Source organism: Salarias fasciatus, chromosome 10, assembly GCF_902148845.1.
Source record: "Salarias fasciatus chromosome 10, fSalaFa1.1, whole genome shotgun sequence".
Taxonomy (NCBI): domain Eukaryota; kingdom Metazoa; phylum Chordata; class Actinopteri; order Blenniiformes; family Blenniidae; genus Salarias; species Salarias fasciatus.
The window spans coordinates 16,732,690-16,834,931 of record NC_043754.1 but is presented as its reverse complement, the minus strand read 5'-3'; the positions used below and the strand labels follow the sequence as shown (position 1 = coordinate 16,834,931).

At 44.9% G+C, this 102,242-nt stretch overlaps 3 protein-coding genes and 1 long non-coding RNA gene across 4 annotated transcripts in view; all 4 read right to left on the bottom strand.

Annotated features, from left to right (window-relative positions):
• Window positions 1–10,511: 10,511 nt before the first annotated feature.
• LOC115395732 (UDP-glucuronosyltransferase 2C1-like) lies at window positions 10,512–26,691 on the bottom strand. The gene is made up of 5 exons (XM_030101371.1): window positions 26,654–26,691; window positions 19,485–19,529; window positions 13,881–14,106; window positions 13,056–13,769; window positions 10,512–11,096 (listed from the first exon to the last, which is right to left on the bottom strand). Exons 1-5 carry the CDS (start codon window positions 26,689–26,691, stop codon window positions 10,512–10,514), a joined length of 1,608 nt encoding a protein of 535 aa, XP_029957231.1.
• An 8,339-nt stretch (window positions 26,692–35,030) lies between these two features.
• LOC115395731 (UDP-glucuronosyltransferase 2C1-like) lies at window positions 35,031–69,577 on the bottom strand. Its single transcript, XM_030101370.1, has 5 exons — window positions 69,383–69,577; window positions 64,104–64,155; window positions 55,146–55,432; window positions 54,358–55,071; window positions 35,031–35,615 (listed from the first exon to the last, which is right to left on the bottom strand). The coding sequence occupies exons 1-5, from the start codon at window positions 69,575–69,577 to the stop codon at window positions 35,031–35,033; spliced, it is 1,833 nt and encodes a 610-aa protein (XP_029957230.1).
• LOC115395396 (uncharacterized) lies at window positions 38,232–42,981 on the bottom strand. Its single transcript, XR_003932271.1, has 3 exons — window positions 42,917–42,981; window positions 38,615–38,682; window positions 38,232–38,345 (listed from the first exon to the last, which is right to left on the bottom strand). It is a non-coding gene; the product is annotated as an uncharacterized LOC115395396 (long non-coding RNA).
• A 24,488-nt stretch (window positions 69,578–94,065) lies between the features above and the next one.
• The window catches only part of LOC115395730 (UDP-glucuronosyltransferase 2C1-like), a 25,337-nt gene continuing 17,160 nt past the window's right edge, over window positions 94,066–102,242 (bottom strand). Inside the window, exons 4-6 of the mRNA XM_030101369.1 lie at window positions 97,290–97,537; window positions 96,502–97,215; window positions 94,066–94,650 (exon numbers count right to left, since the gene is read on the bottom strand). Coding sequence (XP_029957229.1) covers window positions 94,066–94,650; window positions 96,502–97,215; window positions 97,290–97,537 — 1,547 coding nt within the window. The remainder of the gene's footprint in view (window positions 94,651–96,501; window positions 97,216–97,289; window positions 97,538–102,242) is intronic.

Below are 102,242 nucleotides of genomic sequence, written 5' to 3'. Positions count from 1 at the left end.
CTTGTATGTATCATTAAACAGCAGGTGGTGATATGAAATTTTCAATATTATATTCAATTAAGAAAAAATTATGCTCATGTGTAGCAGAACATCTTGCATATAAAGAAACCACTTGTTTAAGTTAATGAAACAGCTTTATTATTCTCTCTACATTATATTCAATATATTTTCACCCTAACTTGAAAGAATTGTCAGTTTGTTTCAATCATACTGTTTCCTGTGCTTGAGTCCAGTCTGGCATCCTTGGATTTGCAGGTTTCCACAAACAAAGCCAGAAGAAAAAAAAGCTGTTGAGACTTAGCAAGATGAAAACTGCAACCTTTGTGCAGCCTTTGGTCTGATTGCCTCCCCGTTGTAATAAAGCCTTGCCCAAGGCTACCTGGGCATTGGCATTGTCATCTTAATAGATCCTTTTAAAAAGATAGCTAAAAGGAATTTGTGAGCTGTTTTACAAAGCTTCACAGGTGTTCTTCAGATAGACATACGTTGAATATTTGGTGTTCACAGGGTACAACACATAGACAAGGGGGCAAAATCGATCTGTCAGACTGTCGGTTGGTCTGAGAGATAACAATGCAAAGCAAGAGTTTGCAAAGTTGAACTGTTTCTCAACTGCTTTCTGAGTGGCTTTTCATGCAAAAGCAAAGGGGAAAAAATGTCTCTTACCAAGAGCATAGTGTTCCTACCGCGGAGTTCCAAAGCTTTCTGAGGATTTAAGATGTTTTTCACACAAGAAGCTATTTTTAAAGAAGGAGCTTGAAACACTCATTTATAAGATTCACATATTCACTGGAAAATTCCTTGCTCACTACATGGATCAATTACAACAGCAGGTAAGAGTTTAGTCTAAAGTAGTTCGGCCAGTGAAAACCAGTTTTTCACATGAAGCAGAATTGATATTCACATTAAAGTTGGATACAAGTAGTGACTTTTTGATGAACATCTATTCACGTGCTGTTGATCAGCATTAAAATTAGTAATTTGTTGAGAGCTTATTTCAATTTTTTTGAGACTGATCAGTGTAAATGTCCATGTAAAGGTTTCCATAACTGCAATGACAAAGCATGACTACACAGCCTATGATACATGTGGCCTAAAGACATTTGGAGATATCAATCAATCAATCAATCAATCAATCAGTTTTATTTATATAGCAGTTTAAAAGAATCTACAGATGAAACAGAGTTCTGCTCATAAACAGTCATCAAAATGTAAAACCATAAAATGTGAACAATAAAACAATAAAATGGAATCAATAAGAACTGGAGCAAAGTCTCAAATTGGGTTAAAAGTCAAGGAAGAAAAACAGGTTTTTACTTTAGATTAGTTTTAAAAATGGACAGCAAAAGAACTTCTCTAATGTGTAGTTCGTTCCATAACTTTAGAGCAGCAACTGAAGAAGTCCATGTGGAATTTAGAATCTGCGAACTCTGCTCCTGGACACACCAACAATTTTTTCAAGACTCCACAGCAAATTAATTTCACAACAGCTCAATGAAACAGGCTTTCCCCATGTAGGATTTAAAAAGCCCCTGCGAGTGAGCTGGATGAAGATAGAAGCTTTTGACAGTTCCTTTCATTGTTGATGGACATAACTAACACTGTCTCAAAAAGTTTTTAAATTCTCCACTACAGGAAGGATTTCAATCAGCAACGATGCATCCATCAATTTATACTCTTTTATCGAACACACAGAAAAGGTGACATGACAGTTGAGGCCAAATGAAGTTCAAATGAAGCATTGAAAAAGAAGTTTAATTGGAATAGTTATCGCCGTTTATGATTGTTCTTGATCCGTGATATGTGTTTACAGAAAGTATAATAAAGGAACTCTTTGATTGGATATTGGACTACTTACATCATTTAAGGTCCGATCACCTTCACCTGGAGGAAGCTATTGGTCAGAGTAGTGTTTTTTTACAGCAAAGTTCAGAGCATTGAATCAAAGTTTAATTATATAAGTTCCATCCGTTCATCTATCCATCCATTTTCTACTGTTTATCCGGGACCTGGTCGCAGGGGCAGCAGTCAAAGCAGGGATGCCCAGACTTCTCCATCCCCAGACACTTCCTCCAGTTCTTTTGGGAGGATCCCTAGGTGTTCCCAGGCCAGCCGAGAGGCATAGTCTCTTCAGCATGTCCTAGGTCTTCCCCGGGGTCTCTTCCCGGTGGGACATGCATGGAACACCTCCCCAGGGAGGCGTCCAGGAGGCATCCTAAAACGGTGCCCAAGCCACCTCAGCTGGCTCCTCTCGATGTATAGGAGTAGCGGTTCCACTGAGAGCTCCTCCCAGGTGACTGATCTCCTCCTCCTCTGATCTCCTATATCTTAGGGATCCCCCAGCCACCCTATGTAGGAAGCTCATTTCAGCCGCTCATATCATGACCCAAATCTCATAACCATGGGTGAGGGTGGGAACGTAGATTGGCTGCTAAATCGAGCTTTGCCTTTCGGCTGAGCTCCTTCTTCACCACGACGGACCAATACAATGACTGCATCACTGCAGCCACTGCACCGATCCACCTGTCAATCTCATGCTCCATCCTTCCCCCACTCGTGAACAAGACTCCAAGATACTTAAAGGGGCTGTATCATGCAAAATTCACTTTTTGTATGTTTTAACCTTATTATATAGTTATGTACTCACCAAAAACACCCCCAAAGCGTTTTTCCTTCGTGCCTGCGTGTTTGAGCTTTCCTCGTGTTTCTGCTGCTCAGAGAGGCAGCCCCTCCCGCACCCGTGAAAACGCTCCGTTTCCCACGTTCACGTCACACGGAGAAGATGGCTCCCCTGAGGCCCCCTCCCGCAGGCCCTCGGCAATCAGCGTTGCCGCTTTTTTCTAACTCTGATTACGGAGATAAACTTTAACCATCATCTGAAAGCAACAGTCAAGCAAGAGCAAGAGTCTGAAGGGTCTGCGCTTGGTGAGTTTCTAACAGGAAAAGATGTTTTCGCGTGTCTTTGTGTGTAGAGAAGCTAGAGCTAAAGAGCTAAAGCTAGCCAGCGTATTTGTTTTGAAGCGCTGATTGGCTGAAGTAGCTGTCAAAGTCCACAGGGGGAGAGGTGGGATTTTCAGTGAAACACAAAATCTTTTATTTCACACAAAATTACTTTTCCTTAGTGCCAAAAATAAACTATTACCATGTTAATGCCATTTCTAGGGTTTGGACTAGCTAAAAAGCATGATACAGCCTCTTTAAACTCCTCCACTTGGGCCAGAGCCTCTCCACCGCCCTGCAGGGGGCAAACCACCTTCTTCCAGTCGAGGACCATGGCCTCCGATTTGAAGGTGCTGATCCTCATCCATGTCGTATCACACTCGGCTGCGAACCGCCCCAGTGCATGCTGTAGGTCCGGGTTCGATGAAGCCAACAGGACAACATCATCCGTAAAAATCCAGTTCCCCTTTTTAAAAAGGGGGACCACTACCCCAATCTGCCAATCCAGAGGCACTGTCCCCGACCACCACGCAGTTGGGGTTTACGATTGGTAATTAGGAATAAATGACTGAAGTATTAATTACTGAGAGTAATTGCTTACTTTAAGAAATTTAGTTACTTATTATTAATTTAACTAAATTTTGATTTACCAATTAATAATTGCAGGTCATTAACAGTGGCTCACCAATAACAATCAATTACAGTGTAATAAACTGTTTAAAGTGAAGCACCAAGTAATTTAACCCAACATCAATTATTATTAATCAGAATAAACTGTCAATTACTCGTTAATCATTTCAAATAATCAGCTATTTGGGAATGGAGTAGACCACAGAGTGATTTAACCACTAAATTATTGATTAACAAGGTGTTATTAATTAATAAATAATGCCACAAGTTACCAACTACTGGAAATGAGTAAATTACAGAAAATTAGCTGAGAGAAGTTGTGAATTATGCATTAAATAAATCTGTGGTTTATTTAATTAATAATTTCGGGGCACCACCACAACTTCCAATTTTCAGTCTCAAAGATGGAAAGTTAATTTAAGCTGGTCTTTGGATGAATCTATGAATCGTCCAGTTCAGTTAATGAGCGTTTATTAACAATGTCTATTACTAATCAACACATCTAATTAACAAAACAGATCATTCAAACTTGCAAGCTGTGTGTGTGTGTGTGTGTGTGTGTGTGTGTGTGTGTGTGTGTGTGTGTGTGTGTAGGTGTGTGCGCATGCGTTTGTGTGTGTGGCGGTGCGGCCACTCAAAGCGACAGGAGGAGTTGATCCTGAGTCACTCACGAAGTAGGCGTGACTCGGGTCGCGCTTGGGTGTTCGTGAGTGTTCGGATCGCTGACTGGTCGGCACGTGTGTATCCGCATGCGCGGGAGAGAGAGAGAGAGAGAGAGAGAGAGAGAGTGAGGGAGAGAGAGAAACAGACTTTTGGCTCCTTGACCAAGAGAAGGAGGGGGGCCGAGCAGGAGAGGCAACGCGAGCCTGTGTGCGCGTGCAGATCCGGCGACCGCACGCCTGCGCAAAAGAGAAGGGGGGGGTGTCGGGTCTCCAAGCCCTCCTTCCTGGCTCCTCCTGAAGGGCGGAGAGCGGGAGGCGTGGGAGCGAAGGGGGGAGTCTGGCAATGTCGCGCCTGCGCAGGAGAGGACGGAAAGAGAGGAAAACAGAGGGGGTAGAAGCGGGAGGCGTGGTATTGAGACGGGCACATGCGTGTCACATGCACGAGTCTGGCAACCACGTCTGCTCGCTCCCGTCCGTGCACTTCTTTAGAATTTACTTAAAGCTTGTGTCCGGAGTGTCCGTTCGTTTCCAGTGTATGTATCATTTTTTGGCAGAGCTTAAATATGTTAGTCTGGTTCGATACTATAATACAATATTAGCGTAAAGCAATAAAAAATTTATTTATGAGCCCTGCCTTCGTCTCATAGACCCCCATGTTATCCGAAAAAGCGTCGGTCAGCTTCAGCCAATAGATACCGAGCTTCCGCCTTTCAGTGCTGTCAATCATCGTGTGCACGTAGCCAGAGAGCACGGCCTCACCCAGGCAGAGGTGAGTTAGCAACGCAGCAGCTGCCACGCTTACCTCGGATATATCCATGGTCTGCTGAACATCCACCGTAAACAGCTAAACATGGAGGATGCTGTAGGACTGGGAGGCTCTCATTTTCACCCGACAGATAATAGCATGCACAATTAAAGAGGCGTGGCATGAAAGCAGAGGGAGGGCGGAACCTCGAGACGTTGGATTAAAAAAACCTCTCTCTTTCAAAACTCCGGACACAAGCTTTAACCGGAGTTAGTAAAAGGAAGGAGGAAGCGAGCGGATTGCTCTTTCCCACACGCAGGGCGGTACCAGCTTGGCCGGATGCTCTGCTGGTCGGAGGTGGAAGAGGAGTCACACGCTCGAGAGTGCGCGTGCACGGATGTGCCGCTGAGGCACGGAAAAAAGTAACAAGTCACACGACATCATAAATGAGCTTCAGTCCTAGTTCATAATAAAAGAGGCACAAGCTATGTTATCTCCACTATCTATGCCTAAAACCTGACCAGGTCTCAAACCTTGTGCGATGAGGGACTTCAACGAGCGGCTCTCAGCCACCCTATGTGTCCTTTCGGCTGATGAGGTGAGTTCGGTGAGGGGATCAAAGCCGTCGCCTTGATCTCGGTCCTGACTGCGTCCAGCCAGACCTGGATAGCTCTTTTTGGGATATCCACGTGGACGCTCTGGGCTGCAAAAAGGGAGAGGAGTCGCCGCTGCAGCGTGGTTGGCTGCAGGAGGAGTAGAGCTACAGCAGTGTGGTCCTGCTGGTGTCTCGGTCTGCTCCAGGGCAGCTCCTGCCGTTCTGCTCAGCTGGGGAAAGGTTTCACCGGTGAAAAAGGGAAGATGGATCGGTTCTGTCGCGTCCCGCCTGTGGGTCAGTCCAGTATTGGCCTTGGTTATTCCGTTAAGCACACGGTGTGCCCGCTTGGAAAGATCAGGGAGACTGCTGGCCTCAGCGGAGTCTCACTCTTTTGAGTGATGGCCGCTCAGCCAATCAGACAGCGGGATCACCAGATCCCGCCCATCTTCAAACTCGGTCTCACGAGCACCCTCATGAGGTGGGGCAGTGGTATTGCACCCTTATTCCCTCCCGCTGTAAGAGCAAATAAATGGCCATTTTGAGCTGGTTCGGACTGCCATATGGCCACCACCTGGTGGGAGGGAAGGGGCTTCCTTTGTTCATCAGGTCAGGCCTGCTGCCGCATTTCCAGAGCGGGGGGCGGGGGGGGGGCCTCTCGTGTCAACCAAGACAGTCCCTGCGCATCCAGACACTTAAGGTACTTAGGGCGAATCTCGTCCACCTGTGGTGCCTTGCCACTGAGGAGCTTACCAACCACCTCGGTGACTTCAGCTTGGGTGATGGGTGAGTCCGTCTCTGAGACCTTGGCCTCTGCTTCCTCCGCGGAAGGCATGGCGACAAGATTGAGGAGGTCCTCGAAGTACTCCTTCCACCATCCTATAATATCCCCAGTTGAGGCCAGCAGCCTCCACTGTAAACAGTGTTAGTAGAGACCTGCTTTCCCCTCCTGAGGTGCTGGATGGTTTGCCAGAATTTCTTCGAGCCCGGCCGGTAGTCCTCCTCCATGGCCTTCCCGAATCCCTCCCAGACGTGACTTTATGCCTCCACAACCGCTTGGACTGCAGTTCACTTGGCCTGCTGGTACCTCTCAGCTGCTTCTGGAGTCCCACGAGCCAACGAGACTTGATATGACTCCTTCTTCAGCTTGACGGCATCCCTTACTTACGGTGTCCACCAACGGGTTCAGGGGTTGCCGCCACGACAGGCACCGGAGACCTTGTGGCCACAGCTCTGAATAGCTGCTTCGACAATGGAGGTGGAGAACATGGTCCATTCGGACTCGATGTCCCCAGCCTCCCTCGAGATCTGGGAGAAACTCTCCCGGAGGTGTTAGTTGAAAACCCAGCTAACGGAGAGTTCCACCAGATGTGCCCAGCAGACCCTATCTGCAGCTCGACTATGGATCTAAATTTCTCCCGGACCACTTTTCAGATCAGAAAACCCTTCTGAGTGAGTATATTTTTCTATATCTTTCTACAAACAACATGAAAACTGTTTAAACCAAACTTATCCTTTAAGGGGGAAATGACACTGCAGCATTATACAGAGCTCAAAAAAGTGGATTTTACATAATACCCCTCCTTTAAACTTAAAGCAACTTTACAAACAGTCTCAAAGCCTTGGCCATTAAAAAAAAAAAAATAACGCACTGAACATTCATTCAGAATCACTTTGCCCACACTGATGTTTAATTTACCTCATTTGAGCAATGTGCAGACATCACAGGAAATGTGTCTTATTTTTCCAGGTGTTTCCCGCAGCTTGGTGCTTCACACTGTAAAAAAAATTCCGCAGAATTTACGGTAAAATACTGGCAGCTGTGGTTGCCAGAAATTCCCCGTAAAAATTACGGTAACCAAGTAGATGACTTTACGGTATAGTGACTGTAAATTTTGCAGTATAAAACTGTTATTTGTTTACAATAATCTCCTGTCAAAATTACAGTCTATCTCAGTAATAAACACAACGCTTCAAAAATTAATTGAATTTGTTAATTTCCCAAGCCACTTTGTCCTTTTCAGGGTCATAGGGAGCTGGAGCCAATCCCAGCTACTTCAGGCAAGGGCAGGGTCACTGGACAGTTCACCAGTTTGTGGCAGGGCTGACACACATTCACTGGGGGCAATTAACCTGGCATGCATGATTTTGGACTGCAGGAGGAAGCCAGAACACCCAGAGGGAACCCACACACACAGGGAGAAAATGCAAACTCCACAGAGGCCTCAAGACCCTACCGGTATTTGAACCTGTAACCTTCTGGCTGTGAGGCAAGAGCATTAATCACTGCTCCACCGTGTTCTAGGATATGCTCATGAATTGTATGCGCTCAACTTGCGCTCCAAACAGTCAATCGATAACATTAAATAACAACAGCTGACATTATGTCATTGTGAAATATTGTTTTTCTTTAAATCAGCCATATATGGACCACATGTTGAACATGTTTTTTTTCTGTAGAAATGACAGTGTACATCAGTGGTCATCAATGAGATTTGGCTTCGGGCCACTGTTTTTTGGGCACTTGGAACGCAGGCCGGAGGTGGGGGTATGCGCACGGACTTGACTGGGTGCGTGTACGGTCGCAGGCCCTGTGTGCGTGCGTGTGTGCCTGCTTGCGTGCACCCGTTGCAATCCAGTCGTGGGCCGGATTGGGCGGTTTGGCCCACGGGCCGCCATTTGACTATCACTGGTGCATAGCATGATGAATGATTAAGGGTTTTCTCCTGTAAGTTTAAACGTACACATCTGTGGAATCCATGATTTATCCTGAATAATACTGCAGATTATAGACTTATTATCCATTTTTGTCTTCATGATATTTCCTCATAAATTTTACAATTCTTTGAAAAGATCACAGTAAAATTGTCTGTCTTTTATATATGGAAAAATTACAGTTATGCACTGTATCTTGATTTACAGAAATTCAGTGTATTTACGACGGAGATACACAATTTTGGAATTGACGGTGCTTTGCTGTTGCTGTTTGACAGTTTTTTTACTGTATTTTTTACAAACTTTTTTTACAGTGCACTCTCAAAAATTGATACAGAAAAGCAAACACCATTATCTATTAGCAGGTCATCAGCCATCAAATAATTCCCATCAAATAACCAGTTACAAGTGTATTAATAGCTAAATGTAAATTGAAAACAAAAATCACTTTAAAGCAGTAGGCATGACGATATGATTTGTCTTATGTAACAGAAAGTTGCCATTTTTTGTAGTTTCAGAAAAGCTATTTTTGTTACTTTTTTCCATAGTCTGCTGAAGCAATTTTCATTTTTCAGAAGGCCTCTGGGGTAATTACTGTGTGGAAACTGAGGAATGACTCATGCATCACTCAGGGGTCTTAACAGCGCTGCACGTGATGAATGTGAAAATCCAGAGACCATGCAGTCTCAGATTATGAGAGCAGATGGACAAATAAATGAGAAGTTTCTCACCTGCAGTTTTATTTAAGTTGTTCTTTCAGTTGCTCATTCTCCTTGTTTCACTTATATATAACATTCGTTTTCCCGTCAACAGTTTTATTCTTTTGTTTTTATTTTATTCTTTTGTTTTTATGACTGTTTTCTACTGTTCAGCACTTTGTGTTGTTTTTATTAATAAGAAAAGTGCTATACAAATAAAGTTTGATTTGATTTGAACAGTCAGAGATGTTGAGTGCAGCTCTGCTGTGACTCAAAATTAGAATGAGTCAAACAGTAATAATCAGTAAAGGTAATGATTATCACATCCTGTTAAGGGACTGCAGAAGAAAACTGACCGTTGTGTAAAAATGGCTATTGATGGATAAATGGACCTGATGGATAAATGGATGGATAAATGGAAATGATGGATATGGTGAACAAGAGTGTCAGGGATTCCCTGTGTGTCTCACCTCACCTCACGCAGTGTGTCAGTTATCCTATTAACATAGCATCTTCCTCCTCCTCCCAGGTGTATTTGGCTTCCCCATTGCCAGTACATGCCACCTGCCGTCATCCCGCATCTCTGTGTGTCTTTCTCTCAGTTTTGGGTCTTTCACCTCATGTCCTGCTTCAGTCCTTCGGATTTGTCTGCCAGGTTGTCTAATAGACTTTGTGAAGACCTCTGAACTGAGTCTGTTTGAGTCCACCTGTTGGTCCTGACAAAGAGGAACAAGAAGGCGACAGAGGTATGCACTCTCTGCCTATCAATGGTTTGATGCAGGTCATTGATAGATAGTCGCTTTGTTTCTTAATCTAAATCCAGATTTTTTGAGTTATTCTGTAAAACCATCACATAACAGACTGGAAAACATAAATCTCCTGGCAGAGGTAAATAACCCAAATACAGTACAACGAAATGTTATTACATTTTCATTACAGATTCATGGTACAAGGATAAATATTTGAGATAAACAACAGGTAACTATGTTTGAGAAAATGTTTTTCCTTGTGTTTTTTTTTTTTTTTTTTTTTTTTGCGTCAACCTGTGTGATGGAAAAGACCCTCTGCCAGTCAGGATCTGGCCTGCAGGCCATATGTTTTACACCCAGGGGCAAAGGAGTCCATAAAAAGCCTTTTGCATGTTACAAGAGTCTGAATAGTTGTGTCAACTATTTTGATGGTCTGGACATAATTCAGTCAAACATTAATTTATTTTATACAAAACATGAACAGAATACAAGTTTCCAAGTTAATGACATTAGTGATATTACAATGATGATAATCAATGTCTCATGGTGATCTCACTCATTGATCTGGTTTTATAAAATCATGCCACTTCAAAAAGATCACTATGAAGGAGTGTGCTCACTTATTGATCTGGAAATATTACATCAAACATTTGGAAACCTAAAAAAAAAAAAAAAAAAAAAAGGAACACAGACAACAAAGAGACAGAAATGACATCCTAGGAAATACGTCATACAGTAAATACAGCTGTTTTTTTATCTTTCTGAACTATTTTACCCTCATCAGTTTTGTTTGGATTTTGACTTTTTTCTTCTTCTGCAGCACAAAAATCTAAACACACCCAGAGTAGAAACAATCAGCGCAGTCAGCACAGTCAGCATGAGGAGCAGCACGTCTAAAGAGTAATATGAGTACCAGGGCATCCTGTAGGCCTCCGTACGCAAATGAGGAGCCCCTTTGTGACGCATGACGTATTCTACCCAGAAGACGGCCTGGTCCATGGGGGCCAAAGGCTGGTCCCTGTGCAGACGAGACATGCGCTGAATGTTCATGCGGTAGCTGTCTGTGTGGAGCACTTCCTGGATGCCTTGCTCAAAAGTCTCCGCGTTGAGGTCCGACAGATCGAGAATCTTGGCGGCTCCCCTGTCCTGCAGGCGCAGGAGGTTGTCGTACTGGTCGAAGAACAAGGGTATGCCGAGCACCGGGACGCCGTGGTAGATGGCCTCCTGGACGCCGTTGGTTCCTCCGTGAGCAACGAAGAGCTTGATCTGCGGGTGGCCCAGGAGGTCTTTCTGGGGCATCCAGTCCACGATAAGGGTGTTATTTCCCAGTGTAGAGGGAGTCGCCCCTTTGTGTCTCCATATCACCTGACGAGAGAGAGAGAGAGAGAGAGAGAGAGAGCGAGAGAGAGAGAGAGAGGGGAGAGACAGAGAGAGAGAGAAAAAATCCTTAACTGTATTGGCGTTATTAAGCTGCAGCAGCCTTGTTTTTATTGTGATAAAAAAAAAAAAGAAAAGAAACATTAATCAACTCTGGAGTTTGTAAAACCAACATTACTTTAGCCAATCAATAACGAAGTAGTCTCGTTATCTATTGGTTTTCTAACGTGTCAATCAACCTCTCTACATTTGTAGCGTAACTGTCATGTTCCTACACCCTTTTCGTACCCCCCTCCCCCACGCGCTCCACCCCGCTGCACCCTGGCGGGGTGGAGAGCCTGGCATGGCTCTGCTGCCGCAATCAACACCTTTTCACCTGAAGACTTGAGACAATTTTTCTTAATCATAACTGCAACGTGCTTGCCATTTGGTGAAAATGTATATTTTTATCTTAAAACAAGACTCGTATGAAAAAGTCCGGAGAGTGAGAGGAGGAGGGGGTGGGTTTGTTTACGCCTGCAGGCTGCAGTCATGCAGCTCCACACAAACCTCCCCCGTCCTCCTCTGATCCACCCGAGAGCCGGGACAGGTCAGGTACAGGATTTTGCGCAAGTGCAGGATTTTACTCATATTCGCTGTGTTTTGTGTTGTTCAAAAGGACACGTTGGTAGCTATGTGTTAGCGCTATGATGCTAAGTTGCTGCATGCTACTTTCTGCGTAAGGAGGAGGAGTTCCTCCGTAGAGAGCAGGGGAGGAGGGGGTGTGGGTCACGCATGCGCAGCATTTCAAAAAGGACTAACTGTCACTAGATTTCTCTCTCCATGGAAAATCCTCCATACAACCTCTAAATGAAAAAGAGAATTTCATGAAACTGAGATTTAATACCAAATTAATGGGAGCAGTGCGCTGCTCAAACGGGCCGTCACAGCGGCGCAGCGTGGGCGGCGCGCATCAGGCACCCCCTATGGTTCGGCGCCCTGGGCAAGTGCCCCGGATGCCCAGCCTAATCGCCGGCCCTGGTCTTGGGGGGACACCTTTTTTTAAACCAATCAAATCCCTTCGCCGTTCGACCTGCCCCCTGCGCGTACATGTCAATGGCGTGCACTGACCCTGGTTCAGTGCGCGCGTAGAAGGACGGAGCGTCGTTGCAGATCGGCGGAGAAGAATGTTTGGGGATTTACTTCCCGGTGAGTGCGCCATAACTTGGCGTAGTGCAAATAAAGAAAAACGAAGAAACGAAGTGCTGAGGACAGGTTACGCCAGGAACGCACTGGACGCGGAAGCGCTGCGCGCACCACGCGCACCGCGTGCGCGGAACGTCTCCGCTCCCAACGGAGCTCCTCCAATGGGGTGGTCGCTGGGCGGAGCCTTGGGGAGATGCTACATTCGTGCTACATGCTAGTTTTCCAAGATCGCCAACCCCAGCTTTAAAGGAACTAAACTAAAAACTGAAGATTTGATTGTGATGTCGCCATTAACTTTAATATAATCACTTATTAATGTAGCTATATATTTTTTGGGACAGATGGAAAAAACAATAAATTAATAATCAAACATTGAGTTGGAGTTGGAAAGAAAACTTCCCTAAAGGGATCGATAAAGTAGGATTGGCTAGTTAAATTACATTGGTCATTATGGTATCATTGAATTCCCTTTTTCCCTGTTCTTTTACAATCAATACTCGTATATTCTGTTCTCAAATGAAATAAATGATTATGAGCTCCAGGCAGGATGTCAGTTCACCACAAGCTGATTTTTCCTTTTAGTAATTCCTCCAAAAACAATTTGCTCTCTTGTTTAACTTATTTTCCAATTTTCCTTCAATATCCAAGCTGTTGATGATTTTATGTCTCGTGATCAATTTCCATCTTGAACGATGATAACGTGTGTTTATTCCATTGGAAAAAAACCCAGGTCATCCGAACCACAGCAGGAAAAGAGTTTACCTTCTGAGGTAACTTGGCAAACACTCTGGCGACTTCATCTGTGAGATCTGCAGGCAAAGCGTTGACCATAGTTCCCAGAGTCATGATGATCACTCCGTCCTCCCCGGCGCTCTGAACAAACTCCTCCAGATCCGCTGGCAGTGGCTGGGCTGGTTTGCACTGGAATCCTCCGATGTAAACGACGTTCGGCATTGTGGGTCGAGGGAACTCAAACACAAAATCTGACCTGAACAGCCAAATGTCTGCTTCCTGAAGGAGCGAGATACTGTCTAATCTGCCCTCAAAATACTTCTCTCGGATGGTGACATAGCTCGGCTCCACCATGAATTCCTGCTGGAACAGGCCAATGCTAGACAAAAGAAAGTTCTTGACCCTCTGGATGAAATTCATTTTGTCCGTTAAGCCTGATCCTGGCACTGGGATGTAGGAGAGTGGAGACGGGGCTAAAGCAAAGTGGCCTTCTCCGCTTGTAATCCATCGCACATTGAGCACGACAGGCAGTTTGAGGAATTTAGCAAGGTACAGACCCGATGCCATAGCTGGATCAGTGAGCATCAATTCATATTTTGAATCTAAAATGCTTTGGAGAACTTTCTGATCTTCAACAATTTTAATGAAAGCCTCAGCAAACATTTGTTGACCCTTAGAGAACATGGACATCCAATGCGTGGTGAGTTTGAGAAAAGTCCAGAATGAAGCTCCTTCTCTCTGCGCCTAAACAAGGTCAGAGAAAAGAGGTCAAATAATGAAGAAAGTGGCTTTCTCCACATATTAGTGACTGCATGACCCGCGTTGTTCCCATTGCACATGGAAAGATTTACTTACCCTCAGCTGTTCGTCTAGATACACTTCAATGAAGTCCTCCAGGCTCTCCTCCATTTCAACTGAAATGGAGGTGTAGAGAGGAGACTGTTCTGGGATGTACCAGCTGTTGGAGGCCCTGATCACGGTGAGGTTGTGTCCCCTTGAATGAAGCTCTTCCAAAATAACTTTCATATTCACCCAATGGCTGCCGTCCACAGGGAAAACCAGAATGTTTCCTCCATCGCAGGAAACCAAGCATAAACTAAAGACCAGAAATAATCCACATATACGATGCAAATGCACAGTTCCTACAATGAGAAACAAACACGACATGACTTCACAAATTAACATTTCAATGTGAATTTTGTATACCTGAATGCAGGATGAATACGATGGGCTGTACAAGACATAATTCATTCTGCCCCTCTTACACACATATATTCACGTCTCATGTACATATATTTTCTCTCTCATGTGCATACATTGTCTTTTTAAACACACATACATTCTTTTTGCACATCCATATATTCTCCTTTCACATGCATATATTGTTTTTTTGTTTGTTTGTTTTTATTTCATTCAGTTGTAAAATAAAAAGGTTCCATGTAATTACAGTCATCAACCAAGAATGAAAGGGAGCAGAAAGAAGACAAGTCTTATTATATCTGCCCCTTATCCCCAGAAATCAATTACAAAAAAGGAAAACTGAGAACAAAAAAAATTTTTTATAATATATTGTGATGTGCTGCGGGCACATCGTGGTTTTTTTTACGGACAGTTTCACGTTTTTCCCCCTTCAGATATTTAGGGAATATTTATCCTGTTTTTTTGAAGTAATTATCTTCTTCCTTTTTTGTTCGGTTTTGATTGGAGCGAGTCGCGCCGCCGCGCTATAAATAGCAGCATGGAGGCGGCGCTCTTGGTCGGGTCGTTCGGTCTCTCTCTCTCGCTCGCTCACTCACCTCGTTACACCTGTCGCCAGGTGCGCTCGCCGGCGCGCCTTGGACTCCGGCTCCGACGGGCAGGCATGTTGCTGCAGGGCATGCTAGCCCACTAGCCGGCTTTGTGTTCTCTTTTTTCCGATTTTTTCCTTCTTTTGGATCGCTGTCTTTTCTGTCCAGGTGTGACCAGCCGTCCCGTTTTCGCCTTTCTTTTGATCGGGTTTAGTTGGGGTTTTGTCTTTAGTTTGGTCGAGGGATCAGCTTCGACGGCTGCATAGCAGCTGGGCTGTGAACTCGTCTTTTTCTTAAGTTTGGCTGGCGCATCTGGGCCTTCCTTGGTTTGCTACTTTGTTCCTTTTTTTTGAATACAGTTTTTGGGGCACGGGTGATGAGGGTTCTCTTTCCTCCAGAGCCTCGTCAGGTTCCAGCTTCAAGACGCCGACTCTGGAGAAAGTGTTAAATAAATGACTGGACCCTCCTCCTGTTTGTCTTGTGTCCTTGAGAAATATGTTTGACTCTCCGGGTCATAACATATATACGTAAGTATATATATGCTTACACACACACATATATTCTTGCACATACATTTATCGTCATGCTTACACACATACTTTATCCTCCCTCATGCGTACATTTTCCTGGCATGTGAATGCCAGGAAAATGTATGCATCAAAAAATAAATAAATAAATAAATAAATAAATCGGCATATACGCATATGTACAAAGGAAATATATGTATGTAAGAGAGGTATGAATGAACTGTATGTAAGAGAAGAATATATGTATGTGCAAGTGAGTATAGTGGAAAAGGAAGTGAGTATACTGAAGTTCAACCTTTGAACTATGAGTGACTGAGAAGCTCAAGCAGGCCGGTCTTGTTCAGATCAACCAATATTGAAGGCTTTGTGGAGTCTATGAGCACTGCTGCAAGCCACTGGCGTATAAGGACATATTTTATCATCCCCAGAAACGACCAGATCCTTCTCCTCGTGGCTTGAGCAGCAGGCGACAGGTTCATCTGCTCCAAACGAGACTCACAACATGGTGGAAAGTGAGGCACAAGGCCCGACTGGAGGATGAGAGTTGTGTTTTTCAACCCCCTATGCCATCACACAGAGGGTGAATTATGCTTTCCGTGTGGATATGATGCCTTAAGACACAGTAAATAAACATACATTTTGGAAAAAAATCCGCTAGCTTAATGCTAACATCTATGGAAAAAAAAAATCATTGACATGCTAACAGTTAGCTTAACAGTCACAGAACTTGCTGGAAAAAATTTAACTGATCATTTCACTTACTCAATACAAAGAACAAACTCCAATGATTTCAGTAATAACTGGCATATATATTTCTCACTCAGAAAAGCATGGACAATATCATACCAGCCAATTGATACGGTTTTGCTGTATTTTAATAGGAGGAAAATGCAATTTTAGAAAATACGGCCATATTGCCATTCCTGTACGCCAAAAAGAAAAATATACAGCAAAAAAATGAAAAATAAAAAATTGTTGGAAGAACATAAAATCAACTGATTGAATGCCTGTGGTTGTCAGCCCAGTGTATGGCCAGGTTTGAGATTGGTCAGGTGGTGGTGGGGGAGGGGGGCACTTTGTGTCTGCCATAGTTTTGATTGGTTCAAGGGAGAGGGAAGAGTGTGTTTGTTTTGTTTTTGGGGAGCATGGGGTGAGGGAGAGAAGGTGGGTTGGTGAGCTGCCACGCTGTCAGTTTTGTTTTTGCTCGAGGACTTGTGTGAACCAAGACACATTCAGAGTGTTTTCCGGACCTGTTCCCAAGTCCTGAGTAGCGAACTGTGGTGGATCCACTGAGGTGCCGACTGAACACGCACTTAACGTCCAATCTGCTGCACCCACCGACTGAAGACAGCATGGACTTTAAAAAACTCTTTAATCCCGAGCATATATTTCCAGGTGACAATGAAGAACTATATTCAGAATTATTCTTATTGTGTACTTTCAAATTAAGCAATCTACCTTGTGCTAATGTAAACTTAAAAAAGAAAAAAATATACACACACACACACACACACACACATATATATGTGTGTGTGTAGATATATATATATATATATATATATATATATATATATATATATATATATATATATATATATATATATATATAAGGTGTATATATTAAAAAATATACAGTATATATTTTTTTATTATTATTTATTTATATTATAATTTTTTCTTTTTTTTTCCCTTTGTGCTTATTTGCGTATTATTTTCACATTACCAAGAAGTTATGGCTCAGGATTGTGTCCATATAAATGCACAACAAAGTAAATATGTTTGAAAAAGTTCATGTTGCAATTGTTGTTTTTTGTTAGTTTGTTTAGTTTAGTTTAGTTTTATTTGTTTCTTTCATTTAAAACAACAACACACAAACAAAAAATGATGAAAATACGAGGGGGTACTCAAAAATTCCCGGAATTTGATTGTAACTTTTTATTTCTGAAATTTCAAAATAAAACATCACCGTCACCTTCAAAATAATCTCCATCCGCATTAATGCAGCGCTCCAGCCATGTCTCCCACTTCACGAATGTGTTGTGACACCCGTGCGTAATTGTGCCATTTTGGGCCGGCTGCGTTTTTTCTTTCACCTCCTCCACATCTGCAAACCGCTGTCCCTTCAGCTCTTTCTTCAACCTGGGGAACAGGAAAAAGTCACTCGAGGCTACATCTGGCGAATAAGGCGGATGGGAGAGGAGATTCGTCTCATTCTTCGCCAGAAACTGCGTGACGCGCAGCGCCGTGTCTGCTGGCGCACTGTCGTGGTGGATCAACTGGGCTCCACTCCGCCACTACGCGGGCCGCTTCCTCCTCACATCCTCACAGAGCCGTCTGAGGACTTCGATGTAACAGTCCTGATTTACAGTTTGACCTGTAGGGACAAACTCGCTGTGGACGATACCCTGGACAGCGAAGAAGCAGCTCAGCATTGTTTTCATGGCTGAGCGGACCTGACGCGCGGACATCTGGCCCTTCTCAAACCGCCTGAACCACTCATGGACCTGAGTCTTCCCCAGAGCATCATCCTTGTCGACTTGCTGCAACAAGGTGAGTGTTTCTGCTGCTGTTTATTCCCAGCAAAAAGCAGAATTTAATGTTTGCGCGCTGTGCTGGCTTTCCAGTTAATGTTGCCATTTTGGAAAAAGCGCAGACCGCAGCTGCACTCTTTTACTATAAATAGCGCCTGACAGACATCAGTGTCATTCTGGGAGCTCAGCTTTTTCACAGATATGCACGAGGCTTACCTGTAGCACATCTGACGGCCAGAAGTCAAAACTCATTATTGTTAGTATTTTATGACCAAATTCCGGGAACTTTTGGGTACCCCCTCGTACATCAATGTCATCAGTTTGGACACAAAACAAACAAAAGAAAAGGAGCAGAAAGAACAATCTTATTATATCTGCCTCTTTACACACAAATTATTTAAACTGATACAATTAACAATACTCAAAAACTAATTTTCACTGAATCAAATTTTTCACCCGCAACAACTTAGTTTTCATTTTCATATTTATCCAATGTGGATTTTTTTATATGTTTCTTAAATGTCAATTGTTTTGCATTCTTTGATTTCCTGTTTCAGAGCATTCCATAAGTTCACTCCTTTCACCGCAGTGCTTCTTTCTTTGATTTTGGTTCTGAATCTGGGTTTTTTGAACACGTCTATTCCTTTAACATTGTATATATCATTCACTACTTTTGTGACTTCTTGTATACTTTTACCTGAATAAAATAGTGTGGTATCATCTGCGAATAGAATTTTCCCAAGGTTGGACACTTTAGCAAAATCATTCATGTACAAAATGAATAACTTTGGCCCAAGTATCAAACCTTGGGGCACACCACATTTGATTTTCCGTAGTTCAGATTTAGTGTCATTAATATGTACATATTGGTTTCTGTTTTCCAAGTAACTTGAAAGCCAATGGTGAGCTACTCCTTGGATGCCATACTTACTCTTTTTTTTTTTCAGTAATGTTGAACGATTGATAACATCAAAAGCTTTTTGTAAATCAATGAAAATACTTCAAAAATAATTATTGTTATCGATCTCTGTTGCAATTTTTTTGTGTGAATTCCATTATTGTTGCCCCATAAAGCAGACCCACCCACTATTCATCCACATTTGGATTTTGGAGTTGAGCTCAGTCTGGGTAGGAGCCCATAGAAGGGGATTTCACTCGGTCTGAAACGACCAAGCCAATCAGCGTTGCCGCTTTTTGTTTTCAAATTTTTTTGGCTAATTTTGACGGACTTTAACTTTAACCATCGTCTGAAAGCTGCAATAAGTAAAGTTATAGCCAAAATACCAAGAATTACAACAATCAAGCAAGAGCAAGAATCTGCGCTTGGTGAGTTTTGAACAGGAAAAGACGTTTTTGCGTGTCTTTGTGTGTAAGGAAGCTAGAGCTAATGAGCTAATGCTAACCCTTAGAGAAGCGAACGCATTTTGATAACGTATTTATTTTGAAGCGCTGATTGGGTGAAGTGTGCTGTCAGTCAAAGGAGTAACCGACACCCCCTCCAAGAAGTTTCAATGGGCTCCTATCCAGACTAAGCTTAACTCCAAATCCAAATGTGGATGAGGAGTGGGCGGGTCTGGTTTATGAGGCTACCATTATTGCCAGTGCTGTTGAATGATTAGCCCGAAAACCATACTGACTGTTATCCAAAATATTTTGTTTCTGTAAGAAATTGTCAAGTCTTGTTGAAAGTATTTTCTCCAGTATCTTTGAAAACTGTGGAAGTAATGAGACTAGACGATAGTTCGAAAAGTTGTGTTTATCACCGCTTTTATACAAGGGAATGACTTTGGCCAATTTCATTTAATTAGGGAAAACTCCCGTGGTTAATGATTGATTACAAATGTGAGTGAATGGCTCAATTAGTTTGTTTATTTTTGGTTCAGTTTCCTTTCATCTGCCGAGAGACACAGTTTTTAAGCACTCAGTACAAGTGTAAAAGCTCCACCAATAAGGGAGGCATGAGGTGTGTTTTGACAGGTATGCATTAATCAAAAATTCTGACAAAACACAAAGCAAGCAGCTACGAAAGCTTGAGAGGCTCAAAACACAAATCACAAAATCATATATGTGTGTGTAAGAGTGTAAGGGTGAATATATATATATATATATATATATATATATATATATATATATATATATATATATATATATATATATATATACATGTACATGTGGCTGGATAGTCCAGAGAGAAGATCATGACGTCCTGGGGTCCTGGGGGAACTCAACACCCTCCTGGCTGCCAAGGCTAAGTAATGATAAAGTACCATCGGAATCTCTACTGGAAGATTTGAACACAGCACTGCTAACTATCCCTACCAGCACCATCACTGAAACCAATCAGCTGATATATGCAACAGCGAAAGTCATCCTAGAGATGCTTGGCTACAAGATGAACAGCGTGAGTAGCCGGAGTGACCAAGAACTTCCATGGAAAAGAAGACAAAAATCATGGCAACACGGAGAGAAGTCAGCTTTCTCACAGAACTAAACAGAGGGGTGAATCTCAAGAAATAACTGCCTAAGAAATACAGAAAGCTGTCAATAACTGAGACACTGGAGACTGCTAAGCAAGGACTCACAGCCCTAGCTGCCCGCCTAAAGAGATACACGAGAGAAGTGGAGACCAGGAGAATAAACAGGGTGTTCTCCAACAATCCAGCTAAGGTCTACTCTCAGTGGCAGGGTAGTAAGACCACAGCAGACCCACTCAGGGCTGAGACTGAGCAATACTGGAAGAGTATCTGGGAGAAAGATGTGTCACACAACACCAATACCCAATAGCTTGCAGGCTTGCAGGCAGAGCACAGCAACCTCCCAGAACAAGATCCAGTAGCAATTACAACAGCAGATGTACAGGCAAGAGTGGCCAAAATGAAGAGCTGGACAGCTCCAGGGCCCGACAAGATTCACACCTTCTGGCTTAAGAAGCTAACTACACTCCATGAACGCCTTGCAGCACAAATGAACCAGCTGCTAATATCAGGGACCCACCCAGAGTGGCTAACCCAAGGTTGGACAGTTCTTATCATGAAGGACACCCAGAAGGGAACAATACCATCAAACTACCGGCCTATAACCTACCTCAGCACCACATGGAAACTCCTATCAGGCATCATAGCGGCCAAGATAAATAGGCACATGGATCAGTACATGAGTAAAGCACAAAACGGGATTGGAAATAACACAAGGAGGGCCAAACACCAGCTACTGGTTGACAGGGCAATCGCCCAAGACTGCAAGTCCCGCAACACCAACCTGTGCACTGCCTGGATTGATTACAAGAAAGCCTATGACTCAATGCCACACATGTGGATACTGGAGTGCTTGAAACTGTACAACATCAAAAGGACTCTAAAGAGCTTCATTCAGAACTCATGGAAGACAAGACTGTGGAAGACAAGTCTAGAGGCCAACTCAAAGCCAGTGGCAGAGGTGAGCATCAAATGCGGCATATACCGAGGAGATGCCCTGTCCCCCCTGCTGTTCTGCATAGGCCTGAACCCCCCTCAGCCAGATCATTACCAAGAGCGGCTTTGGATACCGGTTCAAGAGCGGAACAACTGTCAGCCACCTCCTCTACATGGATGACATCAAACTGTATGCCAAGAATGAGCCTGACATCGACTCCCTGATTCACCTCACCAGGATATACAGCAATGACATCGGAATGTCATTCGGACTAGATAAGTGTGGACGAATGGCATCTAGAAGAGGGAAGGTGATCATAACTGAAGGAGTTGAATTGCCTGAAGGGAACATAACAAATGTGCAGGACAGCTACAAGTACCTGGGGATCCCACGGTTAAATGGTAACCATGAGGAGGCAGCTCGAAAGTCAGCCACAGCCAAATACCTACAGAGAGTAAGACAGGTCCTGAAGAGTCAGCTGAATGGCAAAAATAAGATCCAGGCCATAAACACCTATGTCCTACCAGTAATCAGATGCCCTGCTGGCATAATATCCTGGCCACTGGAAGAAATGCAAGCCACTGATATCAAGACAAGAAAGCTCCTTACAATGCACGGAGGGTTCCACCCTAAGTCCAGCATACTGAGGCTATACAACAAGAGAAAAGAGGGAGGCCGAGGACTAGTGAGTGTCAGAGCCACCATCCAGGAGGAAACCAAGAGCCTCCATGAGTATACCAAGAAGATGGCCCCCAGTGATGATCTGCTAAGTGAATGCCTCAGACATCAAAAGCTCAGTAAGGAGGAGCCAGAGGAGCTATCATAGACAGACAAAGCCCTGCATGGCATGTACCACCGACAAATTGAAGAAGTGGCTGACATTGAGAAAACATACCAGTAGCTGGAAAAGGCTGGACTGAAGGACAGCACAGAGGCCCTAATCATGGCTGCACAAGAACAGGCCCTTAACAGAAGATCAATAGAGGCCGGAATCTACCACACCAAACAAGACCCCAGGTGCAGACTGTGCAAAGAAGCCCCAGAGACAGTACCACACATCACAGCAGGGTGTAAGATGCTGGCAGGCAAGGCATTCATGGAACGGCACAACCAGGTAGCGGGCATAGTGTACAGGAACATATGTACCGAGTATGGACTGGAGGTCCCAGGGTCAAGATGGGAGACACCTCCAAAGGTGGTCGAGAACAATCGAGCCAAGATCCTGTGGGACTTCCAGATCCAGACTGACAAGCAGGTGATGGCCAATCAACCTGACATAGTGATGGTGGATAAACAACAGAAGACAGCTGTGGTGATAGGAAAAAGGAGCATGAGAAGCTGGAGAAATACCAAGGGCTGAGGGAAGAGATAGAGAGAGTGTGGGGTGTGAAGGCAGCAGTGATACCAGTAGTGACTGGGACACTGGGAGCAGTAACCCCCAAGCTGGGAGGATGGCTCCAGCAGATACCAGGAACAACATCTGAGAGCTCTGTTCAAAAGAGCGCAATCCTTGGAACAGCTAAGATCCTGCGCAGAACCCTCAAGCTCCCAGGCCTCTGGTAGAGGACCCGAGCTTGAAGGAGACAGACACAATACCGTCGGGGTGGCGAGAACACAGTTGATATCTATATACATATACACATATACATATGTATGTGTGTGTGTGTGTGTGTGTGTGTGTGTGTGTGTGTGTGTGTGTGTGAAAGGAGAATATATGTGTGTTAGAGGGTCAGAATGAATTATGTCTTGTACAGCCCCTCATAGACAAACAGAATATTTCACTCACCCATGATTAAATGTGGCAGCAGTCTGGTTCTCCTGCAGTGTGACAGTCTATCAAAGTGATTCTGGAGTTATTTGAGTTCATACTCCAACCTCACAGGAGTCCTACCCTTTCTGAGGTAAATAAGTTACCTATGACACGTGTCTGATGTACGTAGATATGATGTATAAAGCTGTAAATGGTTCTACATACTTTGTTATTAGCAAATCAAGTTATTATTTTCTCTCAGTCCCTTACTTGTAGTCTCGTTCCTTCACTTAGTGAGGTTAAGCAGTGCCCATTTCAGTGTGTGGAGTGTCATTTTGTTAATGACTTCTTGGGATTTGAGGCCAGTTGTATGGCACAAGGCCAATGCACTTGCGCCATGCAAACCTGTGACCTCTTTCATAATATTATTATAGAGTAAGTTATGTAATGTTCAGCCTTTCAAACTGGGTAAGGAGTGAAAAATACTGACGTCTGTTTTCTGCAGGGTTTTTGTTGTTGTTGTTGTTGTTGTTGTTAACCTGAAAGTTTATCACCACTTTAGAATTCAAACCAAAAATTGCAAATGGAATTTGATTGGAGAGAATTCAATTGAGGCGAGTGGTTTTGCATCACTTTTGTATCAAGTAAAGAAAGAGTACTCAATTATCTCTGAAAAATGTAGTTTTGATGAAATATAAATACCTCTGTGAATGTTTGCACAGTGTAATATATTACATCAATAAGATATTAACATGTTTTCAATCCTTTCTTATTTGTGTATATTTCACTCAATAATTCCATCAGTAAATTCCTGCTACTTTCTTTAAAATCACAACAAATCAGAGATGGAAAATAGACAACAAAATTGATTAATATACTTCTAAACTCTTCCAAAGAACAACAAAGCCTGAAGAAAAATAAGCTTTCGAGACTTAGCAATATGAAAGCACTGCAACCTTTGTGTAGCCTTTGCTGTGTCCAATTGCCTCTCTGCTGTAATAAAGCCTTGCCCAAGGCTAACTGGGCATTTGCACTGTCACCTTAATCAGGAATTTGGAAAGAACATATTGAGCATGTATGTAAAAAGATATCAAAGTCTATTGGGATTATAAGTAAAATAAGGCATTTGATTAATACTAGGTGTTTATCTACTCTTTACAACAGTCTGATCTATCCCTACTTGACATATTGTCATGTTGTGTGGGGAAATACCTTCACCACCTACCTTAACACAATTCACATTTTACAGAAGCGATTCTTGAGAATTGCTACTTATGTCACGCCCCGTGCCCCTCCAGCCATGTGGGGGCGCTCTGGACCGGTTTTGGTTTTGTTTTCCCCATTTTTACATGCCCTGTCTCTCCTGCTTGTCTGTTCCTCATGTTCTCCTGCCTGGTCTTCTTCCTCGTTAGTGCCCTAATGTGCCTCACCTGTGTCCACCTTATTTAAAGCCTGTATCCCTCACTTGTCCTTGTCGGTTCGTTGTGAGTGTTGTCCGTGTGTTCCGTGTCCCTGCCTGCACCTCAGCTCTCTTTCCTGTTCCCGGATCCCTGCAATAAACCTCCTCAACTCTGCTTGACTGCCTGCGCCTGGGTCCTTCCCTCCTGCACCCGTGACAACTTATTCCAAATCTATTGCTATGAGTGCACCTTTGTTTATTAAATTTAACTTGTTAAATATTTTTGACATTAACACTTTTTTCACATGTATATTTGTGTACAGAGCTCTCTGATTCTGACTGGCCAACTCACATCAAGCTCTACTTTTCCTTTAATAACCAACTCCACAATTATGCCACAAGACAGGCTCCTGGTTTGCACTTACCCTTATACAAGAGAAATCGTGAGCAGTTCTCCCTCAGATTTAATGGACCTAAAGTGTGGAATATTCATCTGGACTTATTAGAAGCATCTTCATCCATGTTCAACTACAAAAGAAACTTAAAGAACAATTTAATTCTACAATATCTGACCTAATCCAAACACAACATATACATGATATGTGGGGATTGCTTTAGATTGTTTTGTTTATTCGTTGTTTATTTTGACATGATCTCTGTTTGTTTTTGTCTTTTTCCTTTTTTTTTTCCTCTTTATTTTTGTGGTGGACTTCTTGACATTTTTTCCATGTACATTTTTTTTTCACTTTGAGTTTGTGCGGGAGCGGCATTTGTACAAGCCTTTTGGCTTTTTTCGCTCCCTTGCACATAGTCAAATTGTTTTAACTATATGTGCAAAATGATTTAAAAAAAAGAAAAAAAAAATCAGTCCTTTCAAAAAGATAGCCAAAATTAATTTGTGAGCCGAGTTACAAAGCTTTGCCGCTGTTCTTAAGGAAGACATACTATGCATAGGTATTTGCAGTGTCCAACATACAGACAAGATGGCAAAAATAATCTGCCACAGTGTCCATTTAGGTCTGAGAGATAATACTACAAAGCTGTGTTATCTGTTGAACTTTTGATGAACATCTATTCAAGTGCTATTTCTGTCACTGCATTGAGAAAACATGACTAAACAGCCTATGATACATGTGGCCTGAACACATTTGGAGATATCAATCAATCTTCAGAATCTTTCATCTACAGATGAAACAAATTTCTGCTCTTAAACAGTCATTCAAATGTAAACCCATAAAATGTGAACAGAACAATAAAATGGCATCAATAAGAATGGGAGCAAATTCTCAAACTAGGTTAAAAGTCAAAGAATAAAAAATAATAGTTACCAGACGTAACTACAGTTCTACAGTGTGTGCATGCCCACCTATGGGCTTCGCTATTGGTAACATCCTTTGGCGCCAGCCAGACACTGAGACAGATCAGAAAAGTTGACGCGCCAATCATGCCCAACCGCTGGCACACGCCCTGCCCCGGTCCATACCAATATAAGTTGGCCGGCTCCCCAAAATCTCCCTTCTTTGAATCAGCCCAGGAGAAAGAGAAGCAGTCCAGCTGGGCTTGCAGGCAGGTGGGCACGCTCACACTCGTAGAACTGTAGTTACGTCTAGTAACTATTATTTTTACTTTGTGTGGTGCTTAGCCCACCTATGGGCTTCGCTATTGGTAACCTACCAAGGCAGAGGCTGTAGGGATAAATGTACCCCCAGCGGGACAGACTGACAAGATTGGCGCAGAAGAGGAAGCAGGCAGGCCGTACGTCAAGTACTGCCCACCAAGTCCCCAAGACACCGTCAAGCACCCTCGACCGAGGCGCTGACCGTAGCGGTGTCCAAGCATACCCGTGACACAATGTCAACGAAACACGCATACACTGGTCAAGGCTGCCAGAGTCACACTGGCATGCAACCAGAAACTACGCCGCAGCCTGAATTCCCCCAAGGGAAAACAGCAACCGGCCAGGCAAACACCGTCCACTTAAACGACAGGATCACTGTCCCTGCTTAAGACAGACACGGCCACAGAGTCTGCTCACATATCCACCAGATAGGAGCGCACAAAAGTGGATGCAGAAGACCAGGAAGCAGTCTGGCAGATGTCACCCACAGTGACAACACTGCACAGAGCCACCGATGCGGAGACACCACGTGTGGAGTGGGCCCGAACCACCGCCGGCAGCGGGAGGGTCCGTGCCTGATAAGCCGCTGTAATAGCCCCACTAACCCAGTGGGCAAGGCGCTGGGACGACAGTGGTGCCCCATGCCCCCTGGCTCCAAATCCCACAACAACTGGTTCGTAGTGCGGAAGTCAGCTGTACGCTCGACGTAGCAATGCAGAGCCCTGACCGGACATAGCAACCGCAGCCGTGGTCCATCCACTGACGAACTAGGTGAGGTGCTAACCCAGATAGCAAAATTCTTATGGCCCATATCTGGCCCATACCTGACATGTTCATATGGCCCACATACCGCGTGGAATGATGGCACTTGGGAGGTCCGCTCCTGTTTGCCAAAAGTGAGCCACAATCAAGCCTTCACACTGCCAGATGTCAACCATAAACAGGCCAAATCTACCAGAACTCAACCGAATGTGGGCCACTAGCAAAATTCTTTTGTGCACAGTGGCCCAAATTTGAGTGACTGCTGATTTATTTGGTTTCCTCTTGGCTGACATTTGGCACTGTGCTGGTTTGGTTGTGGCCCACTTTTGGCAAACAACTGTGGACCACCTTTGTGCCATCATTCCATATCGTATATGGGCCAGAATAAAAGCATACAGTGGCCCACATTCGGTTGAGTGCAAGTTTATTTGGCTTGTTTTTGGTTGACATCTGGCATTGTGAAGGCTTGGTTGTGGCCCACTTTTGGCACAAGGGGAACGGACCTCCCAAGTGCCATCAGTCCATGCAGTATGTGGGCCATATGAACATGTCAGGTATGGGCCAGATATGGGCCAAAAGAATTTTGCTAGTGGCCCAAATTTGGGTGAGTGCTGGTTTATTTGGCCTGTTTTTGGTTGACATCTGGCATTGTAAAGGCTTGGTTGTGGCCCACTTTTGGCAAACAGGAGCGGACCTCCCAAGTGCCATCATTCCATGTGGTACGTGGGCCGTATGAACATGTCAGGCACGGGCCAGATATAGGCTGAAAAAGTTTTGCTATCTGGGCAGATCTTGTCGAGCCTACACCATGACAAAGTTCTAGGTCAAACATGAACACATCATATAAATGAAGCAGAACTGGTGTCGTGTAAATTTGTGGCTACATATTATTTCGGTGCCTCCAGATATTGTGTTAAATGGTGGCATGCAGTGGTCCAGTCTTGGGACTCATCAGGGTCAAAGATGAAGATACCTTCTGAAGAAATGAAGAAATAACCAGACACGAGAAACAACTTGTGAAAAGTAGAGAACTAATGATCCTTTATTTTTTTAACCTGTGCCCCAAAATAGGCAAAACAAAATAAAAAAAAAACAAAATTCTGACTCAGTAGAACACTTGTTGACCTCCAACGCTCACTGCAAAACAATCATGGCCCCAGCATCATCTCATCTTCATCTGGCCCTTTAAGAAATGCACAAAAGAACATATTTTGTTGACTCAGTAAAGCAGCTCTGTGGTTACTGGACATGGTTGCAGTGAAGGTCTAACTACAAAAACCTTATCATGAAACCAAACAAAAAAAAGGTTTTTTTAAATTAAATTAATCTGAAGGCATCTGATCACTGACACAATATCTGCTCGCTCAGACAACAATGAAAGATGGCACTGATACATGCCAAGTGAACTTGAGTAAAGCAGTTTGATCAAACACTCTGACAAACTTCACATTTAACCTGAAGTTACAGTAATAAAACATAGAGTTCAATTCATTTCGAATTGGGGAGAGTTGTTCTGTACGTCACCCTCTTTTTCTTTTTTTTTTACATATGGTGACAGCTTCATCTTGATTTCTGCTGTAGAACAGCATCACACGTATACTGCAAAATAGGTATTGTAGCTGACTTACATGTGAGCTGTGTGGCACGCCTTTTCAGCACTGGTCACTTTATCCTTACATAAAAGTGAATGTTAACTACCTAACATTTTTGCAGCACTGGCAACCTGACAAAACAATGTAAAGTTCCAACAATAAGAGCTAAATGTTTCCAACGGACAGATTAATTCATTCTTTTATTTTTTGTTCAGGGACTTACCTCACCATGACTTCTCTTCTGTTCTGGATAGAATTCACAGCTGCAGGTTTGCAGCAATTGCTTCCTTGCGCCCATTCGTCAATTCAAATATGATGCAGTTAAAGGACTCGGTAATTTGGAAAACTCCGACTTGAAGCAGGAAAACCCATAACGGAAAGTAGAGTTTGAATAAAGATATGATCCTTCACGGCATACAGACTTAGTAGTTGACTTCATTAACAAAAAAACAAAGAAACAAATAAAACAAAACAAAAAAATCCTGTCACTGTGGGTGATATGTTCAGGTACATCATGGAACATTCCACTGAAAAAGGAATATAAAGTTATCTTATCTTATCTTATCTTATCTTATCTTATCTTATCTTATCTTATATTTATGGTTTAGTTAATAACGGATGATCTGGACAAAAGAAAAGCAGTAGCAGTTTGCATAGCTATGCATGGTGGCGTAGTAGTTAATGGTCTCGTCTCACAGTAAGAGGGTCCTGGGTTCAAGTACTGGCCAGGGCTTGGGGCTTTTCTGTGTGGAGTTTGCATGGGTTCCCTATTCTGGCTTCCTCCCACAGTCCAAAAACATGCATGTCAGATTAATTGTTCACCCTAAATTGTCATTAGTTTTAAATGTGAGTGTAATGGTTGTATGTTATATCTGTTGTACGTTGCTTTGGACAAAAGTGTCTGCTAATTGAAATTGTAGATACAACTAGGAGCAAGTAATAGTGGACAGCTGTTCAATGAGAGAAGCAAACTAACATGGCTTTTCTTGTCTTTTCTTGCCCTGCAACATTTGTACTTCACAAAGGACCCCACCATGTTACATGCGGGCCACTTAAGGCTCACATCCACATTAGTCGATGGTGACTGCCGTCTTTCGGCCAAAACTGGCCCAAATATGTTTCAGCAAAGGTGGGCCATGCGCGTTTTCTCATATGTGGGCTACTTTAGGCTCACATCCAGATTAGTCGATGCTGACTGCCGTCTTTCGGCCAAAACTGGCCCAAATGTGTTTCAGCAAAGGTGGGCCATGCGCGTTTTCTCATATGTGGGCCACTTTAGGCTCACATCCAGATTAGTCGATGCTGATTTGCCGTCTTTCGGCCAAAAGTGGCCCAAATGAGTTTCAGCAAAGGTGGGCCACGTGTGCCGAACCATATGTGACCCAGCCTTGGTTCACCTACAGAATAACTATTCCCTACTCTGCCACGTATTTGCCAAACATGGGCCATATTTGTTTTATGAGGTATGGGCCAAATGTAGTATTTACCACATGGGCCAGTTTAGGCTTACATCTGTTTTTTGCGGCCCAGAAGAATGCCTACAGTGCCAGATTGTTGCCTGAAGTGGCCCACATCCGTATGCTATCTGGGAAGCGCCCTGATCCGGATCACTCTCGAATGAAAGTCCGAAGTGATGACCTTGGGGTGAAAGGCCAGGTTGGGCCAGAGATGAACCAGTCCACCGTCTTGGCTGAAGGACAAGCAGGAAGAGTGGACCAAAAGGGTGCAGAGATCCCCATCCCTTTTGGCAGAAGTCAAGGCCAAAAGGAGGGTGGCCTTAAAGGACAGAAAGCGGAAATCTGCCTGTTCAAAAACTCGAACGGATGTCTCCCCAGGCCCTCCAACATGGTGTGGAGTTCCCACGGGGGCACCACAAGTCTAAGGGGAGGCCTCAGCCTACAAGCACACCTGAGAAACTGCTTCACCAGTGGGCAGCTGCGTGCCAAGAAGCGCCTGAAGCCTTCGTGGCCCGAAGCGATGGCTGATGCAAACACCGCAAGGGTGGACGCAGAGCGGCCGCTATCCAGCAAACTTTGTAAGAACTCCAGAATCCCGCTGACGGTGCAGGAGCTAGGGTCCAACCCCCGCTCTGAACACCATGACGTAAAAAGGCACCACTGAGACCTATAGACCCTAATAGTAGAGGGGGCCCTGGCGCTGTGGATAGTGGACACCACCGCCGGGGGGAGATGTAGCTCGGCTAGTCTCACCCTTTCAGCATCCAACCAGGATCTCCTGCCAAAAACTGGGCGGGACCGCAGGGCACCTCCCGCTTGGAGCAGAGAATTGGGCTCGTCGGGGATCGGCCATCGGGTACCACCTGGCACTCGGGTTGTCTGGGGCTACCACCGGAGTGTGAAGGCCCTGCAACCTCACCCTGTGCAGCAAAAGGGTTAGAAGGCGAGTCGAAGGGAAGGCATACAGGAGGCCCGAAGGCCAGACCCCGTGAGCCAGGGCGTCTACCCCAAGAGGGGGTTCGTCTGAAGACCTGAGCGAGAACCAAAGTGGGCACTGTGCATTCTCTGCACTGACAAAAATGTTGGCCACGGGGTGGCCGAACCTGCGCCATATCCGGGCCACCACTCAGGGCGACAGGCACCACTCCTCGGCCAGTGGGCCTCCCCGAGACATCCTGTCCGCGCCGACATTGAGTGCCCCTGGCACGTGTCACGCTCTGAGAGAGGACAAGTGAAGATCTGGCCATAGCACAATCTCCACTGCCGTGCGATGCAGAGGAGGGGATTTGTTCCCCCCGTCTGTTCATGTAGGCCGCCACCGTGGTGTTGTCTGACCTGATAGAGGCGCCCCTCTTCTGCATTCCGCGCGGTGGTCGAGCGTGCCACTGCCACCGGAGCAGATGTGAGAGCAGCCGCGTCAAGTGCGATACACCTCTGTGGCGTGAGCACGATGCAAGGGGCTGAAATGACCATGCGTGGGGTGGCCACAGTGAAAGAGCAGAGGCCACTGCAGCGCTCAGCATGTCCCTGTAGTGCGAGCGCGGTGTGGTGTAAGAAATTGTGCTCGATACGAGGGTGTACCCAAAAGAATCCGGAATTTGACTGTAACTTTTTATTTCTGACATTTCAAAATAAAACATCACTGTCGCCCTCAAGATAATCTCCATCCGCATTAATGCAGTGCTCCAGCCGTGTCTCCCACTTCACTAATGCGTCGTCAGACGCGTGTGTAATTGTGCCATTTATTGCCGGCTGCGATTTTTCTGTCACCTCCTCCACATCTGCAAACCGCTGTCCCTTCAGCTCTTTCTTCAACTTGGGGAACAAGAAAAAGTCACTCGAGGCTACATCTGGCGAATAAGGCGGATCGGGGAGGAGATTCATCTCATTCTTCGCCAGAAACTGCGTGACGCGCAGCGCCGTGTCTGCTGGCGCTCTGTGGTGGTGGATCAACCGGGCTCCACTCCGCCACTACGCGGGCCGCTTCCTCCTCACATCCTCACGGAGCCGTCTGAGGACTTCCATGTAGTAGTCCTGATTTACAGTCTGACCTGGAGGGACAAACTCGCTGTGGACGATACCCTGGACAGCGGAAAAGCAGCTCAGCATTGTTTTCACGGCTGAGCGGACCTGACGCGCGGACATCTGGCCCTTTTTAAACCACCCGAACCACTTATGGACCTGATTCTTTCCCAGAGCATCATCCTTGTGGGCTTGCTGCAACAAGGTGAGTGTTTCTGCTGCTGTTTTTTCCCAGCAAAAAGCAGAATTTAATGTTTACGCGCTGCTCTGGCTTCCCAGTCAATGTCGCCATTTTGGAAAAAATCGCAGACCGCCTCTGCACTCTGTTGCTATAAATAGCGCCTGACAGGCGTCAGTGTCACTCTGGGAGCTCAAATTTCTCACAGATATGCACGACGCTTACCTGCAGCACATCTGACGGCCAGAAGTCGGAACTCATTATTATTATTGTTTTCTGACCAAATTCCGGTTTCTTTTGGGTACCCCCTCGTAGAGACCCTGGGATGCTTGGCCGCAGCCAAAGCGTCCCCGGCAGCCCGGATGCTCCGCATCACACAACGGCAGGCGACCGCAAGTGGAGCCCCCACTGTGGAGGAGAAGAGGCCACAGCCGTGCTCAGCATGCCCCTGCAGTGCAAGGAATTGTGCTATTTAAAGGGATGATTGGGCGCGGTCACAGCATCCCTGGCCATCCTGGCACTGTGGTCTCATGATGGCAGGTAGTGAACGTTATACTTTCTCAGGCTTCCCCACGAGCTTGGCGGAGGAGAGGGGGTGAAGATGCGGGAGAAAAATGCTCAGCACTCCTGGCCTGAGAACGTGCAGGCAGTGCGAGCTGGTGTGTGTGTGTGTGTGTGTGTGTGTGTGTGTGTGTGTGTGTGTGTGTGTGTGTATGTGTGTGTGTGTGTGTGTGTGTGTGTGTGTGTGTGTGAGCCTTGGGCGCTTATGAGTGGCCGCAGCATTCTCACTCATCCCCTTCTTCTTCTGCCGTGGAGCCGACAGAGATGACAGGGCGCCTCCGCTGACGTCACTATGTCTCCGCGTAGTGATGCGCACCACTGTCGGGGAGAGACGCACAGTGCTCCTGGCCGGGGAAGGCCCAGGGCACGTGAGCGTGGGCATGTCACATGCCGCCATCTTGGCCGGAGCAAGAGCGTCCCCAGCCGCCCTTGTCCGGCACTTCTCCTGTGTAGCTGAAGAAGAGGAGCAGACAACCCTGTTGAGCTCAGTGCACCTCTGTAGCGTGAGTGCGATCAGTTGGTGCAAGTAGGATTGCTCTTTAGTGATGTAACGGGCCTGACGGCTTACTACATATATTACAGTAGAGGAGGGAGAGGGAGGAGGCCTCCATTACGCCGGAGCCTCATTCCGTTTCACGCGTTCAACACCCAGGGGAGACTGCGGTGAACAGAGCCGCGAGACGCTCCCCCGGTTTGCGATGCGGAAGCGGGAGACATGGCTCCCATGAAGGCAGCCCGGCGCTCGATTTGTTCCAGCAGGAAGAAGAAGGTAGTCTGACCAGGAAGCACGCTGAGCTGGAGGCTTACCTCAGAAGCAGCGGTCGTGCATCGGAGTGTCGCAGCTGCTGCAGCTGAACAGCCCGATGCCGGATGGTGACACGATTCGGGCCGGCTTGTCCATCTTTGTCTTTAATCGAGGAATGATCCTATCTCAGGCTGAGAAAGAAGGGAGATTTTGGGGAGCCGGCCCGCTTATATTAGCATGGAGCGGGGCAGGGCGTGTGCCAGCATCCGGGCATGATTGGCGTGGCAACTCTTTTGATCTGTCTCAGTGTCTGGATGGCGCCAAAGGAGGTTACCAGTAGCGAAGCCCATAGGTGGGCTAAGCACAACACGAAGTAGAAGTTTCTCACCTGCAGTTTTATTTCAGTTGTTCAAAACATTTCCCATCAAAGGTCAGAGATGTTGAGTACAGCTCAGCTGTGAAACAAAATTTAGAATGAATCAAACAGTATTAATCAGTAAAAGTGAATATCATTTCTTGTGAGGGGACTGCAGAAGAAAATTGACCTTTCTGCAAAAATGGCATAGATGGATAATTGGACGATGGATATGGTGAACAAGAGTGTCAGGGATTGGCGTGTGTGTCTCATCTCACCTCAGTGTGTCAGTTATCTTATTAACCTATCGTCTTCCTCCTCCTCTTCCTCCCCTTCTGTCTGCCCCAGTGCCAGATGTACGCGCCACCTGCTGTCATCCTGCATCTCTGAGTGTGTTTCTCTCAGTTTTGGGTCTTTCACTTAATGTCCTGCTTCAGTCCTTCGGATTTGTCTGCCAGTTTGTCTAATAGACTTTGTGAAGACCTCTGAGCTGAGTCTGTGTTTGAATCCACCTGTTGGTCCTGACAAAGAGGAACAAGAAGGCGCTAGAGGTATGCACTCTCTGCCTATGAAGAGTTTGATGCAGGTCACTAACAGTAAATCTAAATCTAAATCCATTCACAGATTTTTGAGTTATTCTGTAAAACCATCACATGAACAGACTGGAAAACATAAATCTCCTGGCAGAGGTAAATAACCCAAATACAGTACAATGAAATTTTATTACATTTTCATTACAGATTCATGGTACAAGAATAAATCTTTAAGATAAACTTTATTAACTTTAGTAACTTTATTTGAGAAAATGTTTTTCCTTTTGTTTTTGTTTTTACACTTTGTGTCAACCTGTGGGATGGAAAAGACCCTCTGCCAGTCAGGATCCAGCCTGCAGGCCATATATTTCACACCCAGGGGCCAAGGCATCCATAAAATGTCATTTGCATTTTATGGGAGTGTATGAATACTTGGGTCAACTATTTTGATAGTCTGGACATAATTCAGTCGAACATGAATTTATTTTATACAAAACATGAACAGAATGCAAGTTCCCAAGTTATTGACAAGAGTGATATTCCCATGATGATAATCAATGTCTCATAGTGATCTCCCTTATTGATCTGGATTCATTAAATCATGCCACTTCCAAAAGATCACTATCAAAGAGTGGACTCAATTCATCAAGAAATATTACACCAAACATTTGGAAACCTAAAAAAAAGGGAACAGAGACAACAAAGAGATAGAAATGACATAATATGTCCTAAAGTAAATGCAACAGCTTTTTATCTTTCTGAACTATTCTACCCTCATCAGTTTTGTTTGGCTTTTGACTTCTTTCTTCTTCTGCAGCACAAAAATCTAAACACACCAAGAGTAGAAACAATCAGCGCGGTCAGCACAGTCAGCATTAGGAGCAGCACGTCTAAAGAGTAATATGAGTACCAGGGCATCCTGTAGGCTTCGGTACGCAAATGAGGAGCCCCTTTGTGACGCATGACGTATTCTACCCAGAAGACGGCCTGGTCCATGGGGGCCAAAGGCTGGTCCCTGTGCAGACGAGACATGCGCTGAATGTTCATGCGGTAGCTGTCTGTGTGGAGCACTTCCTGGATGCCTTGCTCAAAAGTGTCCGCATTGAGGTCTGACAGCTCCAGAATCTTGGCGGCTCCCCTGTCCTGCAGGCGCAGGAGGTTGTCGTACTGGTCGAAGAACAAGGGTATGCCGAGCACCGGGACGCCATAGTAGATGGCCTCTTGGACGCCGTTGGTTCCTCCGTGAGCAACGAAGAGCTTGATCTGCGGGTGGCCCAGGAGGTCTTTCTGGGGCATCCAGTCCACAATAAGGGTGTTATTTCCTAGTGTAGAGGGAGTCGCTCCTTTGTGTCTCCATATCACCTGTTCAAATCACAGAGCAAAAAAAAAAGTCTTCATTCTACAGAGAAAAAGCCACAAGGAAAATCAGCGGAAACAAATAAAGATCCAGCAATCAGTAGTGGCCCGTGGCATCACCACTCGAGGACTGTGCGGTGTTAATTCCGCATTGACGGGAGCGCTCGTTTCCACACCCGCGCATTCAAGGCGCATTCCAAACAACACAACAGGTAGGCAACGATTAGAACTGGTTTCTTCAACACTGCCTGCCTGGAATGCGCGGGTATGGAAACGAGCGCTTCCGCCAATGCGGAAGTGAATTAACGCAGCACCGCCCGCCACTGACGGTGTAGGCCAGGGGTGTCAAACATACGGCCCATGGGCCGGAACCGGCCCCCAAGAAGGTTTGATCAGGCTCGCAGGATAATTTGAAAGTGAAAAAAATGCATAAAAGACATGGATTTAATTTTTTTAATTAGCTGCAATTCATGGACTATCCGCTAGGGGGCGCACTGTTTTGATCAGACCGAACACAGCATTGAAGTGGGGAAGAGATGGAGGATATTTGAGTACATTCCTAAGGGAGGTAACGATCAGCAGATGGCGGTAGTGCAAGCGCAGGGGATGCAAGCTGCCATAAAACAGCAAAGAAGAAGACCGAACACAGCAGACGGTCCCTGCTCATTTCCCCCATCTGAGAGATGTGTGTGTGACCAGACCTGATGCGGACGTGAAACGGTGCAGAGACAAGATTGCAGGACTGTGGAAACGTTTTCAGGTATTTGGTGAACTTGAGGCAGAATTTTCAGTTTTTCGCTCACCTTTCACAGTTAAAGCTTCTGATCTGCCGGTTGACATCCAGCTAGAAATAATTGATTTGCAATGTGATGCTGATTTGAAAGACAAATTTGGCTCTGTAAGTCTGGTCAAATTTTATCATTATCTACTACCAGGGTACCCCAAATTAACAGCCCTGGCTGCTAAAATTTAGTGCAAGTTTGGGACAACCTGCCTTTGTGAACACATTTTTAAATGACATTCTGAAAGTGACAGCTAGTCAGGACACGACACCTGGCGTTGATGGCACTTGTACAGGCGAACAGATGCCAAGTTTCAGGAACAAAAACCAGTCCAGACTAGACTAACCCCTTTAAAATGCTGCCTTAAATACTGTTTGCATTGATACTGTTTGCATTGAAAGAATACAGCTCTGTGAAGATGAAACCTTACTGTGGTGGTTAAAAAAATGTGCAATTTAATGTTAGTCAGCAGCTTCACTACAAAAGAATATGGTGGAATTCTAAGTGTTCATGCAACTCCATCAATTTTCAGTATGTATTGTATGTGTCTGTATGTATCATCCCAGCAGGCACTTGATGTTGATGTAACGTTGGAACAATGTTGTACTCCAACGTTAGATTACCATTGGATTATGATGCGCAAATGAAAGTTAGGTTTACGTTAAAGGTCCATTAAGGAGTTTTACAACCTTAAAAATACTTATTTTCCACCATAAATATGTTACACATTTTTAATGATGTGTACAATGTGCCCTGACATATTCATTACAAGTACCTCTAGCAGCGCTAAATTGTCACTTGAAAGTTGCAGTGCCGGTCCGGCACCAGCATTTTTTTGGGGAGAATTTGAAAGGAATGACGTAATGCGCGCTCCGGCTCGTTAGGTTTCATTATGTCCGCCTCTCTCTGCTATCTCTGCCAGATGCTTAGTGAGCAACAACTGAGCAGGATCTTCCAGAAAGTAAGAAAAGACCAGCTTCTAGCACTGCCACAGCTCCAGCACAGACTCCACCAGGTAAAAGAAACTTAAATCTTACTTGAGTGCTTCTAAACGAGCGAAGACGGAGTCCCCCTCTTCCGTGCACGGGAGCCACAGGGACGAGTTTTTACTAAGCTGCGTTACGCCCAAGGCCTGCAGGGGGCGCTGTTTCGCATAAAACGTGCAAACTCCTTAATGCACCTTTAAATCCTTACGTAGCTTTGACGTCAACTTCCAACGTTAAATAGACATTGAATATTTGTTGGACTTCCAACGTTGGATTACCATTGGATTATGATGCAAATATGAAAGTTGGATTTACGTTAAAACCTAACATAGGCTTGAAGTCAACTTTCAACGTTAAATAGACATTGGATTTTGAATGTAGGTTTGACGACATCCTCCAATGTTAAATAGACATTGGATTTTGAACGTAGGCTTGACGACATCCTCCAACATTAAATAGACATTGTATTCTGAATGTAGGCTTTTTGAATGATGGGTTCACGTCAAAATCCAATGTCGGGATAACATTAACCTCCAACACTGAACAGACACTTAAAGGTATAATGGACGATTTTCTCGGAAAAGTCGAAGCCAAATGTCTGTTACTCGCTTTTTGAAAAGCGTGCATGCGCCAGACCATCCTACCGGCTCTGCTGCTCCTACGAGCACGCTTGACGGCATTACACAAGCATTTCTCCAGCGTGATTGACATGTTAGAGGACCAATAGTTGAGACTCGCATCACGCCATTCATTGGTTAAAACATCGTCTATTATACCTTTAAGTCAAGGGGAAAAAAAAGCTTGAGCACACAAAAATGTAGGTCACAAATTTACTCTTTAGAATTCTTTTAACAGTGCAAATAATGACTATAAACTGTGCATACAAAACAGCATTATATAAAGCTAGCTTCTTTATAGGTCCCCTTCCACATAAGTTGAACTCCGCCTGGACTTCTTGCGTCATCAACCTGTGGGAATAAGGATACAATTATACATTAACTTAGCAATTATCTAGTGTTCCAGGGCAAATCATGGATTTTTAAAATGTATCTGGTCGCCAAATCTATGCAAGGCTTGATTTACCTTATCTTCACAATTTCACATGTGCACAAGTAACTGTGGTGGGGTGGCGAGTGCCTGGTGGCTACAGCTTGTGTAGGCGGGGCCTATGGTCTGATTCTACAGAAAGTGTACAGCTGAACTAACGGCTTGCTACACATGCATCGCTTAAACTTACTTGTCCATGACCTATTTGACATTGGTTTCCATACTCGTTCCTCTGTCTACCATTGCCAAGCGTTGAATCTGAAATTGGAGAAAATCGGTGTTAAACAAGGTTAGTGTTCAGTATATCCCCATGACTGTGTTACAAGATGATTCAAACAGTACACATGTTGTAGTCTTTTTTTTTTTTTTTTTTTTTCCCCTTGTCCTGTTCGGTAGCTGGGGCGTGCAATATTGTATGATTGTAGCCTTTTACTATCCGAACAGATTTTAATATTAGCAGCAGGATGAGACTGAGTCTCCTCCTGCTGCTGCCTTTATTTAAAGCTGGCATCCGGCATGGCTACCGGACAGGACCGGGACGGAAACGCTCAGAGAGCAGGGACAGAAAGAGAGAAAGATAAAGAGAGGGAGAACGGAAGGGGGGGGGGGGGGGGGGGCACAACCTATGTACAAAGTCACAATACAAAACAGTGTTGTCGACGCACCACACGCAACCTAGAACAATCCCAAACCCCCAATCTAGACAACACCAAAACAGAGCCGACAACCAACACAGAAAATTACAGAACCATACATACATTTTTTTTTTTCCCCCCTTTTTTTCCAAACCATATTAGTGAACAGACCAGGCCACAAAAATAAAAGGAGGTGTAGGGGAGGAGGGAAATGCAAGGACACCACAAACCGTATTTTTTTTTTTTTTTTTTTTTGAATATAGCTAGTCGTAACTAGTAGTAAACTAGGGGCGTGCATCAAGAGAGGTCTGCTACAGATCACCATTAGTCTAACCACCACAAGAAGACAAGGTAACCCAGTATGTAAAGAGTGATTAAAGATCAACGTGATCATGTGAATATGATGGTGACAGTGATGGTGATAGTGATCATGCATATATGACCTCTGACCTCTGAGAAGGCCAGAAGCAGGCCAGAGAGGCCCTCAGAGCCCAGACAGCCGGCGGACATCACAGAGCCCGGATCCAAGCCGCCCCCCCAGGCAGACGCCCACGCTCCAGTCCAGAAACGGGGCAGAGGAAAGCCCCGGCCGGGGACCCCGGCAGTCCCGGGGCCCGGGCCCCGCGGAGCCATGACCGGCAGGAGCCGGTCCACCCCGGGCGCCGGACGCCCGGGGCGGGCAGGGCCGAGAGCCCAAGGCCCAAGAGCCCAGGAGCCAACCCCCCACCCAGGCGAAGGGCTATGACCCACCCGGGAGAACCAGCCCACACGGGCGGCTACCCACCCCGGGCCAGTACACCCCCCAGCGCTCCGGCCACGCACCCCGAGATCCAGGGCATCACCCCCCCCACCCCCCCCCCCCACACCCCACTCCACCCCCCCCCCCCCCCCACCCCACCCCACCCCACCCCACCCCCCACCCCACGACCCCCACCCGGAACCCACCCCCCCGCCCGTCCCCCGCCCGGCCCACCCCTCCCACCCCCTGTCCTCTCCCGCCTCACTCCCCCCCGCCCCAACCCAACACTCATACCCACTCACTCATACTGACACACACACATGCACACACGCACACACACAACCACTCATCCCTAAACCAAACGCACACACACACACACTCACATTCCAACACACTCACACCCTCTCACGCACACGCACACGCTAACAAGCACGCGCACGCACACGCACATACACACACACACACACACACACACACACACACAGACACACAGACACACACACACACACACACACAGTCCATCCTACCCCAAACACACTCACATTCCCGCGTCATCCAACTGTCACATCCTGTGGGAGACACCCCCGGAAGGCAAGGGAACACCGAACCCCACATCCAGAACCCCCCGCCACCCACAACTGCCGCCCCCACCCCCCCACCCCCCCGCCGCAGACAGGTATGCACCCCCCTGAGCCAGCAGCCCCCCAAACCACAGCCGCTCCAAACCCCCGGCCTGTGGGGAAAACAACAGCCCCCCCCGCCCCACCCCCCACCAGAAGGAACCTGGAAACGGGGGCGCAGAAGACCCCATTGCCCTCCCTCCCCCCCCTCCGTCTCTTGGGTGTTGATGGGAGTATATGTTGTTTGCGATTAAAATTTGAGGGTCAGTAACCACACCGTGCCGCGAGTGAGGCCAAACGAGCAGTCTCATCCACCTGAACAGCCCCACCCCCGACACAGCGCGCCAAGACCCCCCGATGTGTGTGTTTGTATGTATTTGGTCGTGTTAAATGACTAAGTGCAATTAAGACTGAGAGGCGAGCCACTGAAGGGTGCAGTGATTGGGGCCACTTAGATGGCCCCCTCCACCACACCCAACTTGATAAGCCCGCCTCCCAAAGCCCTACGTGTGTGTGCATGAGAGCGGGGGGGGAGAGGGGGGTCCGGGGATGCCGCAGCACCCCCGTCACCCAGGAGCCCCCCGATGAAGGACAGGGCCAGGAGCGCCACCCCCCCCCCCCCCCCCCCCAGGACCAGGGCAGACAGCGACCATGGCCAGAGAACCACCGACCCAAGAAGCACACACCCATCATGCATCAGGAGGAGTGAAGGTGAGGACAGACAGGGGGCAGCAGAAGGACCCAGACCCAGGGCCCACCGACCCCAGGCCCACCGGGGCCACCCCCCACAGGACACCGCACTCTCTCATACATAGCTCCAGTCGCCCACACATATACACACACGTACAGACATACATACATACTTACAGATACACACCCTCACACACATACATACCCCGCTCACAGATACATACCCACACACACATACATACATAGTCATACACAAACATATCCAGATACACACCCACACACTCACATACACCTACATAAATACCCACACATACAAAAACATATATACATACTCACACATACACACCCACACACATATACACATACACGTACACGCACCTTCCCCAACCCCCACAGCCCACCACCCCCCTATCTACACCCCCATCCACCCCACCCTGTCCCCCACCACACACCCACCTCCCCCGCCACCCCCCACCCATCCACCCCACCCCCCTGTCCCCCACCACCACAACCACCCACCCCGATGCCCTGGATTCCGGGGCAGCAACCAGACACCAGGGCGTGCACCGACCCAGGCCGCGGCAGCACGCCCGAGCCGACCGGCCCCCCCCAGCCAGGTCGACCCCCTCACCCTCACGGAAGGAGAGAGCCCCCAGGCACCAGGGCCCAGGGCCCCCAGCCACACCCGCCCCAGGACACCCCGGCCGCCCGGACATGAACCGGCACCCGCCGACCCCGGCCCCCCGGGGCCCCCGCCCCACCGCCGCCAGACAGCCCCAACAACCGGCGGCCCCCCCACCCCCAATCCAAACCAAACACGAAGACAGCCCCCAGCGAAGCTGCCCAGATCCCGACCCCAAGACAGTGCCAACCACCTGCAGCCATCAGGCCCCCCCACCAACAACCGACCCTCAAAGTGGAGAGGCCCTCATCTTCCCCTTACATTAAGTGATGGAGCTGATCACAGGGGACCAGAGGGAACCAGATTCAGCTGATTGATCCTCTGAACAGACAGACATCGTCTCCAAGCTGATATGATCTAATAGAAGATTCTTAAACTGCCCGTTACTCAGATTATTTCTGGATTTCCAATTTACAAGGATAGTTTTCTTTGCGATGCACAAGATGGTGAGAACCATGTAGACAGAGTTTATCGACATGTTAATTTCACCCAGATCACCTAAAAGGCACAGTGTGGGAGTTGCAGGGATATTGCATGTGAACCATGTTGACAGGTCTTCACACACCTGAAGCCAGAACCTCTGCACTGGTGTGCAGGACCACAAGGCATGGAGGTAGCTGTCAGTCATGTTATCATTGCAATGTGAACAGATATCAGATTGTGATAGACCCATCTGGAACATCCTTCGTCCTGTGTAATGAATTCTATGCAGAATTTTGAATTGTATTAGTTGTATATTTGAATTCTTTGTCATTTTGAAAGTATTTAAACATATTTGTGACCACGCATTTTGGTCAAAGTTGTTAGATAAGTCAGCCTCCCATTTTAAGGTCGGAAGGAAGATTTCATGTTGTAGTCTTAACATTGCCAGTAGAATTGGGCACCGAACCGCGGTGCTTTGTTGGCACCAACCGAATGATTTCAGTCCACCTATGACCAAACACTATTTATAAATGCGGTGCTTATCTTCAGTACTTAAAAAAAAAAAAAAAAGGAAAAAATACACCACCACAAAATTACATCAATCCCATCCTTAGTGCACATGCAATCAGTGAGGAATGCTCAGAGGAATGCATTATTATATTATTCTCACTGCACAAGACTTCACAACAGATATGAAACCTACCAGTTTTTGTCTTTCCTCCACCGAGTTCAGCGACTCGTCAAGACTTTTAAGTTCTTCAACTGTTGCAGCCTTGTCAGGAAGAGCTGTGTCCTGCAGCTGTGCTTGAATGACCTTCAGCTCCTTCAACATGTCTCGGATCTCCACAAGCATCTGCATAACTTTTCTGTGAAATCCTAAAGCAATGAAACAAATGACAATTGTAATTAATCAGAGCACAACCTTACCAACTCAGCACTTGCCCCCATTAGTTTTATTTGTTCCACTTTACTGCAGTAAAACTCACTGGAGGGGTGTACCCTGGTCCAATTTAGAACGCGTACAATTTTGGGGTGGATCCGACTCATCGGGCAGTTCCACTGGCCATCCAAACTCGACCTTCCATTGACTTCCATTCATTTTTAGACCAGGATTATGCCTCATTTTCATACTTAAATTTGTTTGTCAATAGAAATTGTAATACATAAAATGTTTGTATACATATTTGCTTTCACCATGTTAAGTTTCATTATGGTGGGAGTAAAGGAAAAAAAATAACCCTATTAGGGTGCCTGGCCTCAACATAGGCAATTTTTGATTTTTTGCCAATAATTCTATTCTTGTTTGAGATTTTTTGGGCAGCCCTTCTAGGATGTCTTAGGGCACATGTGTCAAACTCAAGGCCCACACTTTACATGTGGCCCGCGGACACCTAATTCAACAACTGTTAATATATTGACAGCCATGGATTTACTTCTTTCTAATGCTGATGTAACCCGCTAGTCAGGTACAAGCGAGACCAACAGGCAAGTGGGCCAATGTTCCGGGTTCGAAGGAGGCAGGAGATACAGGAGGATCCATGAAATATCAATTAATAGTTGGAGTCGGAGATGAAGTTTTTACACAACAAACTGTATTCAAAAACCATCACATAATAGCATTAAAGGAAACTTATCAGCCGGCAACTGTAATGAAAACAAAACAATTTCAACCAATAATCACCACAAAGGTGGAAAATCTGCACAAATGTGCTCAAGTTCAAAAGTTCAAATCCTGGTTCCTTGACAGGAAAAGAGATCGTGAGATCGAGTTCAGCGAAGTTCAATAAAGTTCAGTCAAGTTCCTTGGGGTCGTGTTGTCAATTGTCTCTCCATCCAGTTCAGTAGTATTGGTTTTGTTGGTCAACGGTGTTAGTCAAAGTCTAGTCTGTGTTGGGGTTTGAAAGTCACCGGTTCGAGGGTCCTACCGGCATGGCAGTGATAAAGGTGAGGAAATGGGTTGTTCCTCCACCGGGGTATCAGGATCAGGTTCTGGTTCTGGGACAGCTTGTCACCTCTTTGGTCAAGGAGGAATCCATGTTCAATCCAGGGGTTCAGCGTACCAGTGGTTATCAACCAAGGGAACAAAAGAAAACCCAGCCTGCATGACAATAAAAACCTTATTGTACACAGGATGTCACAGATCATATGGCCATTTGTGTTACTCAAATTTCTGCATGCTACTTAGTAAAAAACACAGTAACAATCATTTCTATTCACTCCTTTCAAGACTTACTTGTCTTTATGAACCAATATATCAACTCAAACAGAATATTTTTTTAACCTATGAATTGATGATGGGTTCAGTTTCTTTTAAACCATGAGTTATGATTACAAATTTTTACCATGAAACCCATTGTTTGTATTTCAAATCATGAACTAGAATATTTTTCTAGCACAACCTCTAACAAATTAACTTTTTATAGTTATTGCAACTTTTTTGCACACAGAAACATTATAAACCCATATTTTACAAACAAACTGGCAAAATCTCTTCACAAAACAATCAAACCAGTTAATTCAAATCAATACTCAAAAAAATTGCACTGGTGATTTTGCAAAACACAACTGAATTAAGCTACAGCTCACATCAGAGATCCCAAAATATAATCAAACCACAATAAAATGTCTTTTAAAATTAAATAAATCTATCAACTGTATCCTAGCAGTAACTGTAGTTTCAGCAGATGAACCAAGATGACAGGAAAAAAAAAAACACACGCTGCTAGCCCGCCATCAGCAGGGCACAGCAGCTAGCTTGATCAGACAAGTGTGCTCATTAGCTGAGCTGAAAATATCACTCACCAAGAATTTCGGAGAGTTTTAGCATCACTTCCTGGGCGCTTCCTCACTTCCAAGCGCGTTCATTGATGGCTCAAAGCTTTTCCAGCCCTTCATTCGTCCTTAAAGTAATGATTTTTCTCAGTTCGCCTCCTCCTGTGTCTCTCCTCTCTGCTCGTCCGGATCAACTGCGCTGCTACCAGATGGGGTGGGAACTCGCTTCCCTCCAAACAATAGAATTTCAGTATTTCTACATAGCAACTAATGAAATGAATTAAGTCTCACAGACATCGTGAACAACCAATTAGTTTCTTTTTTTTCTTCACAGTGTCTGAGAATAAATGAATAAAAAAAATAAAAACCACAATATAAACGAAAATAAATTAAAACACATTTATAAAATATACACACAGTATGAAGCTTAGTTCTACTGGGCTACACTGACCAACAGAGATCGTAAGCCTCTGAGAGATGAGTTCTGCAACCTGATGAAAGTCTCAGACTTTTCACTCATGGTTACTGTGACAGATCGGCATTAGTATGAAAATAATCACTTGTAAAAATGGCCAACATAACAGCAAATTTTACTCTGGCTCTCTTCACTGCTGGGCATGATGGGTAATGTGGAGCCATCTGAGAATAGCTGCACTGTCAAAGCGACCGCGGCCATGAAGCTGTGATATTCTGCTGTGATGGAGATCCTCTCTCACCGTTTATAGTGGATAGCATGAGGACGTTGTAAGTTTTTTTTTTTTCCCTAAATTACATCCTATAACCAGCAGGACCTGCTTCAGACACTTTCGGACGTTAATTCACCAAAGAGCCGAGGAGGGCTGACTGTCACTGACTTTTTTTTTGGGACGATCTTTGGACATAATTACTCACTCCAGTCACAGAGTCTCCCTCAAGACAATAAGATGGTAAAACCACATTTAATAGCATTGTGGAATAGAATGTGATAAAGAGATTATGAGGGAAAGTTTGTTGAATCAGGTCACATGATCACAGCAGGTAAACAGCAGACCTGCAGTTCTCACACCTGAGACACATGCGCTCTACCGTGGGACAATTATGCACCAAACATCTCCTTCCACTGCTTTGCTGAAGATGTCCAGTTATATCTCCCTATGAAGAACTCCTTTGCTACTACAACCTGTTCAGAGAGCGACAGTCAGCTGACCAACGGTGCTCAGTGTTGCCAAAGGCCAGGCAAAAGACCAGGGGAGACATAGCCTTTGCGGTCGCAGCCCCCAAACTCGAGAACACACTCCCACCTCACATCAGAGCAGCCGAGACCCTGGAGGTCCTTAAATCCCTCCTCAAGACCCACCTCTTCTCATTTGCTTTTAAATAAGTGTCCAGCCACCAGCCCAACCCATAGATAAGTTAGGCTTTTTCATTATTATTATATTTAATTGCCCTCTGTATATATATTTTATCAAGCTCTTTATGCACTGTTTTTATGTGAAGCACTTTGGTTTCAGCTGTTGCTGTCTGTAAATGTGCTATAGAAATAAATTTGACTTGACTTGACTTGATGTTAGAATTTAAAGCTAGGGTTGGCGATTTGAATGAGATACATTTTTTTGGTAACGCTTCCTTTTACAGTACGGTAATTACCATGTATTAACATGGTAATTGCAAGGTAAGTACCATGTAATAAGGAGAAGTTACTGTAAAGTTACCATGTAATTACAGGGTAACTATGTTGCTAATTACCTAGTACTTTTAGAGTAATTACCAAGCCAATTCCAGGCAAATACCAAGTAACTACCTGGTAGTAAGTATTAATTACTGGGTAATTATAATGTATATAGCAACTATGTCGGTAATTGCCAAGTACTTACTAAGTAATTGCTAAGTAATTACCATGTAATCAATGGGAAATGTAGACTTTTTACTAGGTATTACTAGGTACTGCTAGGTGTGTACGCTATGTATTTCCCTATTAGTCAAGTGTTTTTTACTACTTACCTGGTAACTTCTTAGTATTTCCCAGTAACTACAACATTTACCTGGTAATTACGGTTGAACTGTAGACTACTGCAAAAGGAAATGAGGCCTGTTTCCACACTATTACCTGGTAACTACTTATTCGTTACCCAGGAACTGCAAAAATACCTACCTGGAAATTACATAGTTATTAAAGTGGATTTGTACTGTAAAAGGAAGTGAGGTCTGTTTCCATGTTATTACATGGTAATTACTCATTTATTACCCAGTAAATAGAAACATATTTACCTGGAAATTACATAGTTATTAAAGTGGATTTGTACTGTAAAAGAAAGTGAGGTCTGTTTCCATGTTATTACCTGGTAATTACTCAGTATTTAGCCCGTTACTCAGAAACTTTCACATTACCCCACACACTTGCACCAAAAATGCAGCAAACCCCATCAGTGTCTGATACAGTCTCTGAACAGCACACTGTATCTGTCAGGAGATCAGAGTTTCCATCAAAAACCACCATCACCAGCCATCACATTACATGAAGATGAACGCATTATTATTACACTTCCTCACTCCAAACACCTCACTGTGACAGACATGCAAAAACAAGAGAGCTGCCAAAGATAAACATTTTAATCAAATGGAGTTCAACTTCTTATAAAACAATTTACAAAACAGTGCACATTTTTAGCAGTCAGGCACCTTTTTTTTTTTTTTTAAGAAACAGAACAGATTTCTTTTGCAAAAAACAAAATACAGAAAACAGTGATAAACAATTACTATAAATCAACATTAATAAGTACACTGCTCCAGTCTTGTGAATTCACATCATGTGTTTTCTGCAAAACAGTCTACAGGAACCCTTGATCTCCATCATCCCGAATACCCCGGACCGCCGTCGCCAGGTGTTGTCACGTCGCCCACATCCAGACTTGTTCCTCCCTCGGCGTGATGAAAACGAGGACAGCACAACTGTTCCTTCTTAATGCTCAGGGTTTATTCACTTTAACACCCAAACCCCAAACGTGAGAGCTGAAAACATACAAATATACATATTAATAAACAGAAACTTACACAAACTTACTCACCCTTCTGTCAGTCTCTCTGAAGCGTTGCTCTCGGGACCACGGAAAGCTTTTCTCATCGTGTTAGCATCTGTAGGCGTTTTTTCTGTGCTCTCCAATGAGAACGAGGCTCTGCTCCACCAGATCTCCTGGCGGCTTGGCAGTTGTTTGATGACTCTGCTGCGTTGATCACCATCAGTTTAAAGTTGGTATCATAAATTCGCCTCTGCTGTTTGCTCAGTTGTCCAGCATTCGAGCCCCTTTGTTCCAGATGATCCGCCATTTTTCATCAGGTCATTTGATCTCATTTCATTGCTCCACTCGCTCTCAGGTCAGTGATACTTTGGCTCCATCTAGCGGCGCGGATGCGTATTGACCATCTACCGTAAGTCCGCGATTATAACACGACCCCACTTTTGAGGATGCAATTTCTGGGAAAAAACATCGTCTTATATTCGGGCCAATACGGTACATGGTACTTACCTTGCAATTACCATATTAATACATGGTAATTACCGTACTGTAAAAGGAAGCGTTAACATTTTTTTCAATACTGGTTAAAATGATCTTTATGACCCGATGGGAAGCAATTCATAGCTTGTGTTTAAAGTAGTTTGGAACATATCCGCTATCTACAGCAGGAGTAAAACGGGAAAAACAGCAACCAATAGTCTTGAGGGGACACCTTTTTTTAAACCAATCAAATCCCTTCGCCGTTCGACCTGCCCCCTGCGCGTACATGTACATGTGCACTGATCCTGGTTCAGTGCGCGCATAGAAGGACGGAGCGTCATTGCAGAATGGCGGAGACGAATGTTTGGGGGTTTACTTACCGTTGAGTGCGCCATAACTTGCCGTAGTGCAAATAAAGAAAAACGAAGAAATGAAGCACTGAGGACAGGTTACGCCAGGAACGCACTGAACGCGGAAGTGCCGCGCGCACCGCACGCGCCGCGAACGTCTCCGCGTCTCCATGTCTCCGTGTCTCCACTCCCAACGGGAGCTCCTCCAATGGGGTGGGAGCTGGGCGGAGCTAGCTTGGCGGAGCCTTGGGGAGATGCTACATGCTAACGCTAGTTTTCCAAGATCGTCAACCCGAGCTTTAATGTTATTTCGACGTTGTCATTATGTAATGTTCAGAGGATGTTGGAATTTGGTTATATACCCTACGGCTGAATGTCAGCATTCTATGTCAATTTGACCTTGGCATTTGACATTGACCAGACGTTGGATGTTGGTTACTTGCCAACACAACTTGAAACCAACTAAAGTACAACGTTGTGTATACATTTGAATTTAACATTGTTTGGATGTTGTCAATATAATGTTTAGAAGACGTTGGGCTTTGGTTGTAAACCCAACAACTGAACATCGTTGTTCAACGTCAATTTGACGTTAGCCTTTGACGTTGACCAGACGTTGGATGTTGGTTACTTGCCAACACACATTGAAACCAACTAAAGTACAACGTTGGGTATACATTTGAATTTAACATTGTTTGTATGTTGTCAATATAATGTTTAGAAGACGTTGGGCTTTGGTTGTAAACCCAACAACTGAACATCGTTGTTCAACGTCAATTTGACGTTAGCCTTTGACGTTGACCAGACGTTGGATGTTGGTTACTTGCCAACACACCTTGAAACCAACTAAAGTACAACGTTGGGTATACATTTGAATTTAACATTGTTTGGATGTTGTCAATATAATGTTTAGAAGACGTTGGGTTTTGGTTGTAAACCCAACAACTGAACATCGTTGTTCAACGTCAATTTGACGTTAGCCTTTGACGTTGACCAGACGTTGGATGTTGGTTACTTGCCAACACAACTTGAAACCAACTAAAGTACAACGTTGGGTATACATTTGAATTTAACATTGTTTGGATGTTGTCAATATAATGTTTAGAAGACGTTGGACTTTGGTTGTAAACCCAACAACTGAACATCGTTGTTCAACGTCAATTTGACGTTAGCCTTTGACGTTGACCAGACATTGGATGTTGGTTACTTGCCAACACAACTTGAAACCAACTAAAGTACAATGTTTGGTATACATTTGAATTTAACATTGTTTGGATGTTGTCAATATAATGTTTAGAAGACGTTGGGCTTTGGTTGTAAACCCAACAAGTGAACATCGTTGTTCAACGTCAATTTGACGTTAGCCTTTGACGTTGACCAGACGTTGGATGTTGGTTACTTGCCAACACAACTTGAAACCAACTGAAGTACAACGTTGGGTATACATTTGAATTTAACATTGTTTGGATGTTGTCAATATAATGTTTAGAAGACGTTGGGTTTGGTTGTAAACCCAACAACTGAACATCGTTGTTTAACGTCAAGTTGACGTCGGCCTTTGACGTTGACCAGACGTTGGATGTTGGTTACTTGCCAACACAACTTGAAACCAACTAAAGTACAACGTTGGGTATACATTTGAATTTAACATTGTTTGGATGTTGTCAATATAATGTTTAGAAGACGTTGGGCTTTGGTTGTAAACCCAACAAGTGAACATCGTTGTTCAATGTCAATTTGACGTTAGCCTTTGACGTTGACGAGACGTTGGATGTTGGTTACTTGCCAACACAACTTGAAACCAACTAAAGTACAACGTTGGGTATACATTTGAATTTGACATTGTTTGGATGTTGTCAATATAACGTTTAGAAGACGCTAGGCTTTGGTTGTAAACCCAACAACTGAATGTCGGTATTCTACGTCAATTTGACGTAAGCCTTTGACGTTGACCAGATGTTGGATGTTGGTTACTTGCCAACACAACTTGAAACCAATTAAAGGACAACGTGAGATTGACGTTGGAATTTGACATTGTTTGGATGTTGTCAGTATAACGTTTAGAAGACGTTGGGCTTTGGTTGTAAACCCAACAACTGAACATCGTTGTTTAACGTCAAGTTGACGTCGGCCTTTGACGTTGACCAGACGTTGGATGTTGGTTACTTGCCAACACAACTTGAAACCAGCTAAAGTACAACGTTGGGTTGACGTTGGAATTTAACATTGTTTGGATGTTGTCAATATAACGTTTAGAAGACGCTAGGCTTTGGTTGTAAACCCAACAACTGAATGTCGGTATTCTACGTCAATTTGACGTAAGCCTTTGACGTTGACCAGATGTTGGATGTTGGTTACTTGCCAACACAACTTGAAACCAACTAAAGGGCAACGTGAGATTGACGTTGGAATTTGACATTGTTTGGATGTTGTCAGTATAACGTTTAGAAGACGTTGGGCTTTGGTTGTAAACCCAACAACTGAACATCGTTGTTTAACGTCAAGTTGACGTCGGCCTTTGACGTTGACCAGACGTTGGATGTTGGTTACTTGCCAACACAACTTGAAACCAGCTAAAGTACAACGTTGGGTTGACGTTGGAATTTAACATTGTTTGGATGTTGTCAATATAACGTTTAGAAGACGCTAGGCTTTGGTTGTAAACCCAACAACTGAATGTCGGTATTCTACGTCAATTTGACGTAAGCCTTTGACGTTGACCAGATGTTGGATGTTGGTTACTTGCCAACACAACTTGAAACCAACTAAAGGGCAACGTGAGATTGACGTTGGAATTTGACATTGTTTGGATGTTGTCAGTATAACGTTTAGAAGACGTTGGGCTTTGGTTGTAAACCCAACAACTGAACATCGTTGTTTAACGTCAAGTTGACGTCGGCCTTTGACGTTGACCAGACGTTGGATGTTGGTTACTTGCCAACACAACTTGAAACCAGCTAAAGTACAACGTTGGGTTGACGTTGGAATTTAACATTGTTTGGATGTTGTCAATATAACGTTTAGAAGACGTTGGGCTTTGGTTGTAAACCCAACTACTGAACATCGCTGTTCAACGTCAATTTGACGTTAGCCTTTGACGTTGACCAGACGTTGGATGTTGGTTACTTGCCAACACAACTTGAAACCAACTGAAGTACAACGTTGGGTTGACGTTTGAATTTGACATTATTTGGATGTTGTCAATGTAACGTTTAGAAGACGTTGGGCTTTGGTTGTAACCCAACAACTGAACGTCAGTATTCTACGTCAATTTGACGTTGGCCTTCGACGTTGACCAGACGTTGGATGTTGGTTACTTGCCAACACAACTTGAAACCAGCTAAAGTACAACGTTGGGTTGACGTTGGAATTTAACATTGTTTGGATGTTGTCAATATAACGTTTAGAAGACGTTGGGCTTTGGTAATATACCTGACGTCAATGTAACGTTAGCACTCAACGTTGAGCAGACGTTTGATGTTGGTTACTAGCTAACGCAACTTGAAACCAACTAAATGACAACGCCAGATTGACGTTAAAATTTCTACATTTAACTGACGAAAGCTTTAGATGTTGAATCAACGTTGGCTTTTGGTTGTCCAACGTTGCAACCCATATCCAACCAAAAACCAACGTTAATACAACGTAGTGTGTCTGCTGGGATGTATGAAGTTTACACATTTACAGGACAGGTGAATACTTTCTTCTTTACACATTTAATAGCACTCTCCTTATTTTTTTAAGGTGTAGGCAGGGATTCAATTTTATATGTTTAAATAGGTTTAAATATTCATTTCTTTATAAGTGTCATTTAATCTTAAAGTGCATTACTATATTTTTCAAGACCAATTACTTGTTAAAGTTTTGCGCCATTGTACAATCAGTGGGATCAGTTGCAATGCATATATGTGAATGATAAAAGTAAATTGCACATTTGTCGGAGGAAATATGAGGTGTTTCGTGAAATGTTTTGTAAAAGGATTGTTCATTAAATTTCAAGATATTTCAAATGTTCTCGTCCTTCTTTACACCAAAACAAAGGACAGACATGATATTTTGGTTATTTATAGCAGAGTATGGTATAATTTTAATGGTCCGGCCCACTTGACATCTACCTAGGCCATATGTGGCCCACGATGTGAAATGAGTTTGACACCCCTGGTGTAGGCGAACGAAACAAGCTCTCCCACCACCTGCGCCCCGCTCCACCGGCCACTACTGCCAACAATCCAATTCAATTCAATTACAACTAGTACAATTTCATGACAGTAGATTTCAGTATTCTATAAACTATGTATAAAGTTCATAAAGAAAATGTACCTGTCAATATCCAGAAAAGATGTGCAAATAAAGAAAGTCAGTATAACTTAAATGAAAAAGAGAATTTCAAAAAATTAAGATTTAATACCAAATTAATGGAAAGCAGGATTTCTGTAAACGGGACCTATTTATGGAACAAAAGAGTCAAATCTGCCTTCCAGAATTAAGAAAAATTAAGAAAAAATGTTGGACTTTTTTTTTTATGTTTTCATGTAGTTTGAGGCTTGGTGTACTGTACTGTAACAATCAGGAGTTAGTGGAAGGCACAAAAACATTTATTTTCAGTATCACACTGATATTCTTTTCTACTTAGTATTACTCAGTAACATAAGGGGCCAGTGAAGCGCAGCCTCTCTCTGCATGTTAGAAAAAAGTGTGTCAGGCGGCAAGACGGCACCAGAAGAAGTGGTGACATGTTCTATGATACGATGCACCGTTTTTCACTACAGGAGAAGGACTGAACAATCGTTTCCGTGCATTTGTTATTCCATAGCAGCAGTTAAACTATATCAGAAAGCAGGTATGTGACTGCCGGTTTGCGTAGCTATCAGCCAACTAACACATTGTTTTCATGGGAATGACATCCCATAACGCATGCGGGAGCACGCACACAGTCACACACTCTGTGGCTGTGTCTGAATGTCCACACTATTCCCTATACAGGGCACTACGTAGTGAAGACACCATTTGTTGGGCTGTCCAAATGTCCAGATAGCAAAAAAGAAAGGCACTAGAAATTTCCACAAAGCATCCCGAAAAGTAGTGAGCATCATTGGTCCTGAGACGGCTCAATATTACCCATCATGCATTGCGAATCTCCAGCAAAATGGTAGAATGGCAGGGTCACGTGATCAGCGCTGAGGGAAAAAGTAGGGAGCTGTGTGTCCGGATTGCCGAAGGATTCAGGGCACTATAAAGTCCACTATGTAGTCCAGCACTATATAGTGATTGAGGGGTTAGCGCATAGTGTGGACATTCGGACACAGTCTCTCTCTCTCTCTCTCTCTCTCGCTCGCTCGCTCGCTCGCTCGCTCGGTCAGTCTCACGTCATTCAGTCAGAGTAGCGTGCTGTGTTTTGTTTTTTTTCCCTGGGTCCACAAAGAGGTGGTGCGCCGATTGCGGATCCTGGGCTTAGATGCTTCTCTGAACCATGATAACTTGTCTTTACTCCCTTGGGGAAAAAAAAAAAAAAAACTGTTTATCCAAACCACAGCAGGAAAAGGGCTTACCTTCTGAGGTAACTTGGCGAACACTCTGGCGACTTCATCTGTGAGATCTGCGGGCAAAGCGTTGACCAGAGTTCCCAGAGTCATGATGATCACTCCGTGCTCCCCGGTGCTCTGAACAAACTCCTCCAGGTCCGCTGGCAGTGGCTGAGCCGGTTTACACTGGAATCCTCCAATGTAAACGACGTTCGGCATTGTGGGTCGAGGGTAATCAAACACAAAATCTGACCTGAACAGCCAAATGTCTGCTTCCTGAAGGAGCGAGATAATGTCAAATCTGCCCTCAAAATACTTCTCTCGGATAGCGAAATAGCAGGGCTCCACCATGAATTTCTGCTGGAACAGGTCGATGCTAGACAAAAGAAAGTTCTTGACCCTCTGGATGAAATTCATTTTGTCCGTTAAGCCCGATCCTGGCACTGGGATGTAGGAGAGTGGAGATGGGGCTAAAGCAAAGTGGCCCTCTCCGCTTGTAATCCATCGCACATTGAGCACGACAGGCAGTTTGAGGAATTTAGCGAGGTACAACCCCACTGCCATAGCTGGATCAGTGAGAATCAATTCATATTTTGATTCTAAAATGCTTTGGAGAACTTTCTGATCTTCAACAATTTTAATGAAGACTTCAGCCCACATTTCTTGAAAATTGGAGAACATGGACATCCAATGCGTGGTGAGTTTGAGAAAAGTCCAGAATGAAGCTCCTTCTCTCTGCGCCTAAACAAGGTCATAACATATCAGTGACTGCATGACCCACGTTGTTCCCATTGCACATGGAAACATTTACTTACCCTCAGCTGTTCCTCTAGATACACATCAAAGAAGTCCTCCATGCTCTCGTCCATTTCAACTGAAATGGACGTGTAGAGAGGAGACTCTTCTGGAATGTACCAGCTGTTGGAGGCCCTGATCACGGTGAGGTTGTGTCCCCTTGAATGAAGCTCTTCCAAAATAACTTTCATATTCACCCAATGGCTGACGTCCAAGGGGACAACCAGAATGTTTCCTCCATCACAGGAAACCAAGCATAAACTAAAGACTACAAATAATCTACATATATGATGAAAATGCACAGTTCCTACAGTGAGAAACAAACACTACATGACTTCATGAGTTAACATTTGTATACATGAATGCAGATAACATTCACATATTGATCAGAAAATGAGTGATAAATATGAGGGGCCGTACAAGACATAATTTATTCTCGCCCTCTCACACACATATATTCACCTCTCATATCTATATATATTTCTCTCTCACATGAATATGTTGTCGTTTTAAACACACATACATTCTTTTTGCACATGCATATATTGTCCTTTCACAGCAGAGGCGTAATTTACGTAGGGTTGGTGGGTTATGAAAACCCACGGGCCCTCTTGTGGTGAAATCCTGTCCCACCACCACACTGCCGACGATTTTTGTGTTTGTTTTTTGTTTGTTTAAATCCAAGGCAGAGTGAACGCAGCAGCTGCCTTCTCTCCGGCCAGAGGCGCTGCTACACATAGGGCCCCGAGCTAGCTGAAGGGGGCCCCGAGGGACGGCTGACATCAATCAATTTCAATGACAAATTAAAGGCGCTACACTAGATGCTGCAATGACAGCATGTCGAAAATCCCCCGTATGGGGCCCTTTCCGAGTGCTCACCGGTTTGGCGGATATCAGTATCGGGAACATGCCTAATGGGGCCCCACTACTGCCCGGCTTGCATCAAAGCAGGACCAGTTGCAGGCATAGGCGAACTACGCGGCCGTCTGGGGCGCAGTGTGGGGGGCGCCGTGGCTGTACAGGGGGCGCACCGACGCTCCGTGTTCCGAGTAAGCACTGCTCTGTGCCGCTCCGCCACTCCGTGCGAGCACCACACCGCTCGGCATCGCTCGTGCTCAGGCTTGGCACCCCCCCTCGCGCAACTCTCGGCATGAAAACCCATGTGGAATAAATCCCAGCTACGCCACTGTTTCACATGCATTTATCGTCACACTTACACACACATATATTCTCCTTGCACATATATATCATATGTACAAATAAAATATATGTATATCAGAGAAGTATGAATTTACTGTATTTAAGAGAAGAATATGCAGTATGTATATGCGAGTGAGTAGAAAGTTCATCCTTTAATGCACTGTGAGTGGCTGAGATGCTCAAGCAGGCGGGTCTTGCGAAGATCAGTCAATATTGAAGGTGTCGTGGAGTCTGAACACTGATACAAGCCACTGGGGAATTAGGAAATACTTTGTGATCCCCATAAATTCCCAGATTCTTATCCTCACGGCTTGAGCAGCAGGTGACAGGTTCATCTCCTCCAGTCTGGACTCACAGCATGGTGGAAAGTGAGAAACTCTTCAGATGTGGCAACTTCCAAATGGCTTCAGCACTACAAGCAGCTAACGCTAACACTACACAAGGCCCAACTGGAGGATGATGGCACTGTTTATCAACCCATGTGCCATCACATAAAGGGTGAATTATGTTTTCCATCTGGATATGACGCCTTAAAGGAGAACTGTGCAGCGCTCCCCCTACTGGTCTCCTGTGAAAGCTCAGTCGTAAACGTTCTCCGCACCCCCCCACGTGCAGAGAGCGTGCCACTCCCGTTTCCTTTTTGTTCGCATGTCAGACAAAGGTTTTTTCTGTATTTTTGGTTCTGCCATCCATGAGCACTAAGGGTGGCGTTGCTAACGCTAGCGAGGGTTTCATGTTTGTTTTACGTGCTTTTATACTTGTATTCCCGTATAAGTGCCGTAAAGCAGGATTGTTCTCATAAGATGTAGTCGGGTCCGCTCCTCTGAAAGTTGCAAGTGCTGTTTTCAGGACACAGACACTGGGGGGAAAGGAGGGAAAGCGAATCACCGTGCTAAGTCTTTGTTTACCCCAACAGGGATTCTGAAAAACATTTGTTGAGGTAAAAAAGTTGCATAATTCAGCTTTAAGGCACAGTGAATAAACACAAAAAAATTCTGCTAGCTTAATGCTAACGTCTATGGAAAAAGTCATTGACATGTTAACAGTTAGCTTAACAGTCACAGAACTTGCTGGAACAAATTAAACTAAACATTTCACTTACTCGATACAAAGAACAAACTCCAATTATTTCAGTAAAAACTGGCATTTGTATATTCCTCACTCAGAAAAGCATGGACAATATCATACCCCCAGTTGATACGGTTTTGCCATATTTTAATACGGGGAAAATGCTACTTTATCAAATACGGGCTTATTGCCATTCTTGTATGCCAAAAACAAAAATATACAGCAAAAAAAAAATAAAAAAATTGATGAAAGAACCTTAAAAACAACTGACTAGTAATTGTATGCCTGGTTGTCAGTCAAGTGCATGGCCAGGTTTTTGTATTTTTTGATTGGTCAGGCGAGGGGGACTTTGTGTCTGCCACAGTTTTGTTTGGTTCGACGGAGAGGGAAGAGTGTTTTTTTTTTTTTTGTTTGTTTTTTGTCTTTGGGGAATGAAGGTGAGGGAGAGAAGGTGGGTTGCCGCACTGTAAGTTTTGTTTTTGCTCGTGGACTTTGTGTGAACCTGGACACATTTTGAGTGTGTTCCGGACCTGTTCCCAAGTCCTGAGTAGTGAACTGTGGTGGATCCACTGAGGTGCCGACTGAACACGGACTTAATGTCAAATCTGTTCTACCCACCAGTTGAAGACAGCATGGACTTTTAAAAACTCTTTAATCCCAAGTCTATATTTCCAGCTGACAATTAAAAACTATATTCTGAATTATTCTTATTGTGCGCTTTCAAATTCAGCAAACTACCTTGTGCTAATGTAAACTTGAAAAATATAGTTTTTTTAAATTATTTATTTACTATAATATTATAATTTGTTCTTTTTTTTCGTTGTGCTTATTTGCGTATTATTTTCACTTTACCAAAAAGTTATGGCTCAGGATTGTGTCCATGTCAGTGCATATTAAAATAAATATGTTTGAAATAGTTCATGTTGCAATTGTTGTTGTTTGTTAGTTTGTTTTGTGGTTCAGTTTCGTCGCATCTGCCGAGAGATACAGTTTTTTAAGTACTCTTTTTAAGTGTAAGAGTGAAAGCTCCCCCAATAAGGGAGGTTTGAGGATTGTTTTGACAGGTATGCAATAATCCAAAATTCTGACAAAACGCACAGCAAGTAGCTACGGAAGCTCGAGAGGCTGAAAACCAAAATCACAAATTCATCATTGTTCAGAAGGAGAATATATGTGTGTCTAAGAGGGACTATATATATATATATATATATATATATATATATATATATATATATATATATGTGTGTGTGTGTGTGTGTGTGTGAAAGGAGAATATATGTATGTGCAAAAAGAATATGTGTCTAAAACAACAGTATATATGTGTGAGAGAGAAAATACATTTATGTGGCAGATGAATACATGTGCGTGAGAGGGCCAGAATGAATTATGTCTTGTACAGCCCTTCATAGATTAACATAATATTTCACTCACCCATGGTCAAATGAGGGGGCAGCAGTCTGGTCCTCCTGCAGTGTGACAGTCTATCAAAGTGACTCTTGAGTTATTTGAGTTCATAGTCCAGCCTCACATCAACCCCACCCTTTCTGAGGTAAATAAGTTACCTATGACACGTGTCTGATGTAGATTTGATATATAAAGCTGGAAATGGATCTACATACATTATTATTAGCAGATCAAATGATTATTTCCTCTCATTTCCTTGCTTGTGGTCTCATTCCATTGCAAACTGAGGTTAAGCAGTGCTCGTTTCAGTGTATTGAGTGTCATTTTGTGAATGAATTTTTGGGATTTGAGGCCAGCTGTATGGCACAAGGCCAATGCACTTGCACCACACAAACCTGTGACCTCTTTTCTAAAGTTATCACAGTAGGTTATGTAATGCTCAGCCTTTCAAACTGGGTAGGGAGTGAAAAATCGGCTCAGCTCCTTCGTCACAACAATGGACCAATACAACGACCGCATCACTGCAGGCGCTGCACCGATTCGCCTGTCAATCTCACATTTCATCCGTCACTCACTGGTGAACAAGACCCCAAGATACTTAAACTCCTCCATTTAGGCCAGAGTCTCTCCTCCGACCTAGAGAGGGCAGGCCACCTATGGAGATAATTTTGTGTCTTTATTATTCAATCAATCAAAAAAGGTTTTGCAAACAAAAAAGAGAGTTGAGACCAAAAAAAATAAAGTTGCAATCAAAAAATAAAAGTTCAATCAAATAGAATAAATCTGAGAACAAAATTATTTAAGTGGCAACCCCACCAATTTTTTTTTGACATCAAAACAGAAAAAAGCTTTGGTTTTGAATTGTGAAGTTTTGCTTGCAAGCTCAAAAGTTTTGGTTTTGAATTAAAAAGTTTTGGTTGCAAATTCAAAAGTTTTGGTTACGAATCCAAAAGTTTTGCTTGCGAATCTGACTGAACCCAATGGGCGGGGCCAACACTGGTGGAAGAGAGAAGAGCTCCTATTGGTCGCTTTGACCTCGATCCTCCACCGCCTGTCTCCGCGCTGTTGCTGGCTGCTTCCGCATTGGTAAAGGCCAGTACACATTACAGGCATTTTTCAATCTTCCCCGATTCAGAGACCACACACTAGAAGACAACAGAGGACAGATTGCACCAGATCTTCCTCTCCTGATCTTCTAGCGTCTGGTGTCTTGTGGATCACACTAGAAGATTCTTCATTAGAGAATCGGCTCCTCGCTCTTCAAAATCTCGCGGAGTCAAACTTGATTTTGAGCGTTTTCCCTTCAGTCCTGTGTTTACATTCATCTCCACTATTAATAATAAGCGAGGAGCTCATGCTTCATTCATATCAGCTCCGTTCTTTCAGAGCACCCCCCCCCCCGGTGCGCGCGCAGCACGGAGTGTTAACTGACAGAGAGTTTAAATGGTACAGGGGGACGAGGGGAACATATGTAGTTTGACATCATTTTCTTATAATTTACCCCGTATTTGATAATAATTTAGCTCATTCATGTGTGTTTATTTCTTTTTTTTACGTTCCACTCCAGAGAGAAACAGTATAGAAATAAGTTATAGCAATCTGTGACGAACAAGCTACTTTTTAAAAAAATCACCAAATAACTTAAATCATTTTTTGTCCCCAGATTGAATGGTTTAGACCAGAATTAAAATGCATTGATTAGGAAAAGTTTCATTATACGTCCAAGTCCTCAGAAAGTTGTTTTTGCAATTCTTTCGTGATGGTTAATAATAGAGATGAATTGAAACATTGGGATTATTGCAGGACTGGCGAGATGCAGATGAGTGAACCAGATCTGGGTTTGGGTCTGAATGAAATACAGTTCATCCAGGAGCGATACAGTTATTGAGGAATAACCTCTCGTTTTCTGCACTACTGAGCTTTTCTGTTTCACTGTCATATAGTGAATATATTTCAAAGACATATATTCATGTCTCCAGCTCTGACAGCTGAGAGGGGATATTTTTTTCAACACCTTGGTAAAACGGAACTGTTCGGCCGATCAGGGAGCTTTATTCTGAGGGTGTGGACAGGTCGGCTCTGAGCTGATCGTCTAGCAGGGCACCACACACCACAGGATTTGCGATCGGAAATATTAAACATGTTCATTATCTACGATCTCGGCTTCCAACGCCTCCCGAGCGGCTCCGACTGGAAAAAAAAACCTCTCGGAACACACCGCACACTACAGGAAGATCGGACCCGAACTCATTTACATACTCCTGACAATCAGACCTTTGGCATCATTCGGGAGGAGAAAACCGGGACAAAATTCGGCCCATGGTTCGGGCATGAATAACTGCCAATAATCCTGTAATGTGTACTGGCCTTTACCAATGCGGAAGCAGCCAGCAACAGCGCGGAGACAGGCGGTGGAGGAGCGAGGTAAAAGCAACCAATAGGAGCTCTTCTCTCTTCCACCAATGTTGGCCCCGCCCATTGGGTTCAGTCAGATTCGCAAGCAAAACTTTTGGATTCGTAACCAAAACTTTTGAATTTGCAACCAAAACTTTTTAATTCAAAACCAAAACTTTTGAGCTTGCAAGCAAAACTTCACAATTCAAAACCAAAGCTTTTTTCTGTTTTGATGTACAAAAAAAAATTTGGTGGGGTTGCCACTTAAATAATTTTGTTCTCAGATTTATTCTATTTGATTGAACTTTTATTTTTTGATTGCAACTTTATGTTTTTTGGTCTCAACTCTCTTTTTTGTTTGCAAAACCTTTTTTGATTGATTGAATAATAAAGACACAAAATTATCTCCATAGCCACCCTCTTCCGGTCGAGGACCATGACCTCGGATCATCAGTAACATATTAACATATTTTCAGTACTTTTTTTTTTCTTTGTAAATTTTACTCAATAATTTCACCAGTAAATTTATGCTACCTTCCTTAAAATCACAGCAAATCAGAGATTGAACATATACAACATATTTGATTCATATGCTTCTAAAGTTTTCCTCAGAAAAAATAAATCCAGAAGAAAAATAAGCTTTCGAGACTTAGCAATATGAAAACACTGCAACCTTTGTGCAGCCTTTGCTGGTGTAACACTGTTAATTTTTCTCCCATGCAATAGTTCGAGTTGTATTTTTGTTTATAGTTAATCTTTGATGATGTTCCTGAAATGTATGATGTTTGCGTACTGGGTATGCGCACTTCTCTTGTCCACGACTGTGGGGCAGTGCATCATAATTTGTTCCTCACAAGAAAGACAGTCTGGCTATCTACCACCAGTAGATGTTGCCCAAACGACTTTTTTTTTTTTTTTTTTTAAGGGCAATTCTGAACCCTGTTCCCTGGCACCCGGCCTCTCTGTACTGGACCCATGGTCGGCTGTTCCTGAGGCTGGATTCCGCTGTTCATCTGGTGCCTGGTTCCATCGTCCGAGTCTCCTCTCATCAGCGCTATAACGGTCCCATAAGGTTTTTGCAATGGCCACTAAGTATTAAGGGATGACCGGTCCAGAAGAACTTTTATGAGTGCACTCAAGGCTACATTTATTTCTATTGTTTCCTGAGATCTCAGTGTTTTTCTTGGGGATTTGTAATACCTTTGTTTTCTATTTTTGTGTGATTTTACTGATAAAAGAACCAAAAGAAAGGAGGAAGAATACATATTTCAATTCAAATTTCAATTTGTTGTCCTGTGCTTCATTTGGAGTGGAGTCTGTGTATCATATTACTTAATGATAGCCTACACAACCAGCCTCCTCATTGAACCTAGATTTAGATAGCCCTATATATAGATATTCAGACTGCTTATCAATAGCACTACCACTATAGGGTTACACAGGGTCCAATTGCCTCTCCGCTGTAACAAAGCCTTGCCCAAGGCTGCATTGGCATTTGCACCGTCACCTTAATCAGTCCTTTTGAAAAGATAGCCAAAAATAATTTGTGAGCCGGGGCACAAAACTTCACCACTGTTCCTAAGGAAGACATGCTGTGCACAGGTATTTGCAGTGTCTCACATACAGACAAGAGGGCAAAAGTATTCTGCCACAGTGTCCATTTAGATCTGAGAGATAATACTGCAAAGCTGTGTTGTCTGTTGAGCTTTTTGATGAACATCTATTCAAGTGCTGTTTCTGTCACTGCATGGAGAAAACATGACTAAACAGCCTATGATACATGTGGCCTGAACGGAGTCGGAGATATTGATCAATCTTCAGAAGCTTTCATCTACAGATGAAACAAAGATTTGCACGTAAACAGTCATTAAAATGTAAAGCCCTAAAATGTGAACACTAAAACAATAAAACGGTATAAATAAGGACTGCAGCAAACTCAGGGTGAAAAGTCAACAAATAAAAACAGGTTTTTACTTAAGACTAGTTTTAAACATGGACAGTAAACGGGCTTGTCTAATGTGTAGTTTGTTCCGTAACTACAGAGCAGCAACTTAAGAAGTCCATGTGGAATTTGAAAATCTGCTAACACTGTTCCTTTACACACCAACAATTTTTTTCAATATTCCACAGCAAATCAATTTCAAAACAGCTCAAAGAAACAGGCTTTCCTCATTTAGGATTTAAAAAACCCCTGCAAGTGAGCTGGACGAGGGTAGAAGCTTCCCACCAAACAGCTGACGTCAGGAAGACGTGCAGATCAGGTCATTATTGGGTCAGTCAGTCAAAGACCATATCTAGACGTCCGCAGAACGTACAAAATGGATCCAAGATTTAGACGTCATTATTGGACCTTTTTTGGACGTCATAATGACGTTCAGGATTTGGACGTCATCCAAAGACCAAATCTAGACATCAGCAGAATGTACAAAATAGATCCAAGATTCAGACGTCATTATTGGACCCCATATTGGACCCCATTTAGACGTAATCCTGACGTTTACATTTGTACCTGATCTGGACATCTGTGAAGGACCAAATCTAGATGCCAGCATAACGTACAAAATAAGTCCAAGATTCAGATGTCATTATTGGACCTTTTTTTGACGTCATAATGACCCAGCTGGCATTTAACCGACCTTAAACGTTGAAATTTAGTTGAAATAATGCCAGTTGATGGACTGCAGGCGGAGGGAGCGGAACACAATGCCTGGGGAAGCAAGGCAAGGCAAGGCAAGGCAAGGCAAGGCAAGGCAAGGCAAGGCAAGGCAAGGCAAAGCATGGTGAGGCGTTACGAGACGAGACAAGAAAAGACAAGGCAAGACAAAATCTCCTTTCTGGCTTGACAACACAGCAGAATCCCTCTGCAGCAGCAGCAGAGGTAAATGGACTGCACTTATATAGCACTTTTCAACCTGCAGGGATCGCAAAGCACTTCACGCCGGACTCACACTGGATGCGTTCCAGCTGCGGAACGGACACCACAGCCAAGCCGTAGTCATTAAACAGGCAGTGTGTGTGACAGTGCTGTGGTAATTCCGTACTGGACACGTAACGGAGCCAGCATTAGCCCGGCGTGACACTTTTATCACACACCGGTGGAGGCGGCTGCCATGCAAGACACTCAATCCTTACACTGGGGGCAATTCAGAGTTCAGTGTCTTGCCCAAAGACACTTTGACATGCAGAGACAGAAATCGAACTAACAACCTCCCGATTGAGAGATGACTGCTCTCCCCACCTAACCACAGCCGCCCCATTAACCTATAACCCTGGAGGTAAGTGGAGAAGATAACAATCCGGCATGGAGGGATGATTTGCAGCAGCATTTTCTCTGATTCGCCTCAAATATTCCCTCCAACATTTCCTCTGAAGGTTTGGATTGAGGTGGCAGCACGGCCATTTAGGGTCACAAATTCACATAAAAATGGAATATCCAGAGAAATCTCATGCACGTCTGAGGAGAACTGCACAAAAAGGCATCGAAGTCTACATTCAAATGAAGGTGAGGAGAGAGCACAACGCCCGCAGTGTGGATCAGGCACAACTTCAAAGGCTAAGTAGCACTTTATTATATTCACAGAATCTTCTCCACAGAATCTTTAAACTTACAGCAACTTTACAAACAGCCTCAAAGCCTTGGCCATTAAAAAAACTGCACTGAACATTCATTCAGAATCACTTTGCACACACTGATGATTAACTTATATGAGCAATTTGCAGACATTACAGGAAAAGTGCATTATTTTGCCAGGTGTTTCTCACAGTTTGGTGGTTGAGTATCTCAAACATTGATGGAGAAAAGCAAACACCATCATCAACCATTTGTCATGGTTGATGACAAAGCAGGTCATCAACCATCAAACAATTCCCATCAAATAGCCAGTTACAAGTGTATTAACAGCTAAACGTAAACTGAAAAAAATCACTTTGAAGCAGCAGCCATGACTATACGAGCACAATGGGCCATTTGTCATATGTAACATAAAGTTGCCATTATAGTATCAGAAAAAGTATTTTTTTGTCCCTTTTTTTCTATAGTCTGCAGAAGCTATTTTCATTTTTCAGAAAGCCTCTGGACTAATTACCATGTGGAAACTGAGGAATGACTCATGCATCACAGAGGGATCTCAACAGTGCTGCACGTGGTGAATGTGAAAATCCAGAGACCATGCAGGCTCAGATTATGAGAGCAGATGGACAAATGAATGAGAAGTTTCTCACCCGTAGTTTTATTTAAGTTGTTCTTTCAGTTGCTCATTCTCCTTCTTTCACTTACATATAACATTTGTTTTCCCTTCAATAGTCAGAGATGTTGAGTACAGCTCTGCTGTCCCACTGTGCAATGTGACGTTGAAATAAAGTATAATTAACGTAATTTTTTGACCTCTACATCAGGTCTGCTGTAGGTGCAGAATGAGAGTTTTTATTACGTCTTTTTTGGACGTCATATGGAGGTCCGAATCTGACGTTGTGCCGACCTCCAATGCAGAGTTGGTTTTAGTTAAACTGAGCAGTACAGCAGCAAAAGTGCAGAAAATTATAAATTAAATTGACCACACTCTAACCACTGGGCTGGCAGTCTGAGGTTCAGGCATATTCTTTCAATCATTTCAGCATTTCATTACAGACGGGTGAAACACGGGTTTCGAACGTACGACTTACTGTTCAGCGATCCTCAGCCTCACCTGTTGAGCTATTAGTTTACTGTGCATTTTTTTCCATTTTTTTTTTATTGAATTTTCAACAGATTTAAAAAGAAAGAAAGAAAAAAAATGTAACAATCAGAATGGCAGTCAACAAAGATCAAATAAAGTAAAATATCTAAACTTCCCCAATCTGAAATGGCAGCATACAACATTAGATCTTTTCTTTTATCCCATGGTACGTCAAAGATTCACATCACTTTGCATCCACAAAATAACACTTACAAAGCATCTTCTATATCACCGTGCTTGACAAAACTTAAAAATCTTTCTATATGACAGAGCAGTTGAACTCTTTTTGAGGAAGGAAATGAGGATGGATTTTGTTTATAAATAATCGGGATTTTGGTGAGTAAAATGTTCCTCTTTTCCTAAATAATATTGCTGTTTTATTAAGTTGTTGATGCTTATTGTATATGCACAGATGTAGTAGGAGAATTGTGCACTTCAGCAAAGGCATTTATTCTGGCTGCACAAGTATCTATCTGCTGTGCAACAACTCCTTATGTGCATATCTGCATAATAAGACTTTTTTTTTTGTAGACAAAATAGTTATTAAGAGGTGGATTGGTTCAGGCAGATCTGTTCTGAAGGCCTTAATGTGAAATGCACGGTCCGCCACTGGTTAAACTGAGCAGTACAGCAGCAAAAGTGCAGAAAAGTATAAATTAAATTGACCACACTCTAACCACTGGGCTGGCAGTCTGAGGTTCAGGCATATTCTTTCAATCATTTCAGCATTTCATTACAGACGGGTGAAACACGGGTTTCGAACGTACGACTTACTGTTCAGCGATCCTCAGCCTCACCTGTTGAGCTATTAGTTTACTGTGCATTTCTTTCCTTTTTTTTTTTATTGAATTTTCAACAGATTTAAAAAGAAAGAAAGAAAAAAAATGTAACAATCAGAATGGCAGTCAACAAAGATCAAATAAAGTAAAATATCTAAACTTTCCCAATCTAAAATGGCAGCATACAACATTAGATCTTTTCTTTTATCCCATGGTACGTCAAAGATTCACATCACTTTGCATCCACAAAATAACACTTACAAAGCATCTTCTATATCACCGTGCTTGAGAAAACTTAAAAATCTTTCCCAGATGTTTTTAAATTCAGAGGTCTTCTTCCTGATAGTATAGGTGAGTCTTTCTAAAGCCAGACTTGAAACTAAATTTCTCAGCCAAAAGTCGAGAGTAGGACCATTAACATTTTTCCAGCACAGAGCGATTGAACGTCTAGCCTGTAGTAGACATAAACTTACCATCTTTATTTCATTAGATGATAGGGAGCAATTAATAGGATGGATACCCAGAACACACCATTTAGCAGATAGAGGAATCAAGGAAGAAGTCATTTGTGAGATATACTGTGTCACCCGACTCCAAAAACTTTGAATAATCTCACACTCCCACAGACAATGATATAGAGTGCCTTGAGATTCACTGCATTTAAAGCAAAGGTCTGGAATGCTAGGGTTAAATCTGTTCAATTTTGCAGGAGTAGTGTAGAGTCTCATTATCCACTTGTATTGTATCAAACGTAGTCGGGTGTTAATGGTCTCAGATTGAGCCCTAGAGCATATTGTACTCCATTCTTCTGGAGAAATTTCTTCATTGAAATCTAGTGACCATTCATGTCTTTTTCTGTCAGAGTTATCCTTGCTGTTATTAACCAAAATTTTGTATAGTTGAGCAACCCGCCCCTTGCTGAAGCAATACTGTATGGAGAATGATTCCAGCATGGATAATGGAGGTTGCTGAAATGAATTATTTAGACGAGACAAAATAGAGCTTCTGATCTGCAGGTATTTAAAGAAGTGTTTGTTTGGGATATCAAATCTAGTTTTCACATCGTCAAACGATAGCAAAGAGTTGTCCTTATATAAGTCTAGAATCTTTGTTATACCCTTACTTAACCAATTTTACAAATCCCAAATCTTTATTGGCTGGGCTAAAATGTTCATTGCCCCAAATCGGTAAAAAGGAGCTAGTACTGGTAAATCCTCTAAATATTTGTGTTCTTCATACCAGACCACAATCGTATTTTTTACAAAGGGGTTGGTTGTTTTTTTCAACAAAATTTTTAAGGGGGCAGAATACAAAAAGCTATATAGTGTCAATTCCCCTGAGGACAGACGCTCCACTTGTATCCAGGGTAAATCTATTCACTCATGAAACCAGAACATGGCGGCCCTCAGCTGGGCAGCCCAATAATACCACTGAATATTGGGCAGTTGTAAACCACCCCTGTCATATGGCAAGTAGAGAAGGGATAGCCTAAGCCTTGGTTTCTTATTGTTCCATATAAAACTCAAAAACAGCTTTCTAACTTTTGAAAAGAATGAGGGTAAAGGAGCTAATGGGATCGATTGGAACAAATACAGGAGCCTAGGCAAGATTGACATTTTAATTGCACGTATCCTACCCAGTAAGGATAGTGGTAGGGTCATCCATCTTTTGATGTCTTCAGATATTGAAATTAATATGGGCTCATAGTTGGTAGAACTGATGTCTTCTATCTTCGGGGTTATGTTAATACCCAGATGCTTAAAACCACTGGTTGCATTTATAAAGGGGTGGGGTACTAATGGTTTTCTTCTCTTACTCTCGTTTAGGAGCATAATTGAAGATTTCTCTTTATTCGCTTTAAACCTGGAGAAGCTACCAAATTCACTTAAAAAAAACCTAAAAGGGATGGTATTGATTTTCTCAAATCTGAAAGAAACACTATATTGTCATCTGCAAATAGCGCAGCTCGATGTTCCAAGCCCCCTGTGTTAATGCCACATATAGTAGGATACAATCTTATTGCTAATGTTAGTGACTCCATTGCCAATACAAAAAGTAAAGGTGAGAGCAGTGAGCCCTGTCTTGTGCCGCGGGAGAGTTTAAGTGGATGAGATGTCACATAGTTTGTACAAACTTCTGCAGTAGAATCAGCAAACAGAATGTCAATCCATTTACAGAAGTAGTCCCCAAATCCAAAACATCGAAGTACATCTAACATAAATGGCCATTCGATTCTGTTGAACGCTTTTTCTGCGTCCAGCGACAGAATAGCGGTGTCTGTGGACCCTTCATTAGCATGAATTATATTTAAGACTCTCCTCACATTATGAAAACCTTGTCGGTTCTTCACAAAACCATTTTGGTCAGCATGTATAATGAATGGAAGGACTCTCTGGAGTCTCAAGGAAAGGGCTTTCGCTATGATTTTTGCATCAGCGTTCATAAGAGAAATTGGTCTGTAAGAGCCACATTCAGTCGGCGAATTCCCTGTCTTCAAAATGAGAGTAATTAAAGCGCTTTGTAGTGTTACGACCCAGGGTCGTTGGGAGGTCACAGGGAGTGGTCTGTTGTGCTCTGCTGCTGCTCCTGCCTCTCCCCTCGGCACAGGTGCTCCAGATTACGGTGATTGCTCCATGGAGCAGTATAAAAGCCAGACCGTGCATGCGCTCGTGGTGGTCATTGTCTGGTGGTCGTTGCCTGTGGGTCGTCGTCGCTGCCTCGCTCCTCTGCTTGCTCCACCCGTTCCACCCGTTCCACCCGATGACGTCCTCCTGCAGGGTCCCGTTCCCGCTTGTCGGCTGCGGGCACTGGAACTTCTGATGACCTCCTCCTGCAGCGTCCCGTTCCCGCTCGTCGGCTGCGGGCTTCGGCCTTCCTGATGGCGTCCACCATTCACCTTTTGGTTATGTTAATGGCTCTTTTGTTTACTTTATTTCATTAAATCTTCCTTTTACGCACAGTCCAGTCTCTGTCTCCCTCGTTTTGTTGCGGCTTTGAGCCGGCCGTAACAAACGTGGGGGCTCGTCCGATCAAGCGGCGGTGTGTTTGCTCACATGTGGCAGACGTGGGAGTTTTCATCCGCGTTTTGTTTTGGTTGTGTTTCGGCTTGGTTTGTTGTTTGCTTTGATTTGAAGTTTGAGCGCGACCGTGGAGCAATCCTTTGTTTTGTTATTTGGTCTCCAGTCAGGATTGTGTCTGTGTGTCTGGCGGTCGGGGAGTCCCCCGTGACGTCATTGCCCTTGTTTGGGATTTGTTTGCGCTCTTGGGGAGACACGGCTGGGAATGCGTTTTGCTTCCGGGTTTGGCGGCGCTGTGAAGTCATCCGTGGTTTTTGGTCTAGTCTGTTTGGGAGACATTATGGTAAGTGTGTTACTTCTGATGTATAGGTTTTGTTTTTGGTTGTAAAAGACGAGGATTGTCCTTGTAGGCTTAAGGCTCCGTTCTCACAAGGAGAGCGTGCGCAGTGGGTGGTTTTAGGGACGGAGACAAGCTGCGGGTTGTAGCATCCCATTCCCTTTCCCCTTACATCGGCTCGGGGTGTGTGCAGGGCATTTTCGCCACTGCGAGCAACACGTAATTCCCACCGCCACGTCTCCAGAAGACTAGGGAGGAGTTAGCCTAGGTTTTTTTTTGGTCAGATAGCGGATATCCTCGGCTTTGTTTGTTTTGGCTGTACATCAGGTTGTTATCACTTGAGCTTTTTGGTCTCCAGGTTGGTTTGTTGGGCCATGGATGACGTTGTGGAAACTTTTGTTGCGTCGCCAAGTTGTGGTAAGTTGGAGTTTTGCGATAAAAAGCAGATTTCTGCCATTGGGAGGCATTATCAAGTGGATGTTGGGGATTTAAGAAAAGGTGTGGATCAGGTTAGAGGAATTTTGAGAGCTGCTCTGATGGAGAAAGGCGTGTTGAAAGAGGAGCAAATTGTGGATCCACCTGGGGCATCAGCGGGTGCCGGGTTAACTTTTGAACAGCAGAAGGAGTTGTTGCTGTTACGGGCACAAGCTGATGAGCAGAGAGGTCGTTTGGAAATTGAAAAACTGAGGCTTGAAAATGAGAGGCAAAGAATGGAGCTAATCCGTGACGGCAGATTGGAGGGTGACATGCGTCCACAGGGACTGCGTGGAAGTCAATCAGATGATCTGAGTGATCTGCGGCTGGTTCCACGGTTTAATGAGGAGGACCCTGAGAGTTTCTTTTCTCTATTCGAGCGTGTCGCGGAGGCCAGGAATTGGTCGGATTCGACTCGTGTGCTTTTGTTGCAGTGTGTGCTGGTTGGGAAAGCGCAGCAGGCATGCTCTGTTTTGAGTGGTGTTGACGGCGCCCGGTACTCGACGGTTAAAGCTGCGGTTCTAAAAGCTTACGAACTGGTTCCCGAGGCGTACAGACAACGTTTTCGTGGTACGAAACGGGGTGATAAGTCACACTTGGAGTTTATGCGCGCCTTGGTGTCGAGTTTTGATTGCTGGTGCTCTTCAGCAGGTGTGAAAACCAAGGAGGATCTGCGTGAGCTTATTTTGTTGGAACAATTCAAGAATTCAGTGTCTGAGCAGATTGCCGTTTATGTCAGTGAGCGTGGAGCTACGTCTGTGGCAGAGGCTGCTGCTCTTGCGGATTATTACCATCTTATTCACTTGGGCAAAACGTGCGATTTTGGCTACCGTGACAAGTTTAAAAGGTCAGATGGAGCGGAGTTTACGTCTGATCGTGTTCGTGACTCTGATCAGATCTGCAACTATTGTCACAAGTGTGGACACTGGAAGAAGGATTGTTTTGCACTGAAGTCTCGTTTGAAATCTGCATCTTCTAAGCCTGTGATGTGTGCTGCATCGGCTGTTGGTCCTGGTGGTCCTGGTTTTTTGGAGGCTACTACTGGGGTTGCTCCAGAGTTGAAATCTTACATGCCGTTCATTACTGAGGGCTTTGTCTCTCTTGTGGGCAGTCATGAGCGTGTGCGTGTGAAGATCTTGCGTGACACTGGCTCGGTTGATTCCTTCATTGTAGCTTCTGTGTTACCATTTTCTGAAAAAACCTCTCTCGGCACATGTGTGCCTATAGTGGGTATGGGCATGAGTGTTTTGAGGGTTCCGCAACATAAAATGATGCTTGACTGTGATTTCTTTCAGGGTGAAGTCTCCATTGGTGTTCGTCCAGCTTTACCAGTGGATGGAGTAGCTCTGATTTTGGGGAATGACATTGCCGGTAGCAGGGTGTGGGCCGGTATTCCCCCTCCAGTCAAAGTAATCAGTGAACCAGGCGAATGCACTCATGAAGATGAAGTTCAGATGCCTGAAATCCTTGGGGCTTGTGTGCTTACTCGGTCAAAGAAGAATGTCAACACGGTCGGAGATGATGATTCTGCTCATGATTTTGCACTGCCTGTTGCTCCGTGGTCCATTTCTCGCAGTGAGCTTGTGAAGGAGCAGGAGGCGGATGGCACCTTGAAGGAGCTCTTGGATCAGGTCGGCTCTCCTTCTGAGGTTAGAAGCCGTTCTCATTGTTACCTTTTGCACGAGGGCGTGCTTATGAGAAAATGGACACCTCAGTTTGAAGGTTTTGTTGGAGAACCTGTTTACCAAGTTATTGTGCCAGTGCAATTTCGTCAGATTGTCTTGCAGATTTCTCATGACCAGTGTGGCCATCTTGGCATCAGGAAAACATATGACAGAGTTTTGAGGTATTTCTTTTGGCCTCGCCTGAAAAAGGATGTCTCTGCATACTGCAAGTCCTGCCATACATGCCAGATGACGAGTAAACCAAACCAGATTCTCAAGCCTGTGCCACTCAGTCCGATTCCAGCTATTAGTGAGCCTTTTGAGCATCTGCTGATCGACTGTGTTGGCCCTTTGCCACTGTCTAGGTCAGGTGCTAGCTTCCTGCTGACGGTGGTGGAAAAGTGCTCTGATCTGGATTGTTTGAGCTCTACTCCCGAGCGTGGATCTGAGACTCGGCTTGGTCGTGTCAACTTGTTGAAACCGTTTTTCTCTCCAGACACCAGGCTGCAACGGGGGGAAAGCCCGTCAGATGCTCATCCTCAGTGTGGGGCTTCGGTTCCAGTGGTGGCAGAGCTGGGGGCCGGAGATCCGCCTGAGTTGGATGAAGCGGTGGTGTCTGGACGATTGAGGAACAGCGAATTATTGCAACAGTTGGACATGGCTTTGGCTTATGTGTGTCTGCGTAAATGCGCTCAGGTTGTTGGTTGGATTGAGGATTTCCTGTGTCTGTTTGGTGTTGTTTCATCATGTAACACCTTGACTAAATACGACAGTGATGTCGGTGATTCGCCACCAATTAGGCAGAGGTTCTGGTGGTGGTCCGGTGGTCGTGTCCGCGGACCTTGACCTGCTCACCTTCCTTGGCAACCTGCAGTCGCCAAACCGGCGGCTGATGTGATGGGCCTTTTCCTCCAATCCTACACGTTGGAGATCAGACACATAAAAGGCCGTGACAATGTCGCTGACGCATTGTCTAGGTCCCCTCTACGTGACTAGGTGGGTTGTCTACTATTCGTAAGTCCTACTACTCAACCCAAGAATTATGTAGTATGTTTTTTTTTTCCACTGGTTTTTTTTTTTATAGGTTCTTGGGACTGGGTTAGTTAGGGCCCCTACTCGGGTCCCTTTTTTGTAGGGGGGGGGGTGTTACGACCCAGGGTCGTTGGGAGGTCACAGGGAGTGGTCTGTTGTGCTCTGCTGCTGCTCCTGCCTCTCCCCTCGGCACAGGTGCTCCAGATTACGGTGATTGCTCCATGGAGCAGTATAAAAGCCAGACCGTGCATGCGCTCGTGGTGGTCGTTGCCTGTGGGTCGTCGTCGCTGCCTCGCTCCTCTGCTTGCTCCACCCGATGACGTCCTCCTGCAGGGTCTCGTTCCCGCTTGTCGGCTGCGGGCACCGGACCTTCTGATGACCTCCTCCTGCAGCGTCCCGTTCCCGCTCGTCGGCTGCGGGCTTCGGCCTTCTTGATGGCGTCCACCATTCACCTTTTGGTTATGTTAATGGCTCTTTTGTTTACTTTATTTCATTAAATCTTCCTTTTACGCACAGTCCCAGTCTCTGTCTCCCTCGTTTTGTTGCGGCTTTGAGCCGGCCGTAACAGCAGTGAAGGGGGGAGGTGTCCGCACTCAAAGGTTTCTGTGTACATTTCTATTAACGGGCCTATTAGTTTGTCTTCATATAATTTATATATATCAATCGGCAGCCCGTCTGGTCCTGCGGCTTTTCCACTTTTCAAACTGCAAATAGCACTACAGATATTTGTAGCGTCTATTTGTTCATCCAACCAAAGCTTTGACTCTTCTGGAATGGTGGGAATTCTAAACCATTGAGAAAAGTGTTCTGATCAGTGGATTCAGTTGAATAGATCGTTTGGTAAAGTGTACTGTAAAATGACACAAATGATTGATTAATTTCCAATGGGTCGGTTGTAAAGAAACCTTTTTCATTTGTAATTGCGTTTATGGCCTTTCCTGAATTTAGTTTTTTTTTTTTTTATTTATTTGCCAGGCAAGCAACCTACTGGATTTTTCCCCTTGTTCATAAAAAGACTGTTAAGTCTTAAAATGCTATCTTCAGCTTTCTGTGTGGAGAGTACTTCATATTCGGCCTTAAGGGCCAACAATTTTTGTTTAGTTGCTACTGAATTATCAAGGCACACCTCTCTCTCCAACTCTCTAATTTCCATGTCCAGATCATTCATTTTTTGTTTGAATTTATTAAATTTAGAGCCAGTGAAACTAATCCTCTGACCTCTGATATATGCTTTAAAAGCCTCCCACCTGGTAGTCGCAGACGTCTGATCTGTGTTGACAGTAAAATATAAATCTATATGTTCACCCACATAATTGATAAATTCAGTGTTATGCAGCCACCTCGGGTGCAGTCACCATCTATTGTCCCTTCTGAGAAATCGGGAACCGCTATAGAATAATGAAGTGGGAGAATGATCCGAAAGAACAGTGCTATCATATTGACAGCCTGTTATACTGGGCAGCAGGGATCTACAAACTAAAAAATAGTCTATACGAGATTGAGTTTTAAGAGACGACGAGAAGCATGAAAACTCTGTTTTCCCTGGGTTTTGCACTCTCCAAGGATCACAGAGATTTAATTCATCTAAGAAATGTTTCAGCTTTTTCCTGCTGTGGGAGTGAGAAGTATCTGCACCCGAGGATCGATCAAGTTTTGGGTCCAGAGTGCAATTAAAATCCCCTGCAATCAGCGCCGAACCCGGGAGGGAAGCAATTAATAGAAATAGAGTTTCAAAAAATGTAGGATTGTCATCATTGGGGGCATATACATTAACTAAGTTAATCTCTTCCTGTAAAAGTGTACCTTGTACCACTAAATATCTACCAGCGGTATCTGCAATTGTATTATTTACTTGGAATGGTACAGATTTATCAATGTCAGGACTTCTCTCGAGTGTGATGAGAAGCAGGAGGAGAACACTTGACCTGGCCATCTCCTACGTACTTTCAGTAGCTCATCTTTGAGTAAGTGGGACTCTTGAATAAAGACAATCGAGGAATCTAGTTGTTTAATCCTAGTGATAATCTGCTTCAATTTAATTAATTTAACCATTCCCCTCACATTCCAAGAAGTACATTTTAGATCTATAGTTGGGATCATCATGGTTAAGTTTCACATATTAGTATGTAACTTAAAGCTCGTGTCCGGAGTTTTGAAAGAGAGAGGTTTTTTTTTAATCCAATGTCTCGAGGTTCCGCCCTCCCTCTGCTTTCATGAGCGACCAAGCCACGCCCCTTTAATTGTGCACTCTATTATCCGTTGGGTGAAAATGAGAGCCTCCGAGTCCTACAGCATCCTACATGTTTAGCTGTTTACGGTGAATGTTCAGCAGACAGTGGATATATCCAAGGTAAGCGGGACAGCTGCTGCGTAGCTAACTCACCTCTGCCTGGGCGAGCGGCCGTGCTCTCTGGCTGCATGCACACTTTGATTGACAACACGAGAATGCTGACGCTGACCGGCGCTTTTTCGGATAACATGGGGGTCTATGAAACGAAGGCAGGGCTCATAAATAAATTTTTATATTGCTTTATGCTAATATTATATTGTAGTATTGAACCAGACTAACACATTTAAGCTCTGTTGAAAAATGATACATACATTGGAAACGAACGGAAACTCCGGACACGAGCTTTAAACTTGGTTTCTTGGTACCTGTAGCTTTGCAGTGACATATCCTGATAAGTACAATAAAGGAAAACTGCATCATGAGTGATATGAGAAGGCCCAAAAAGAAAAAAAAGAAAACAAATAACGAAATGCTGCCAAATCCCAAAACCCGAGTGATAAAACCCCTTTGCTGTAATCCTGAACAATACAGCTCCGAATACCCCCGCTTCCCCTTCATCTGTGGGAGTGACCATACATAAAGACGGATCCAGTGAAAATCAGGGGAACCGTCAACTAAACTACGACCTTCGTGCACCTTTACAAACTGAAGGCGCCAAAGGGAGAAGACAAAACAAAGTAAGTAAGCATGAAACTTAAGAGTCTCCCGGCAACAATTCGGCAATTTCACGAACATAAGAATAATATGTTGAACGTCTAAGCCTATTTTATAGTTGTTATAATGGGCCAGTTCACAAAACACGGGCCCTGTACAAGACGGTAGTTTATAGGCAACCAGCAACGGAGTAGACAGGAGTGGCAACATGGGTATTAATAATTAAAAAAAAAAACCCACCTCTTATTATTTTTTTTTTCATATATGTGTGAACACAATCCTCATGTTCTATTTAACCTTAGATTCAGAGATAATAGGAATTAATAGTATTAACGTAAGATTACAAGGTGGGTACATTACACTCAGCAAATGGCAGTTCTTTCAATAGTTCGGTGTCTACCCTGTGTCTTTTACTCACATGGCCTCCAAGTTTAGTGTTCATTAAGCATCCATCTCAGGTCTTCCTGACATCGCCTGTACGTTTCAGCTCCTCCATGAATTTTTCAGCATCTATTGGAGAGTTGAACTCGCGTGTCTGTCCGTCGACCGTCACCCGGAGCTTGGCGGGGTACACCATTCCATAGCGGACGTCCAGAGATCTCAGCTGTTGTTTCACCCCGTCAAAGCAACTCCTCCGCCGCAGTAATTCTGCAGATAGGTCCGGAAAAAACAAGACTTCTTGCTCGCCGTAAAGACCCTTTCCTTTGGACCTGGCAGCACGCATTGCTCTGACTTTATCCTGGAAGTTTAGGAATTTAATGATGAGGACTCTCGGTTGGGGGAATCTGGTGCCTGGGGTCCCCGAAGGAATCCTGTGAGCTCTCTCAATGACAGGAGGCGAGGGGAACGCTGCAGGACCCAGAACTTCAGGGAGCCATCTGTCGAGAAAAGCAATTGCATCAGCATTTTCAGCTTTTTCGGGTAGGTTAGCCAACCTGAAGTTTGATCTCCTCGAGTGGTTTTCAAGATCGTCCACCTTGAATGTGAGTTGCTCGACTTGTTTAATGAGCTCGTCGTTCTTGCTTTTCCCGAGTGAATGGCGTCCTCGACTTTGCTGATCCGCTCTTCTGCCTCGTCCATGCGACCAGAAAAGTCTCTCACATCTCTCTTAACATCCTGGATTACTTTCAAGACACTGTCCAGTTTTGTGGCAAAGTCGTTGCTCATCAGGTCCAGTCTTTGAATAACATCCAGGTTTGGGTTCGTATCGGCGGGTGCTGTAGCAGGCTGGGACGCCGGGTTAGCGTTATCTGTCGGGCTAGCAATGACGTTAGCATCCCACTCATCATCGTCGCCCACAGCACAATCTGCTGTGTTTTTATCTCTTATTTTTTTTCAACAGCATGATAAATGTGGCATAATCTACACTCTTACCAGCGCTGGTTGACTGTTGAGTTTGTGTTTTTTTGACAGAATAATGACGGATTTTAGCCGAATTTCACCGGGAGCTCACAGAGACACGTCTACTCAGTTCAGTGGCATAGCCACGCCCCAGTTTACTGTGCATTTAATCTGTAAATGGGAGGGTGACCACTAGTTTACAGAAAACTACTTATCCTGAAATACAGTGCAATACACACAAAACAAAGAGTGGTTTTAAAGATGTTTGTTTTGTTTTTCACGAAAGTTCACAATTTGATGAAATTACATACTAAATTTAACCACGGGTGACTCTTTTATTAGAAATAATTCTATTTTTACGAGACAATGAAAACAAACAGACTCAAAGAAAAAGAAATTAACATTCACATAAACACTTTTTCAATATTAAATTTGTCAACGTTGTCTGGATGTTGAAATAACGTCATTTTCAGCAAAATTTTTAGATGTCATGATTTTAAAAATACTGATTACATATACATCTAAACAATGTTGATATTTCAATGTTGAATCCACAGTGAGTTTACGACACAACTTCAACCATTTAGTGTCAAAGTTGTTTTGATGTTGAATTAACGTTTTTCATCAACTGACATTATTTCAACTAAATTTCAACGTTTAAGGTCAGTTGAATGCCAGCTGGGTCATTATGATGTCAAAAAAAGGTCCAATAATGACGTCTGAATTGGACCTATTTTGTACATTCTGCTGACGTCTAGATTTGGTCCTTCACAGCCCAGATAGCAAAATTCTTATGGCCCATATCTGGCCCATACCTGACATGTTCATACGGCCCACATACCGCGTGGAATGATGGCACTTGGGAGGTCCGCTCCTGTTTGCCAAAAGTGGGCCACAACCAAGCCTTCACAATGCCAGATGTCAACCATAAACAGGCCAAATCTACCAGAACTCAACCGAATGTGGGCCACTAGCAAAAACATTTTGTGCACAGTGGCCTAAATTTGGGTGAGTGCTGATTTATTTGGTCTCCTCTTGGCTGACATTTGGCACTGTGCTGGTTTGGTTGTGGCCCACTTTGGGCAAACAACTGTGGACCACCTTTGTGCCATCATTCCATATCGTATATGGGCCAGAATAAAAGCATACAGTGGCCCACATTCGGTTGAGTGCAAGTTTATTTGGTCTGTTTTTGGTTGACATCTGGCATTGTGAAGGCTTGGTTGTGGCCCACTTTTGGCACAAGGGGAACGGACCTCCCAAGTGCCATCAGTCCATGCAGTATGTGGGCCGTATGAACATGTCAGGTATGGGCCAAAAGAATTTTGCTAGTGGCCCAAATTTGGGTGAGTGCTGGTTTATTTGGCCTGTTTTTGGTTGACATCTGGCATTGTAAAGGCTTGGTTGTGGCCCACTTTTGGCAAACAGGAGCGGACCTCCCAAGTGCCATCATTCCATGTGGTACGTGGGCCGTATGAACATGTCAGGTATGGGCCAGATATAGGCCGAAAAATGTTTGCTATCTGGGCAGATCTTGTCAAGCCGACACCATGACAAAGTTCTAGGTCAAACATGAACACATCATATAAATGAAGCAGAACTTGTGTTGTGTGAATTTGTGGCTGCATATTATTTCGGTGCCTCCAGATATTGTGTTAAATGGTGGCATGCAGTGGTCCAGTCTTGGGACTCATCAGGGTCAAAGATGAAGATACCTTCTGAAGAAATGAAGAAATAACCAGACACGAGAAACAACTTGTGAAAAGTAGAGAACTAATGATCCTTTATTTTTTTAACCTGTGCCCCAAAATAGGCAAAACAAAATAAAAAAAAAACAAAATTCTGACTCAGTAGAACACTTGTTGACCTCCAACGCTCACTGCAAAACAATCATGGCCCCAGCATCATCTCATCTTCATCTGGCCCTTTAAGAAATGCACAAAAGAACATATTTTGTTGACTCAGTCAAGCAGCTCTGTGGTTACTGGACATGGTTGCAGCGAAGTGCTAACTACAAAAACCTTATCATGAAACCAAACAAAAAAAAGGTTTTTTAAATTAAATTAATCTGAAGGCATCTGATCACTGACCCAATATCTGCTCGCTCAGACAACAATGAAAGATACATGCCAAGTGAACTTGAGTAAAGCAGTTTGATCAAACACTCTGACAAACTTCACATTTAACCTGAAGTTACAGTAATAAACAGAGTTCAATTCATTTAGAATTGGGGAGATTTGTTCTGTACTTCACCCTCTTTTTCTTTTTTTTACATATGGTGACAGCTTCATCTTGATTTCTGCTGTAGAACAGCATCACACGTATACTGCAAAATAGGTATTGTAGCTGACTTACATGTGAGCTGTGTGGCACGTCTTTTCAGCACTGGTCACTTTATCCTCACATAAAAGTGAATGTTAACTACCTAACATTTTTGTAGCACTGGCAACCTGACAAAACAATGTAAAGTTCCAACAATAAGAGCTAAATGTTTCCAACAGACAGATTAATTCATTCTTTTATTTTTTGTTCAGGGACTTACCTCACCATGACTTCTCTTCTGTTCTGGATAGAATTCACAGCTGCAGGTTTGCAGCAATTGCTTCCTTGCGCCCATTCGTCAATTCAAATATGATGCATTTAAAGGACTCGGTAATTTGGAAAACTCGGACTTGAAGCAGGAAAACCCATAACGGAAAGTAGAGTTTGAATAAAGATATGATCCTTCACGGCATACAGACTTAATAGTTGACTTCATTAACAAAAAAACAAACTGTTCCGTGCCGAGGGCACGATCGGCTGTTGTCAGTTCCAGGTAAGGAGGTTGCAAAGGAGAGGCAGCAGAGCTGGGTGTTGAAGTGCTCAAAAAGGTAGTGGTTTATTTACAAACAAAAATGGTGAGGAGTCCAACAAAGGAAAAAGAACCAAAGAACACAATGGCAAAAGAACAAACAAGCTGGCTCAGGACGTGCTGCTGCAGGAGGCCAGGACCCACTGGTCAACTCTCCCCTCTACAGGCAGCAGCTCCAGCTTCTTATGCTGCGGGTGATTGGCTGATTGGCTCCACCTGGCATGGCTGATTTCAACCAGGGAGGTGAGGTGCAGAGCAGGAGAGCATTCAGACCCAAGACGGCTCCAGGGCCGTAACACCCCCCCCCCACTTAAAATCATCACCAACACCTCCCAAAAATAAAATAAAAATGTCCATCAGCACCACCGGTTGACCGCCTTGTTTTCTTCTTGTGATGCATAAGTTCTTTAGCCAATAACGTGGGAAATGGGCAGCCATGGCTGCGGCCGTCCGACAGGCTTGATGATCAGGACAGCATGAACGACTGGTCCAGGGCAGAAGGAAGGAACCACCGACGGATACGGACCACCAGGAACCACCACTGGGACGAGACACCTGGACACAGGGAGAAGAGGAGGCGCAGCGAGCAGGAGGGCCAGGATCAGAGGAACAAACATCCCCCGAACTGAAACAGTTACCTCAACACCGATGGGACATGCCCATCGATGTGCAGAAATGTCACGCAGCGGGGCTGTATCAGGCGCAGCGCCCGACGCACCAGTCCTCGGCATGGTCCGGCAGTTGTCCAGGTTCAGAAACGGTGGTTGGAGAGGAGGTGGTCCTTACTGTCTGGATAGCGTGTCCGCAACCACGTTGTCACTGCCCTTCTTATGCTGGATGACAACGTGGTATTCTTGGGCCAACAGGGCCCAGCGCATCAGCCGCTGGTTATGATTATACATTTGGGCCAGGAACACGAGGGGATTGTGTTCGGTGTAGACAGGAACTGGAATGTTGGTGGAGCCGACGTAAACGTTGAAGCGCTGGAGAGCCAGAAGCAGGGCTAACGTTTCCTTCTCGATGGTGGAGTAATTGAGCTGGTGCTTCTTGAACTTTGCAGAGAAGTAGGAGACAGGATGAAGCACACCACTCTCACCATCTTGTAGCAGCACTGCACCAGCACCGGTGGCGCTGGCATCCACCTCCAGACTGAAGGGCTTTGTGTAGTCCGGTGCTGACAAGACTGGGGCACTACACAAAAGGGACTTTGCAGCATTGAAGGCTCTCTCACATTCCTCCGTCCACACAAATGGGACAGCCGCGCTACAGAGGGAGGTCAAAGGGGCAACCAGCACAGAGAAGTTTTTACAGAAACACCGGTAGTAACCAGCCAAACCCAAGAACCGGCGTAACTCTCTGCGAGTGGTGGGAGTAGGGTAAGCAAGTACGGCCTCAACCTTCGCACTAACAGGCAGTACCTGACCGTGACCAACGACTTTACCCAGGTATGTCACCATGGCTTTACCAAATTCACATTTGGCCAGGGTCAGCGTTAAATTGGCCTTCGCCAAGCGCTCAAAAACTTCCTGTAGGGCATGCACGTGGACACTCCAAGAATCAGAAAACACGACAATATCGTCCAGATACACATTACAATTAGCCACATCCCCAAGGACTAAGTGCATGAGGCGCTGAAATGTCGCAGGGGCATTTCTCATGCCAAAAGCCATTACAGTGTACTGCATGAAATGATCCGGTGTCACAAACGCGGAGATTTCAGATGCTCTGGGTGTTAACGGGACCTGCCAGTAACCTTTCAGCAAATCCAACTTTGTAATGTGTACCGCAGGGCCGATATCATCAATACAGTCATCCATACGGGGTAACGGGAAAGAATCGGGTACAGTGACTGCATTCACTTTCCTAAAGTCCGTACAGAACCGAGGGGTACCGTCAGACTTTGGAGCAAGGAGGCAAGGTGAGCTCCAGGGGCTATGGCTTGGTATCGCTAGGCCATTTTCCAGCAGGTACTTAACCTCCTTCCTCATAGCCTCACGCTTTACCTGGGGACAGCGGTAAGCATGCTGTTTAATAGGAGTAGCGGAACCCACGTCAATATTATGCTCAAGCACGCTGGTACAGGAGGGTGTGTCACCAAAAAGCATAGGGTAGGACTGGAGCAGTGCCACCACATCCGCCCGCTGTTCTGTATCAAGGTAAGACAGGTTAGTGTCTAGGTTGGACATGAATTCAGAGTTGGGCAGGCGACCACACTGCTGAGCAGCACTGGGCTCCATAAAATTATCCTCCGCTGGCATCTCAGGACACACCGATGACACACAAGGCACAGCTATCATCGACTGACCTTCCTCTCTGACGTGGAAAGGCTTGAGCATGTTCACGTGGCACAGCCTGCTTTTCCTTCACCGCTCTGGAGTGAGAATCACATAGTTTGTGTCAGACACCTTTTTCTCCACAACATACGGGCCACTGAAGCGCGCTGAAAGGGCAGAGCCAACAGTCGGTAGTAACAGTAAAACTTTATCCCCTGGATTAAAGTGACGCAGGACGGCTTTTCTGTCAAATTGCTTCTTCATCTTAGCCTGGGAAGAAGACAGTGCCTCCCGAGCTAATGCAGTGCCCTGCTGCAGCCGTTTCCTGCATTGAGAAACAAAGTCCAACACACTCCCTCCAGACAGGCCCCGAGACAAGAATCGCTCTTTTAACACCTTCAGGGGGCCATGCACATTGTGACCAAACACAAGCTCAGCAGGACTGAAACCAAGTGATTCCTGCGTGGCATCTCGAATTGCAAACAGCATGAAAGGAACTCCCTCATCCCAGTCCTTCCCTGATTCATAGCAGAACTTGCTGAGCATAGATTTAAATGTTTGGTGCCAACGTTCCAACGCTCCCTGGGACTCCGGATGAAATGCGCTGGACACAGAATGGGCCACGCCAAGAGACTGCAAGGCTTCCCTAAAGGTCTTAGATAGGAAGTTCGTACCTTGATCAGTTTGTACAACTCGAGGCAGACCGAAGGTTGTGAAAAACTTGGTAAGTGCTCTGATCACCAAAGGGGCAGTTATCCTCCGAAGGGGAATTGCCTCGGGGAAACGAGTAGAGGAGCACATTACCGTCAGCAGAAACTGATTGCCTGTCTTTGTCCTAGGCAACGGGCTAACACAGTCCGCAATGACATGCTCAAATGGTTCACCAATAGCAGGCACCGGATGCAGTGGGGCTGGGGGAACAATTTGGTTGGGCTTGCCCACGGACTGGCAGATGTTACAGGTCCTGCAGAAGTTGGACACATCCGCTTTCAGACCTGGCCAGAAAAAATGCCGTAGAATGCGGTTGTAGGTTTTTGTCACTCCAAGATGCCCCGACCACAAATGTTCATGAGCTAGTGAAAGAACATGCTGCCTGTAACCATCCGGGACCACAATCTGGAACACAGTGCTCCAACCATCTGAGTCAGAGTTATCGCTTGTCTTTGGGGTCCACTTCCGCATGAGCACCCCCTGGTTCAAAAAGAACAAACAGCTACTAGCTGGGTTGTCGACAGCAGAGAAACATTTTGCCAGGGTGGGATCCACTTTCTGAGCCTCAATAAGAGCATCGTGAGTTAGAGGTGGGGGAACAATGGCAACTCCCTCTGGTTTCTCGGCTCTGAGCTTCACCTTAATGCTATTCTCCACGTGACCAGAAGGGGGCACACAATCCTCGTGGAGGACAGGTCCAAGAACAGAGTCACCTAAGTCAACGTCACTCTCCTGAGTCACTTTCTTAGCCTGTGCTCGAGTCAGGACACTCACGGAGAAAACACCAGGGTGTTGACTAACCTGATCATCGTCTGGACCAAGGATCGGCTGGGAGACCACCTCAGGGGAAGGATAGACTTTCCCACCGGCAATGTCGTTTCCTAAAATGACATCCACTCCATCAATCGGAAACCGGTCCCTTACAGCCACCGGAAACACTCCACTCACCAGGTCAGACTCGAAGTGGATGTTATGCAAAGGGGCTGGCACGTAGTCCAACCCAATACCTCTCACTACAGTGCTCACTTTACAATCGGTCTTATGGCCAAGAGGCAGGACACCAGAGAGAATGAATGACTGCGAACCACCTGTGTCACGCAGGACTCTGACTGGAAGCTTGGATTCTCCTGGGACTGAAACGAATGCTTCAAAGATGAATGGCTTGAAACACTCATCAGGAGAAGTGGCAGGCAGAGGAGACACGGCAGTGGGACCAGCTGGGCAAGTTTTAACCAGAGCAACCCCTTTGGGTTTTGGCTCAGTCGACGGAGCACGTCACAATCTGATATTAGGTGACCAGTTTTGTGACAGTAGAAGCATTGCTTCGGCCTACTTGATTTCGGACTGGTGGATAACTCTGGCTGCACAGGCTTTTCGTTTTGATTGGTGGTTGGCACACGATCACGTTTGAAGACGGATTTGTGAGTCAGGGCAAACTCATCTGCGGAAATGGCAGCCTGCTGGAGCGTACATACTTTCTGCTCATTTAGATAGATGAGTATACGCTCAGGAAGACAGTTCTTGAAATCTTCGAGCAGGACTAACTCACGCAGAGCATCAAAGCTTGTAGTTTTTGGTAGGGATGTGCGAGTACCGATACCAGGTATCGGTATCGGGCCGATACTGGCCTTATTTCAAGGTATCGGGTACTCGTGAAGCCTACCGATGCCAGCCGCCGATACTCACGGCAAGAAAACCCCACACGCTGTAAGCCCTCCTCACCAGCAGTTGGCGGTAGTGCAACCGAATGGGATGCAAGCTGCCGACAAACATGAAAGAGGAAGAAGCTCCTCTCTGGGAGTCGCTGACAGGCGCAGGGCTACACTGCAGCGGCCTGACTTCTCCATGAGTCTCATCCAGAGCAGAGACAACAGGATGAATCCAGAACGGCTGCTCGTCTCACCAGAACCGCCGGTGTGGACATTCTTTTATATAAGTGAAAACGAGCCGAGCTTTGCAGAATGCTAACTCTGCAATGCTAAAATTGCTAAAGGAGGTGCGCGATGTTGTTCATTTACCACTAGTAATTTGTTGAAACACCTCAGGGCGAAGCTTGTGGACGAGAGTCTGACGCTGTTGTGCTGGAAAAAAAGAAAACTCCGGCAGCAACTCGACGGCAAACTCTGCAGAAGACCGAGAAACTGAAGAGCAGAGATCCGAGAGCAGCACAAATAACATGAGCAACTCTTTAAACTCAGGGGTTTTTCTATCTTTGACTTTAGTTCATAAAAAAATCATTCAAATTAGTACATTTAAAAACCTTAGTTTATGTAAAGTGTAAAACTCAGAGAAATTGTTTTATCTTGCACTTAATTTCATTTAAATAAGTGCAAACTCAGTTGCTTGTTTTATTTTTCAGACTATTATTTTGGACTTAAACATAGTGGCTGGGCTGCCTTTTTATTGGAAATAAAATTCATTTTCAAAAATAATCTCATTGCATTATTTTAAATTTTATGTGTATAAAGTATCGGTATGCAAGTATCGGTATCGGTGAGTACTGAAGATGAAGTACTCGTACTTGGTATCGGTCTGAAAAAAAGTGGTATCGCACATCCCTAGTTTTTGGTAGCTGAGCACCATCTGTCGAACAACAAGGACTTTTCTCGGGCAAAATCCACAAAACTCTGGGCAAAGGATTTCTTGAGGCCTCTGAATCTCTGCCTGTAAGCTTCCGAGACAAGTTCGTACGCCCTGAGAATAGCGCCTTTTATGTCGTAATTAAGACTGTCCGAGACTGACAGGGATGCACAAGCTTCCAAAGCTTTACCAGCCAGTTTGCACTGTAGCAAAATTGTCCAACCATCCGGTGGCCAGTGCAGCGCGCACGCAATACGCTCGAAGGCCCCAAAGTAAGACTCCACTTCGGCTTCTCTAAATGCAGGGACCAACTGAATATTTTTGGAAACATCAAACGTATCGCGGGATGCAGTAATTGGCTGCTCTGCACCTCTGACCTGTGCCGCTTGTAGCTCCAGCTGACGTATTTTGAGAGCAGATTCAGCTTCCACTTTCTTGATCTCCACCTCTCTAGCGGTGGCAGCATCCAACTCCAGCCTCTTAAGTTCCAGCTCACGCCTGAGCTGAAACTCCCGCTCTCTCTCCTTCTCCTCTCTCTTGAGTCGAGCAACTCGGACTCCCACCTCCACCCGGGAAATTCCGGTACGCGGGGAGGAAGAAGAACTGGAGCTCACAGACGACTGGGCTCCGGGCTTCTCAGCGTCACCCGCTAACTTAGGCTGGGAATCGTCGCGCGCCACAGCCCCCTCCACAACCACGCCAAGAAGCACCGAGGACGCCCCTGTATCTCCCGGTACTGTCACTGCCTCGTCATACTCAGGCAAAACAAGTACACCCTTGCCAACGAGACCAGACAGCACAGCATCCCTCACCTCATTCACCCGCAGGGCCGAGGGTATCACAATGCCACAATGTCGAGCAATGTCCAGCAAATCACATTTCCGGCAATCATAGAAAACTTCAAATGTGGGGTTAGCCACAAACGCCTGCAAGTCAAACACCATGACTCACCCCCTAACAGGTCACGTCAAGGCCTGAACAGAACCACAGCCGATTGTCATCCACAGTCAGCTCATTAGCACCTGACTCCAATCAAGCCACACAGCGCACACTCCCAATGGAGAAAGCTAAGGAGCGCAGATAACGACCTACCCGCACACACACGTCACACACACAAACCCGCCATACACATGAGCCCGCTTGGGGGAGGGGAAGAAAAAAAACCAACAAAGCAGTGCACAAAACAAATCAACACCCAGAATCCTAGCCACCCAAAACTCACCTATTCTGTCTTCTGGGGATTACCAGGCTCGAGTTTTCACCCCACCCGGGATATACCCCAACAACAACAAACTAAAAAAACAAACAGGTGCCGATGGAATGGCTGTGTGACAGCCAAGCTGAACACCTCTAGTCTAGTCTGGGTGTGTGATGTTTAACAAAAAGTGCAAACTGCAAAAAGAAGAACACCCAATTCACCCAAAAATGCACAGTTCCAAACACACCAGCTCGTGCGACCCACAGCAACAACCATGGTTCCCGGACGAGCCCCCAAATGTTACGTGCCGAGGGCACGATCGGCTGTTGTCAGTTCCAGGTAAGGAGGTTGCAAAGGAGAGGCAGCAGAGCTGGGTGTTGAAGTGCTCAAAAAGGTAGTGGTTTATTTACAAACAAAAATGGTGAGGAGTCCAACAAAGGAAAAAGAACCAAAGAACACAATGGCAAAAGAACAAACAAGCTGGCTCAGGACGTGCTGCTGCAGGAGGCCAGGACCCACTGGTCAACTCTCCCCTCGACAGGCAGCAGCTCCAGCTTCTTATGCTGCGGGTGATTGGCTGATTGGCTCCACCTGGCATGGCTGATTTCAACCAGGGAGGTGAGGTGCAGAGAAGGAGAGCACTCAGACCCAAGACGGCTCCAGGGCCGTAACACAAACAAATAAAACAAAACAAAAAAAAAAACTGTCACTGTGGGTGATATGTTCAGGTACATCATGGAACATTCCACTGAAAAAGGAATATAAAGTTATCTTATCTTATCTTATCTTATCTTATCTTATCTTATCTTATCTTATATTTATGGTTTAGTTAATAACGGATGATCTGGACAAAAGAAAAGCAGTAGCAGTTTGCATAGTGGCGTAGTGGCATGGTGGCGTAGTAGTCAATGGTCTCGTCTCACAGTAAGAGGGTCCTGGGTTCAAGTACTGGCCAGGGCTTGGGGCTTTTCTGTGTGGAGTTTGCATGGGTTCCCTATTCTGGCTTCCTCCCACAGTCCAAAAACATGCATGTCAGATTAATTGTTCACCCTAAATTGTCACTAGTTTTAAATGTGAGTGTAAGGTTGTATGTTATATCTGTTGTACGTTGCTTTGGACAAAAGTGTCTGCTAATTGAAATTGTAGATACAACTAGGAGCAAGTAATAGTGGACAGCTGTTCAATGAGAGAAGCAAACTAACATAGCTTTTCTTGTCTTTTCTTGCCCTGCAACATTTGTACTTCACAAAGGACCCCACCATGTTACATGCGGGCCACTGTAGGCTCACATCCAGATTAGTAGATGCTGACTGCCGTCTTTCGGCCAAAAGTGGCCCAAATGTGTTTCAGCAAAGGTGGGCCATGCGCGTTTTCTCATATGTGGGCCACTTAAGGCTCACATCCAGATTAGTCGATGCTGACTGCCGTCTTTCGGCCAAAAGTGGCCCAAATGTGTTTCAGCAAAGGTGGGCCATGTGCGTTTTCTCGTATGTGGCCCACTGTAGGCTCACATCCAGATTAGTCGATGCTGACTGCCGTCTTTCGGCCAAAAGTGGCCCAAATGTGTTTCAGCAAAGGTGGGCCATGCGCGTTTTTTCATATGTGGGCCACTTTAGGCTCACATCCAGATTAGTCGATGCTGACTGCCGTCTTTCGGCCAAAAGTGGCCCAAATGAGTTTCAGCAAAGGTGGGCCACGTGTGCCGAACCATATGTGGCCCAGCCTTGGTTCACCTACAGAATAACTATTCCCTACTCTGCCACGTATTTGCCAAACATGGGCCATATTTGTTTTATGAGGTATGGGCCAAATGCAGTATTTACCACATGGGCCAGTTTAGGCTTACATCTGTTTTTTGCGGCCCAGAAGAATGCCTACAGTGCCAGATTGTTGCCTGAAGTGGCCCACATCCATATGCTATCTGGGAAGCGCCCTGATCCGGATCACTCTCGAACGAAAATCCGAAGTGATGACCTTGGGGTGAAAGGCCAGGTTGGGCCAGAGATGAACCAGTCCATTGTCTTGGCTGAAGGACAAGCAGGAAGAGTGGACCAAAAGGGTGCAGAGATCCCCATCCCTTTTGGCAGAAGCCAAGGCCAAAAGGAGGGTGGCCTTAAAGGAAAGAAAGCGGAAATCTGCCTGTTCAAAAACTCGAACGGATGTCTCCCCAGGCCCTCCAACATGGTGTGGAGTTTCCACGGGGGCACAACAAGTCTAAGGGGAGGCCTCAGCCTACAAGCACACCTGAGAAACTGCTTCACCAGTGGGCAGCTGCGTGCCAAGAAGCGCCTGAAGCCTTCGTGGCCCGAAGCGATGGCTGATACAAACACCGCAAGGGTGGACGCAGAGCGGCCGCTATCCAGCAAACTTTGTAAGAACTCCAGAATCCCGCTGACGGTGCAGGAGCTAGGGTCCAACCCCCGCTCTGAACACCATGACGTAAAAAGGCACCACTGAGACCTATAGACCCTAATAGTAGAGGGGGCCCTGGCGCTGTGGATAGTGGACACCACCGCCGGGGGGAGATGTAGCTCGGCTAGTCTCACCCTTTCAGCATCCAACCAGGATCTCCTGCCAAAAACTGGGTGGGACCGCAGGGCACCTCCCACTTGGAGCAGAGAATTGGGCTCGTCGGGGATCGGCCATCGGGTACCACCTGGCACTCGGGTTGTCTGGGGCTACCACCGGAGTGTGAAGGCCCTGCAACCTCACCCTGTGCAGCAAAAGGGTTAGAAGGCGAGTCGAAGGGAAGGCATACAGGAGGCCCGAAGGCCAGACCCCGAGAGCCAGGTCGTCTACCCCAAGAGGGGGTTCGTCTGACGACCTGAGCGAGAACCAAAGTGGGCACTGTGCATTCTCTGCACTGACAAAAACGTTGGCCACGGGGTGGCCGAACCTGCGCCATATCCGGGCCACCACTCAGGGCGACAGGCACCACTCCTCGGCCAGTGGGCCTCCCCGAGACATCCTGTCCGCGCCGACATTGAGTGCCCCTGGCACGTGTCACGCTCTGAGAGAGGACAAGTGAAGATCTGGCCATAGCACAATCTCCACTGCCTTGCGATGCAGAGGAGGGGATTTGTTCCCCCCGTCTGTTCATGTAGGCCGCCACCGTGGTGTTGTCTGACCTGATAGAGGCGCCCCTCTTCTGCATTCCGCGCGGTGGTCGAGCGTGCCACTGCCACCGGAGCAGATGTGAGAGCAGCCGCGTCAAGTGCGATACACCTCTGCGGCGTGAGCACGATGCAAGGGGCTGAAATGACTATGCGTGGGGTGGCCACAGTGAAAGAGCAGAGGCCACTGCAGCGCTCAGCATGTCCCTGTAGTGCGAGCGCGGTGTGGTGTAAGAAATTGTGCTCGATACGAGGGTGTACCCAAAAGAATCTGGAATTTGGCTGTAACTTTTTATTTCTGACATTTCAAAATAAAACATCACTGTCGCCCTCAAAATAATCTCCATCCGCATTAATGCAGTGCTCCAGCCGTGTCTCCCACTTCACTAATGTGTCATCAGACCCTTGCGTAATTGTGCCATTTTTTGCCGGCTGCGATTTTTCTGTCACCTCCTCCACATCTGCAAACCGCTGTCCCTTCAGCTCTTTCTTCAACTTGGGGAACAAGAAAAAGTCACTCGAGGCTACATCTGGCGAATAAGGCGGATCGGGGAGGAGATTCATCTCATTCTTCGCCAGAAACTGCGTGACGCGCAGCGCCGTGTCTGCTGGCGCTCTGTGGTGGTGGATCAACCGGGCTCCACTCCGCCACTCCGCGGACCGCTTCCTCCTCACATCCTCACGGAGCCGTCTGAGGACTTCCATGTAGTAGTCCTGATTTACAGTCTGACCTGGAGGGACAAACTCGCGGTGGACGATACCCTGGACAGCGGAAAAGCAGCTCAGCATTGTTTTCACGGCTGAGCGGACCTGACGCGCGGACATCTGGCCCTTTTTAAACCACCCGAACAACTTAAGGACCTGATTCTTTCCCAGAGCATCATCCTTGTGGGCTTGCTGCAACAAGGTGAGTGTTTCTGCTGCTGTTTTTTCCTAGCAAAAAGCAGAATTTAATGTTTACGCGCTGCTCTGGCTTCCCAGTCAATGTCGCCATTTTGGAAAAAATCGCAGATCGCCTCTGCACTCTGTTGCTATAAATAGAGCCTGACAGGCGTCAGTGTCACTCTGGGAGCTCAAATTTCTCACAGATATGCACGAGGTTTACCTGCAGCACATCTGACGGCCAGAAGTCGGAACTCATTATTATTATTGTTTTCTGACCAAATTCCAGTTTCTTTTGGGTACCCCCTCGTAGAGACCCTGAGATGCTTGGCCGCAGCCACAGCGTCCCCGGCAGCCCGGATGCTCCGCATCACACAATGGCAGGCGACCGCAGGTGGAGCCCCCACTGTGGAGGAGAAGAGGCCACAGCCGTGCTCAGCATGCCCCTGCAGTGCGAGGAATTGTGCTTTAAAGGGATGATTGGGCGCGGTCACAGCATCCCTGGCCATCCTGGCACTGTGGTCTCATGATGGCAGGTAGTGAACGTTATACTTTCTCAGGCTTCCCCACGAGCTTGGCGGAGGAGAGGGGGTGAAGATGCGGGAGAAAAATGCTCAGCACTCCTGGCCTGCGAACGTGCAGGCAGTGCGAGCTGGTTTGTGTGTGTGTGTGTGTGTGTGTGTGTGTGTGTGTGTGTGTGTGTGTGTGTGTGTGTGTGTGTGTGTGTGTGTGTGTGAGCCTTGGGCGCTTATGAGTGGCCGCAGCATTCTCACTCATCCCCTTCTTCCGCATTCCATAAACGTCGGCAATCAGCCGTGGAGCCGACAGAGATGACAGGGCGCCTCCGCTGACGTCACTATGTCTCCACGTAGTGATGCGCACCACTGTCGGGGAGAGACGCACAGTGCTCCTGGCCGGGGAAGGCCCAGGGCACGTGAGCGTGGGCATGTCACATGCCGCCATCTTGGCCGTAGCAAGAGCGTCCCCGGCCACCCTTGTCCGGCACTTCTCCCATGTCGCTGAAGAAGAGGAGGAGACAACCCTGTTGAGCTCAGTGCACCTCTGTAGCGTGAGTGCGATCAGTTGGTGCAAAATAGGATTGCTCTTTAGTGATGTAACGGGCCTGACGGCTTATTAAATATATTACAGTAGAGGAGCGAGAGGGAGGAGGCCTCCATTACGCCGGAACCTCGTTCCGTTTCACGCGTTCAGCACCCAGGGGAGACTGCGGTGAACAGAGCTGCGAGACGCTCCCCCGGTTAGCGATGCGGAAGCGGGAGATATGGCTCCCATGAAGGCAGCCCGGCGCTCGACTTGTTCCAGCGGGAAGAAGAAGGCAGTCTGACCAGGAAGCACGCTGAGCTGGAGGCTTACCTCAGAAGCAGCGTGCATCGGAGTCTCGCAGCTGCTGCAGCTGAACAGCCCAATGCTGGATGGCGACACGATTCGGGCCGGCTTGTCCATCTTTGCCTTTAATCGAGGAATGATCCTATCTCAGGCTGAGAAAGAAGGGAGATTTTGGAGAGTCGGCCCACTTATATTAGCATGGAGCGGGGCAGGGCGTGTGCCAGCGTCCGGGCATGATTGGCGTGGCAACTCTTTTGATCTGTCTCAGTGTCTGGCTGGCGCCAAAGGAGGTTACCAGTAGCAAAGCCCATAGGTGGGCTAAGCACAACACGAAGTAGAAGTTTCTCACCTGCAGTTTTATTTCAGTTGTTCAAAACATTTCCCGTCAATGATCGGAGATGTTGAGTACAGCTCAGCTGTGAAACAAAATTTAGAATGAATCAAACAGTATTAATCAGTAAAAGTGAATATCATTTCTTGTGAGGGGACTGCAGAAGAAAATTGACCTTTCTGCAAAAATGGCAATAGATGGATAATTGGACGATAGATATGGTAAAAAAGAGTGTCAGGGACTGGCCTGTGTGTCTCACCTCACCTCAGTGTGTCAGTTATCTTATTAACCTATCGTCTTCCTCCTCCTCTTCCTCCCCTTCTGTCTGCCCCAATGCCAGATGTACGTGCCACCTGCTGTCATCCTGCATCTCTGAGTGTGTTTCTCTCAATTTTGGGTCTTTCACTTAATGTCCTGCTTCAATCCTTCGGATTTGTCTGCCAGTTTGTCTAATAGACTTTGTGAAGACCTCTGAGCTGAATCTGCATTTGAATCCACCTGTTGGTCCTGACAAAGAGGAACAAGAAGGCGCTAGAGGTATGCACTCTCTGCCTATGAAGAGTTTGATGCAGGTCACTGACAGTAAATCTAAATCTAAATCCATTCACAGATTTTTGAGTTATTCTGTAAAACCATCACATGAACAGACTGGAAAACATAAATCTCCTGGCAGAGTTAAATAGTCCAAATACAGTATAATGAAATTTTATTACATTTTCATTACAGATTCATGGTAGAAGAATAAATCTTTAAGATAAACAGCATGTCACTTTATTTGAGAAAATATTTTTCCTTTTGTTTTTGTTTGTACACTTTGGGTCAACCTGTGGGATGGAAAAGACCCTCTGCCAGTCAGGATCTAACCTGCAGGCCATATATTTCACACCCAGGGGCCGAGGCATCCATAAAATGTCATTTGCATTTTATGGAGCGTCTGAATAGTTGGGTCAACTATTTTGATAGTGTGGACATAATTCAGTCAAATATGAATTTATTTTATACAAAACATGAACAGAATGCAAGTTTCCAAGTGAATGACATGAGTGATATTTCAAAGATGATAATCAATGCCTCACAGTGATCTCCCTTATTGATCTGGATTCATTAAATCATGCCACTTCAAAAGATCACTATCAAAGAGTGAACTCAATTCATCAAGAAATATTACACCAAACATTTGGAAACCTTAAAAAAAGGGAACAGAGACAACAAAGAGACAGAAATGACATAATATGCCCTAAGTAAATGCAACTGCTTTTTATCTTTCTGAACTATTCTACCCTCATCAGTTTTGTTTGGCTTTTGACTTCTTTCTTCTTCTGCAGCACAAAAATCTAAACACACCGAGAATAGAAACAATCAGCGCAGTCAGCACAGTCAGAATGAGGAGCAGCACGTCTAAAGAGTAATATGAGTACCAGGGCATCCTGTAGGCCTCGGTACGCAAATGAGGAGCCCCTTTGTGACGCATGACGTATTCTACCCAGAAGACGGCCTGGTCCATGGGGGCCAAAGGCTGGTCCCTGTGCAGACGAGACATGCGCTGCATGCTCATGCGGTAGCTGTCTGTGTGGAGCAATTCCTGGATGCCTTGCTCAAAAGTGTCCGCATTGAGGTCTGACAGCTCAAGAATCTTGGCGGCTCCCCTGTCCTGCAGGCGCAGGAGGTTGTCGTACTGGTCGAAGAACAAGGGTATGCCGAGCACCGGGACGCCGTGGTAGATGGCCTCCTGGACGCCGTTGGTTCCTCCGTGAGCAACGAACAGCTTGATCTGCGGGTGGCCCAGGAGGTCTTTCTGGGGCATCCAGTCCACGATAAGGGTGTTATTTCCCAGGGTAGAGGGAGTCGCTCCTTTGTGTCTCCATATCACCTGTTCAAATCACAGAGCAAAAAAAAAAAGTCTTCATTCTACAGAGAAAAAGCCACAAGGAAAATCAGCAGAAACAAATAAAGATCCAACAATCAGTAGCGGCCCGTGGCGCGGGGCGCAGGCGGTGGGAGAGCTTGTTTTGTCTGCCCACACTACCAGCCGCGGACGGTGCAGTGTTAATTCACTTCCACATTGACGGGAGCGCTCGTTTCCACACCCGCGCATTCAAGGCGCATTCCAAACAACAAGACAGGTAGGCAACGATTATTTTTAATAAACTGGTTTCTTCAACACTGTCTGCCTGGAATGCGCGGGTATGGAAACGAGCGCTTCCGCCAATGCGGAAGTGAATCAACGCAGCACCGCCCGCCACTGACGGTAGGCGAACGAAACAAGCTCTCCCACCACCTGTGCCCCGCTCCACCGGCCACTACTGCCAACAATCCAATTCAATTCAAGTACAACGAGTACAATTTCATGACAGTAGATTTCAGTATCCTATAAACTATGTATGAAGTTCAAACAGAAAATGTACCTGTCAATATCCAGAAAAGATGTGCAAATAAAGAAAGTCAGTATAACTTAAATGAAAAAGAGAATTTCAAAAAATTAAGATTTAATACCAAATTAATGGAAAGCAGGATTTCTGTAAATGGGACCTATTTATGGAACAATCTGAGCACAGAATCAAAGAGTCAAATCTGCCTTCCAGAATTAAGAAAAATTGAGAAAAAATTTGGACTTTTTTTTTTTTTTAATTTTTTTTTTTATGTTTTCATGTAGTTTGAGGCTTGGTGTACTGTACTGTAATAATCAGGAGTTCAAAAACATTTATTTTCAGTATCACACTGATATTCTTTTCTACTTAGTATTACTCAGTAACATAAGGGGCCTGTGAAGCGCAGCCTCTCTCTGCATGTTAGAAAAAAGTGTGTCAGACGGCAAGACGGCACCAGAAGAAGTTGTGACATGTTCTATGATATGATGCACCGTTTTTCACTATAGGAGAAGGACTGAACAATCGTTTCCGTGCATTTGTTATTCCATAGCAGCAGTTAAACTATATCAGAAAGCAGGTGTGTGACTGCTGGTTTGCGTAGCTATCAGCCAACTAACACATCGTTTTCATGGGAATGACATCCCATAACGCATGCGGGAGCACGCACACAGTCACACACTCTGTGGCTGTGTCTGAATGTCCACACTATTCCCTATACAGGGCACTACGTAGTGAAGACACCATTTGTTGGGCTGTCCGAATGTCCAGATAGCAAAAAAGAACGGCACTAGAAATTTCCACAAAGCATCTCGAAAAGTAGTGAGCATCATTGGTCCCGAGACGGCTCAATATTACCCATAATGCATTGCGAATCTCCAGCAAAATGGTAGAATGGCAGGGTCATGTGATCAGCGCTGAGGGAAAAAGTAGGGAGCTGTGTGTCCAAATTGCCAAAGGATTCAGGGCACTATAAAGTCCACTATGGAGTCCAGCACTACATAGTGATTGAGGGTTTAGGGCATAGTGGGGACATTCGGACACAATCTCTCTCTCTCTCTCTCTCTCTCTCTCTCTCTCTCTCTCTCTCTCTCTCTCGCTCGCTCGCTCTCTCGGTCAGTCTCACTTCGCGTCATTCAGTGAGAGTGGCGTGCAAAAAAAAAAAAAAAAAAAAAAAAAAAAAAAGAGAGTGGCATGCTGTGTTTTTGTTTTTTTCCCTGGGTCCACAAAGAGGTGGTGCGCCTATTGTGGATCCTGGGCTTAGATGCTTCTCTGAACCATAATAACTTGTGTTTACTCTCTTTGAAAAAGAAAAAAAAACTCTTTATCCAAACCACAGCAGGAAAAGGGTTTACCTTCTGAGGTAACTTGGCAAACACTCTGGCGACTTCATCTGTGAGATCTGCGGGCAAAGCGTTGACAAAAGTTCCCAGAGTCATCATGATCACTCCGTGCTCTCCGGCGCTCTGAACAAACTCCTCCAGGTCCGCTGGCAGTGGCTGGGCTGGTTTGCACTGGAATCCTCCGATGTAAACGACATTCGGCATTGTGGGTCGAGGGTAATCAAACACAAAGTCTGACCTGAACAGCCAAATGTCTGCTTCCTGAAGGAGCGAGATAGTGTCAAATCTGCCCTCAAAATACTTCTCTCGGACAGCGAAATAGCAGGGCTCCACCATGAATTTCTGCTGGAATAGGTCGATGCTGGAGAAAAGAAAGTTCTTGACCCTCTGGATGAAATTCATTTTGTCCGTTAAGCCCGATCCTGGCACTGGGATGTAGGAGAGTGGAGACGGGGCTAAAGCAAAGTGGCCCTCTCTGCTTGTAACCCATCGCACATTGAGCACGACAGGCAGTTTAAGGAATTTAGCGAGGTACAACCCCACTGCTATAGCTGGATCAGTGAGAATCAATTCATATTTTGAATCTAAAATGCTTTGGAGCACTTTCTGATCTTCAACAATTTTAAAGAAGACTTCAGCCCACATTTCTTGAAAATTAGAGAACGTGGACATCCAATGCGTGGTGAGTTTGAGAAAAGTCCAGAATGAAGCTCCTTCTCTCTGCGCCTAAACAAGGTCATAACATATCAGTGACTGCATGACCCACGTTGTTCCCATTGCACATGGAAACATTTACTTACCCTCAGCTGTTCATCTAGATACACTTCAACGGTGTCCTCCACGCTCTCGTCCATTTCAACTGAAATGGAGGTGTAGAGAGGAGACTCTTCTGGAATGTACCAGCTGTTGGAGGCCCTGATCACGGTGAGGTTGTGTCCCCTTGAATGAAGCTCTTCCAAAATAACTTTCATATTCACCCAATGGCTGCCGTCCAAGGGGACAACCAGAATGTTTCCTCCATCACAGGAAACCAAGCATAAACGAAAGACTACTAATAATATACATATATGATGAAAATGCACAGTTCCTACAATGAGAAACAAACACTACATGACTTCATGAGTTAACATTTGTATGCATGAATGCAGATAACATTCACATATTGATCAGAAAATTAGTGATAAATATGAGGGGCCGTACAAGACAGAAATTATTCTAGCCCTCTCACACACATATATTCACCTCTCACATATATATATTTTCTCTCTCACATGCATATGTTCTCATTTTAAACACACATACATTCTTTTTGCACATTCATATATTGTCCTTTCACACCACAGGCGTAATTTACGTAGGGTTGGTGGGTTATGAAAACCCACGGGCCCTCTTGTGGTGAAATCCTGTCCCGCCACCACACTGCCGACGATTTTTGTGTTTGTTTTTTGTTTGTTTAAAGGTATAATACAACATTTTCTCGAAAAGACGAAGCCCCCGTCTGTTACTCACTTTTTGAACAACGCGCATGCGCCAGACCATCCGCCCGGCTCTCCTGCTTCTCCCAGAAAACGCGGAAGTGTACGAGCGCGATCTCCTCTTCTCCGGCGTGCACGGCTCTGTACAGTTTCTGCGATCCGCCTCGCTCATAAATAAAGCTTTTTTTTCCGAAACAGTTACAGTTTCATTATGTCAGACTCGCCATCGGTAAGTACGAGCTCAGAAGCTCACCGGCTACATAAACACTCTGAATGCGCATGCGCAAAAGGGAGAAGCTGATTGGGCGCAAGCACGGAGAACCGCCTTACGAAAGCAGCTCGTCAGAATGATTGACAAACAGACCCACCAATTATTTAGGTGATCCACCCGGAAATCAAAATGTTGTATTACACCTTTAAATCCGAGGCAGAGTGAACGCAGCAGCTGCCTTCTCTCCGGCCAGAGGCGCCGCTACACATAGGGCCCCGAGCTTGCTGAAGGGGGCCCAGAGGGACGGCTGACATCAGTCAATTTCAATGACAAATTAAAGGCGCTACACTAGACGCTGCAATGACAGCATGTCGAAAATCCCCCGTATGGGGCCCTTTCCGTGTACTCACCGGTTTGGCGGATATCAGCATCGGGAACGTGCCTAATGGGGCCCCACTACTACCCGGCTTGCATCAAAGCAGGGCCGGTTGCAGGCATAGGCGAACTACGCGGCCGTCTAGGGCACAGTGTGGGGGGCGCCGTGGCTGTACAGGGGCGCACCGACACTCCCCCCCCCCCCCCCCCCCCCCCCCCCCCCCCCCGCGCATCTCTCGGCATGAAAACCCATGTGGAATAAATCCCAGCTACGCCACTGTTTCACATGCATTTATCGTCACACTTACACACACATATACTCTCCTTGCACATATGTATCATATGTACAAATAAAATATATGTATATAGGTTCATCTCCTCCAGTCTGGACTCACAGCATGGTGGAAAGTGAGAAACTCTTCAGATGTGGCAACTTCCAAATGGCTTCAGCACTACAAGCAGCTAACGCTAGAGTTGCCAACCGTTCCTTGAAAAACGGAATCGTTCCGTATTTGGATGTAAAAGTGTGCATTCCGTATTGAGCTGAAAAGGAACGCACTTTGTTCCGTATTTTTGTGAGAGTCAAAACGTGAGCAATGGAACATGCGCTTTTTTTTGAAAACTTACGGCTCTCTGACGTTCTGTGACCAATGAGCTGACAGAGATGGCTCGACAACACAGAATCACTGTTATCTGATTGGTCAAAAAAAGGCCTTTCCTAGCAGGCTACGGCAGCTCATTGGCCAGTAGTCAGTTTCATCAGACCGCATGGGAAGAAGTAAATCAAAACATTACAGCAGCGCGCAGCATGGCTTCCAGAGACACGTAAGTTTGTGCCGTTTCCATATCGGATATATCATGTTTAGTTCATTGATTTGTGTCTGCTACTGCAGACTGTGGAGTGTTTTCAGTTTAGAAACGGAACCTTGTTGGTTTTTTTGTTTAGAAGGTTTTTCAGTTTTGATTTTGCACTTTTTTAGTTGAAAATTAAAAAAAAAGAACATGTTAAAATCCAGAAGAGACAGCAGCTGTTTGTTATTTTGCACATTTAGCAATAAATATAGAATAGAATAGGAATAGAAGACTTTATTAATCTCACAGTGGAGAAATTTACAGGTGTATAGGCTCATAGAACCCACAGCGGGGTGCAAAAGTAATGAATGGTGCAATAATTAACAAGTTATAGTGCAAATCATACTAGGATGGACAATAGAAGCTAAAGACAATGAAGATTTAACTGTATGTACAACCTGAATCTTAAAAATGTAACAGGATATATATATATATATATATATATATATATATATATATATATATATATATATATATATATATATATATATATATATATATATTAGGGATGGGACGAGATCTCGTGTCACGAGATCCCGCGAGATCGCAATGCCGCGAGATCCCGCGAGATCGAATGCCGCGAGATTAAGTACGTTTATATCAAGGCAAAAACTCTTTATTAACTGGAATATTGACGGAATGATACATTACAAGGCGCACAGCCATATAAACACGTGCAAACCCCTGAATATGCTCATATTCATATTTAAAAATCCGGTCGAAAAGGACATGAAATACTGTTCTGCGCATGTTCTATCTGCAAGGAATCTTGGTCTTTTGAGTCCACAAACTACTTGTGATACAGTTTAATTGATACGACGTAAAGAAAATGTGCGGAAACGATCGTTCAGTTCTTCTCTTTTATTGAAAAAACGGTGCATCGCATCAATGAACATTTTACCACGTCTTACCGGCTCACACTCTGTTTCTAACAACATGCAGAGAGAGGCTGCAGCGGCTGCGGCGCCCTTCTTCCTCTGTGGTAGAGTTGCCAACCGTTCCTTGAAAAACGGAATTGTTCCGTATTTGGATGTAAAAGTGTGCGTTCCGTATTGAGCTGAAAAGGAACGCACTTTGTTCCGTATTTTTATGAGAGTCAAAACGTGAGCAATGGAACATGCGCTTTTTTTTTAAAACTTACGGTAAATTGTTCACCGGCTCTCTGACGTTCTGTGACCAATGAGCTGACAGAGATGGCTCGACAACACAGAATCACTCTTATCTCATTGGTCAAAAAAAGACCGTTCCCAGGAGGCCACGGCAGCTCATTGGGCAATAGTCAGTTTGGTCACAGAGGCATGGGAGGAAGGAAATCAAAACATTAAAGCAGCAGCATGGCTTCCAGAGACATGTCAGTTTGTGCCGTTTCCATATCGGATACATCATGTTTAGTTCATTGATGTGTGTCTGCTGCTGCAGACTGTGGTGTGTTTTCAGTTTAGAAACGGAACCTTGTTGGTTTTTTTGTTCAGAAAGTTTTTCAGTTTTGATTTTGCACTTTTTTAGTTGAAAATAAAAAAAAGAACATGTTAAAATCCAGAAGAGACAGCAGCTGTTTGATGTTATTTTGCACATTTAGCAATAAATATAGAATAGAATAGGAATAGAAGACTTCATTAATCTCACAGTGGAGACATGTACAGGTGTATCGGCTCATAGAACACACAGCAGGGTGCAAAAGTAATGAATGGTGCAATAATTCACAAGTTACAGTGAAAATCATACTAGGATTGACAATAGAAGCTAAAGACAATGACGATCTGACTGTATGTACAACCTGAGTCTTAAAAATATAACAGGATATATATATTACATGCAATATATACAATATGCAATATATGATGCAATATATAACTATACAGTACAATATATAATATGTACAATATGTTTTAGCAGAGTGAATGGATACAGCAGAGTGAATGGATGATAAAGTGTTGCTGAATTTCTTAAGGGGGGGGGGTGCAGGATATTATAATGTCCAGGATTATTGCTCATATTCTACACAGTAGAACTGTACAGTCTGACAGCGGTGGGGATGAGAGGCCTGTGGTAGCTCCTTCCTGCTCTGAGGGTCTCAGTCTCCTCTGAAGGAGCTGCTGAGCTGCTCTGCCGTCCAGTGCAGTGGCTGAGAGCTGCTGTCCATCATGATGATGATACTGGAATGATAACTGTCTCACTGTAGGCCTCGAATACAAACTGATCAAGCTGATCATGAGTTACTGTAGGTGTAATGCAGTAGCCTAATGTGTTTTTATAGTCTGTAATAGGTATAACTGTGGCAAAATGCTGTTATATATGCGTTTTTCACCCCCCAAAAACCCAGTTTTTTTCAGCTGCCCGCGAGAGGCGTTCCTTATTTCAATCTCTGGGAGTTGGCAACCCTACTCTGTGGTGTCTGTGTAAAATAAGGTTGAACATGCAAACAGCGCACCTAGTGGCATGAAGTGCAAATGCAGTCATGGCGTCGTCTGTGCGCCGCGGTTTGAATGGGAATAGGGGAACTAGGCGGCCGCCTCGGGCGCAGTGTAGAGCGGAGGGCAACGTGGCCGTACAAGGGGCACTCCGACCCGACACGCCATGTTCCGACGCTGCATGTGAGTACCGCGCTGCCCCCCCCCCCCCCCCCCCCCCCCCGCCCCGGTCTCGTGTCGTCTCGATCTCGTGGACTCAATCTCGCGAGACATCTCGTCCCGTGAAATTTGTGTCTCGTCCCACCCCTAATATATATATATATATATATATATATATATATATATATGTATATATAATATACAATATATACAATACAATATGCAATATATGATGCAGTATGATATAATACGTACAATATGTTTTAGCAG

Bases quoted from the DNA above. Each gene is read 5' to 3' on its own strand.
- LOC115395732 (XM_030101371.1), bottom strand. From the start codon at position 26,691: ATGGGGCACCACTGTCGTCCCAGCGCCTTGCCCACTGG. The intron at 13,770-13,880 runs GTAAGTAAATCT...GACCTTGTTTAG, and splicing joins ATCTAGACGAACAGCTGAGG to GCGCAGAGAGAAGGAGCTTC. The intron at 11,097-13,055 runs GTAAACTCTTTT...CTCTCTCGTCAG, and splicing joins TTGCCAAGTTACCTCAGAAG to GTGATATGGAGACACAAAGG.
- LOC115395731 (XM_030101370.1), bottom strand. From the start codon at position 69,577: ATGGTGGACGCCATCAGGAAGGCCGAAGCCCGCAGCCGACGAGCGGGA. The intron at 55,433-64,103 runs GTTGAAAAGTGC...TTCTCACTGTAG, and splicing joins GTGCTTTGCGATCCCTGCAG to GAACTGTGCATTTTCATCAT. The intron at 55,072-55,145 runs GTAAGTAAATGT...GACCTTGTTTAG, and splicing joins ATCTAGAGGAACAGCTGAGG to GCGCAGAGAGAAGGAGCTTC.